Source organism: Mytilus californianus, unplaced genomic scaffold, assembly GCF_021869535.1.
Source record: "Mytilus californianus isolate M0D057914Y unplaced genomic scaffold, xbMytCali1.0.p SCAF_8, whole genome shotgun sequence".
Lineage (NCBI taxonomy): Eukaryota > Metazoa > Mollusca > Bivalvia > Mytilida > Mytilidae > Mytilus > Mytilus californianus.
Genome location: NW_026262734.1, coordinates 73,294,687 through 73,438,865, shown reverse-complemented (window position 1 = coordinate 73,438,865; position 144,179 = coordinate 73,294,687). Strand labels below are relative to the sequence as shown.

The window sequence follows — 144,179 nt, the reverse complement described above, 5'->3', positions numbered from 1 at the left end:
CAACTGTTGGCTATGTAGGATATCATTTTTTAATAAAAGACAGTATTTTTAATGTCAAGTGACTGCAAAATTTCTGTGTCTGCACCTTGCAGTCATTATTTTCGTGCACCATTCAGTAAATCAGCAGCTAACGTGTTTTCGGGAACAACACTTTACAATTATTACAAAAATCTACATGTCTTTCACTGCCAAAATGACAAGAATTTTCGACGGGGTTACGTCCCTGCTAACGTAAAAGTTTAGGTTTCAGCTCTGTGGTTCCCAGTGAAACGATGATAATGCGTGTGTTCACTTGTGCTGAACAGCGAAGACATCAAATTAAGTAATAAAACACAAGGAAGCAAGAACTTTATTATTTTAACATAGGATTTCTAGGAGATTTTATTCTTTCGCAAAGAAATGTCTGAATATCAAACAGACATAGTTGCCTTTCATACAAATTTGACACGAAATAGTCCGACAATACTACCTGAAAAATATTAACATTATATCATATTTCACTATCAAGAAATAATGCAACTAATAATTATAAGCCATTGGATTCTCACGAAAATGATACTATACGATTTTACAAACATCAACACGAAAGGAACTATATTTGAGGACAACCGATTACGAGCGACCAAAGAAGCCAAATTTTAAATAACTGGTAGTTACTATTTGTAATTTTGCTTTCTTTTGATTGTTTATCTGAATATACATATGCAATCATACATAAATACAAATGTACTGTGTGGTTAAATATTAATTTATATATATGTGTTCCTCTGCAGAAGTTAACTTATGGCTATATTTTTGTTTTCGTTTGTTTTCTTTGAATTGTCGAATCTAAAGAAATACTTTGTTGAACTTGTACCATTTGTATCAATCTCTTGAATCAACGAATGAAATATGCATTTAGCTGCAATACTCATGTTTTTTCTTGTTTTTCGATACTACCTACACGGTATTGTCATATTAAACGATGGAAACCAACACTATATATCGAACGTCAACATAAAAGTCTTGGTTTATCTAAATTATTTTGTTTATTTCAAAATTTCCATACATATATCAACTTTTCTCGCATTCAATAATTTGAAGCTAACAGGATTATGAGGGTTAAATACCTTGATGTATTGGTAAATTTAGTAATTATATACCTCGAAAATGTTTGAAAAGTATTATTTATGGGACTAAAAGCTTTGCAAACGAAATAAGAAGAAAGAATAATCAGCAATCAGAAAAAAGATAAGATGAGGAGAAAGAAATAATATTGATACGAAAAGAGAGAAGAAGATATTCCAGAAACGTAATGCATAACAGAGATGAGGCCTGCGTATGAAGGTCTGTATGTACATCAGAAAAGATGTGTGGCGACCTTTTAGTTTAGTCAATACTCGATGTAAGACTTTCTATTGGACTTAGAGAACGTTTAATAACTTTACGACAACTGTTGGCTATGTAGGATATCATTTTTTAATAAAAGACAGTATTTTTAATGTCAAGTGACTGCAAAATTTCTTTGTCTGCACCTTGCAATCAACATTTTCGTGCACCATTCAGTAAATCAGCAGCTCACGTGTTTTCGGGAACAACACTTTACAATTATTACAAAAATCTACATGTCTTTCACTGCCAAAATGACAAGAATTTTCGACGGGGTTACGTCCCTGCTAACGTAAAAGTTTAGGTTTCAGCTCTGTGGTTCCCAGTGAAACGATGATAATGCGTGTGTTCACTTGTGCTGAACAGCGAAGACATCAAATTAAGTAATAAAACACAAGGAAGCAAGAAATTATTATTTTAACATAGGATTTCTAGGAGATTTTATTCTTTCGCAAAGAAATGTCTGAATATCAAACAGACATAGTTGCCTTTCATACAAATTTGACACGAAATAGTCCGACAATACTACCTGAAAAATATTAACATTATATCATATTTCACTATCAAGAAATAATGCAACTAATAATTATAAGCCATTGGATTCTCACGAAAATGATACTATACGATTTTACAAACATCAACACGAAAGGAACTATATTTGAGGACAACCGATTACGAGCGACCAAAGAAGACAAATTTTAAATTACTGGTAGTTACTATTTGTAATTTTGCTTTCTTTTGATTGTTTATCTTAATATACATATGAAATCATACATAAATACAAATGTACTGTGTGGTTAAATATTAATTTATATATATGTGTTCCTCTGCAGAAGTTAACTTATGGCTATATTTTTGTTTTCGTTTGTTTTCTTTGAATTGTCGAATCTAAAGAAATACTTTGTTGAACTTGTACCATTTGTATCAATCTCTTGAATCAACGAATGCAATATGCATTTAGCTGCAATACTCATGTTTTTTCTTGTTTTTCGATACTACCTACACGGTATTGTCATATTACACGATGGAAACCAACACTATATATCGAACGTCAACATAAAAGTCTTGGTTTATCTAAATTATTTTGTTTATTTCAAAATTTCCATACATATATCAACTTTTCTCGCATTCAATAATTTGAAGCTAACACGATTATGGGGGTTAAATACCTTGATGCATTGGTAAATTTAGTAATTATATACCTCGAAAATGTTTGAAAAGTATTATTTATGGGACTAAAAGCTTTGCAAACGAAATAAGAAGAAAGAATAATCAGCAATCAGAAAAAAGATAAGATGAGGAGAAAGAAATGATATTGATACGAAAAGAGAGAAGAAGATATTCCAGAAACATAATGCATAACAGAGATGAGGCCTGCGTATGAAGGTCTGTATGTACATCAGAAAAGATGTGTGGCGACCTTTTAGTTTAGTCATTACACGATGTAAGACTTTCTACTGGACTTAGAGAACGTTTAATAACTTTACGACAACTGTTGGCTATGTAGGATATAATTTTTTAATAAAAGACAGTATTTTTAATGTCGAGTGACTGCAAAATTTCTTTGTCTGCACCTTGCAGTCCTTATTTTCGTGCACCATTCAGTAAATCAGCAGCTAACGTGTTTTCGGGAACAACACTTTACAATTATTACAAAAATCTACATGTCTTTCACTGCCAAAATGACAAGAATTTTCGACGGGGTTACGTCCCTGCTAACGTAAAAGTTTAGGTTTCAGCTCTGTGGTTCCCAGTGAAACGATGATAATGCGTGTGTTCACATGTGCTGAACAGCGAAGACATCAAATTAAGTAATAAAACACAAGGAAGCAAGAACTTTTTTATTTTAACATAGGATTTCTAGGAGATTTTATTCTTTCGCAAAGAAATGTCTGAATATCAAACAGACATAGTTGCCTTTCATACAAATTTGACACGAAATAGTCCGACAATACTACCTGAAAAATATTAACATTATATCATATTTCACTATCAAGAAATAATGCAACTAATAATTATAAGCCATTGGATTCTCACGAAAATGATACTATACGATTTTACAAACATCAACACGAAAGGAACTATATTTGAGGACAACCGATTACGAGCGACCAAAGAAGCCAAATTTTAAATAACTGGTAGTTACTATTTGTAATTTTGCTTTCTTTTGATTGTTTATCTTAATATACATATGAAATCATACATAAATACAAATGTACTGTGTGGTTAAATATCAATTTATATATATGTGTTCCTCTGCAGAAGTTAACTTATGGCTATATTTTTGTTTTCGTTTGTTTTCTTTGAATTGTCGAATCTAAAGAAATACTTTGTTGAACTTGTACCATTTGTATCAATCTCTTGAATCAACGAATGCAATATGCATTTAGCTGCAATACTCATGTTTTTTCTTGTTTTTCGATACTACCTACACGGTATTGTCATATTACACGATGGAAACCAACACTATATATCGAACGTCAACATAAAAGTCTTGGTTTATCTAAATTATTTTGTTTATTTCAAAATTTCCATACATATATCAACTTTTCTCGCATTCAATAATTTGAAGCTAACAGGATTATGAGGGTTAAATGCCTTGATGCATTGGAAAATTTAGTAATTATATACCTCGAAAATGTTTGAAAAGTATTATTTATGGGACTAAAAGCTTTGCAAACGAAATAAGAAGAAAGAATAATCAGCAATCAGAAAAAAGATAAGATGAGGAGAAAGAAATAATATTGATACGAAAAGAGAGAAGAAGATATTCCAGAATCATAATGCATAACAGAGATGAGGCCTGCGTATGAAGGTCTGTATGTACATCAGAAAAGATGTGTGGCGACCTTTTAGTTTAGTCATTACACGATGTAAGACTTTCTATTGGACTTAGAGAACGTTTAATAACTTTACGACAACTGTTGGCTATGTAGGATATCATTTTTTAATAAAAGACAGTATTTTTAATGTCAAGTGACTGCAAAATTTCTTTGTCTGCACCTTGCAATCATTATTTTCGTGCACCATTCAGTAAATCAGCAGCTAACGTGTTTTCGGGAACAACACTTTACAATTATTACAAAAATCTACATGTCTTTCACTGCCAAAATGACAAGAATTTTCGACGGGGTTACGTCCCTGCTAACGTAAAAGTTTAGGTTTCAGCTCTGTGGTTCCCAGTGAAACGATGATAATGCGTGTGTTCACATGTGCTGAACAGCGAAGACATCAAATTAAGTAATAAAACACAAGGAAGCAAGAACTTTTTTATTTTAACATAGGATTTCTAGGAGATTTTATTCTTTCGCAAAGAAATGTCTGAATATCAAACAGACATAGTTGCCTTTCATACAAATTTGACACGAAATAGTCCGACAATACTACCTGAAAAATATTAACATTATATCATATTTCACTATCAAGAAATAATGCAACTAATAATTATAAGCCATTGGATTCTCACGAAAATGATACTATACGATTTTACAAACATCAACACGAAAGGAACTATATTTGAGGACAACCGATTACGAGCGACCAAAGAAGCCAAATTTTAAATTACTGGTAGTTACTATTTGTAATTTTGCTTTCTTTTGATTGTTTATCTTAATATACATATGAAATCATACATAAATACAAATGTACTGTGTGGTTAAATATTAATTTATATATGTGTGTTCCTCTGCAGAAGTTAACTTATGGCTATATTTTTGTTTTCGTTTGTTTTCTTTGAATTGTCGAATCTAAAGAAATACTTTGTTGAACTTGTACCATTTGTATCAATCTCTTGAATCAACGAATGCAATATGCATTTAGCTGCAATACTCATGTTTTTTCTTGTTTTTCGATACTACCTACACGGTATTGTCATATTACACGATGGAAACCAACACTATATATCGAACGTCAACATAAAAGTCTTGATTTATCTAAATTATTTTGTTTATTTCAAAATTTCCATACATATATCAACTTTTCTCGCATTCAATAATTTGAAGCTAACAGGATTATGAGGGTTAAATGCCTTGATGCATTGGAAAATTTAGTAATTATATACCTCGAAAATGTTTGAAAAGTATTATTTATGGGACTAAAAGCTTTGCAAACGAAATAAGAAGAAAGAATAATCAGCAATCAGAAAAAAGATAAGATGAGGAGAAAGAAATAATATTGATACGAAAAGAGAGAAGAAGATATTCCAGAATCATAATGCATAACAGAGATGAGGCCTGCGTATGAAGGTCTGTATGTACATCAGAAAAGATGTGTGGCGACCTTTTAGTTTAGTCATTACACGATGTAAGACTTTCTATTGGACTTAGAGAACGTTTAATAACTTTACGACAACTGTTGGCTATGTAGGATATCATTTTTTAATAAAAGACAGTATTTTTAATGTCAAGTGACTGCAAAATTTCTTTGTCTGCACCTTGCAATCATTATTTTCGTGCACCATTCAGTAAATCAGCAGCTAACGTGTTTTCGGGAACAACACTTTACAATTATTACAAAAATCTACATGTCTTTCACTGCCAAAATGACAAGAATTTTCGACGGGGTTACGTCCCTGCTAACGTAAAAGTTTAGGTTTCAGCTCTGTGGTTCCCAGTGAAACGATGATAATGCGTGTGTTCACTTGTGCTGAACAGCGAAGACATCAAATTAAGTAATAAAACACAAGGAAGCAAGAACTTTATTATTTTAACATAGGATTTCTAGGAGATTTTATTCTTTCGCAAAGAAATGTCTGAATATCAAACAGACATAGTTGCCTTTCATACAAATTTGACACGAAATAGTCCGACAATACCACCTGAAAAATATTAACATTATATCATATTTCACTATCAAGAAATAATGCAACTAATAATTATAAGCCATTGGATTCTCACGAAAATGATACTATACGATTTTACAAACATCAACACGAAAGGAACTATATTTGAGGACAACCGATTACGAACGACCAAAGAAGCCAAATTTTAAATTACTGGTAGTTACTATTTGTAATTTTGCTTTCTTTTGATTGTTTATCTTAATATACATATGAAATCATACATAAATACAAATGTACTGTGTGGTTAAATATTAATTTATATATATGTGTTCCTCTGCAGAAGTTAACTTATGGCTATATTTTTGTTTTCGTTTGTTTTCTTTGAATTGTCGAATCTAAAGAAATACTTTGTTGAACTTGTACCATTTGTATCAATCTCTTGAATCAACGAATGCAATAGGCATTTAGCTGCAATACTCATGTTTTTTCTTATTTTTCGATACTACCTACACGGTATTGTCATATTACACGATGGAAACCAACACTATATATCGAACGTCAACATAAAAGTCTTGGTTTATCTAAATTATTTTGTTTATTTCAAAATTTCCATACATATATCAACTTTTCTCGCATTCAATAATTTGAAGCTAACACGATTATGGGGGTTAAATACCTTGATGCATTGGTAAATTTAGTAATTATATACCTCGAAAATATTTGAAAAGTATTATTTATGGGACTAAAAGCTCTGCAAACGAAATAAGAAGAAAGAATAATCAGCAATCAGAAAAAAGATAAAATGAGGAGAAAGAAATAATATTGATACGAAAAGAGAGAAGAAGATATTCCAGAATCATAATGCATAACAGAGATGAGGCCTGCGTATGAAGGTCTGTATGTACATCAGAAAAGATGTGTGGCGACCTTTTAGTTTAGTCATTACACGATGTAAGACTTTCTATTGGACTTAGAGAACGTTTAATAACTTTACGACAACTGTTGGCTATGTAGGATATCATTTTTTAATAAAAGACAGTATTTTTAATGTCAAGTGACTGCAAAATTTCTTTGTCTGCACCTTGCAATCATTATTTTCGTGCACCATTCAGTAAATCAGCAGCTAACGTGTTTTCGGGAACAACACTTTACAATTATTATAAAAATCTACATGTCTTTCACTGCCAAAATGACAAGAATTTTCGACGGGGTTACGTCCCTGCTAACGTAAAAGTTTAGGTTTCAGCTCTGTGGTTCCCAGTGAAACGATGATAATGCGTGTGTTCACTTGTGCTGAACAGCGAAGACATCAAATTAAGTAATAAAACACAAGGAAGCAAGAACTTTTTTATTTTAACATAGGATTTCTAGGAGATTTTATTCTTTCGCAAAGAAATGTCTGAATATCAAACAGACATAGTTGCCTTTCATACAAATTTGACGCGAAATAGTCCGACAATACCACCTGAAAAATATTAACATTATATCATATTTCACTATCAAGAAATAATGCAACTAATAATTATAAGCCATTGGATTCTCACGAAAATGATACTATACGATTTTACAAGCATCAACACGAAAGGAACTATATTTGAGGACAACCGATTACGAACGACCAAAGAAGCCAAATTTTAAATTACTGGTAGTTACTATTTGTAATTTTGCTTTCTTTTGATTGTTTATCTTAATATACATATGAAATCATACATAAATACAAATGTACTGTGTGGTTAAATATTAATTTATATATATGTGTTCCTCTGCAGAAGTTAACTCATGGCTATATTTTTGTTTTCGTTTGTTTTCTTTGAATTGTCGAATCTAAAGAAATACTTTGTTGAACTTGTACCATTTGTATCAATCTCTTGAGTCAAAGAATGCAATATGCATTTAGCTGCAAAACTCATGTTTTTTCTTCTTTTTCGATACTACCTACACGGTATTGTCATATTACACGATGGAAATCAACACTATATATTGAACGTCAACATAAAAGTCTTGGATTATCTAAATTATTTGTTTATTTCAAAATTTCCATACATATATCAACTTTTCTCGCATTCAATAATTTGAAGCTAACAGGATTATGAGGGTTAAATACCTTGATGCATTGGTAAATTTAGTAATTATATACCTCGAAAATGTTTGAAAAGTATTATTTATGGGACTAAAAGCTTTGCAAACGAATTAAGAAGAAAGAATAATCAGCAATAAGAAAAAAGATAAAATGAGGAGAAAGAAATAATATTGATACGAAGAGAGAGAAGAAGATATTCCAGAAACATAATACATAACAGAGATGAGGCCTGCGTATGAAGGTCTGTATGTACATCAGAAAAGATGTGTGGCGACCTTTTAGTTTAGTCATTACACGATGTAAGACTTTCTATTGGACTTAGAGAACGTTTAATAACTTTACGACAACTGTTGGCTATGTAGGATATCATTTTTTAATAAAAGACAGTATTTTTAATGTCAAGTGACTGCAAAATTTCTTTGTCTGCACCTTGCAGTCATTGTTTTCGTGCACCATTCAGTAAATCAGCAGCTAAAGTGTTTTCGGGAACAACACTTTACAATTATTACAAAAATCTACATGTCTTTCACTGCCAAAATGACAAGAATTTTCGACGGGGTTACGTCCCTGCTAACGTAAAAGTTTAGGTTTCAGCTCTGTGGTTCCCAGTGAAACGATGATAATGCGTGTGTTCACTTGTGCTGAACAGCGAAGACATCAAATTAAGTAATAAAACAAAAGGAAGCAATAACTTTATTATTTCAACATAGGATTTCTAGGAGATTTTATTCTTTCGCAAAGAAATGTCTGAATATCAAACAGACATAGTTGCCTTTCATACAAATTTGACGCGAAATAGTCCGACAATACCACCTGAAAAATATTAACATTATATCATATTTCACTATCAAGAAATAATGCAACTAATAATTATAAGCCATTGGATTCTCACGAAAATGATACTATACGATTTTACAAGCATCAACACGAAAGGAACTATATTTGAGGACAACCGATTACGAGCGACCAAAGAAGCCAAATTTTAAATTACTGGTAGTTACTGTTTGTAATTTTGCTTTCTTTTGAATGTTTATCTGAATATACATATGCAATCATACATAAATACAAATGTACTGTGTGGTTAAATATTAATTTATATATATGTGTTCCTCTGCAGAAGTTAACTTATGGCTATATTTTTGTTTTCGTTTGTTTTCTTTGAATTGTCGAATCTAAAGAAATACTTTGTTGAACTTGTACCATTTGTATCTATCTCTTGAATCAACGAATGCAATAGGCATTTAGCTGCAATACTCATGTTTTTCTTATTTTTCGATACTACCTACACGGTATTGTCATATTACACGATGGAAACCAACACTATATATCGAACGTCAACATAAAAGTCTTGGTTTATCTAAATTATTTTGTTTATTTCAAAATTTCCATACATATATCAACTTTTCTCGCATTCAATAATTTGAAGCTAACACGATTATGGGGGTTAAATACCTTGATGCATTGGTAAATTTAGTAATTATATACCTCGAAAATATTTGAAAAGTATTATTTATGGGACTAAAAGCTCTGCAAACGAAATAAGAAGAAAGAATAATCAGCAATCAGAAAAAAGATAAAATGAGGAGAAAGAAATAATATTGATACGAAAAGAGAGAAGAAGATATTCCAGAATCATAATGCATAACAGAGATGAGGCCTGCGTATGAAGGTCTGTATGTACATCAGAAAAGATGTGTGGCGACCTTTTAGTTTAGTCATTACACGATGTAAGACTTTCTATTGGACTTAGAGAACGTTTAATAACTTTACGACAACTGTTGGCTATGTAGGATATCATTTTTTAATAAAAGACAGTATTTTTAATGTCAAGTGACTGCAAAATTTCTTTGTCTGCACCTTGCAATCATTATTTTCGTGCACCATTCAGTAAATCAGCAGCTAACGTGTTTTCGGGAACAACACTTTACAATTATTACAAAAATCTACATGTCTTTCACTGCCAAAATGACAAGAATTTTCGACGGGGTTACGTCCCTGCTAACGTAAAAGTTTAGGTTTCAGCTCTGTGGTTCCCAGTGAAACGATGATAATGCGTGTGTTCACTTGTGCTGAACAGCGAAGACATCAAATTAAGTAATAAAACACAAGGAAGCAAGAACTTTTTTATTTTAACATAGGATTTCTAGGAGATTTTATTCTTTCGCAAAGAAATGTCTGAATATCAAACAGACATAGTTGCCTTTCATACAAATTTGACGCGAAATAGTCCGACAATACCACCTGAAAAATATTAACATTATATCATATTTCACTATCAAGAAATAATGCAACTAATAATTATAAGCCATTGGATTCTCACGAAAATGATACTATACGATTTTACAAGCATCAACACGAAAGGAACTATATTTGAGGACAACCGATTACGAACGACCAAAGAAGCCAAATTTTAAATTACTGGTAGTTACTATTTGTAATTTTGCTTTCTTTTGATTGTTTATCTTAATATACATATGAAATCATACATAAATACAAATGTACTGTGTGGTTAAATATTAATTTATATATATGTGTTCCTCTGCAGAAGTTAACTCATGGCTATATTTTTGTTTTCGTTTGTTTTCTTTGAATTGTCGAATCTAAAGAAATACTTTGTTGAACTTGTACCATTTGTATCAATCTCTTGAGTCAAAGAATGCAATATGCATTTAGCTGCAAAACTCATGTTTTTTCTTCTTTTTCGATACTACCTACACGGTATTGTCATATTACACGATGGAAATCAACACTATATATTGAACGTCAACATAAAAGTCTTGGATTATCTAAATTATTTGTTTATTTCAAAATTTCCATACATATATCAACTTTTCTCGCATTCAATAATTTGAAGCTAACAGGATTATGAGGGTTAAATACCTTGATGCATTGGTAAATTTAGTAATTATATACCTCGAAAATGTTTGAAAAGTATTATTTATGGGACTAAAAGCTTTGCAAACGAAATAAGAAGAAAGAATAATCAGCAATAAGAAAAAAGATAAAATGAGGAGAAAGAAATAATATTGATACGAAGAGAGAGAAGAAGATATTCCAGAAACATAATACATAACAGAGATGAGGCCTGCGTATGAAGGTCTGTATGTACATCAGAAAAGATGTGTGGCGACCTTTTAGTTTAGTCATTACACGATGTAAGACTTTCTATTGGACTTAGAGAACGTTTAATAACTTTACGACAACTGTTGGCTATGTAGGATATCATTTTTTAATAAAAGACAGTATTTTTAATGTCAAGTGACTGCAAAATTTCTTTGTCTGCACCTTGCAGTCATTGTTTTCGTGCACCATTCAGTAAATCAGCAGCTAAAGTGTTTTCGGGAACAACACTTTACAATTATTACAAAAATCTACATGTCTTTCACTGCCAAAATGACAAGAATTTTCGACGGGGTTACGTCCCTGCTAACGTAAAAGTTTAGGTTTCAGCTCTGTGGTTCCCAGTGAAACGATGATAATGCGTGTGTTCACTTGTGCTGAACAGCGAAGACATCAAATTAAGTAATAAAACAAAAGGAAGCAACAACTTTATTATTTCAACATAGGATTTCTAGGAGATTTTATTCTTTCGCAAAGAAATGTCTGAATATCAAACAGACATAGTTGCCTTTCATACAAATTTGACGCGAAATAGTCCGACAATACCACCTGAAAAATATTAACATTATATCATATTTCACTATCAAGAAATAATGCAACTAATAATTATAAGCCATTGGATTCTCACGAAAATGATACTATACGATTTTACAAGCATCAACACGAAAGGAACTATATTTGAGGACAACCGATTACGAGCGACCAAAGAAGCCAAATTTTAAATTACTGGTAGTTACTGTTTGTAATTTTGCTTTCTTTTGAATGTTTATCTGAATATACATATGCAATCATACATAAATACAAATGTACTGTGTGGTTAAATATTAATTTATATATATGTGTTCCTCTGCAGAAGTTAACTTATGGCTATATTTTTGTTTTCGTTTGTTTTCTTTGAATTGTCGAATCTAAAGAAATACTTTGTTGAACTTGTACCATTTGTATCTATCTCTTGAATCAACGAATGAAATGTGCATTTAGCTGCAATACTCATGTTTTTTCTTGTTTTTCGATACTACCTACACGGTATTGTCATATTACACGATGGAAACCAACACTATATATCGAACGTCAACATAAAAGTCTTGGTTTATCTAAATTATTTTGTTTATTTCAAAATTTCCATACATATATCAACTTTTCTTGCATTCAATAATTTGAAGCTAACACGATTATGGGGGTTAAATACCTTGATGCATTGGTAAATTTAGTAATTATATACCTCGATATGTTTGAAAAGTATTATTTATGGGACTAAAAGATTTGCAAACGAAATAAGAAGAAAGAATAATCAGCAATCAGAAAAAAGATAAGATGAGGAGAAAGACATAATATTGATACGAAAAGAGAGAAGAAGATATTCCAGAATCATAATGCATAACAGAGATGAGGCCTGCGTATGAAGGTCTGTATGTACACCAGAAAAGATGTGTGGCGACCTTTTAGTTTAGTCATTACACGATGTAAGACTTTCTATTGGACTTAGAGAACGTTTAATAACTTTACGACAACTGTTGGCTATGTAGGATATCATTTTTTAATAAAAGACAGTATTTTTAATGTCAAGTGACTGCAAAATTTCTTTGTCTGCACCTTGCAATCATTATTTTCGTGCACCATTCAGTAAATCAGCAGCTAACGTGTTTTCGGGAACAACACTTTACAATTATTACAAAAATCTACATGTCTTTCACTGCCAAAATGACAAGAATTTTCGACGGGGTTACGTCCCTGCTAACGTAAAAGTTTAGGTTTCAGCTCTGTGGTTCCCAGTGAAACGATGATAATGCGTGTGTTCACTTGTGCTGAACAGCGAAGACATCAAATTAAGTAATAAAACACAAGGAAGCAAGAACTTTATTATTTTAACATAGGATTTCTAGGAGATTTTATTCTTTCGCAAAGAAATGTCTGAATATCAAACAGACATAGTTGCCTTTCATACAAATTTGACACGAAATAGTCCGACAATACCACCTGAAAAATATTAACATTATATCATATTTCACTATCAAGAAATAATGCAACTAATAATTATAAGCCATTGAATTCTCACGAAAATGATACTATACGATTTTACAAGCATCAACACGAAAGGAACTATATTTGAGGACAACCGATTACGAGCGACCAAAGAAGCCAAATTTTAAATTACTGGTAGTTACTATTTGTAATTTTGCTTTCTTTTGATTGTTTATCTTAATATACATATGAAATCATACATAAATACAAATGTACTGTGTGGTTAAATATTAATTTATATATATGTGTTCCTCTGCAGAAGTTAACTTATGGCTATATTTTTGTTTTCGTTTGTTTTCTTTGAATTGTCGAATCTAAAGAAATACTTTGTTGAACTTGTACCATTTGTATCAATCTCTTGAATTAACGAATGAAATATGCATTTAGCTGCAATACTCATGTTTTTTCTTGTTTTTCGATACTACCTACACGGTATTGTCATATTACACGATGGAAACCAACACTATATATCGAACGTCAACATAAAAGTCTTGGTTTATCTAAATTATTTTGTTTATTTCAAAATTTCCATACATATATCAACTTTTCTCGCATTCAATAATTGAAGCTAACAGGATTATGAGGATTAAATACCTTGATGCATTGGTAAATTTAGTAATTATATACCTCGAAAATGTTTGAAAAGTATTATTTATGGGACTAAAAGCTTTGCAAACGAAATAAGAAGAAAGAATAATCAGCAATCAGAAAAAAGATAAGATGAGGAGAAAGAAATAATATTGATACGAAAAGAGAGAAGAAGATATTCCAGAATCATAATGCATAACAGAGATGAGGCCTGCGTATGAAGGTCTGTATGTACACCAGAAAAGATGTGTGGCGACCTTTTAGTTTAGTCATTACACGATGTAAGACTTTCTATTGGACTTAGAGAACGTTTAATAACTTTACGACAACTGTTGGCTATGTAGGATATCATTTTTTAATAAAAGACAGTATTTTTAATGTCAAGTGACTGCAAAATTTCTTTGTCTGCACCTTGCAATCATTATTTTCGTGCACCATTCAGTAAATCAGCAGCTAACGTGTTTTCGGGAACAACACTTTACAATTATTACAAAAATCTACATGTCTTTCACTGCCAAAATGACAAGAATTTTCGACGGGGTTACGTCCCTGCTAACGTAAAAGTTTAGGTTTCAGCTCTGTGGTTCCCAGTGAAACGATGATAATGCGTGTGTTCACTTGTGCTGAACAGCGAAGACATCAAATTAAGTAATAAAACACAAGGAAGCAAGAACTTTATTATTTTAACATAGGATTTCTAGGAGATTTTATTCTTTCGCAAAGAAATGTCTGAATATCAAACAGACATAGTTGCCTTTCATACAAATTTGACACGAAATAGTCCGACAATACCACCTGAAAAATATTAACATTATATCATATTTCACTATCAAGAAATAATGCAACTAATAATTATAAGCCATTGAATTCTCACGAAAATGATACTATACGATTTTACAAGCATCAACACGAAAGGAACTATATTTGAGGACAACCGATTACGAGCGACCAAAGAAGCCAAATTTTAAATTACTGGTAGTTACTATTTGTAATTTTGCTTTCTTTTGATTGTTTATCTTAATATACATATGAAATCATACATAAATACAAATGTACTGTGTGGTTAAATATAAATTTATATATATGTGTTCCTCTGCAGAAGTTAACTTATGGCTATATTTTTGTTTTCGTTTGTTTTCTTTGAATTGTCGAATCTAAAGAAATACTTTGTTGAACTTGTACCATTTGTATCAATCTCTTGAATTAACGAATGAAATATGCATTTAGCTGCAATACTCATGTTTTTTCTTGTTTTTCGATACTACCTACACGGTATTGTCATATTACACGATGGAAACCAACACTATATATCGAACGTCAACATAAAAGTCTTGGTTTATCTAAATTATTTTGTTTATTTCAAAATTTCCATACATATATCAACTTTTCTCGCATTCAATAATTTGAAGCTAACAGGATTATGAGGATTAAATACCTTGATGCATTGGTAAATTTAGTAATTATATACCTCGAAAATGTTTGAAAAGTATTATTTATGGGACTAAAAGCTTTGCAAACGAAATAAGAAGAAAAAATAATCAGCAATCAGAAAAAAGATAAGATGAGGAGAAAGAAATAATATTGATACGAAAAGAGAGAAGAAGATATTCCAGAATCATAATGCATAACAGAGATGAGGCCTGCGTATGAAGGTCTGTATGTACATCAGAAAAGATGTGTGGCGACCTTTTAGTTTAGTCATTACACGATGTAAGACTTTCTATTGGACTTATGGAACGTTTAATAACTTTACGACAACTGTTGGCTATGTAGGATATCATTTTTTAATAAAAGACAGTATTTTTAATGTCAAGTGACTGCAAAATTTCTTTGTCTGCACCTTGCAATCATTATTTTCGTGCACCATTCAGTAAATCAGCAGCTAACGTGTTTTCGGGAACAACACTTTACAATTATTACAAAAATCTACATGTCTTTCACTGCCAAAATGACAAGAATTTTCGACGGGGTTACGTCCCTGCTAACGTAAAAGTTTAGGTTTCAGCTCTGTGGTTCCCAGTGAAACGATGATAATGCGTGTGTTCACTTGTGCTGAACAGCGAAGACATCATATTCAGTAATAAAACACAAGGAAGCAAGAACTTTATTATTTTAACATAGGATTTCTAGGAGATTTTATTCTTTCGCAAAGAAATGTCTGAATATCAAACAGACATAGTTGCCTTTCATACAAATTTGACACGAAATAGTCCGACAATACCACCTGAAAAATATTAACATTATATCATATTTCACTATCAAGAAATAATGCAACTAATAATTATAAGCCATTGGATTCTCACGAAAATGATACTATACGATTTTACAAGCATCAACACGAAAGGAACTATATTTGAGGACAACCGATTACGAGCGACCAAAGAAGCCAAATTTTAAATTACTGGTAGTTACTATTTGTAATTTTGCTTTCTTTTGATTGTTTATCTTAATATACATATGAAATCATACATAAATACAAATGTACTGTGTGGTTAAATATTAATTTATATATATGTGTTCCTCTGCAGAAGTTAACTTATGGCTATATTTTTGTTTTCGTTTGTTTTCTTTGAATTGTCGAATCTAAAGAAATACTTTGTTGAACTTGTACCATTTGTATCAATCTCTTGAATCAACGAATGAAATATGCATTTAGCTGCAATACTCATGTTTTTTCTTGTTTTTCGATACTACCTACACGGTATTGTCATATTACACGATGGAAACCAACACTATATATCGAACGTCAACATAAAAGTCTTGGTTTATCTAAATTATTTTGTTTATTTCAAAATTTCCATACATATATCAACTTTTCTCGCATTCAATAATTTGAAGCTAACAGGATTATGAGGATTAAATACCTTGATGCATTGGTAAATTTAGTAATTATATACCTCGAAAATGTTTGAAAAGTATTATTTATGGGACTAAAAGCTTTGCAAACGAAATAAGAAGAAAGAATAATCAGCAATCAGAAAAAAGATAAGATGAGGAGAAAGAAATAATATTGATACGAAAAGAGAGAAGAAGATATTCCAGAATCATAATGCATAACAGAGATGAGGCCTGCGTATGAAGGTCTGTATGTACATCAGAAAAGATGTGTGGCGACCTTTTAGTTTAGTCATTACACGATGTAAGACTTTCTATTGGACTTATGGAACGTTTAATAACTTTACGACAACTGTTGGCTATGTAGGATATCATTTTTTAATAAAAGACAGTATTTTTAATGTCAAGTGACTGCAAAATTTCTTTGTCTGCACCTTGCAATCATTATTTTCGTGCACCATTCAGTAAATCAGCAGCTAACGTGTTTTCGGGAACAACACTTTACAATTATTACAAAAATCTACATGTCTTTCACTGCCAAAATGACAAGAATTTTCGACGGGGTTACGTCCCTGCTAACGTAAAAGTTTAGGTTTCAGCTCTGTGGTTCCCAGTGAAACGATGATAATGCGTGTGTTCACTTGTGCTGAACAGCGAAGACATCATATTCAGTAATAAAACACAAGGAAGCAAGAACTTTATTATTTTAACATAGGATTTCTAGGAGATTTTATTCTTTCGCAAAGAAATGTCTGAATATCAAACAGACATAGTTGCCTTTCATACAAATTTGACACGAAATAGTCCGACAATACCACCTGAAAAATATTAACATTATATCATATTTCACTATAAAGAAATAATGCAACTAATAATTATAAGCCATTGGATTCTCACGAAAATGATACTATACGATTTTACAAACATCAACACGAAAGGAACTATATTTGAGGACAACCGATTACGAGCGACCAAAGAAGCCAAATTTTAAATTACTGGTAGTTACTATTGGTAATTTTGCTTTCTTTTGATTGTTTATCTTAATATACATATGAAATCATACATAAATACAAATGTACTGTGTGGTTAAATATTAATTTATATATATGTGTTCCTCTGCAGAAGTTAACTTATGGCTATATTTTTGTTTTCGTTTGTTTTCTTTGAATTGTCGAATCTAAAGAAATACTTTGTTGAACTTGTACCATTTGTATCAATCTCTTGAATCAACGAATGAAATATGCATTTAGCTGCAATACTCATGTTTTTTCTTGTTTTTCGATACTACCTACACGGTATTGTCATATTACACGATGGAAACCAACACTATATATCGAACGTCAACATAAAAGTCTTGGTTTATCTAAATTATTTTGTTTATTTCAAAATTTCCATACATATATCAACTTTTCTCGCATTCAATAATTTGAAGCTAACACGATTATGAGGGTTAAATACCTTGATGCATTGGTAAATTTAGTAATTATATACCTCGAAAATGTTTGAAAAGTATTATTTATGGGACTAAAAGCTTTGCAAACGAAATAAGAAGAAAGAATAATCAGCAATCAGAAAAAAGATAAGATGAGGAGAAAGAAATAATATTGATACGAAAAGAGAGAAGAAGATATTCCAGAATCATAATGCATAACAGAGATGAGGCCTGCGTATGAAGGTCTGTATGTACATCAGAAAAGATGTGTGGCGACCTTTTAGTTTAGTCATTACACGATGTAAGACTTTCTATTGGACTTAGAGAACGTTTAATAACTTTACGACAACTGTTGGCTATGTAGGATATCATTTTTTAATAAAAGAAAGTATTTTTAATGTCAAGTGACTGCAAAATTTCTTTGTCTGCACCGTGCAGTCATTATTTTCGTGCACCATTCAGTAAATCAGCAGCTAACGTGTTTTCGGGAACAACACTTTACAATTATTACAAAAATCTACATGTCTTTCACTGCCAAAATGACAAGAATATTTTCGACGGGGTTACGTCCCTGCTAACGTAAAAGTTTAGGTTTCAGCTCTGTGGTTCCCAGTGAAACGATGATAATGCGTGTGTTCACTTGTGCTGAACAGCGAAGACATCATATTCAGTAATAAAACACAAGGAAGCAAGAACTTTATTATTTTAACATAGGATTTCTAGGAGATTTTATTCTTTCGACAATACTACCTGAAAAATATTAACATTATATCGAATTTCACTATAAAGAAATAATGCAACTAATAATTATAAGCCATTGGATTCTCACGAAAATGATACTATACGATTTTACAAACATCAACACGAAAGGAACTATATTTGAGGACAACCGATTACGAGCGACCAAAGAAGCCAAATTTTAAATTACTGGTAGTTACTATTTGTAATTTTGCTTTCTTTTGATTGTTTATCTTAATATACATATGAAATCATACATAAATACAAATGTACTGTGTGGTTAAATATTAATTTATATATATGTGTTCCTCTGCAGAAGTTAACTTATGGCTATATTTTTGTTTTCGTTTGTTTTCTTTGAATTGTCGAATCTAAAGAAATACTTTGTTGAACTTGTACCATTTGTATCAATCTCTTGAATCAACGAATGAAATATTCATTTAGCTGCAATACTCATGTTTTTTCGTGTTTTTTGATACTACCTACACGGTATTGTCATATTACACGATGGAAACCAACACTATGTATCGAACGTCAACATAAAAGTCTTGGTTTATCTAAATTATTTTGTTTATTTCAAAATTTCCATACATATATCAACTTTTCTCGCATTCAATAATTTTAATCTAACAGGATTATGAGGGTTAAATACCTTGATGCATTTGTGAATTTAGTAATTATATACCTCGAAAATGTTTGAAAAGTATTATTTATGGGACTAAAAGCTTTGCAAACGAAATAAGAAGAAAGAATAATCAGCAATCAGAAAAAAGATAAGATGGGGAGAAAGAAATAATATTGATACGAAAAGAGAGAAGAAGATATTCCAGAAACATAATGCATAACAGAGATGAGGCCTGCGTATGAAGGTCTGTATGTACATCAGAAAAGATGTGTGGCGACCTTTCAGTTTAGTCATTACACGATGTAAGACTTTCTATTGGACTTAGAGAACGTTTAATAACTTTACGACAACTGTTGGCTATGTAGGATATCATTTTTTAATAAAAGACAGTATTTTTAATGTCAAGTGACTGCAAAATTTCTTTGTCTGCACCTTGCAGTCATTATTTTCGTGCACCATTCAGTAAATCAGCAGCTAACGTGTTTTCGGGAACAACACTTTACAATTATTACAAAAATCTACATATCTTTCACTGCCAAAATGACAAGAATTTTCGACGGGGTTACGTCCCTGCTAACGTAAAAGTTTAGGTTTCAGCTCTGTGGTTCCCAGTGAAACGATGATAATGCGTGTGTTCACTTGTGCTGAACAGCAAAGACATCAAATTAAGTAATAAAACACAAGGAAGCAAGAACTTTATTATTTTAACATAGGATTTCTAGGAGATTTTATTCTTTCGCAAAGAAATGTCTGAATATCAAACAGACATAGTTGCCTTTCATACAAATTTGACACGAAATAGTCCGACAATACTACCTGAAAAATATTAACATTATATCGAATTTCACTATAAAGAAATAATGCAACTAATAATTATAAGCCATTGGATTCTCACGAAAATGATACTATACGATTTTACAAACATCAACACGAAAGGAACTATATTTGAGGACAACCGATTACGAGCGACCAAAGAAGCCAAATTTTAAATTACTGGTAGTTACTATTTGTAATTTTGCTTTCTTTTGATTGTTTATCTTAATATGCATATGCAATCATACATAAATACAAATGTACTGTGTGGTTAAATATTAATTTATATATATGTGTTCCTCTGCAGAAGTTAACTTATGGCTATATTTTTGTTTTCATTTGTTTTCTTTGAATTGTCGAATCTAAAGAAATACTTTGTTGAACTTGTACCATTTGTATCAATCTCTTGAATCAACGAATGAAATGTGCATTTAGCTGCAATACTCATGTTTTTTCTTGTTTTTCGATACTACCTACACGGTATTGTCATATTAAACGATGGAAACCAACACTATATATCGAACGTCAACATAAAAGTCTTGGTTTATCTAAATTATTTTGTTTATTTCAAAATTTCCATACATATATCAACTTTTCTCGCATTCAATAATTTGAAGCTAACAGGATTATGAGGGTTAAATACCTTGATGCATTGGTAAATTTAGTAATTATATACCTCGAAAATGTTTGAAAAGTATTATTTATGGGACTAAAAGCTTTGCAAACGAAATAAGAAGAAAGAATAATCAGCAATCAGAAAAAAGATAAGATGAGGAGAAAGAAATAATATTGATACGAAAAGAGAGAAGATATTCCAGAATCATAATGCATAACAGAGATGAGGCCTGCGTATGAAGGTCTGTATGTACATCAGAAAAGATGTGTGGCGACCTTTTAGTTTAGTCATTACACGACGTAAGACTTTCTATTGGACTTAGAGAACGTTTAATAACTTTACGACAACTGTTGGCTATGTAGGATATCATTTTTTAATAAAAGACAGTATTTTTAATGTCAAGTGACTGCAAAATTTCTTTGTCTGCACCTTGCAGTCATTATTTTCGTGCACCATTCAGTAAATCAGCAACTAACGTGTTTTCGGGAACAACACTTTACAATTATTACAAAAATCTACATGTCTTTCACTGCCAAAATGACAAGAATTTTCGACGGGGTTACGTCCCTGCTAACGTAAAAGTTTAGGTTTCAGCTCTGTGGTTCCCAGTGAAACGATGATAATGCGTGTGTTCACTTGTACTGAACAGCGAAGACATCAAATTCAGTAATAAAACACAAGGAAGCAAGAACTTTATTATTTTAACATAGGATTTCTAGGAGATTTTATTCTTTCGCAAAGAAATGTCTGAATATCAAACAGACATAGTTGCCTTTCATACAAATTTGATACGAAATAATCCGACAATACCACCTGAAAAATATTAACATTATATCATATTTCACTATCAAGAAATAATGCAACTAATAATTATAAGCCATTGGATTCTCACGAAAATGATACTATACGATTTTACAAACATCAACACGAAAGGAACTATATTTGAGGACAACCGATTACGAGCGACCAAAAAAGCCAACTTTTAAATTACTGGTAGTTACTATTTGTAATTTTGCTTTCTTTTAATTGTTTATCTTAATATGCATATGCAATCATACATAAATACAAATGTACTGTGTGGTTAAATATTAATTTATATATATGTGTTCCTCTGCAGAAGTTAACTTATGGCTATATTTTTGTTTTCATTTGTTTTCTTTGAATTGTCGAATCTAAAGAAATACTTTGTTGAACTTGTACCATTTGTATCAATCTCTTGAATCAACGAATGCAATAGGCATTTAGCTGCAATACTCATGTTTTTTCTTGTTTTTCGATACTACCTACACGGTATTGTCATATTACACGATGGAAACCAACACTATATATCGAACGTCAACATAAAAGTCTTGGTTTATCTAAATTATTTTGTTTATTTCAAAATTTCCATACATATATCAACTTTTCACGCATTCAATAAATTGAAGCTAACAGGATTATGAGGGTTAAATACCTTGATGCATTGGTAAATTTAGTAATTATATACCTCGAAAATGTTTGAAAAGTATTATTTATGGGACTAAAAGCTTTGCAAACGAAATAAGAAGAAAGAATAATCAGCAATCAGAAAAAAGATAAGATGAGGAGAAAGAAATAATATTGATACGAAAAGAGAGAAGAAGATATTCCAGAATCATAATGCATAACAGAGATGAGGCCTGCGTATGAAGGTCTGTATGTACATCAGAAAAGATGTGTGGCGACCTTTTAGTTTAGTCATTACACGACGTAAGACTTTCTATTGGACTTAGAGAACGTTTAATAACTTTACGACAACTGTTGGCTATGTAGGATATCATTTTTTAATAAAAGACAGTATTTTTAATGTCAAGTGACTGCAAAATTTCTCTGTCTGCACCTTGCAGTCATTATTTTCGTGCACCATTCAGTAAATCAGCAGCTAACGTGTTTTCGGGAACAACACTTTACAATTATTACAAAAATCTACATGTCTTTCACTGCCAAAATGACAAGAATTTTCGACGGGGTTACGTCCCTGCTAACGTAAAAGTTTAGGTTTCAGCTCTGTGGTTCCCAGTGAAACGATGATAATGCGTGTGTTCACTTGTGCTGAACAGCGAAGACATCAAATTAAGTAATAAAACACAAGGAAGCAAGAACTTTATTATTTTAACATAGGATTTCTAGGAGATTTTATTCTTTCGCAAAGAAATGTCTGAATATCAAACAGACATAGTTGCCTTTCATACAAATTTGACACGAAATAGTCCGACAATACTACCTGAAAAATATTAACATTATATCGAATTTCACTATAAAGAAATAATGCAACTAATAATTATAAGCCATTGGATTCTCGCGAAAATGATACTATACGATTTTACAAACATCAACACGAAAGGAACTATATTTGAGGACAACCGATTACGAGCGACCAAAGAAGCCACATTTTAAATTACTGGTAGTTACTATTTGTAATTTTGCTTTCTTTTGATTGTTTATCTTAATATACATATGAAATCATACATAAATACAAATGTACTGTGTGGTTAAATATTAATTTATATATATGTGTTCCTCTGCAGAAGTTAACTTATGGCTATATTTTTGTTTTCGTTTGTTTTCTTTGAATTGTCGAATCTAAGAAATACTTTGTTGAACTTGTACCATTTGTATCAATCTCTTGAATAAACGAACGAAATGTGCATTTAGCTGCAATACTCATGTTTTTTTCTTGTTTTTCGATACTACCTACACGGTATTGTCATATTAAACGATGGAAACCAACACTATATATCGAACGTCAACATAAAAGTCTTGGTTTATCTAAATTATTTTGTTTATTTCAAAATTTCCATACATATATCAACTTTTCTCGCATTCAATAACTTGAAGCTAACAGGATTATGAGGGTTAAATACCTTGATGCATTGGTAAATTTAGTAATTATATACCTCGAAAATGTTTGAAAAGTATTATTTATGGGACTAAAAGCTTTGCAAACGAAATAAGAAGAAAGAATAATCAGCAATCAGAAAAAAGATAAGATGAGGAGAAAGAAATAATATTGATACGAAAAGAGAGAAGAAGATATTCCAGAACTATAATGCAGAACAGAGATGAGGCCTGCGTATGAAGGACTGAATGTACATCAGAAAAGATGTGTGGCGACCTTTTAGTTTAGTCATTACACGATGTAAGACTTTCTATTGGACTTAGAGAACGTTTAATAACTTTACGACAACTGTTGGCTATGTAGGATATCATTTTTTAATAAAAGACAGTATTTTTAATGTCAAGTGACTGCAAAATTTCTTTGTCTGCACCTTGCAGTCATTATTTTCGTGCACCATTCAGTAAATCAGCAGCTAACGTGTTTTCGGGAACAACACTTTACAATTATTACAAAAATCTACATGTCTTTCACTGCCAAAATGACAAGAATTTTCGACGGGGTTACGTCCCTGCTAACGTAAAAGTTTAGGTTTCAGCTCTGTGGTTCCCAGTGAAACGATGATAATGCGTGTGTTCACTTGTACTGAACAGCGAAGACATCAAATTAAGTAATAAAACACAAGGAAGCAAGAACTTTATTATTTTAACATAGGATTTCTAGGAGATTTTATTCTTTCGCAAAGAAATGTCTGAATATCAAACAGACATAGTTGCCTTTCATACAAATTTGACACGAAATAGTCCGACAATACCACCTGAAAAATATTAACATTATATCATATTTCACTATCAAGAAATAATGCAACTAATAATTATATGCCATTGGATTCTCACGAAAATGATACTATACGATTTTACAAACATCAACACGAAAGGAACTATATTTGAGGACAACCGATTACGAGCGACCAAAGAAGCCAAATTTTAAATTACTGGTAGTTACTATTTGTAATTTTGCTTTTTTTTTTTATTGTTTATCTGAATATACATATGCAATCATACATAAATACAAATGTACTGTGTGGTTAAATATTAATTTATATATATATGTTCCTCTGCAGAAGTTAACTTATGGCTATATTTTTGTTTTCGTTAGTTTTATTTGAATTGCCGAATCTAAAGAAATACTTTGTTGAACTTGTACCATTTGTATCAATCTCTTGAATCAACGAATGAAATGTGCATCTAGCTGCAATACTCATGTTTTTTCTTGTTTTTCGATACTACCTACACGGTATTGTCATCTTACACGATGGAAACCAACACTATATATCGAACGTCAACATAAAAGTCTTGGTTTATCTAAATTATTTTGTTTATTTCAAAATTTCCATACATATATCAACTTTTCTCGCATTCAATAATTTGAAGCTAACAGGATTATGAGGGTTAAATACCTTGATGCATTGGTAAATTTAGTAATTATATACCTCGAAAATGTTTGAAAAGTATTATTTATGGGACTAAAAGCTTTGCAAACGAAATAAGAAGAAAGAATAATCAGCAATAAGAAAAAAGATAAAATGAGGAGAAAGAAATAATATTGATACGAAAAGAGAGAAGAAGATATTCCAGAAACATAATGCATAACAGAGATGAGGCCTGCGTATGAAGGTCTGTATGTACATCAGAAAAGATGTGTGGCGACCTTTTAGTTTAGTCATTACACGATGTAAGACTTTCTATTGGACTTACACTACTGGACAAAAAAACAACTGTCCATACCAGTAACAGTCGTTCTACGACTGATAATGTTTGTTAAAGTTGTAACAGTTGTTAAATTTCACTGCTGCAGTTATTTTGTAACTGTCCCAACTTTAAAAGTGTTTGTCTAAAACATAAATCGACTGCAACAACGCTAGAAATAACTGTCACAGTCATTAAAGGACTGATACAACTATTTCAAAGTTGTAACAGTTGATTTACATCTGTCCCAACTCGAAAAACGTTGCAACAGTCATAAATAAACTGATTAAACGCCTAAAAGGTTGTCACAGTCATAATAAGACTGCTGCAACCATTTGAAAGTTGTAACAGTTATTTAATAACTGTCCCAATACGGAAAACGTTGAAACAGTCATAAATAAACTGTTTAAACGCTGAAAAGGTTGTAACAGTAAAAATATGATTGCTACAACCATTACATAGTCATAGTTAATTTATAAGTGTAGCAGCTTCCAAACATTGATCGTCATTAAGACTTAAAAGTCACGGATACAAAATTTCTGACAGTCAGGGATAGGTTAAATTATTTGTAAAACAATTTTACCGTGTGCAATATAAGGTTGTGACAAAGAGACACAACTATCAAACCCATTTTATACATTAATTTTAGATAGAAATTGATTTAAAAAAAAAATATTTTGAAATATTTGCCACTGAACATTTTGGTATTCCCCGCTTATTTAGTGAATGAGCTAAATTTATATAATTATTAACACTCCCTCGCCTCTCATCTCATCGAACAAAATTGGAACCAGCACTAAATACCTGCAATTTCACACAGGACGGTTTTATTCGCATTTAAAACTAACCAAATGTATCTTTAACTGTATTAACAGTTGACAATTTTCATTTCAATATTATCTAAATAAAAACTTTTTAATTTTTTTAAATTAGTTAGGTGTGAAATCATTCATGCATACAAGGTTGTCTTCAATACCCGTAGTTTTACGAATCACATTACTTCATAATAACGGTCAATATACACGATATACTGTAAACACAGCGGGGAACTCCGAATATACACCCTTGTCAAACTTATCCCCATATTAAACTGCTTAATTTTTTCCCCAAGGGTTTATTTCACACACTTATTTTGAGCTTTTATTTCTGGCTACATTTTTTTTCTTGCAAAATTATAAATATTGCCGTATTAACCATTTTGATTTCTATACATATAAAAAAAAAACAAAGCTATGATGAACATTTAACGCATCTTTTGCAGCTATGGAAAAACAAAAATAATCTTAAATCTATCTAAATTTAATTTATTTTACTGAATTTTATTTTTGAATAGTTCAATATTGACTCGACTTTGTACTGTATATTGTAACGAGTGGTCTATTTGAAGTTCAAATGTCCTTGATAAATAGCACTTCGGCATTCATTCATGATTGATTGAGGTAAAAATATTATCACTCGAGATCATTCATAATTTCACCGGATTTTTCTCAACCAATTTATCAAAAGTATTTATAAACAGATGGGCGTACTGTACAAGACCGACAAAATAACTAGCGCCAGTGAAAGTTGAAATGTTCAAAACAAGAAAACTCGCATTGTTTCAGACAAGGAAATCAAATCTTCTTTTATTTATTCACATAACGGTTTAGAACTTGTTGTATTCTTTAGACTCCGGTCTTGTTAAATTCTACAGACTGACATCGGATTCTCCTTTGTGGTTTCAGTTGATCAGATGTCGTACTAACCATGCTAACATTTATCTAAAATATTTTCCAATTTCCATTTTTTAAATTCAATTTATTTAATCATATAAATGCTTGTCCAATATTGATATATAATTCAAATAGTAAAGAAACCAAATGGGTCCATTATTCTAATTATATTCATCTTCAATCAGTGATGAAAACAGTACATATGTATTACCAGCAGAACTTATTTGGGCACCCCTTAGAAAAAAAAATCATTGATTAATTAAATCACACAAATTGTTTTGACTCACTTTAATAGAAGGATGGACTGAAAATAAGTATTCTGGCCCTGGTCTGAGTGAAAATATATAATCTGGCTGCCTATATGTTGGAAATTAATATTCTGACCATATCAAATTTGCCAATTCAGTTGCTAACTTTTATGTCATTGGATTTTAGGTGAAAAATTGTCTAATTTGTAAACAAGTACCACATCATTTTATTAATCAAATAATGATCTTATTAAAAAAAATGCAGTTCTATTTAACATTGTTGTGTCGATATTTTGAGCAATTATGATTTCAGCCGTGTATCACCATCAATGATCACTTGTTCTCCAATGGATGAATCTGTCGTAAAGTTTTCACGTGTTTAGACGTATAGATATATGTTGACCTCTAGATTGTTATTTAGTTGTTGTTGGGTTGATGTCATATAGTAGCAGTTTACTCAATTTCACCAATTTATTATCATATGTTTTAGTCTATTTGTCATGTTTGTATTGCATAGGCTTTTCACACCATGCTATATATATATGTCAATGTATGTATAATGTATATGTAAATTATAACAAACAGCTCACCAATAGTGCATAATACATGTATGCCTTTGTAATGCTTATTGTGTATATTGAAAATGTTGCTAAACATCTTGGGATATATATTTAGAAGGCATTTATTCAAAAGCAGATATAATGGATTTGTAGAAAAACATGAATAAGGGCAGAAGCCTGTTAATATTGGATCACCTATAAGCATGATAAGCCTTTGGTAAACCATGATACATTTGTCATCACTCATGTTTCAATGGGTCTGTAAACATGATAAAAATGGGAGACATCAGAAATGATCATCCAGGAACTATTTTTTCAAATTCTAAACATGCTTAACTGTAATTTTGAGGCCCTATATAACTTGCTGTTCCGTGTGAGCCAAGGCTCTGTGTTGAAGACTGTACTTTGACCTATAATGGTTTACTTTTTCAAAATTTTTGACTTGGATGCAAAGTTGTCTCATTGGCAATCATACCACATCTTCTTATATCTATTAACTGACCCAATTTTATCGCCAACAGATTGTTTGTTGCTTTTGTATATAAATCAAACTTGGGTTTCTCATCTCAACTTGTTTACATTGTGTAACATCATTCAATATGGCTAGGCCTGTTATAGGTTTTTCATTATCATGATTATGTGGTACTGATTTTGCTCATTGTTGAAGGATGTGCAGGTACTAACAATTACATCACTTGGTCTACGGTTGATGGTTGTCTCATTGAAAATCATACCACATCTCCTTAAATATTTTGTTATTGTACATTCATGACATTGTACATGTTATACAAGACTACAATATTATCAAATGAATTATAACAATTGTTAATACTTGTCCCGACTTTTGTTAACAAAAAGCAGCTATTATCAACATGGTAGACATGATCAATGGTGATGTAACAAGAGTGACTGTGCACACGCTGAAATGTCAAGTCTGCTTTGCCTACATGTAAAATTGAATTTATGTTGAATGTAAAAAATGTAATACATGTATATATGAAGGTTTTACTACATGTACAAGTATCACATAAACTTTCCATTATCAATTACCTTTGAAAATGAAGTCATGGTCAAATTAACCATGCCAAACAGATGATGTACACCCTACAAACTGACATTCCATACCCAAAATTTAGTGGTTTATAGTATCTGTGAAATAGACTTAACATCCAAACCATGAAAACTAAACATTGCCCAATGAAACATGAAAATGAGGAGGTCATGGTCAGATTTAAAACCTCCCAATCAAACTTGTACAACTTACGAAGATATCCAATACGCCAAAAATAGTGATCCTATACATGTCATGCATGTACATGTACATGTAGTTTATAGCATCTGAGAAACATTGGGAAATAGACCAAACCACAAAATCTAAATTGTTCAATGAACCATGACATTTTCATTGAGGTCAAAGTCTGATGCAGGTCTTGCAGTCAGATATATTCACCTTACAATCATTTCATACGCCAAATATAGTTGACCTATTATTCCTCTGAGAAACAAACTTGACAAAGTAACTGAAATAACCTTAATCACTGATCCATGAAATGAAGTCAAGGTCAGGTTAACCCTGCCTGACAGACAATGAGACATGTAGACCTTTCAAGATACCTATATATATATACCATATAAATTTATCCAATTACTCATTATACATGTACATGTTATACATGTAAGAGAGTATTTCACTGTATGACTGTTCAAACAGTAATATTTTTTTTTCAAACAGTCAGTGAACCATGAAAACAAGGTAAAGTGCAATGAACAAGTTACTAACAGAAACTTCATAACATAAAGAAGTATCCAGGTCTTTAAGCTTCAAAAATGTACCTAGTGAAGCTTTATACAAATAGGTTACACTGTCAGTCAGGGATACTACTTGTACAAGTAATCTTTATTTACTTGAAGAGGTAAAAAAAATATACTTCTATACATGATATAAGTTAACTATAATGTTTGAATAATCTCCCCTTAATTTTCTCAAAAATTCACTTGTATAAGTAATTTTTTTTTACAACCCCACAAAAATTCTCAAGTTTGAGATGTAAAAACATGCCTTTAATGATTTTTCCCAGGATAGCTCATAATTTTTTATTAGAGCTCAATGTTTCATCTCATTAATTCAACAAAGAAACTGATTGCACAAAGATCTTAAGTATTTGCGCAAGTCCTTCAAAAATTGCTCCTTGGGGGCTTGTAAATGAGCAGTGTTCTGAAGATAACAGACAAATGAGATTTTCATTGTTCATGAAATTACACTTAAATGATTAGTTAAGACATCTGCAAAAGACAGACAATTTAAAATTCTATTAGAGCAAAGAAGTCCTAAGAATTCAAGAAAAGAAGATAGGATGACTTTTTCACTTATATAAGTAAAAAAAACTGAATGTCTAAGGGACATAACTAAGGCAATTTTTTTTTACCTATACAAGTAAATAAAATACACTTGTATAAGTATCCTACAAATTTACTTATATAAGTATATTAATATTACTTCTTCAAGTAAATAAAAATAAAAAAAAAAAAATGGTAGTACCCCTGACTGGCTGTAGCCGCTGCCAGATTGTAATACCTATTTCTTGCATACATCAACTTTTGTTGTAGGCGGGACTATAAAATTATACTTTGAAGTACATGGTTTATTTGTTTAATATGCTTGGGCACTAATTTAGATTTTTATTTAATTCTAATTCAGACTTTAAGTACAGCAAGCAGTCATTTGACACTTAACAACTGTGACCGACTACGAGAGACCCTCATGGGTGGTTAAGGTCTTTTTACACACCCTGGTGGTAGTTAACAATTGCAATGCCAACATAAACTTCGGATGCGATTTATACATGCACTGTGTTGTAAATTTCACTGAAACTAGAAATTCACATTATATCCAAATTGTTATTATATTAAAATGACTGAGTATCCACTAAAGTATTCATGAATTCAGATATTATGCACTTTTATTATTAATATTCACTGAAACTAGGAATTTTCATTATTCCAAATGGCTATTTCAAATGAATAATTATCCAAAGTATTCATGGAATTCAGATACAATGTATGATTGCACTATTAATATGCACTGAAACTATGAAATCTTGTTATTCCAAATTCATTATTGATATACCAAATGAATAATTATCATGATTATCCAAGTTATTTAGTCATCCAGTACTGTGGTCCTCCTTTAATACAATTTGTAAGTTCCTATTTGTACAATGCACAATTTTTTTTCTTGTCCAATTTAATCCTAACATCACAAGTCATCATCATCATGGAATAATGCTGCAAGTGCTATTCATTATTTTCAAAAACAATAAATAACTAGCACAAAATAATGAATTAATCCACTGTTTCACAATTTGAAGCTATAAGAGTGACTCAGTGACATCTATATTTCCTATGCATCAAAGTGCACATGTAGCAGGCTTCATATTCTAAGTGGGAATCATGCTCAAGCCAATATGAATCTACAAAAAAAAATATACATTGAGACTAAAGTACAGTAAAATTTTAGCTAACATAATACTATATACATTGTATGGTACTTAGAAGAAAGTCAATTACAATAACTGTATCTACCTAGATGAAAACTAGCAATCCTCATTTGATTGACGAAAAAATTTCTAGGACTTATACAATTATATTTTTAAGTCCCAATTTTAAACAAGAAGAATAAATCTTTTTAGTGGGTCTAAATTCTATGTATGGTCTTTTATCTACATTAATGATTTTTTATGTGTGACTGTGTACTTTCATTGAAGGGTTACTGTCTTATTGAGGCTCACACCATACTTTATTTCATCAATTCTTTAAAGTCAGACATCATGGACATAGTTATTCCTCTCTAAAACACAACAGGTTATTGCTTTTGTTCATGTTAATATGAAATAAATTGATACTACAGAGAAAAGTTTAAAGAATGAAAAAAATAATTAAATAAATAAATGCACTGTTACTATATAGATGCTATTGACTTTCCCTTTGTCAAGTGCATATAATGAATAAACCTTTGTGATGTAAATGTAGAATCTTTGTCCTAAGGTTAATCAGGATGATATATATACTGTTCCAAGGCTGTTAACAGTCAGGGGACTTACTTAAATGAGCGCTTTTCTAAATCACTGATTCAAGTAACATTATGACCATAAAGGTTGGAAGTAAGAGTTGTTTTTCTTTAATAATCACCTATTTAAGTACATGTAGTACAAATTAATCACTAGCCTAAGTGATTTAATTTTATTGTAGCTTTAAATATAGAATACTATTGATCCAGGGGCTAATTATGTTGCTAAATTTATCAAAACCAACATCTGTGTTGATAGGATGACCCGGTCATGTCAGGTGATGACCTTGTACTAAATCTAGGATAATGACATAAAAATCACTTGTTTAAGTATCATACCTCAATTTCCTTCCAAAAAATCATTTCTTTTAATAAGTATCATTATTTTAATAACCCCCACTAATTTCAACACCCCGAACAGTGAAATTTTTATCGTGAACAGTAGAATTTTTTTACATAATCTATAAGATGAAACCTTGAATTTTACAGGGCAAATACTCCCACAGTGGCACTGCTGAGAAAAATCTGTTAAGAAAGTATCAGTTCATTATGTAAAGCCATTTTTATAGCATTTTTTCAACTAAAATAGAATTTGCAGCTAAATGATTGCATCAAAGGCATAAACCTTGCTGCTTAAAAGAAGCAAAAAGTTCATTTTTTTCAATTTTACTAATGAAAAGATATTATGTAAACCTACGTGTTTAAAATTTTGGTAAAACTACAAAATCACAATTTGTGACAAAACTTCCAATTTGCTACTTAAATAAGTGACTTAAAAATCACTTATTTCAAAAAGTCCCCTGACTGGTTAATGTTTTAAATCCTTGAGTTTAATTTTACATCTTTTGTGTTACTCTGTATACTTTTTCCTTATTACAGCTTGTATTAAATAATGCTTTGCAGCTCAGACAACACTTTCTTTATTTTATTTTAGTTATTTACCCAATTTTATTTTGATAAATCAATACTCAGATAACTTTTAAAATATGCATTTTTTGTATCCAAAATAATATTATATCCTGCTGATTCATATTTTTCTTAAATTACAATTTATTTTGAAATATTTATCAAAATTTTGAAGAGAACAATTATAATTTGTGAACATCATTATAAAATCATCTTCAATATATACCCATGACAGTTTAAAATTCCTCCCCAAGGCAATAAACTATTGTGTGTCTTAATCTGTATATTAGCTATAACATGTATATAAGAATTCCTGATTATTACCTATCCAGTGTTAACATCCTGATTATTACCTATTTTAATGTCACATTTGCATGGTCATGAATTCATGTTCAGTAAATACATAAATTTTAATTATTTATTTTGAATTTGAATAAAAGGTATTTTTAAACTAAATTATTGGACATACAATGCAGTTAACACAGTAAATTTTATGACAACTTACTTGATACTACAATATCTATAAAAATATTTTGAGCTTCATAAAATACTTTAAAAAAGTTTATACCATGTTTAGATAAAACAAAATATGCTTACAGATAGATATATTTGTTATGTTTTCCCCACATATTGAATGTTAAACATAAAATAATTATGTAGAAAAGGCAAAAAATCTGCAGTCAGATGTGAATGCACATGATGAAAGGAGATGTGGGATATAATTATATATCAATGATGCATCAACCCAACAGTAAGGCAACAATAAAGTAACCAAAACACAATTTAACACACAAATTTGACTCATGAATAGAAAGTCCTTTAATCATTTTAATGGTGGAATAAATAAAAAGACCCTTGAATGTTACTACTAGATAACATTTATGGCATAAATGAATTTTGACTAACCAGAGGGCACAATTTATATAAAAATTTCACATGAAAATATATAGTTTAGGTTCAAAGTATTTACAAATTTATAGTGATTTAATATTCTATGTTAAATCTAAAAAGAATATAATTATGATGCTCACTTTGCTCTTTTAATATGTTTTTTATTTCTTTTTAACTTAAAATCATGTACATGTAGCAATTAACATGATGACATATTTATAGATATTTTATTCATTGTAATTATTCATTTTGAGAAAAGATGCAACAACCTCCACAACCTTTGTTCAATATGAATCTTTAAGTACATGATGAAAGAATTACTAATTGAATTAGCACATTTTGTTTAATCAACTGTGTTTAAATGGCAACTGTTTTGAATCTGTGCATGGTTTCAGGAACATTAATTTAATAATATTGTTTTATTTTGATGATTAATGTTATTTTGAACCATCTAATCAATGCTAATACATATTCACTTTCAATGCCTTATATTATCAAATATATTCATGTTTTGTTGTCCATGATTTGGGAATTATTTAAAAATTGAATGAAAATGCATACTTGCTAAATAAGTCACTAAAATTAATACTTTTCATAAAATTTTATGGTCAGATCATATGTTTTCATACACCGTCATATTAATTTGTACTATGCATGTTTTTTTCAATGGAAATTGTGACGTCACAATGCATTCTTAATAGAACGAAAACATATGCAACTATTCCAGTCATAACTACGTTCGATAACTCTGCATGTTACTGGTTTAATTAGGATTATGTAAAATTTACTAGTTACCCGATGAATGGTTTAAAGAAAATTGAAAAATATAGTTATTTCACCTCGGTGAATATCCATTCGAGGTCTTCTTTTATAAATATAAAATAATATCGTAATGAATTTCATTGAGAATCTGACAACACTAATCAACATAGGTATTGTCAAAACATACATCTACATAGGTATTGTCAAAACTTACATCGTGATTAGGTGCCATGTTTGTTTTCTTTGATTACGTTGATGTTATGACTTAATACCTCCTTAGTCTAGCTATGTCCTTGGCTATCATTATAGTGACAATAACGTGTCATATTTAATTGCAATATAAACAGTGAAATTAAATTGAATTATTTGCATGGACAAAATAAGTGTCGAACATCGTCTACGTTTGAAAATTATCTGGTCGCAATTTTTTTAAAAATTTTATAAAAAAATAACAGCATGTATCAGCTTTATCAAATGGAACCAATGTTTGATTCTATGCTGCTTTAAGGTAAGACAATGACTGAAAACGCGAGCATCCAACAGTTATTTGATTTTCATTGTAACAATCTTACAAAATATATTTTGTACCAAGTCGGCCCACGCTGTCAATGTGGTCGCCATCTTGAAAAATAATACCCGATTTTCTGAAAATAGCTAATTTTCAAATCAATTTGGAAGGGACGTAATAAAAAATTAAACTATTGCATGTACGATATTTCAAATATTTATGAATATAGTAATAAGCACATATTTCCACAATTTTTCCATCTGTTTTGTTTAAATCGCAATTTTAGGTTTAACACGACAGAAAATCCAATATTTATCGGAGTTGGATGATTTAACAGTGTGAATTATCGAGGCAACAAGACAAATTTTCAAAAGCATTTGGAAGGGAGAAGACCAAAATTTAAACTTTTCCAAAAGGCATAAATATATTTCTAAATATATGAGGAATTACTATATATTTCCACACTTTTTTTATCATGAACTTAAAGTAATTTATTTTATCGATTCCTGAAAACCCCTGTGCATTTCTATACATTTTACTTGGGCATGATACGGGTGATGTGTGACATCGCCAATGTCACGTGATGACTGCTATAGTTGGATATGCTATCAGGTGATAAAGAAAAACCAGGGAAATCATGGAAATACTTGTAATCCAGCATTAGTAACACAATTATATGGATATGTACATGTAAAGATTGGTTGGTTGTTGGTTATAAGAAGTCCAGTGACAAGTATTTCATGCAAATTTAAGACCAGAGTTAACAATACATTAACATACAATATGTACATGATGTATAGGTCCTGTAAAAGGTCATCCCGCACAACAAAAATTAACCAATGCCCCACATGTTAGAGTTTAACAGTAAGACGATGAAGATCAAGAGTAACCTTTTTTTATTCCCTTGACCTTGTCACCCTTGGGGTGATGTATGCAAAGTAAATAAGGGATTAAATGACATACACATGATAAAAGGGGGAGGGGGAATGGTGTCAAACATGAATTTCAATGATGCACAACTTTTCCAAGCCCAAATCCTAACTTTGCCTTGGAACATGCAACTATGCACGAGTGTGGTGATATAGATCGTCGATTCATAGCCTGTCTGCATGGTCTGTAGGAAGAACAAATGTGCACATTTTCCCTTCAAAATCTTGGATCCATGATTATTCGATAGACATGCTTTAAAATATTATTCATTTCTACTCACCGATTGTAATTTCCAGCTCCGCTTATATTGTACATGTGGTCTAACATCTGTAGTTTCCTGTGTAAAATATAGTTTGCCGACCTCCAGGTCCAGTTTGCCGACAAGAAAATAAAGAGGGTAAATCGTCCACGGTGAAGAATTGTTTTCCGTTTTTAAAGAAACTTGACAGATTTAATTAATTATTTTTTTTATCATCGGAAAATATTCCTCATGGAGAGTAATTCAAATTAAAAATGTTTTATTATGCTGTACAATATTGATAACTTAGTCATATTCTTTAAATTTACTTCAGGTACACCGACGGTACATTTTCTTTTCCTCAGAATTTATCAAAACTTTTTCAGATATAAATTTGAATGAATTCATTAGCATCTTCTGCAATAATATTAAAACTCCATTTTTAAACGAAGGCTTCTGGTGTGTAAAACCAGTTATGAACGAATCTGAATAGATAAAATAAAAAGTAAAGATACCTAAAGGAAAGTAAAACGCACATGTCAAAAATGAACGGACAATGCTATGGCAATAAACGGAAAACGACAAAAGACAAACAACGATCGCAAAATAAATAAATAAAAAACAAAACAAGTCAACAACCGCACAATAGATGATAATAGTATAAATTATGGGCTATTTCACAACTATATCAAATCTTGAAAGCCGGGTTAAACGTAAATTTTTTTTATACACTGAGTTGCTACAGTGACGCTAAAATATTTGTCGACTGCAACACCCTATGAAATGTTTGTTTTAAACATTTAACGACTGTAGCAACCTTTTAAAATTTGTAATAAACATTTTATGACTGTAACAACCTTTAAAAAGTTTTAACAAACATTTTACAACTGTCCCAACTCTAAAAACGTTGTAACAAACATTTTTTGACTGCATCAACGTCTAAAAAGTTGACACAAACAAATTTCAACTGTCCCAACTATTAAAAGGTTGGGACAAACATTATACAACTGCCACAACTTTTGGAAAGACTGTAATAAATAGTATTTGACTGTGACAACCCCGTAGACCACTGCAACAGTCCTTAAATGACTGTTGATAACATATTTTGATTTTCACAACCCATAAAAGTGTTGGGACAGACATTAATCAACTGTATCAGTTTCTTTGACAGTCATCTTCAGTCTTCCACAGACTAAGACAGTCGTAGAACGACTGTTACTGGTATGGACAGTTGTTTTTTCGTCCAGTAGTGTTAGAGAACGTTTAATAACTTTACGACAACTGTTGGCTATGTAGGATATCATTTTTTAATAAAAGACAGTATTTTTAATGTCAAGTGACTGCAAAATTTCTTTGTCTGCACCTTGCAGTCATTATTTTCGTGCACCATTCAGTAAATCAGCAGCTAACGTGTTTTCGGGAACAACACTTTACAATTATTACAAAAATCTACATATCTTTCACTGCCAAAATGACAAGAATTTTCGACGGGGTTACGTCCCTGCTAACGTAAAAGTTTAGGTTTCAGCTCTGTGGTTCCCAGTGAAACGATGATAATGCGTGTGTTCACTTGTGCTGAACAGCGAAGACATCAAATTAAGTAATAAAACACAAGGAAGCAAGAACTTTATTATTTTAACATAGGATTTCTAGGAGATTTTATTCTTTCGCAAAGAAATGTCTGAATATCAAACAGACATAGTTGCCTTTCATACAAATTTGACACGAAATAGTCCGACAATACTACCTGAAAAATATTAACATTATATCGAATTTCACTATAAAGAAATAATGCAACTAATAATTATAAGCCATTGGATTCTCACGAAAATGATACTATACGATTTTACAAACATCAACACGAAAGGAACTATATTTGAGGACAACCGATTACGAGCGACCAAAGAACCAAATTTTAAATTTCTGGTAGTTACTATTTGTAATTTTGCTTTCTTTTGATTGTTTATCTTAATATGCATATGCAATCATACATAAATACAAATGTACTGTGTGGTTAAATATTAATTTATATATATGTGTTCCTCTGCAGAAGTTAACTTATGGCTATATTTTTGTTTTCATTTGTTTTCTTTGAATTGTCGAATCTAAAGAAATACTTTGTTGAACTTGTACCATTTGTATCAATCTCTTGAATCAACGAATGAAATGTGCATTTAGCTGCAATACTCATGTTTTTTCTTGTTTTTCGATACTACCTACACGGTATTGTCATATTAAACGATGGAAACCAACACTATATATCGAACGTCAACATAAAAGTCTTGGTTTATCTAAATTATTTTGTTTATTTCAAAATTTCCATACATATATCAACTTTTCTCGCATTCAATAATTTGAAGCTAACAGGATTATGAGGGTTAAATACCTTGATGCATTGGTAAATTTAGTAATTATATACCTCGAAAATGTTTGAAAAGTATTATTTATGGGACTAAAAGCTTTGCAAACGAAATAAGAAGAAAGAATAATCAGCAATCAGAAAAAAGATAAGATGAGGAGAAAGAAATAATATTGATACGAAAAGAGAGAAGATATTCCAGAATCATAATGCATAACAGAGATGAGGCCTGCGTATGAAGGTCTGTATGTACATCAGAAAAGATGTGTGGCGACCTTTTAGTTTAGTCATTACACGACGTAAGACTTTCTATTGGACTTAGAGAACGTTTAATAACTTTACGACAACTGTTGGCTATGTAGGATATCATTTTTTAATAAAAGACAGTATTTTTAATGTCAAGTGACTGCAAAATTTCTTTGTCTGCACCTTGCAGTCATTATTTTCGTGCACCATTCAGTAAATCAGCAACTAACGTGTTTTCGGGAACAACACTTTACAATTATTACAAAAATCTACATGTCTTTCACTGCCAAAATGACAAGAATTTTCGACGGGGTTACGTCCCTGCTAACGTAAAAGTTTAGGTTTCAGCTCTGTGGTTCCCAGTGAAACGATGATAATGCGTGTGTTCACTTGTACTGAACAGCGAAGACATCAAATTCAGTAATAAAACACAAGGAAGCAAGAACTTTATTATTTTAACATAGGATTTCTAGGAGATTTTATTCTTTCGCAAAGAAATGTCTGAATATCAAACAGACATAGTTGCCTTTCATACAAATTTGATACGAAATAGTCCGACAATACCACCTGAAAAATATTAACATTATATCATATTTCACTATCAAGAAATAATGCAACTAATAATTATAAGCCATTGGATTCTCACGAAAATGATACTATACGATTTTACAAACATCAACACGAAAGGAACTATATTTGAGGACAACCGATCACGAGCGACCAAAAAACCCAACTTTTAAATTACTGGTAGTTACTATTTGTAATTTTGCTTTCTTTTAATTGTTTATCTTAATATGCATATGCAATCATACATAAATACAAATGTACTGTGTGGTTAAATATTAATTTATATATATGTGTTCCTCTGCAGAAGTTATCTTATGGCTATATTTTTGTTTTCATTTGTTTTCTTTGAATTGTCGAATCTAAAGAAATACTTTGTTGAACTTGTACCATTTGTATCAATCTCTTGAATCAACGAATGCAATAGGCATTTAGCTGCAATACTCATGTTTTTTCTTGTTTTTCGATACTACCTACACGGTATTGTCATATTAAACGATGGAAACCAACACTATATATCGAACGTCAACATAAAAGTCTTGGTTTATCTAAATTATTTTGTTTATTTCAAAATTTCCATACATATATCAACTTTTCACGCATTCAATAAATTGAAGCTAACAGGATTATGAGGGTTAAATACCTTGATGCATTGGTAAATTTAGTAATTATATACCTCGAAAATGTTTGAAAAGTATTATTTATGGGACTAAAAGCTTTGCAAACGAAATAAGAAGAAAGAATAATCAGCAATCAGAAAAAAGATAAGATGAGGAGAAAGAAATAATATTGATACGAAAAGAGAGAAGAAGATATTCCAGAATCATAATGCATAATAGAGATGAGGCCTGCGTATGAAGGTCTGTATGTACATCAGAAAAGATGTGTGGCGACCTTTTAGTTTAGTCATTACACGACGTAAGACTTTCTATTGGACTTAGAGAACGTTTAATAACTTTACGACAACTGTTGGCTATGTAGGATATCATTTTTTAATAAAAGACAGTATTTTTAATGTCAAGTGACTGCAAAATTTCTTTGTCTGCACCTTGCAGTCATTATTTTCGTGCACCATTCAGTAAATCAGCAGCTAACGTGTTTTCGGGAACAACACTTTACAATTATTACAAAAATCTACATGTCTTTCACTGCCAAAATGACAAGAATTTTCGACGGGGTTACGTCCCTGCTAACGTAAAAGTTTAGGTTTCAGCTCTGTGGTTCCCAGTGAAACGATGATAATGCGTGTGTTCACTTGTACTGAACAGCGAAGACATCAAATTAAGTAATAAAACACAAGGAAGCAAGAACTTTATTATTTTAACATAGGATTTCTAGGAGATTTTATTCTTTCGCAAAGAAATGTCTGAATATCAAACAGACATAGTTGCCTTTCATACAAATTTGACACGAAATAGTCCGACAATACCACCTGAAAAATATTAACATTATATCATATTTCACTATCAAGAAATAATGCAACTAATAATTATATGCCATTGGATTCTCACGAAAATGATACTATACGATTTTACAAACATCAACACGAAAGGAACTATATTTGAGGACAACCGATCACGAGCGACCAAAAAACCCAACTTTTAAATTACTGGTAGTTACTATTTGTAATTTTGCTTTCTTTTAATTGTTTATCTGAATATAGATATGCAATCATACTTACATACAAATGTACTGTGTGGTTAAATATTAATTTATATATATGTGTTCCTCTGCAGAAGTTAACTTATGGCTATATTTTTGTTTTCGTTTGTTTTCTTTGAATTGTCGAATCTAAAGAAATACTTTGTTGAACTTGTACCATTTGTATCAATCTCTTGAATCAACGAATGAAATGTGCATCTAGCTGCAATACTCATGTTTTTTCTTGTTTTTCGATACTACCTACACGGTATTGTCATCTTACACGATGGAAACCAACACTATATATCGAACGTCAACATAAAAGTCTTGGTTTATCTAAATTATTTTGTTTATTTCAAAATTTCCATACATATATCAACTTTTCTCGCATTCAATAATTTGAAGCTAACAGGATTATGAGGGTTAAATACCTTGATGCATTGGTAAATTTAGTAATCATATACCTCGAAAATGTTTGAAAAGTATTATTTATGGGACTAAAAGCTTTCCAAACGAAATAAGAAGAAAGAATAATCAGCAATAAGAAAAAAAATAAAATGAGGAGAAAGAAATAATATTGATACGAAGAGAGAGAAGACGATATTCCAGAAACATAATGCATAACAGAGATGAGGCCTGCGTATGAAGGTCTGTATGTACATCAGAAAAGATGTGTGGCAACCTTTTAGTTTAGTCATTACACGATGTAAGACTTTCTATTGGACTTAGAGAACGTTTAATAACTTTACGACAACTGTTGGCTATGTAGGATATCATTTTTTAATAAAAGACAGTATTTTTAATGTCAAGTGACTGCAAAATTTCTTTGTCTGCACCTTGCAGTCATTATTTTCGTGCACCATTCAGTAAATCAGCAGCTAACGTGTTTTCGGGAACAACACTTTACAATTATTACAAAAATCTACATGTCTTTCACTGCCAAAATGACAAGAATTTTCGACGGGGTTACGTCCCTGCTAACGTAAAAGTTTAGGTTTCAGCTCTGTGGTTCCCAGTGAAACGATGATAATGCGTGTGTTCACTTGTGCTGAACAGCGAAGACATCAAATTAAGTAATAAAACAAAAGGAAGCAAGAACTTTATTATTTTAACATAGGATTTCTAGGAGATTTTATTCTTTCGCAAAGAAATGTCTGAATATCAAACAGACATAGTTGCCTTTCATACAAATTTGACACGAAATAGTCCGACAATACCACCTGAAAAATATTAACATTATATCATATTTCACTATCAAGAAATAATGCAACTAATAATTATAAGCCATTGGATTCTCACGAAAATGATACTATACAATTTTACAAACATCAACACGAAAGGAACTATATTTGAGGACAAACGATGACGAGCGACCAAAGAAGCCAAGTTTTAAATTACTGGTAGTTACTATTTGTAATTTTGTTTTCTTTTAATATACATATGAAATCATACATAAATACAAATTTACTGTGTTTATTTACTGAAATTTCGCCCGGGTCTCGGGTCTTTCACCCTAGTCTCTGATCTTTAAACCTTGATAAAAGTATCAGGGCAACAATTTATTTACATGTACATCTATCATTAAATCAAATCCTACTAAAAAATCCAATCCATGAGACTCAGTTCATTTTCTGAAAATAAGAGACGTTTTTTCATAGAAAGCGCCACTATGTGATTGACGTGTTTAATTCATTAAAACCACAGACAAGTTTAACCTTCAATATGTGTCATCGCCCATTAATGTTACAAATCATATATAGCCACGCCTTACTCATTAACATATTTAATCCACTCAGAGCTACGCTTTTCGTGAATTAAATACGTTAATTCGTAAAAGGCGTGCTATATATATAACTTGATGTGTGGAATGGTTGCAAGGTGTACATGTCTTTTTAGCCAGCATCATCTGACCTTGACCTCATTTTCATAGTTCATTGATCAATGTTAATTTTGTTTTGTTTTGGTCTTTTTTTCAAATACTAATAGCAATAGGTCAACTATATTTGGTGTATGGAATAATTGTAAGGTGTACATGTCTGTATGACAGGATTTATTTGACTTTGACCTCATAGTCATGGAATTTTAAAAATGTTTTAAAAGTTGATGTGATACTTGTAGTAAAACCTTTATCTTTTAGACTTTCAACATACAATCAATTGTCAGCAAAGCAGGCGAGACATTTCAGCATGTGCACTCTTGTTAAGTTCTAACAATATTTTGGTTTATTTGTTTGCAAATTACTGAATTATAAATCCTTATGCTATAGATAGCTCAAAACTTTTTTTATTTTGTCAAGTATTTATCTCAAATATGTTTAAAAGTGACATTCTTTACAAAAACTGATGTTGTAAATAATCATAATTGTGAAAAACTGAAAAACAAATAAATACATTTGGTTAAAGATGTCCTTCAGTTAAAAATTCAACAAAAGATTGTAAATTTTCCAACAAGTTACAAAATTGTCTTTTAGGCAAAAGAAATAAATATATGTCTGTAAAATTCTTACTGAACGAAAGTTTAAAAAATACGAAAATCTATTAAAAGGAAATAATTACGGTATCATTTTAATCTATTAAGTTGAATTTGCTAAATCTCTGGAAACACTCCTCGTAGTTGAAACGGGGGTTAGGACGCAACATTTTGCAATGAATTTAGATCTATATGTTTTTAACGTTTTCAAATGAAATAAATTGAATAGAAAACTTCCCGACTATATGTAGATTTCTTAAATTTCTCAACTGGCTTCAATTATTACAAACAAAACGAAAGTTATTTTTTAACATTTTTGCTGAAACAATATATCTTAATATATCTTTATTAGTTTTATTTTTCCAAGCAAAATTTAAACCTTTTTTTCATTGCTTGCCAAGCTTACTTGTTTGTGTTTATTGCCACCACTAATCACTCCTAATTTTTAAGGATCAAAAGACCTAATCTACATGATAATTGGTATTAAATATAATCATCGATCATGCATGCATGACATATTCCAAGAAAACGGCGCGTGCCGATAAAAATTTCAATAACGTCTTAAATATTGAATTGATTTTATTTAGACAAAAAATAAAAGATCAAAAATTAAATTATCTATCGAATGCCGATGATAATTACCCTCAACGCTCACTTACACATCTATAACATGTCCTGAGTGCACTCAAGACGTCCTGAGCTGTTTTTAGACGTATCGTAAAACAAGAGAAAAGCATTGAAATACAATTAAACATTTATACAAAAATGGACATTATTCCCTATCAGATTTTTGACTTTTTTCCTACATTTTTAAAATGTGTGACTTTTTTTCTTACATTTTTAAAATGTGTGACTTTTTTCCTACATTTTTAAATGTGTGACTTTTTTTCTTACAAAATTTGTGACTTTTTTTCCGTTTACCTAAATAGTTATCATGTTTGCCAAGGCATTATTCATAATAGCTACACGTAGTATAGATGAAAGTTACAACACACTGCAAATTCAGACTAATTAGAGACGTATGTTTTCCTTTAATACTTGACGTAAACCAGATGAAACTTTGCTGCTGTTACTTATCTTATTTCTTTCAATACGTGTATAAGCGTACCCACGGACAAGCAGAAAAAGATGAACGATGTCTTCTGTGAAAGATGACACGGTATCACAAGTCTCTCCTTTCAAAATAATGTCTGTATAATACTTAACCGTGAATGACTCTTTGAGATGCTGTAATGCCAGGGAGCTGGTACTATAAGGTGGACCTATTAATTTACGCACAGTTCTTTCAAGTTCTCGGACAAGAAAGAAAAATGTATCACTTGGTTTCTGAAGACCCCCTCTGTCCTGTTTAGTAAACCATTTCCCATATGCATTAACAAAGATAATGTTATTATTACAGTTTAACAGTTTGCTTACAGTGGATAATTTATTACTGGAAACACCTGAGTAACGTTTCTTCGAAGCCTTTATAATGAAACCGGCTATATAATACAAGATGGACTGGTAATTTGTACTTAGATTTTACTGTTGTGTGTCAGATTCATGCTTGACGACCTTAATTTGTTGCACAAAAAGCTCACCAATTATGTCCTCCAAAAAAAGTTGAATAAACAAATTGACAATAGTTGGAGTAAATATTGGACACAATGCAGTAATTTCTTCTTGAAATGAGTAGATAAAACGATAAACCACGAGATTCAAATCCTTCTTACTATATAAATCCTTGGTAAAACACATCTATTTATTTCTGTGTGTAAAATTTGTCATTTGTTTTAAACAAAAAATGTAAGCCTAAACTCAATGCAAATGCTTTTAGACAATTTAATTTTTTTTTCACCAATTTTTTTTCAATTTCACCGATATTTGACCTAGTGTAAAAATAAAGTGCTCATAATTTTAAATGTTAGAACTTGTGATCGACCCTTTACCAGCCGATATGTAGCGACAGAGTTTCGACCCTTATTTTGACTTGTATAGCTGCGTATGTTCTCCTATCTTTTCTTGTATAATGGAAAGAAAACGAAAGAAAACTCCGGTACAATCAATTATGGACAACAACACGCAGTTATGGAAACCTGGGAACTATTCATAGAAACTTAGATGCACTTTATTTTTATGTAACACTTGACAAAATCACTCACTATACAAAGCCTTTTCGCCATATTACAATACTGAAGTACGTTGTTAGGTTTAACGTCGGAAAGGCATTGCAATATGCATTCCTACCCTTTAATATAAATAGATACGAGTAGTGTTAAACGAGACTGCAAAACGTCTCTTTGCGCCTCTGCACCTCTGCGCCTAAGGCGCCTAACTGGTGTCTACTTTGACCATATGAAAGGTGACCTCATACAACCCATCTGGCATGATGTAACAAAAATCCACAACAAGGTAGCCTACTTTGACCATATGAAAGGTGACCTCATACAACCCATCTGACATAATGTAACAAAATAGCACAAGCATTACAAACATGAACCACATGGTATGATGTAACAATGATGTGAAAAAAATCGAGAAGCCTCTAGTGTAATAAGACCAGTAATAAATTATTTCATGAAAAGAAAACACAAACAAATAATAATCTTTTTATACAATTTTTATTATTTTCTAAATCATTTCATATATGACATTACATAATAAATTTCTGTTGACAATTCGTTCATACATTAAACGCAAGGGAAATGGAGGGTGAACAATATTAAATTACATGTAATGAGAATTAAATATTTTTCATATGACCGTAAGCCCTGGTTGTTATTCCATCTTCTAAAATCCATCTTTTATCATCAAAAGGAACTAACCCTTTTTTCTTTACTTTTTGAGCTTTCAACACATGATCAACACTCCTAATAACATTCATTTGACAAAACTTTATTTCATGATTAAATAAACAATTTTTATACGTTTCGTGTTTTAATTCTCTTGGTGATGATTTTGTAATACCCTTCGCTGTATGCTTTTCACCCCCTTCATACATGTAAGAATACATTTTTGATCTCAACCCTACAAATTCGCTTATCGCTTCTCCATTTGATTCATCATTAAATTTACCTAAAACCTTCTTATTATGTTCACTATGTAAAAAATGTTGTTTAGGGAAATCGCTAGTATCAAATAAATGTTCGTACTCTTTCATATCTTCATACATATCTTCTGTTTCAATTAGATATAAAAAAAACTATCAGTATCGGAAAAACATACACGTAATTTATCACCGTACAAGCTTTTTATATGATTGTTATGAAAATCGTACATCAAAAGTTTCGATAAATCTAAGATGCAAAATCCCGCATATATAGACTGGTTCATAAAAATGTTTGTGCGTTTATTTTCCATTGCAACTAAATCTTCATTGAATATTTTACACGAACTAAAAGACGGTTTGGCAGTATATTTGAACATTTTTTTTCTGTATGACAAAGTTTAATATCTACATGTTTTCTCGTATTAATTAACGATCTTCCGAAAATGCTGTTGTTTAAAAGTTTGTATAAGGATTTCTCAAATTCAGTCTTAGCAATCTTTCGTTTTGCAGTGTTAAAGTCTATATATTCTTTAAGCCAACATCGTTGATGGAATTTTATCACTCGGTGTATTTTTTTCAACTTCATTCCAAGACGTAAGTACAATTGGAAGTTTCTGTAATGAATCACATATCTTTCTTTATCAAATAAATTAGGAACCAGTTTTTCACATTTCGGAATAGTTTTTTCCCTGTTAATTTTTCTAACAAACTAAAACAATAGGAGGATAAATCATCTGCAAAAATTCCCATTTTTTCAGGTGCCAAAGGAAAGTCGCTATGAGAATCGTGAAGAGTTTCCGGGTATTCCAAATCCACTTCTAATATGTAACCATCGCGAGCGTGCGGAGATAGAGACTCGATGTTTAAGTTGGAGATTTCTTGTTCACTTAACCAGTGAAAGTTTGCATACGGCAGCATCGCCCACCTATATAAATTGTTAGCATTCAGATATGAAAGATATTTTATTTTGCGGGATGGACCATAACTTTCATGTAAATATGGGTTGTTCACTTCTGCGTACCTATGAAAAATGCTAGACACACCACCTCTTACTCCATTTTCAAAAAAATGTAACATGTCGACATCATGTATTAAATCCAATACTATTCCGGTTTTCGTAAGCATAGCGGACCAACTGAATCCCGGTGATGTAAAATAATGACACGGGTCAAGCTCATAGTCTTGTAAGCGTAGTGTTCTAAATCTCTCAAAAACGTCTGCTAATAAAGTAACATCTGTTTTTAAATAAACATCGGAATATTCTCCCAAGTTTTTAATATTTTTAAATTTTTTTGGTGGTAGCATTGTGTCTTCTAATATATCCTCCGTATCTACATAACCATACGGGAACACACCCTTTTTTAACAACAAAGAAAAAATATCGGGATTTGGAAAACTTTTCGATAAATATTTAAAATGTTTTTCTCCTTCACTCGCTAATTTTTTTGTTAATGTTTCTAATGAACTGTTGAGAAATTGTAAAGAATCTATAAACCTTAAATTGGATAAGGAAAATGAAAGATATTTTTCAGAGTTTGAGGTATAACTTTTATATCAAGGTCTTTGAATTTACCAATTTTAGTCATCATCAATGAAGCATCGAAACCTTTCAAATTGTGAAAACAACAGGAATGAATTTCGGTATTTTTATCTGTAAACTGCAGTTATTACAACTTATGCCTCTGACGTCCCCCAATACGTTGTCATGATCGATAACTTTATGGTTTTTTTTCACTGAATGGTTTTATACAAACGTAACATGTTTTAGCTTTTTTATATTCCAACTTAACAAAATCATTGACAATCATTGGCTCGATTTTAGATAAGATACTTTTGATTTCCCTTTTGTCCTCAAGCAGAGCGTTAATAAAAGTTTCAACAACATTAGGTCCACGATAAATAACAGAAGGTTTATCATACCTTTATCAACAGACACCCTTTGATATCCGAAGCTATATGTTTCCATCTGTTGATAATCAGTAGTCGATGAAACATTCGCTTTCTGTTCACAGTTATCTACTTTCGTTGTTAAACATTCAAAATCCGCATATAACGAAAGGAATTCTAACTGTTTTAGCAAAGTCTTTAAATTCTAACACATCCCCCTCTTTTGGAGGTGTAATTTTTTGAAATTTGAAATTTTGACAGTCTTTTTCGTTTATTTTGTTTGGTTGTAAATGCATGAAGACAAAGATGGCAGAAAAAATGTTCACCTTTATGTTTTTTAGTTCTAGATGAAAACCTATTGAAATTAGATATACATACATAATGAGCTTTGATATCAGTTTTTAAATACAATAAATTCACATGGCGGCAATAAGTTTTTTTCGTTATATACAAGAGGAATATTTCCCCATCTTCATAACCGAATATATTACTAGAAATCATTTCATTTTGACGTTCAAATCTACCTAGTTGCGATAAAGGTGTAGGGAAATCAATGTTTGATACGTCGATAGTGTTCATAAAATTAGAATAATGTTCTACCTTTTCCGGATCTTTTCTTTCTCTGTCGTAATGTAGACTCGCTAAATCGGACCACATCAGACACCTATCATCAGTATTGATCACATTCACCAAACTGTGCGATTTCGCTAGGGATACAGGTAGTAGCATATAACTTCCTCCTCCTAATGGTTTATATTTAGTAATGATAACATCTAACTGTAAAACCTCTTCGAGTTGCAACCCACTTCAGTTTCTGATGAATTCCTCCAGAGAATATTTTCTGGAAACTTTGAAATTCATTTAATTCGTGTTCAAAATTTTCACGTGTTGATAAAAGTGTTTTCATTCTGCTTCTTAAATGTGGAAGAGCCTCTTCGTACGTGCCATCTGAAAAATAATTGATCCTCCGTACTTGCACGTTGAAAAAATATTTAATGTTATTCGCTTCACTTTTATCTAATAATAACTTGGTAATTTGATCCTTTTTTTCTTTAATGAAGTGTATTAAATCATATCTCTCATCGTTAGTAGCAGGAACAATTTCTATTTTCTCCACGTTTTCATTAATTGCTGTAGTTCTCTGCAATGGTTCCGGTGTATTTGACAGTTGTTCTTTCTCGTCTTCTGCACCGTTTTCTATATCCTCTGCAGGATTAATTTCCACAGCTCTTTTTCTTGGTTTTTTTGTGCACCTGAATCTCTTTCATCTTCTCTTTCCTTTCTTTTTCTTATTCCATGCGTCAATCTGCTACTCCTCTCCAAATTATCCTTTCTGTTCGCAATGTGTCCACAATCTTCACATTCATATTTTAAATCATGGGATCTTCTATGTCGTGTTAAGCTTTTTTTGAGCTTGAATGATTTTTCTCATATGTCGCATTTAAGTTCCTTTTTCACCGAAGATATCACTCTTTCAATCTCTTCCGGTGATAATTTTTGCAATTTTTCCACTACTTCCTGCGGTAATGTCTTCACTCCCCCTCCCCTCTTCTTTGATTTGTATACTACCTGTTTCCATCATGTATTACCGAAGAAAATGGTTAACAAATGAGCGTTTATTTATAGAAAAAATTACGATATGAGTCTTTTAGTGATGAGTTTTTCGTGAGTCATAATTATATAAGTATCCCCATATGTGTTTACATTATCGACATGTGTAACGTAAATATTTACAATATCGACATGTGTTTTTCGTATGTGTTTACATAATCAACATGTGATAAAAGTAAATATTTACAATATCGACATGAATGATTAACGGATGACTCATTTATTAATGAGTATATTATGACTCATATGAGTGATCTAATAAAGAAATTATTTACCCACATAAGGTATTCATTTTGTATTTTCTCAATATATACCAACATGAAATCTTCACAAGAGAGGGACGAAAGATACCAGAAGGACAATCAAACTCACAGATCGAAAACAAACTGACAACGCCATGGCCAAAAATAAAAAGACAAACAGACAAATAATAGTGCATATGACACAACATAGAAAACTAAAGACTAAGCAACACGAACCCCACCAAAAACTGGGGGTGATCTCAGGTGCTCCGGAAGGGTAAGCAGATCCTGCTCCACATGTGGCACCCGTCGTGTTGCTTATGTTATTACAAATCCGGTAAATAGTCTAATTCGGTAGGTCACAATCGTGAAAAGGGAAGGGTATTGTAGTTACGACATAAGGAACATATCCGATATCATCTGTGAAACGGTTATTCCATCAAGGTCAACCAACTCGTGATGGCGTCCGTAAAATTAACGAAGGAATGATTTCACTTCACCACTTGGAACTCTTGGTTTAATAGCTTCCTTGTGAGCAGCAATCCTCTATCAAGAAATGTGACAATTTGTACCGATCATGGATATACCCACACAGAACATATGCCGTCTCCTAAGAAGGAGGGAAGTTAGTGTACATTTACAGTACGGTCGTCAAAGCGGAACCTTGGATCACACCGCATGATAAGTTATTTAAGGGAACAAAATATTTAAGAAGAGGTGATATGATCACCAATGAGACAACTTTCCATCAGAGTTTAAATTACGATGATGAATGTTATTTATTATTTGTGAGGTTGTCAGTTAGTGTACATATAAAGTACGGTCTTCAAAGCGGAACCTTGGCTCACACCGCATGATAAGCTATATGCGTCTGATATAGCCGATTAATTGATTGTAGATTGATTAACGTCCAGTGACAAATTGTTCACACTTGATATAAGAGATTAAATGATGTAGAAGTTAGAAACTTTTATATTACTGTGGATTCATTTATTTTCGTGGGTATCAATTTTCGTGGATTGAGGAAAACTTGCATTTTCGTGGATATTTGATTTCGTGGTTTTGCCAATCTCTGCATACAAAGCCTATAGAAAATTTGTAATTCGTTGAACATTTGAATTCGTGGTTCAACTTTTCCTACGAAACCCACGAAAATTGGTATCCAACGAATAATAATGAATCCACAGTATGTAAATTTGTGAGGTTGTCAGTACGGTCTTCAAAGCGGAACCTTGGCTCGCACACTTATAGAGTATGGTATTTCAAAGCGGAACCTTGACTCACACCGCATGATAAGCTATATGCTTTTGATTGTAGGTTGATTAACTTCTAGTGACAAATAGTTCACACATGGTTAGGACGAATCTAATATAGAACACACACACACACATATAAAAGAATGGTTTTATCCTAAATAATAATTCATTGATGGTTAATGTCCAGTGGTGAATATTTCATGCATGTTCAGGATGAATCTAATATAGAACACACACATATATAAAAGAATGGTTTTCTCAAATGTACATTGGTTTTTTCGTCATTTCTACAATAGTGGAAGGTGAATGACGGTTGTAGAAAAAAAATACAATCATGGTTGATGAAGTGGACAAAATTTTGAGTAAATTTTATTACAATTTGAAAAAACCGAGTTCATTTTCGTCAGCGCAAAAGCTGTATCAAATAGTGAATGTAAACGGAGAGAAAAAAATTGGATTGTATAAAATAAGAAGGTGGTTAAATTCACAGGGTAATTATTCACTTCTTAAGACTCCTCGTCGATCTTTTAAAAGGTTACACGTGTACACTACTGGTATTGGTGATCTGTACGAAGCAGATGTTATAGATTGGTAACATTGCATCGGAAAACAATGGTTACCGTTTTATCGTGGTTGTCTTGGATGTTTTCAGTAAATACTTATGGATGGAATTATTGAAAACTAAAACCGGGGAAGAGGTTTCTAACGCATTAAGAAAAATACTTCTTCACACGAAACCAATCAAACTTCGCACAGACAAAGACAAATGTTTTTTGAGTAAAAAATATCCAAGAATAGGGGATTAAACACTTTGTAACACAAAATCAGGAAATAAAATGTAATTCCGTTCAAAGGGTAATCCGCACATTGCGTCTAAGATTTTGGAGATTTTTCCTGAAAAAACGAACACATAGACTCGTAGATGATTTACAGTCGTTCGCTGAAAGTTATAATGCTACACCTCACCGAACCCTCGGTCATATCGCACCGAAGGACGTCAATTCTCAAAATGAAGCTGATATTTGGGCTCATATGTACATCAACAAAGCATCAAGTAGGAAAAAAACTGTTTCAGTTAAAAGAGAGAGAAAAAAATCCACAAAGAAAATATACAAATACACCGTAGGATTGCTCGTGAGAATTACACACGGAAAACAAAGTTTCGATAGATCGTTTAGTCAAAACTGGACCGAAGAAGTATTTAAAATCGTAGGACGGTATCAGAAACAAAGCATAAATTTGTATCGGTTAGGAAACATTAAAGGGGACGAAATTTTGACGGGGTCCTTCTATGAGAGTGAAATGCAGCGATTAGATAAAGACGAAAATAGTCTATGGATTGTTGAAAAAATATTAAAGAAAAGGAAACGAAAGGAAAAAAAAACCAGAATATCTATGTAAGTTTCAAGGTTGGCCATCAAAATACAACGAATACATTTCAGATCTAAAGAAAACATCAAGACGCTTTCATGAAAGATCACATTGTTTTCATTCGAAAGGATCAATCAAACTCTTATTATCCAGGTGATACACCGTTTCATTTCAAAGTTTATCTAGGGATACCTTTAATTTAAGAAGGAGAATGGGAGATTGGATTACTCGATTTTTTATTCACCGGAAAAAAATTCCAATGTAAAAAAGAACAACCATGAACTTTACATGTTTTGTGATGTGTGCACGGGAGTAAACGTGTTTCACAATCAGTATTCACTTTTACAACGAATTTTCCCGACTCCGCAAAATAACTGGAATTATATATTTCCATCAATATTTTTGCCAGTGAAAAAGACCGAACAAAAGAAAAAAGATTGTGCGTAGTGAAAAATGTCTCTTCTAACAAAGGAAAGTTTTACGGAGGCGCAACCAAGTGAGTTAGAGCTTTTTCAACTTCCACCTTATCAGTTAGGGGTTGAAAGCATATCATATGAAGAGATACGACCAACATCGCAAGTCACAGGTTACAATCCTATCACCTTCAGTTTATCTGGATCCAACTGAATGGAATACTTAGACTTGAAACGTTCTAAAACTATACGTGAAACTTCGTGTTTAACATGCAAACGGTGATCGTTTAACTCCAGATGACACCTTTCCCCCCGTCAACGGATTATTTTTTGCATTATGTTCTTATTCAATACTTCAAACGAACATAAAGCATTTACAAAGTAAAAACTCAACACAGTTTTTGGTTATCAGCTCGCCCCGACAGCACAGAAAGCTTATTTTTATTATAAACAATAAACAAATGTCCAATTTGCTGTCATCGACCGCTGCCATCACATATAAACACAATCTACAATAGAAAAATGTTCTATAAGTTGAAGAAAAAATCATTTCGATTTACATACATGTATTTTATCAACTATTTTCTACATAACATACTGATTCACATTCCTATGAAGTCTTAATAAAAGGGGTGGGTGGGTGGGAAAACGAACCTTTCTGTCGGATAGGCGAACCTCGAATGACAATTCTAGATATCTTATTATAATTTTAGCGCTAAAATTCTAGCATGAAGTTATCATGATTGATATAACTTAAACCGGTAATAACTTACTGATGGTCCAATCAAATTAAACATAAACATGTTTTGATTTAAACACACGTGTTAAAAGTAAACAAATACACGTGTTCCCGAGTAACCTTTATAAATACATTTATTTTCTCAATTGGATTGTTATCTTCAAGGAACACTAGTAATCAGTAGTAACACGTGTTATCCATATAAAAGTTACATTAAATCACGTCTTTGCTATGGGCAAGATGCCAAGGTGACACAACTTACCAGCATGCTTTTCTACAAAGACCGAAGTGGACATACGGATTCGTTAACTACCAACACAGGTGCCTATGAACGAAGTAAATTCATTTCCGCTTCCAAAAGTATGGACTTGCAGGGACCTTTATACCTTGAACTGTTTCTAATGGATCGGTATTTATTGAATATGACAGATGTTTGTTTTAAATTGTTTAGAAATAAACCAAGTTTCTGTCTGATGAGTGACGAGGAGTACCGAATTACGACATCGTCATCGAGGACATCTCGATAAAAGTTTGTAAAATAAGAGTCAACCCAAGCAATTATATATGCACATTCATTGGCATTACAGAAATCAAATGCGAAATATCAGTATACCATAAGCGCAATTAAACACCTCAGCTTGGTCATGGGTAGTACAAATGCAATCTTAGAGAACCTTTTTCAAGATGTTAAACCGCAACGTATCATAATGGGTATGACTTCATCCAACAGTGTCAATGGAGACTATCAACTCAATCCTTGGAACTTTAAAAACTATGACTTACAATTAGTCACTATGTATTGTGATGGAGTACCGGTAGGTGGTATGCCATTGAAATTAGATTTCAACGAAGAAAGAGAAGGGGTAACAAATGTTGCAGCCTATGATCAAATGTATGAGAGTAGCGGGAAGTGGATGACGGATGGAGGAAACGATATCACTAGAACAGACTTTAATGAGGGTATGCTCTTTTCTGTTTCGACTTGGAACCACATTTCCCCGATGGGAAATGTCTCTCTCTCACTAAAAACGGGAAAGTTCGACTTGAATTACAGTTCGGAACAGCGTTACCGGAAACAGTTTCATTACTTATTTTAGCTGAAAACGCCGGGTATTTCGAGATAACAGAAAACCGCCAGATAAAGAATGAACTATGAAAGCAATAATTGTATTTTTTCTCTACATGTGTAAAAATATAAGATGTATAGTATATGTTTTTTTTTGTTGTTGATATATCATTGTCAAATAAAATAATAAAACGTATTAGTTTCTCATTAGTTTTTATTTCTTAAAAAAAATACATCACACATGAGTAAATCAATGCAATATACAAAACAAATAAAATACATTTCACAGAAATAAAAAAAAAACACTATATTTTTACAGTCAACCACTTTCTCTTTGTTTTTGATGGAATTAAACTAGCCACATCCCTCTTCACATATACCCTCTTCGGTGGTTTTACTTTCAAATCATTTTGTTTTCTTCCGATATTTCGGTCAGATTGATTGAATCGGTGGTGTGTTTTTCCTCTTCTCGTAAGTGTTTCCGTTTCTCGTTTGTAATCATACTCTGTGGAAAATGGATTTTTTTTAAAAAGTCGTAGAAATTACATATTCCATTCTGTGGATATTTGTGTCCGTTAGGAATGATAATATCTGGCAACCAATCGATGATGTGGGTATTCGAAAACGTTTCATTGTCGATGATAACTTCACCCCACTCGTTCCACTCAAATGAAGAGTGTTGTTTCAGGTAATGCAGTAATCGTTTTATCTTTTTTCTGTATTTTGAAGGTATGCTGATATCAATTAAAGTATCGAACTTTTCACCGAGAAGTTGTTTTTCGCTACTCTCAGAGTGATTATCTTTAGGAACCGTCTGTGATTGGTTAATGATTGTTTCTTCACATTCTCATCTTCCTGCCTTCTCCCTAATACCGCCTCATATTTCTGTTTCGGAGTCACCACCGGAATATCAGCGTTTTATTTTTAATGAAGAATCTTTTTCCACGGGGAAAGTGTATGCGCACTATATCCTTGAATGCCGCTTATATCATTTGTATGAGTCATGCAATGATAACAGATGTCTAAGCATTCACCATGGATGGGTTAGGTAATACATATCATGTGCATCCGCTTAATAGACTTATCCAAAGTTCAATATTTCCACTTTGTCGAGTTATATTCACGAGTGCAGTGATGATGATTGTAAAGACGATAATTACCTGACAAAAATAGACTGTTTCTGCTTTCGGTACATTTTTTCCGAAAATGCACCACTTCGATGTAGAACTTTCAATACTTCTTCTCTCTCCCATAATGAGAATGAAAATAAAATAATAAGTATTCATACATAAATATATATCAACCAAGAAAATGATTAAGAATATGTAGTGTCCATTCCTCAATGTGCGATAATTCATAATTGTTTTTTAGTTGCAATAGTGTATTTTTATCATATTTCATTAAAAGCGTATATACTAGTGTTTTCCTCTCCATAAATATAAACGCGTAATACAATTTTTGTGCTAGTTCCATCTTTATTTTATGTCTTTTTTTTAATCATCGCTTTCCATTTGCTTTCTTTACATGTGAGATATTGGATTGCAGTGTAAATAGTCTGGTACATGTAACACTGCTTCTATACTGTACCCGCTGAAAACTAAATCTTCCAGAAATTCTTCATGGTCGTAAAAGTTGTATAGAATACAGATGAAAACATCATCATACCTCCATGTCTCAACCGGCCAGTGTGTAGTGGTTTTAAATTCTTTCTTGTCAACGTTTTCTCTGACTAAGTAAGTTTTTTTAACTTTCCCCGATTTGCTTCGCCCGCTAACTTCCCTGCTTCTTAGAAGACTGCATATGTTCTGTGTAGGTATTTCCATGATTGGTATAAATTGTCACAGATTTCATATATATGGTATATATTGATGAAATACAAAATAAATACCTTATGTGGGTAAATAATTTCATTATTAGATCACTCATATGAGTCATGATATACTCATTAATAAATGAGTCATCCGTTAATCATTCATGTCGATATTGTAAATATTTACTTTTATCACATGTTGATTATGTAAACACATACGAAAAACACATGTCGATATTGTAAATATTTACGTTACACATGTCGATAATGTAAACACATATGGGGATACTTATATAATTATGACTCACGAAAAACTCATCACTAAAAGACTCATATCGTAATTTTTTTCTATAAACAAACGATCATTTATGACATTGTTAACCATTTTCTTCGGTAATACATGATGGAAACAGGTAGTATACAAATCAAAGAAGAGGGGGGAGTGAAGACATTACCGCAGGAAGTAGTGGAAAATTGCAAGAATTATCACCGGAAGAGATTGAAAGAGTGATATCTTCGGTGAAAAAGGAACTTAAATGCGACATATAAGAAAAATCATTCAAGCTCAAAAAAAGCTTAACACGACATAGAAGATCCCATGATTCAAAATATGAATGTATAGATTGTGGACACATTGCGAACAGAAAGGATAATTTGGAGAGGCATAGGAGATTGACGCATGGAATAAGAAAAAGAAAGGAAAGAGAAGATGAAAGAGATTCAGGTGCACAAAAAAAACCAAGAGAAAGAGCTATGGAAAATAATCCTGCTGATGATATAGAAAACGGTGCAGAGGACGAGAAAGAACAATTGTCAAATACACCGGAACCATTGCAGAGAACTACAGCAATTAATGAAAACGTGGAGAAAATAGAAATTGTTCCTGCTACTAACGATGAGAGATATGATTTAATACACTTCATTAAAGAAAAAAAGGATCAAACTACCGAGTTATTATTAGATAAAAGTGAAGTGAATAACATTAAATATTATTTCAACGTGCAAGTACGGATGATCAAGTATCTTTCAGATGGCACGTAAGAAGAGGCTCTTCCACATTTAAGAAGCAGAATGAAAACACTTTTATCAACACGTGAAAATTTTGAACACGAATTAAATGAATTTCAAAGTTTCCAGAAAATATTCTCTGGAGGAATTCATCAGAAACGGAAGTGGGTTGCAACTCGAGGAGGTTTTACAGTTAGATGTTATCATTACTAAATATAAACCATTAGGAGGAGGAAGTTATATGCTACTACCTGTATCCCTAGCGAAATCGCACAGTTTGGTGAATGTGATCAATACTGATGATAGGTGTCTGATGTGGTCCGATTTAGCGAGTCTACATTACGACAAAGAAAGAAAAGATCCGGAAAAGGTAGAACATTATTCTAATTTTATGAACACTATCGACGTATCAAACATTGATTTCCCTACACCTTTATCGCAACTAGGTAGATTTGAACGTCAAAATGAAATGATTTCTATAAATGTATTCGGATATGAAGAGGGGGAAATATTCCCCTTGTATATAACGAAAATGTGAATTTATTGTATTTAAAAACTGATACCAAAGCTCATTATGTATGTATATCTAATTTGAATAGGTTTTTATCTAGAACTAAAAAACATAAAGGTGAACATTTTTTCTGTCATCTTTGTCTTCATGCATTTACGACCAAACAAAAAAACGAAAAAGACTGTCAAAATTGCAAATTTCAAAAAATTACACCTCCAAAAGAGGGGGATGTGTTAAAATTTAAAGACTTTGCTAAAACAGTTAGAATTCTTTTCGTTATATGCGGATTTCAAATGTTTAACAACGAAAGTAGATACCTGTGAACAGAAAGCGAATGTTTCATCGACTACCGATTATCAACAGATGGAAGCATATAGCTTCGGATATCAGAGGGTGTCTGTTGATAAACGGTATGATAAACCTCCTGTTATTTATCGTGGACCTAATGTTGTTGAAACTTTTATTAACGCTCTGCTTGAGGAGGAAAGGGAAATCAAAAGTATCTTATCTAAAATCGAGCCAATGATTGTCAATGATTTTGTTAAGTTGGAATATAAAGAAGCTAAAACATGTTACGTTTGTAAAAAACCATTCAGTGAAAAAAACCATAAAGTTATCGATCATGACCACGTATTGGGGGACGTCAGAGGCATAAGTTGTAATAACTGCAATTTACAGATAAAAATATCGAAATCCATTCCTGTTGTTTTTCACAATTTGAAATGTTTCGATGCTTCATTGATTATGACTAAAATTGGTAAATTCAAAGACCTTGATATAAATGTTATACCTCAAAACTCTGAAAAATATCTTTCATTTTCCTTATACAATTTAAGGTTTATAGATTCTTTATAATTTCTCAACAGTTCATTAGAAACATTAACAAAAAATGTAGCGAGTGAAGGAGAAAAACATTTTAAATATTTATCGAAAAGTTTTCCAAATTCCGATATTTTTTCTTTGATGTTAAGAAAGGGTGTATTCCCGTATGATTATGTAGATGCAGAGGATAAATTAGAAGACACAATGCTACCACCAAAAAAAGATATTTTTTAGTCAATTGACGCAACAAAACATATCAGATGAAGATTATAATTTCGCAAAAGACGTATGGGAAAAACTAAATATACAAACTTGGGAGAATATTCCGATGTTTATTTAAAAACAGATGTTACTTTATTAGCAGACGTTTTTGAGAGATTAAGAACACTATGCTTACAAGACTATGAGCTTGACCCGTGTCATTATTTTACATCTCCGGGTTTCAGTTGGTCGGCTATGCTTAAGAAAACCGGAATAGTATTGGATTTAATACACGATGTCGACATGTTACTTTTTTTTGAAAATGGAGTAAGAGGTGGTGTGTCTAGCATTTTTCATAGGTACGCAGAAGTGAACAACCCATATTTACATGAAAGTTATGACCCATCCCGCAAAACAAAATATCTTTCATATCTGGATGCTAACAATTTATATGGGTGGGCGGTGAGTGAACCACTGCCGTATGCAAACTTTCACTGGTTAAGTGAACAAGAAATGGCCAACTTAAACATCGAGTCTCTATCTCCGCACGCTCGCGATGGTTTCATATTAGAAGTGGATTTGGAATACCCGGAAACTCTTCACGATTCTCATAGCGACTTTCCTTTGGCACTTGAAAAAATGGGAGTTACTGCAGATGATATATCCCCCTATTGTTTTAGTTTGAAAAAACTATTCGAAATGTGAAAAACTGGCTCTAATTTATTTGATAAAGAAAGATATGTGATTCATTACAGAAACTTGCAATTGTACTTACGTCTTGGAATGAAGTTGAAAAAAATACACCGAGTGATAAAATTCCATCAACGATGTTGGCTTAAAGAATATATAGACTTTAACACTGCAAAACGAAAGATTGCTAAGACTGAATTTGAGAAATCCTTATACAAACTTTTAAACAACAGCATTTTCAGAAGATCGTTAATTCATGTGCAAGAATATGTCACATTTCCAAGCGAGATAACCCAATCTGCTTATATTGGACAGTAGATAATTAACGATAACTCTGAACTCCTTCCAATAGATGTCGTTGCATTTACTAATTTGTTAAATACAATAGAGACATGTCTCTGATAAAAATTAATTAGCGTCTTCACGGGAGTTATAAATTACGATACTTGAGTTAGTGGTCTTTAAAAGGACTATGATATTGAGATCAAAACCTCGTCGAGATAATAAATCAATGTACGAAGGGGAAATTATTTTGAATAATTAGGGAAAAAACCCATAATTTTTGTTAATTGATCTTGAATGACATTTTTTAACAAACAGTTATAAAACGTATTTCATGAGTTTTGATGTTCATATATCATGTATATCTTTAAAAATACCATCTAGGAGGTTATATGACATCCTTGTTACCAAGAAATTTAATATTTTCATTTGTCCTTATGCAACAGAGCTGACGACGAAATTGGTACTGAACCGTAGCTAATTGCAGTTTAGTCACCACTAGTAATGAAATAATTATATGGCATAATATCAGCTGTATTTTTTATAAACATATTAACACCAGAAAACACAAGTTTGTCCTGCTTTCTAACAATAGGCTATATACATTCATTCATTTCAGTACAATCTGTACTGAACTAGTATACATATTTGTTTAGGGGCCAGCTGAAGGACGTCTCCGGGTGCGGGAGTTTCTCGCTGCATTGAAGACCCATTAGTGACCTTCGGCTGTTGTCTGCTCTATGGTCGGGTTGTTGTCTCTTTGACACATTCCCCATTTCCATTCTCAATTTTAATCATTCATTTATGCCTTGGACGAATAAGTTTGCTTGAAAATGATGCTATATATGTCTTTGAAGAAATAACTTACAAGCTAGATGTTTTTCATTTTTTAAATGTTTTATGTAAAAACGGCTAAACATATCTCAACCATCTTTAGTTAGGTAAGGCGTAAGCAGACAAAAAGATTCAATAAATCAAATTTAGACAATAGGTGAAAATTAAAGATAGAAATTCTAAGACTAAACAATTGAAGAATAAGTCATTCAACAGTTAAAATATATTTTTATTGATATTGATAAGTAGAGCTCTCTCTCTGATTGATAAGTGAAGATTTATCAATTGTTATAACTAAAGACATCATCATGAAGCGAGTTAGGTCGCAAGCGCTTTTATAGTGGGTCTCCCTTTTTATGTGTGTTTAGGAGTAATTCTTATTTGAAAGTTTTCTTTCATATTTCAACTTATTTTCACCCTTCTTAAATTTTCTAACTGCTATCAGTGCGATTTAATACTAACAGTATTTATATCTGATGTGCCTCTGTCCTTATTTTCAACAGTGCAAGAAAACAGTGCAAGAATTAAAGGTTTAAAATGTGCCTGATGATGTCACGGATAAAAATTCACAGGACAATAAGTGACGACATTCAAAGTTCAATGTAGGATAAACAAACTTAATTCACGTAGTTTTTTCACTGACCCCCACCCCCTCTGAACTTAATTTGTGAAAAATTGATTGACTAATACAGATATATGTAAAATCGATGTCAAATAAACAAAACTTGCAGCAATTTTTACCCCCCCCCCCCCCCCCCCCCCCCCCACCACACACCCCAAACTATTTGAATTAAGTTTTTTTTATCCTACATTGATCTTTTGATGTCGTTCCTAAATCAACGCTCATTTATGCGATTCATAGTTTGTCTTTGAAAAACAAATCGCCTTTAAAAAAAGCAATTTACATTGTTCATGAACAATTGATTATAAAAACTTGGGAAACATTTTTCTTGTTTGAGATTTTTTGCCAAACAGCAAGAAAGATCGAAAATTTAAATTAAAAAAAATCAGGCACACAAATTCGTCGGACAAAACTAAATTAATAAATATAAGTTAGTTTTTATGAGTCGTGGCATATGCACCAGACAAAAGGTGTTTTGGAATACATGGAAAACCCAACATATCAACGAAGAAGGGCCTCTTTTGCTGTGCATAAGATTAAAACTTGTCACCAGGTCTTCAGCAATCGGCTTTTTAATATTCATTTACAGTGACAACACATTCATCATTATAACAGAAACCAACATTCAATGTTTTGTAAGCGTTACATTTTTTTTACACAAGACATTTGAACAGTGTATTTCTAAAATGAGCGAGAGACAACTTACATGTGTTTTGTATTGCACCATTAAGTAATTAAAAAAAAACATATATATAGAAAATGACAAATTAAAAGAAAAAATAAAAAAATAAAAGCAGCAAATTAAACTATCTATACATAGATAACACTAATCAATATATTTCCATGGTCAAACTAAAGAGCGAGGAACACGATTCCCTAAAAAAGAGTGATTTGAAATATTTTTTGCATTAGTTTTCGAGTTCTCAAATTTGTTTTAATAGTTCCACCACATTGATGTAATGTCATTACAGGGTGATACTTCCACAACAAACCGTGCATACATTCATTACATGTACATATGTCACTAATTATCACAAGTTGTATTGTATCAGATTCAATTTAATAAAACAAATAGTGGCATCCTGTTGAGCATATATAAGACATCGTAATTGGAGATAGGAAAGACAATCAAGCGACAGGGTGCCTGCTGATAATAAAATTCATTTGACAATATATCAATTTCGAACTTTTTTAATATACCAACTTTTCATTTTCTTTAAATATTATCGAAATACAAACGATGGAAAAATGTTTTACGGGTGAAAAAAATTTTATTAAACAGCGAATCGTTTATTATTATTTAAATGTAAATGTATACTTTACCATTTATCATTAAATACGTTTCACCAAATATGAATAAAAAATATCTTTATAGTCTCTATTATATGAAATTATATGAACTATGAACTATCATGAACAAGAACCCTTATAGTAAAACTTCATTATGTCCTTTGAACATTTGAGCTATCCCGACGAATACAATTTAATATAATTAAATATAATCTTATTTTGTATTCAATATTTATCGTTTCATTTTGAACAATTAAAAATAGCCACAGTGAACACTTTGAATTCGAACTTATTATGTATTATTTCATTTATTTAAGAATAACCGGAATTTAGTTTACATGTATAACAGTATGATCTCGTTAATGTACGTTGTTTTCGTATATTACATTTGTGTTGGTTATTTTTTTCAAAGACAATTTTTCAAAACGCCGGAGACCTAAGAATTTCTTAATTTAAACTGACTTTTCTGACATCAAAATATAGCTTATTGACAGGAGTATTCAACAGTATGTGTTAATAGTATTTCCTCCGCATATTAAGTGTGCTTCAATTTTTGTAGTTACTGCTGTCTCGTTTGTTTTGAGGTAATTCATCGATATTTACTGATGTGAGTAAGGGAATTTAGATAATGAAATTTCAAAAAATCGGAGACCTTACAATGAGACAAGATAAACTGGATTTTTTAATACCACCAGAAAGGTAAATCTATGTAGAATTAGGTCGTATGTGTTAATAAGAATTCAAATGATTAATAAAAATAATATGAAGAATTAATGAAGGGTACCCATTTATTTTCCCATTACTTTCTATGTTAATCGAACATCATTAAAAACATTGCACCCCGGGTGTCGCTGATAAGGGTAATCGACCATTAGTGTCCTTCATTCTTGGGTATGAATACGAGAAAACATGTAGATATTAAACTTTGTCATACAGAAAAAAAAATATTCAAATATACTGCCAAACCGTCTTTTAGTTCGTGTAAAATATTCAATGAAGATTTAGTTGCAGTGGAAAATAAATGCACAAACAATTTTATGAATCAGCCTAAATATGCGGGATTTTGCATCTTAGATTTATCGCAACTTTTGATGTGCGATTTTCATTTCAATCATATGAAAAGCTTGTACGGTGATAAATTACGTGTATGTTTTTCCGATACTGATTGTTTTTTTTTTATATATCTTATTGAAACAGAAGATGTGTATGAAGATATGAAAGAGTACGAACATTTATTTGATACTAGCGATTTCCCTAAACAACATTTTTTACATAGTGAACATAATAAGAAGGTTAAAGGTAAATTGAAAGATGAATCAAATGGAGAAGCGATAAGCGAATTTGTAGGGTTGAGATCAAAAATGTATTCTTACATGTATGAAGGGGGTGAAAAGCATTCAGCAAAGGGTATTACAAAATCATCATCAAGAGAATTAAAACACGAAATGTATAAAAATTGTTTATTCAATCATGAAATAAAGTTTTGTCAAATGAATGTTATTAGGAGTGTTGATCATGTGTTGAAAGCTCAAAAAGTAAAGAAAAAAGGGTTAGTTCCTTTTGATGATAAAAGATGGATTTAAGAAGATGGAATAACAACCAGGGCTTACGGTCATACGAAAAATATTTAATTCTCATTACATGTAATTTAATATTGTTCACCCTCCATTTCCTTTGCGTTTAATATATGAACGAATTGTCAACAGAAATTTATTATGTAATGTCATATATGAAATGATTTAGAAAATAATAAAATTTGTGTAAAAAGATTATTATTTGTTTGTGTTTTCTTTTAATGAAATAATTTATTACCGATCTTATTACACTAGAGGCTTTTCGATTTGTTTCACATCATTGTTACATCATACCATGTGGTTCATGTTTGTAATGTTTGTGCTATTTTGTTTCATCATGTCAGATGGGTTGTATGAGGTCACCTTTCATATGGTCAAAGTAGGCTACCTTGTTGTGGATTTTTGTTACATCATGCCATATGGGTTGTATGAGGTCGCCTTTCATATGGTCAAAGTAGGCACCAGGTAGGCGCCTTAGGCACAGAGGTGCAGAGGCGCAATGAGGCGTTTTGCAGTCTCGTTTTACACTACTAATACGAATTGGTGTGGAAAAAAAAACTTAGTATAAAATTGAGAATGGAAATGGGGAATGTGTCAAAGAGACAACAACCCGACCATAGAATGAATGAATATGAATATGTCTATGTTAATGTTTTAAATTGTAGTAATGGTTTTTAAAACATCATACTGAATGAGTGACAACATTTTCAATTGTATTATTATAAATTAACGTTTACGGCTACTTGAATTAAACTGATTTTTCAGAGAAGAATTAAGCGGCATGATATTCAAAGCACTGTGGACAAATTGATTTTTAGAAATCCTAGGACATGACTACGGCTAGCTTGAAATGGTAGTGTGCGAATCGTATATCTGATCATATCTATCTACTGTTTTTCCGCCAGTTAGTTCAACTTAGTCAAGGAAAATAGTTCCGGAACGGAAACGATCACTGTACGGAGTTTCCGTTTTCCGTCTCCGTTCCGTATTCCGTTTTTGCCTTTTAGTAGTACCCAATTTCCAGTCAGTAATTGATTATCTCCCATATGTAGAAGTCTTCAAACATGGCTGCAATGAAATTATTTTCAGTTTGTCGATCTGGTAATGTTATTTTTTCAGTCCTTCCTTAACGCTTGTACATATGTTGTGATAGAAAAGGTGACACCTTTACAATTGTTTCTATCAGCGTTCTTATTTGACAAAAATCTTCAATTATTTTCCTCAGAAGCAAAGGAATTGCGCATAACAGAAAAGCACTACCTTGAAGTTCACCTTCATATATAATAATTAATATAACAAAATGTGTATGTCGAATACTAGTAGCAAAATATAAAAGTTTCATGCTTTATATAAGAAAGGGAATCATAATTCGAAACGATTATTTTTATGTTTGTCTTATTTCCATTGTCATAAAAAGATTATGCAAGGAAAAAAGTGTAGGTTGCATAAATAAAACAGATAAAAATGTATACAGAGCTCCAGATAAGAATTCACAAATTGGGGTTTTTACCCACCGATTTTAATGTAATTGAGCGAAATAGTTTTTTCAATTTCATTATTAATTCCAATTCACCCCTCAAGCAAATATCAAATTGGGTTTTTCACCACTTTCCTGAATGAATTGGGTTTTTTTCATCATCTAAATATTGAATTGAGGTATGTCATAATGTAATCATATCAAACAAAGATATTCATCCACTGTTATCTTATATATGTTTCTTTCAAGTTTATTTGGTTTCAACACTGACGAGCATTTTTTTCGTTTAATTTGTGTCTGGTTTGTTTCAACTGTTCCGCCAGTTTTGTATTTTCTGTAAATTTATATAAACCGCAGGGGTTCAAATTTGCTTTAAATAATGAAAAGTGAAAGGTCCTCCATAAAAAGAAATAAAAGGTCGTGTATAAAGCATCAAGTGTGAAAAATGGTAGGTCCTTGACTTTTGTAATTTAAAATTGAAAAGTCCTCTCCTTGAAAAGACAGGTCCCGGACCTCTGACCCACACTAATTTGAACCCCTGAACTGAAGTTACCAGTGGGACAGTAACTGATTACTTTTCTAGAGCACTTAGGATCACCCCTCAGGCCTGGTTTTTGTTTGGGTTATTATAACAATCGGTTCACATTGCTTGTCAACATTTTATTTTTCCAAGTATGGTAAATAGTTTTGAACAAAATATTGTCATGATTTAAAAGAGTGAAGTGCGAGTCAGACTCTGCTTACAAAAAATGTAGTTATCATCACATTCAATATATATCAGAGGCAACTTTGGCAATATGTAAATTTTTATTGATGATATCCATATGTTCAGCACTCTCATTTTGTCTTGTCACTGCTGACAGCTGAATATTTGGTTGCTTCGTGTCCTCAAACACTTGTACATGTTGTAATTTTTTTGTCTCAGTGGCTTGCGGTAGACCTACATTCAGAGCAATATATATATATATGACACCCCTGTTTAATCGATTTTATTTAGCCATGGGTTAAATTAAGTAATATTTTCATCGTAGGAAGAAAGGACAACGTCGATGATTTCGTCTAAAATGTCACGTACATTGTATATTCGGAGTTGTCGCCTTTTCCATTAAGAAATTGATAATGTGACTTGCGTACTTTTGTGCTTACGCACAGCGGTCTGTTATCAAATAGTTCAACAGAATATACGACTTTGTTACTAGTGGTGCTTTTTTTCTGCCTCTCCGACTCATGGTCTGCTAAAGAAAATTTAATAAACTGGTCCCTTATGTTTACCGGGGATACAGCTTTGAGTAACAAACAATTCCTTCCAACAGGGACCCAGATATAACACTCTATTTTTAGAACAAAAGTAGATTTCCCAACTCTGATTTTCTAATATTTCAAAAATAGATTTATGGGACAACAATTTATTGATTAGGGCAAATAACGCACACGATATCGACAATTAGGGTTGAGAACGCATAGTTTTGACATATAATTAGGTTTTCCTTTGAATGTATTGGGTTTTTATACGACCGCAAAAAAATTTTGTGGTCGTATATTGGTATGACGTTGGCGTCGTCGTCGTCGTCGTCGTCGTCGTCGTCGTCGTCCGGCGTCGTCGTCCGAATACATATTGGTTTTCGCACTCTAACTTTAGTTTAAGTGAATGGATCTTTTTGAAATTTGACCATAAGGTTAAATACCACAAAAGGAAGGTTGGGATTGATTTTGGGGGTTATGGTACCAACAGTTAAGGAATTAGGGGCCAAAAAGGGGCCAAAAATGAGCATTTTCTAGTTTCCAGACAATAACTGTGGAACGGTGTATGGATCTCTCTGAAATTATACTACAAGTTTCCCTACCACAAAGGGATGGTTAGGATTTGCTTTGGGGGGTTATGGCTCAAACCGTTTAGGAATTAGGGGCAAAAAAGGGGGAAAAACAAGGTTCTCCTGGTTAATGGACAAATACTTTAGTACAAAACATAATTTAAAGCAGTGTAAGGGAGATAAATCAAATACATCATTGAAATTATCTCCCTTACACTGCTTTTAAATTATGTATAAAGTAATGGTTAATGAACAATAAAGATAATCTAAAACAGTGTAAGGGAGGTAATCCAAATACAACGTTTTGGTTACTTCCCTTACACTGCTTTTAAATTATGTTTAAAGAAATGCATATTTATAAAGGAAGACCAGTAAAAATATCTGCAAATGTTTTCATCTTTTTTTTTTACAAAAAAATCCATATGAAAGATTTGACACTATATTTTTATTAATTCTATTATAAAATAGATTAAATTAGCACTATGGTAAATTTAAATGGGTAATTATGGTTGCCAACTCCATTGGAAATTTGAATTGAGATTATGACCATATCTTGAGGGAAAGAATTTTTTTGGGGGAAAAAGGGGGGGGGGATAAAAAGAAATTGTGGGGGGCCAATTTTTTCTCATTTCAGATTTCAGAAATTAAAAAGAATTATTCTTCAAATATTATTTTTTTTTCAAATTTCAAATATTGAAAAATTTCAAGAAGTAATCTTTAATTGCACAGTATGGCGCATTAGATTTGTAAAATCTTTGATCACATTTATTTATTTGTTATGCCGAATCTAACAGTGTATTTAGATTTTTAATTTTGGGTCCAGTTTTCAAATTGGTCTACATTAATGTCCAAAGGGTCCAAAATTAAACTTTGTTTGATTTTAGCAAAAATTGAATATATGAGGTTCTTTGATATGCTGAATCTAAACATGTATTTAGATTTTTGATTTTTGGCCCAGTTTTCAAGTTGGTCCAAATTGGGGTCCAAAATTAAACTTTGTTTGATTTCAACAAAAATTGAATATATGGGGTTCTTTGATATGCTGAATCTAACCATGTATTTAGATTTTTTATTTGTGGACCCCGTTATCTAATTGGTTCATATTGAGGTCAAAAGGGTCCAAAATTAAACTTTGTTTGATTTCATCTAAAATTGAATTATTGGGGTTCTTTGATATTCCAAATCTAACCGTGTATTTAGGTTTTTAATTTTGGGTCCTGTTTTTTAAATTGGTCTACATTGAGGTCCAAAGGGTCCAAAATTAAACTTATTTTGATTTTAACAAAAATTGAATTCTTGGGGTTCTTTGATTTGCTGAATCTAAACATGTGTTTAGATTTTTGATTATGGGCCCAGTTTTCAAGTTGGTCCAAGATAGGGTCCAGTATTTAAACTTTGTTTGATTTCAACAAAAATTGAATATATGGGGTTCTTTGATATGCTGAATCTAAACATGTATTTAGATTTTTGATTATGGGCCCAGTTTTCAAGTTGGTCCAAATTGGGGTCCAAAATTAAACTTTGTTTGATTTCAACAAAAATTGAATATATGAGGTTCTTTGATATGCTGAATCTAACCATGTATTTAGATTTTTTATTTGTAGGCCCCGCTATCAAATTGGTTCATATTGAGGTCAAAAGGGTCCAAAATTAAACTTTGTTTGATTTCATCGAAAATTGAATTATTGGGGTTCTTTGATATGCCAAATCTAACCGTGTTTTTAGATTTTTAATTTGGGTCCCGTTTTTTAAATTGGTCTTCATTGAGATCCAAAGGGTCCAAAATTAAACTTAGTTTGATTTTAACAAAAATTGAATTCTTGGGGTTCTTTGATATGCTGAATCTAAACATGTGTTTAGATTTTTGATTATGGGCCCAGTTTTCAAGTTTGTCCAAGTTGGGGTCCAAAATTAAACTTTTTTTGATTTCAACAAAAATTGAATATATGGGTTTTTTTTGATATGCTGAATCTAACCATGAATTTAGAATTTTTATTTGTGGGCCCCGCTATCAAATTGGTTCATATTGAGGTCAAAAGGGTCCAAAATTAAACTTTGTTTGATTTCATCAAAAATTGAATTATTGGGGTTCTTTGATATTCCAAATCTAACCGTGTATTTAGATTTTTAATTTTAAGTCCCGTTTTTTAAATTGGTCTACATTAAGGTCCAAAGGGTCCAAAATTAAACTTAGTTTCATTTTAGTAAAAATTGAATTCTTGGGGTTCTTTGATATGCTGAATCTAAACATGTGTTTAGATTTTTGATTATGGGCCCAGTTTTCAAGTTTGTCCAAGTTGGGGTCCAAAATTAAACTTTGTTTGATTTTAACAAAAATTGAATATATGGGGTTCTTTGATATGCTGAATCTAACCATGTATTTTGATTTTTGACATTGGACCATAATAGGTAAATTAAAAAAATTCAAGTTCTTAGACCACATTCTTTCTGTGTCAGAAACCTATGCTGTGTCAAATATTTAATAACAATCCAAATTCAGAGCTGTATCAAGCTTGAATGTTGTGTCCATACTTGCCCCAACTGTTCAGGGTTCGACCTCTGCGGTCGTATCAAGCTGCGCCCCAGCGAAGCATTTTATTGAATGCTGCAATAGTCAATTGAATTGGGCCAAAATAAAAATATTGTATGTTTGCCCAAACGCGACCGACCCAAAAAAAAACCGCCGACTCAAATTCTTTTTTTGCCGTTTTTTTGAAGAATTTTTTTTCTGATCTTTTTCGTGTCCGCTCCGTCATCGTATAAAACTTAATGTTCGTCGTCTTAGCGTTTGAAAGTAACTGTGAATAAGATTAAAAGAAAACGTGTAAGAGACGCAGTTAATCAATATTCGATGTTCTCGGTTTTTATCTTCTGATTTAACGAACGGCTACTTCTGCTTTGGCGCCGGCTACTTCAAAATTGTCAAAAATAATATTTTCACAAAGTTTTCATTTTTTACCAAGTCGATGAAACATTGATAATTAAAGAAATTCAGACATAAACGATTCATTTTCTGAAGAACAGAGATTTAAGCATTGACTTTACAGTGTGAAGCAGATTATTTAATAAAAAGACAACTTTTTAGGGAGCTACCATTTGATTTTTATGGGGGGCTAGGATGAAATTTGAAAAAAATAGGCAGGACAGGAGTTTTGAGTAAAAAAAAAGGCAGGATGAGACACTTTGCAAAAAAAAAAGGCAGGATGACAATTTATGTAAAAAAAAGTCAGGAGAAACTAAAAAAAAAGGGCAGGACCGAATAGAGTGAAAAATAAAAAGGCAGGACAGAGATTACAAATAAAAAAAAATACAGGACAAAATTTTTCATCCTAGCCCCCCCATAAATATCAAATGGTAGCTCCCTTATCACTTCATTCACTTCCGGTACTTGTTACACAATCTAACTTTCGGCGACAAAATAAGTTTGTTACTTCATTTGAACGTGATAAAAATTGCCTCCAGTAAATGTTTAATCCATTTATTGCATTAAAAACGTTATATTCCTTTCCAAATAGCTTGTCAAACATCGTTTATTTTTGTAAATTTCTTCGTCCGCCATTAACTGTTTTCTAACTATGGATCGGAAACGGACCAGCTATGACCGAAATCCGTATAGGTAGTAAAAACCAAACATTGTAGCACAGTGTGCAAAGGAGCACTTCTCCCTATCAGTTTCAAAAAGAGAAGTCACTTCTCCCTATGACTCTGAAGAAGTGTGAGCCCTGCATGATTATGCATTTTAGGATGTACTTACTTGTAGGTCAGGTTTTGGAATTTCTGTCAGATGTTTGGACTCTTGTTTTTTCCTACGATACAGGGTAAAATATTTTGCCCCATGACCCCCATTTTTTTTCCATATATAATACTTCAATTAATAACTCATAAAAGGTCATATACCAAAATTTAAGCAGATTGTAGATTTCTTCTCTTTCCATTAGTTTGCTTCTTAACTTAAATGCTCTTGAAGTCTTCTGAATTATAGTATCAATTTTAAATTCTACATTTTTCTAATTTCACCAAAGTACATCCTTAAAGACTCACCTTTTTGCCTGCAACAGTCCAATTCATCATTTGATTTATTGTAATAAGTATGTGAAATTATTAATACTGAGAAATAAAAAAAAATGTCTATGGGTTCGAATTATTTGAATAATTGCATGTCTACAGTTAAACTAAAAATATTTTCAACTAATAAGATCAAATTTGAATCTTTTCCTGAATGATCACCATGTCTTACAGAGTCATCCTTCATCATTTTCCTCAAACAACTTCAACTACTTGTTAGCTGAAAGTCTTGTTATAGTGATAATAATATTTATGTGATCAACTTTATAGAAAATATGTGACCATCTTGCTGCTCATTTACCTTATCATCATTAAAAAAAATGGTGTTTGATTAGGACTAAATTAGAGTTCAGGAGCCCCCGGAATGCAGGATTTTTGCACCATTTTAGAAAAAAAAACCTCGCCGTGATGGGCGACGAGCTCGTCGCACCGGACGTCTATGATGTCCGCAATCCTTGCTGCTACTTTAATTATTAATCCTGCTACTTCAAAACCTAGTGACATCCCTGTAAAGAAGTAAAACATGTGAAAATGGCAGACAGTTTTTCATGGCTTTTGATTGTCTCTACAAAGGTTTGACGGAAAAAAAAGATATACTGTTTTAATATTTTCATGCAATTTCTGATAAAAAAAAAAGAATTTGCCTACCTACCTACCCACACCCAGTCATCATGGGTCGGGTTTGGGCAAACTGAAATATTTTTAATTGTGGCCTTGGGTTTTCAATTGTTTTTATTGCATAATCACACAAATACGCAGCTTATTTGGAGCTCTGTATATAAAAGTGAGGGGGATTTTACGACTTAGTTTTAACAGGAGTTCAAATTTATAACAATCTGCAGTTCTCTAGGATTTTGCACTTATTCCAACTTTCCAAGGGAGAGTAGTAGTAGACAAATTACTTTCCCAGATTTTCTATAATGATTTTTTTATTCATGATTTTTCTGAGCATTTTCCTGATGCAACCAAGTTTTATGTTTTATGTTTCCCAAATGAAAACAATAATTTAATAAAGATTGGCGATGTTTGAACAGTAATTTGTTACAATTAACAGTCAGTAGACAAAGTGCTTTTACGGATTAAAGTGTTATATCAATAAACGAACGTACTACCATTAAGGATAAATTAAATTTCCACCAATCATAATTTTTTACTTGCCCATGGTGAAGTTCACATTTGAAATACACTTTCCCGTGACTGAAATTCACTTTTCATGGGTGATGGGAAATGGGAATCCTAGAGCACTGAACCCTCACTACATCATGTACATTGCAGTGATTGCACTATCCTTCGTTTATTCATACTGATATTGGAGTACCTGAACATGGCGATCACAATACTGGTATACAAGTATCGTTAACAATATAGGTATAAAACTGTCTTCTAGTATTGTTGTTTTTGTGATTTTGTATTGTATCATCATAGAAGTATTATACATGTATTAAGATATAAGACAGTCAAGGGTATAACTCTATAGGGTTATTAGAGAAAAATAACATACATGTCATAGATTTTAACGAACGTAATCAATGCATCACTGGTAAATTATTAAATCAAGGACTTCGTTACCATAAATTACGTAAAACTTTTGCTAAGTTCTTTCATAGATACAAAGATTTGATTAGTAAATTTGGCTGTACTTGTAGAAAACTGATTAAAAACGGTATTTCACATCCTAAATTTTACAGTAATATTGTACTTAAAGCGCGGAAATCACTATGTGATCCGTGTAAACTCATCGAACCTTTAAACAAACTTATTAGTAAAGGTTATCTTACCAATGTTGTAATTAGATCTTTGAATATAGTTTACATTGGCACTAATATCGATTTTGTCATCAGCAAATTAAAACATAACTAAATTTGTATTTTTTTCAAGTGGGATGTATAAAGACACACCCACGTTCGTTTAGATCTATAAAGAGGTTAAACTAACTATCCTACTGTCTGTCGATACATTTATTTTTGGCATTTCACTAGTCATGTCTTCTTTGACTGTCCATGACGTTAAAATACTAAATCCCTGGGATGTGTTTTAGTTGATTTTAGTCTCTGATGCATGATTTTTTATTATTAATTGTTTTGGCTTTTAACTCGCTGTCAGTAACTGCGAGTACTCTCAAATCGTACTTTCTTGTTTATTTGACCTGTTGATACTAATTGTATTGATTTTTTGCGGTCGTATATTGGTATGACGTTGTCGTCGTCCGGCGTCGTCGTCCGAAGACACATTGGTTTTGGCACTCTAACTTTAGTTTAAGTGAATGGATCTCTTTGAAATTTTACCATAAGGTTCAATACCACAAAAGGAAGGTGGGGATCGATTATGGGGCTTATGGTACCAACAGTTAAGGAATTAGGGGCCAAAAAGGGGCCAAAAATAAGCATTTTCTAGTTTCCAGGCAATAACTGTGGAACGGTGTATGGATCTCTCTGAAATTATACTACAAGTTTCCATACCACAAAGGGATGGTTAGGATTTGCTTTGGGGGGTTATGGCTCAAACCGTTTAGGAATTAGGGGCAAAAAAAGGGGAAAAACAAGGTTGTCCTGGTTAATGGACAAATACTTTAGTACAAAACATAATTTAAAGCAGTGTAAGGGAGATAAATCAAATACATCATTGAAATTATCTCCCTTACACTGCTTTTAAATTATGTATAAAGTAATGGTTAATGAACAATTAAGATAATTTAAAACAGTGTAAGGGAGGTAATCCAAATACAACGTTTTGGTTACTTCCCTTACACTGCTTTTAAATTATGTTTAAAGAAATGCATATTTATAAAGGAAGACCAGTAAAAATATCTGCAAATGTTGCATCTTTTTTTTTTACAAAAAAATCCATATGAAAGATTTGACACTATATTTTAAATTCTATTATAAAATAGATTAAGTTAGCACTATGGTAAATTTAAATGAGTAATTATGGTTGCAAACTCCATTGGAAATTTGTAAAAAGAAATTGTGGGGGGTCAATTTTTTCTCATTTCAGATTTCAGAAATTAAAAAGAATTATTCTTCAAATATTATTTTTTTTTCAAATTTCAAATATTGAAAAATTTCAAGAAGTAATCTTTAATTGCACAGTATGGCGCATTAGATTTGTAAAATCTTTGACCACATTTATTTATTTGTTATGCCGAATCTAACCATGTATTTAGATTTTTAATTTTGGGTCTAGTTTTCTAATTGGTCTACATTAAGGTCCAAAGGGTCCAAAATTAAACTTTGTTTGATTTTGACTAAAATTGAATATATGGGGTTCTTTGATATGCTGAATCTAAACATGTATTTAGATTTTTGATTTTTGGCCCAGTTTTCAAGTTGGTCCAAATTGGGTCCAAAATTAAACTTTGTTTGATTTCAACCATGTCAACAAAAATTGAATATATGGGGTTCTTTGATATGCTGAATCAAACCATGTATTTAGATTTTTTATTTGTGGACCCCGCTATCAAATTGGTTCATATTGAGGTCAAAAGGGTCCAAAATTAAACTTTGTTTGATTTCATCAAAAATTGAATTATTGGGGTTCTTTGATATGCCAAATCTAACCGTGTATTTAGATTTTTAATTTTGGGTCCTGTTTTTATATGACCGCAAAAAAATTTTTGTGGTCGTATATTGGTATGACGTTGGCGTCGTCGGCGTCGTCGTCGTCCGAAGACGCATTAGTTTTCGCACTCTAACTTTAGTTAAAGTGAATGGATCTCTATGAAATTTTACCATAAGGTTTAATACAACAAAAGGAAGGTGGGGATTGATTTTGGGGGTTATGGTACCAACAGTTAAGGAATTAGGGGCCAAAAAGGGGCCAAAAATAAGCATTTTCTAGTTTCCAGACAATAACTGTGGAACGGTGTATGGATCTCTCTGAAATTATACTACAAGTTTCCATACGACAAAGGGATGGTTAGGATTTGCTTTGAGGGGTTATGGCTCAAACCGTTTAAGAATTAGGGGCAAAAAAGGGGGAAAAACAAGGTTGTCCTGGTTAATGGACAAATACTTTAGTACAAAACATAATTTAAAGCAGTGTAAGGGAGATAAATCAAATACATCATTGAAATTATCTCCCTTACACTGCTTTTAAATTATGTATAAAGTAATGGTTAATGAACAATTAAAATAATTTAAAACAGTGTAAGGGAGGTAATCCAAATACAACGTTTTGGTTACTTCCCTTACACTGCTTTTAAATAATGTTTAAAGAAATGCATATTTATAAAGGAAGACCAGTAAAAATATCTGCAAATGTTGCATCTTTTTTTTTTACGAAAAAATCCATATGAAAGATTTGACACTATATTTTAAATTCTATTATAAAATAGATTAAGTTAGCACTATGGTAAATTTAAATGGGTAATTATGGTTTGGGGGAAAAAATGGGGGGGGGGGGGGTAAAAAGAAATTGTGGGGGGTCAATTTTTTCTCATTTCAGATTTCAGAAATTAAAAAGAATTATTCTTCAAATATTATTTTTTTTTTCAAATTTAAAATATTGAAAAATTTCAAGAAGTAATCTTTAATTGCACAGTATGGCGCATTAGATTTGTAAAATCTTTGACCACATTTATTTATTTGTTATGCCGAATCTAACGATGTATTTAGATTTTTAATTTTGGATCCAGTTTTCAAATTGGTCTACATTAAATTAAGGTCCAAAGGGTCCAAAATTAAAATTTGTTTGATTTTAACAAAAATTGAATATATGGGGTTCTTTGATATGCTGAATCTAAACATGTATTTAGATTTTTTGATTTTTGGCCCAGTTTTCAAGTTGGTCCAAATTGGGGTCCAAAATTAAACTTTGTTTGATTTCAACAAAAATTGAATATATGGGGTTCTTTGATATGCTGAATCTAACCATGTATTTAGATTTTTTATTTGTGGACCCCGCTATCAAATTGGTTCATATTGAGGTCAAAAGGGTCCAAAATTAAACTTTGTTTGATTTCATCAAAAATTGAATTATTGGGGTTCTTTGATATGCCAAATCTAACCGTGTATTTAGATTTTTAATTTTGGGTCCCGTTTTTTAAATTGGTCTACATTAAGGTCCAAAGGGTCCAAAATTAAACTTAGTTTGATTTTAACAAAAATTGAATTCTTGGGGTTCTTTGATATGCTGAATCTAAACATGTGTTTAGATTTTTGATTATGGGCCCAGTTTTCAAGTTGGTCCAAGTTGGGGTCCAAAATTAAACTTTGTTTGATTTCAACAAAAATTGAATATATGGGGTTCTTTGATATGCTGAATCTAAACATGTATTTAGATTTTAGATTTTTGGCCCAGTTTTCAATTTGGTCCAAACTGGGGTCCAAAATTAAACTTTGTTTGATTTCAACAAAAATTGAATATATGGGGTTCTTTGATATGCTGAATCTTACCTTGTATTTAGATTTTTTATTTGTGGGCCCGCTATCAAATTGGTTCATATTGAGGTCAAAAGGGTCCAAAATTAAACTTAGTTTGATTTTAACAAAAATTGAATTTTTGGGGTTCTTTATATGCTGAATCTAAACATGTGTTTAGATTTTTGATTATGAGCCCAGTTTTCAAGTTGGTCCAAGTTGGGGTCCAACAAAATTAAACTTTATTTGATTTCAACAAAAATTGAATATATGGGGTTCTTTGATATGCTGAATCTAAACATGTATTTAGATTTTAGATTTTTGGCCAAGTTTTCAAGTTGGTCCAAATTGGGGTCCAAAATTAAACTTTGTTTGATTTCAACAAAAATTGAATATATGGGGTTCTTTGATATGCTGAATCTAACCATGTATTTTGATTTTGGACATTGGACCATAATAGGTAAATTAAAAAAATTGAAGTTCTTAGACCACATTCTTTCTGTGTCAGAAACCTATGCTGTGTCAAATATTTAATCACAATCCAAATTCAGAGCTGTATCAAGCTTGAATGTTGTGTCCATACTTGCCCCAACTGTTCAGGGTTCGACCTCTGCGGTCGTATCAAGCTGCGCCCAGCGAAGCATCTTATTTGTTATTTAATGTTATATCTGGTCTATATACCAGCTTTGATAAGTGTTTGGTATAACTATAAATTTTTACTTCGTACTATGAACATCAAAATTATTTATTTTGTAAAAATATTTCCTTTCTCTATTGGTACTGTACACGTATACCTAACAATAAAATTATTTTCATTTACCTGTGTTTAAAGTTTTTGCAAATGGCTGATATTTTTGTTCGAGCATATTGTTTTTCTTTTATTGTTTAACATTTCTTACCGATATAACATGTTACTTTTATTATTCTTCCCTTAGTTTATTTATTTTGTATTTTACATTGTGTCATAGGTCAAATTTATTTGTTCAGTGTATGTTCAATGGTGTTAATATGTCCTTTGATTGAGTTAAGCTATTTCAGTTGATATTTTATAGTGTGTCTTTCTATGTTGTGATGTTACACTATTGTTTCAGAAAAAGGGTTAAGGTTTGGTACCATTAAAACGTTTAAACCCACTGCATTTGTTTGCACCTGTCCTAAGTCAGGAATCTGATGTTCAGTAGTTGTTGTTTGTTGATGTTGTTCATAAGTGTTTCTCATTTCTCGTTTTTTATATAGATTAGACGGTTGGTTTTCCCGTTTGAATGGTTTTACACTTGTAATTTTTTGGGGCCCTTTATAGCTTACTGTTCGGTGTGAGCCAAGGCTCTGTGTTGAAGACCGTACTGTGACCTATAATGGTTTACTTTTATAAATTTTGACTTGGATGGAGAGTTGTCTCATTGGCACTCATACCACATCTTCTTATATCTATTTGTTATTGTGGACTAAAAAATCCAAAAAGTATGATAACATATGTATGTTACATGTTTCAAAGGGGCAATATACATGATATACATCCTTTGTTTTGTTAAAGAAGGATATAACAGTTCATAGTATGACAATCATGCATAGTACAGAAAAAATATGCCTGTAATAACTAAGGCAGTGTTCCAGCTAGGTTGTTTTCACAGGGCAGTCCGCCGCCCTTTCCCGAGTGTCGCCCTGTGCCCTTTTTACAGTTTGCAGGGCGCCCTGCCTTTTTTGAAGATCGATTGGTATATTATTTTGTTCGTATTGATATGATCAGCCAATTACGAAAATTTACCTGGCGACAAGTATATATATATGACTTTGTTTACAATCCCAAGCTAATCAACGGTTACAACAGGTGTCATAATCTGTTGTTATAGGTAATCCGTTTATCGGATGGGTCATTTAATGATCATCAACATTAATTCATTCAAATAGAATCGGTCAGTCGGCATTTGTCTTAATTGTGAACTTGAAGAAATGTTCATACAACTTGGGCACAATTATCAATGTTTACCGTAGTTTCATGGAGAAAACGTAATTGACAGAAAGTCGAAAACCATAATCAACTCGTTAAAAACATTGCGCTTATTGTTTTCCGTGAAATAAATAGCAAATTAAGACGTATTTTTCATTGACTGCCTTCATTTTTTATACGAAAATAACAAAATCGGCCGCCATATTGTTGATCGTATTTACATCTTCTACATACTGTTTATTATCCTCCAAAGAAGGAGCACACCCAAATAAAGAAAGATAACTCAATCTTATTTTTTCCTAGCATTGAGTAACCTACTAAGATATTATAAAATATGTCTTCATACTTCTGGCTTTAGAATTTATATGTTTAGGTGTTTTGAGTTATGGTAAAAGTTAAAGAGGTTGGTAGGGTGCCTTGGTCATCTTTTTCTGTATTTTTTATTTTCAATCCAAATTTTCACTGTTCACTATATCCTAACATTGTGCATTTACAGCTGTTTTGTGCTGTAGCATGTATTGCCATTAAGCACAGAAAAGGTAGAAAGGTGAAACTTGTAAAGTGTGTCAGACCAAAGAAACAGAATGAAGCAGGACACTTTTCAAAAAATACTGCATATAAAGCTTAACTGTGCCAAGCAATGATTTAAAACTTGTGTGCCAAGCTGCTTGATAAGTTTTCATCCTAAAAAGTAGAAAGATAGTTTTTCTCTGGGCTAATGATGTTGTTCTTGTATATATATATAACCAGTGATTCAATGAACAAACAATGTTTGATTATAATCTTTATTAAAACATGCGCTTTTCATATTATCATATCACTCGTTAAATGCCCTTTTTATTCAGGATTGGCACCCTGCCCTTTTGAAATCCTAGCTGGAACACTATAAGGGGTGTTATTACAGCTTCTCTACATCACTTCAAAACCTTTTCTCAGACAAATATCATGCTTAATCACAATGTATTTCAATTTATTTTACCCCCCAAGGGTGACTGGGGAATAGAAGTATGGTCACCATTGGTCTTCCTCCGACCGGCAGTAAAACCCGTGCTAAAGTGGGGCGTCCGTTTGGCTGTGCGGGATGTACAAATTTGCAGCCACGTCCGGTCAGAATGGGGACGTAAAATCCGATGCCTCGTGTAAAGAGAGTGCCACGCTCTTTGCACGTTAAGAACCCTTGCAACAACTCTTTGAGGGGTCCGTAGGTGACCTGTTGCAAGGCTAAATTTCTGTCCCTATCCAATATACCCTCATTTCCCGTGGCAGTCTAAATTTCTCCGACCTTAATCCCTTAATCTATTACAGAACCTACCTATTGTATTTATTGTGAACTTGTTCTCGTCCTGAATATGCATGAAATATTTGCCACTGGACGTTAAGCAACCAACAATCAATCAATCAATCAATTTATTTTAAGAAATAATGATCAGAGCATGTAATGAGGTTCTGCGCAAGATTCCAAGTAATTCCAAAGTGTCTCATATAATAAGTTACATGCCTGTTATAACTAAGCCTTGTTATTACAGCTTAGTTTATCCCTTAAAAGCCTTGTCTCATTGATTTACCATGGCCATTGTTGATAAAAAATGTATTAATTTAATTGGAAAATTAGTTATCAAGGCTATGTATTAAGTTACTGCACAAAATTTCAAGAATTCCCAAGTGCCCACTAAAAATTAAAATATTTATGATTTATTTAACAAATAACAAACATATGTTACTACAGATTAAGAAAATGTAAGAAATAAAGAGTAGACAACTCATGAAAGTATATGTAATAACACGTTTGATATTTTCTCTAATAACCCTATAGAGTTATAATATAACCCTTGACTGTAAATGACATGACTTTTTGACATATGAAGAATGACAATGAATGGTGTACACATGATGTATAAACAAAATTGAATGTACAGTTAACATGGTTAACAAACATTCATAATTTTAATTTCAATCAAGAATGTGTCCATAGTACATGATGCCCCACTTGCACTATCATTTTCTATGTGCAGTGGACTGTGAAATTGGGGTCAAAACTCTAATTTGGCATTTAATTAGAAAGATCATATCATAGGGAACATGTACTAAGTTTCAAGTTGATTGGACTTCAACTTCATCAAAAACTACCTTGACCAAAAACCTTAACCTGAAGCAGGATGAACGGACGGACGAACAAACGAATGGACACACAGACCGAAAAACATAATGCCCCTCTACTATCGTAGGTGGGGCATAAAAAGATAAGTTGTACTATTGTCTTCATTGTTTTATGATAGCAATTGCAAGTAGCACACAATTATCATGCTATCATATTACAAAATGTATTATTATTTCTAACAATGCTGGTATACATGTACTCATATTCCAGTTTTGCAGTATTTTTGGAGAAAAAATTTGCATGCTGGAAATAGAATTTTATTGTGATCTCCAAGTTCAGGTGATACCTGATATTTTACCAGGGGCAAGATTCATTAATTAGCATTAACTTTTTTTACCATTTGTTCAAATTTTTGCTTGCATAAACATGATAAAGGAGACCTGTGGAATTTTGTTAACAGATTTTCTTTTCCAAGAGCTATCTGAGGTATAGAAATAGGCACTTAACCCATCTGCATTAAAACCCATGCTAGAATTGTGAACCTTTTTGGCTATACAGGATGTTTAAATCCTCAATTTTTCTGAATGGGAACATTAAATCTGGTGTCTAGTCTAGGCATGTTAGGATCTCTTTGAGAGTTGGCCATGGTAGGTGTTGTATTTAGAGTAGTGTTTCTGTCCCTATCCAACGTCTTTACTACATGTTCTATAGATAGTCAAAATTTCTGCCCAGCATCCTGTTCAATCTATTACAGAACTTATACCTATTGCATTTATTATGTATGTGTTCTAATCCTGAATATGCATGAAATATTTGCTACTGAAATGTAAACAAACAACCATGAGTCAATCAAGATATTTTAATATTTTTCTCAGCTCCATTTAAGACACTGCTGTTTTTATACGACCGCAAAAAAATTTTGTGGTCGTATATTGGTATGACGTTGGCGTCGTCGTCGTCGTCGTCGTCGTCCGGCGTCGTCCAGCGTCCAGCGTCGTCGTCCGAATACATATTGGTTTTCGCACTCTAACTTTAGTTTAAGTGAATGGATCTTTTTGAAATTTGACCATAAGGTTAAATACCACAAAAGGAAGGTTGGGATTGATTTTGGGGGTTATGGTACCAACAGTTAAGGAATTAGGGGCCAAAAAGGGGCCAAAAATGAGCATTTTCTAGTTTCCAGACAATAACTGTGGAACGGTGTATGGATCTCTCTGAAATTATACTACAAGTTTCCATACCACAAAGGGATGGTTAGGATTTGCTTTGGGGGGTTATGGCTCAAACTGTTTAGGAATTAGGGGCAAAAAAGGGGGAAAAACAAGGTTGTCCTGGTTAATGGACAAATACTTTAGTACAAAACATAATTTAAAGCAGTGTAAGGGAGATAAATCAAATACATCATTGAAATTATCTCCCTTACACTGCTTTTAAATTATGTATAAAGTAATGGTTAATGAACAATAAAGATAATCTAAAACAGTGTAAGGGAGGTAATCCAAATACAACGTTTTGGTTACTTCCCTTACACTGCTTTTAAATTATGTTTAAAGAAATGCATATTTATAAAGGAAGACCAGTAAAAATATCTGCAAATGTTTTCATCTTTTTTTTTTACAAAAAAATCCATATGAAAGATTTGACACTATATTTTTATTAATTCTATTATAAAATAGATTAAGTTAGCACTATGGTAAATTTAAATGGGTAATTATGGTTGCCAACTCCATTGGAAATTTGAATTGAGATTATGACCATATCTTGAGGGAAAGAATTTTTTTGGGGGAAAAAGGGGGGGGGGGATAAAAAGAAATTGTGGGGGGCCAATTTTTTCTCATTTCAGATTTCAGAAATTAAAAAGAATTATTCTTCAAATATTATTTTTTTTTCAAATTTCAAATATTGAAAAGTTTCAAGAAGTAATCTTTAATTGCACAGTATGGCGCATTAGATTTGTAAAATCTTTGATCACATTTATTTATTTGTTATGCCGAATCTAACAGTGTATTTAGATTTTTTATTTTGGGTCCAGTTTTCAAATTGGTCTACATTAATGTCCAAAGGGTCCAAAATTAAACTTTGTTTGATTTTAGCAAAAATTGAATATATGAGGTTCTTTGATATGCTGAATCTAAACATGTATTTAGATTTTTGATTTTTGGCCCAGTTTTCAAGTTGGTCCAAATTGGGGTCCAAAATTAAACTTTGTTTGATTTCAACAAAAATTGAATATATGGGGTTCTTTGATATGCTGAATCTAACCATGTATTTAGATTTTTTATTTGTGGACCCCGTTATCTAATTGGTTCATATTGAGGTCAAAAGGGTCCAAAATTAAACTTTGTTTGATTTCATCTAAAATTGAATTATTGGGGTTCTTTGATATTCCAAATCTAACCGTGTATTTAGGTTTTTAATTTTGGGTCCTGTTTTTTAAATTGGTCTACATTGAGGTCCAAAGGGTCCAAAATGAAACTTAGTTTGATTTTGACAAAAATTGAATTCTTGGGGTTCTTTGATTTGCTGAATCTAAACATGTGTTTAGATTTTTGATTATGGGCCCAGTTTTCAAGTTGGTCCAAGATAGGGTCCAGTATTTAAACTTTGTTTGATTTCAACAAAAATTGAATATATGGGGTTCTTTGATATGCTGAATCTAAACATGTATTTAGATTTTTGATTATGGGCCCAGTTTTCAAGTTGGTCAAAATTGGGGTCCAAAATTAAACTTTGTTTTGATTTCAACAAAAATTGAATATATGAGGTTCTTTGATATGCTGAATCTAACCATGTATTTAGATTTTTTATTTGTAGGCCCCGCTATCAAATTGGTTCATATTGAGGTCAAAAGGGTCCAAAATTAAACTTTGTTTGATTTCATCGAAAATTGAATTATTGGGGTTCTTTGATATGCCAAATCTAACCGTGTTTTTAGATTTTTAATTTGGGTCCCGTTTTTTAAATTGGTCTTCATTGAGGTCAAAAGGGTCCAAAATTAAACTTAGTTTGATTTTAACAAAAATTGAATTCTTGGGGTTCTTTGATATGCTGAATCTAAACATGTGTTTAGATTTTTGATTATGGGCCCAGTTTTCAAGTTGGTCCAAGTTGGGGTCCAAAATTAAACTTTTTTTGATTTCAACAAAAATTGAATATATGGTGTTCTTTGATATGCTGAATCTAACCATGAATTTAGATTTTTTATTTTTGGGCCCCGCTATCAAATTGGTTCATATTGAGGTCAAAAGGGTCCAAAATTAAACTTTGTTTGATTTCATCAAAAATTGAATTATTGGGGTTCTTTGATATTCCAAATCTAACCGTGTATTTAGATTTTTAAGTCCCGTTTTTTAAATTGGTCTACATTAAGGTCCAAAGGGTCCAAAATTAAACTTAGTTTGATTTTAGCAAAAATTGAATTCTTGGGGTTCTTTGATATGCTGAATCTAAACATGTGTTTAGATTTTTGATTATGGACCCAATTTTCAAGTTTGTCCAAGTTGGGGTCCAAAATTAAACTTTGTTTGATTTTAACAAAAATTGAATATATGGGGTTCTTTGATATGCTGAATCTAACCATGTATTTTGATTTTGGACATTGGACCATAATAGGTAAATTAAAAAAATTCAAGTTCTTAGACCACATTCTTTCTGTGTCAGAAACCTATGCTGTGTCAAATATTTAATAACAATCCAAATTCAGAGCTGTATCAAGCTTGAATGTTGGCAGATTCCATATAAGAAATTGAAATGTCTGTCAAAATGAATAAATAAATAAAAATAATAATTACTGTTATTTTAAAGATAATCTGTGAATGTTTTGAGGAATAATGATGTTAGAAGAAATTATAAAAATAATTTTTGGATATGATTGTTTCCGTTTAAAGTAGAAATGATTAAAACAAGTTGAAAAAATGCAAAAATTTTGACAGAATTAACTCCCATTTTTTACACAATGTTTATGTATTGCAACGCTTTATGTTGACACTTGTATACTGGTATTTACTAGTGTAGTCTGGTTATTCAAACATCCCTGTTCCCAAATTTGTTACTTTTTTTAGTCAAAAACATCTGTGATATATATATTTTTTTCATTTTCAAATATCTTGCTTTATAGCTCAGTGTCTGTCAATAAATCTTATGTCAGGAACATCGCTGTAAAAACTTTCAAAATCATTGTAGGTTCCAATATATGCCAGTTAAAACTGTAAGTCATGCTGTGCATAAGAAAAAACACATGTTGATTCTTTCATTTAACTTTATTTAAGCAATAGTTTTAACTTATATGTTTCCTACATAAGATCTGTCAAACTTGTTTTCTTATGTCTGAAACATTTGAATGTGCTAACAGTTAAAGTTCTTTGACCTGTAGTGAAATCTTGTTAGATGTTAGGCTGCAGTATTTTCCAGGAGTTTTAAAAATGACTTTCAACTAGGATTTGATTTCCAATGTCAGTCAAAAAAAACAAATATATATTGTCTGTCAAAATATCTTATGTATGAAAAATCTTATGTCAGAATCAAGTCTGTCAAAATCTTATGTCAGAAACTCAATTTGTCTGTCAAATCTTATGTCAGAAATAATAAAGTCTGTCAAATCTTATGTCAGAAAAAATAAAGTCTGCCAAATCTTATGTCAGAAATAATAAAGTCTGTCAAATCTTATGTCAGAAAAAATAAAGTCTGTCAAATCTTATGTCAGAAACAATAAAGTCTGTCAAATCTTATGTCAGAAACAATAAAGTCTGTCAAATCTTATGTCAGAAACATAATATTTAAGGCTTCGTTTATTTAAAAAGGATGATGCTCATAATTTTTTTTTTTGTCAAATTGTCTTTATCTTTATTAGTAAAGCATGTATTCAAAAACAGAAGTTCATTGATTATGATTTTTGCCTAAGGTGCTTATGGGAGTTGTTTCACTTTCTTATATGGAATCTGCCTGTTGTGTTCATACTTGCCCCAACTGTTCAGGGTTCGACCTCTGCGGTCGTATCAAGCTGCGCCCCAGCGAAGCATTTTATTAATCTAGATTTCCTAAAAATGTGTTTGTAAATCTTTGTTCTATCATGTCTATTAATTTTACAATAGCAATTTTATTTGTGAATTTGCCCTTCTGTCATCATGAAATGGCTATTATGGGTTTTTGGTCACGAATCTTAATACCATTTTTTACAAATTACCTGAAACTGAACAGACAATCTGTTGAATTATGTTTTAAAATTTCAGTCATTTTACAAAATGACTTGGTATTTTTAGTTATTTTATATAATGCCTCCACCAAGGTTAGGCATTTTATAAATTGCCTTAAAATTAAAACATTTTACAAAATAACTGAATTTGAAAATGCCTGTAAATATATACTGCTATTCATTTAAGTTTGCAGACATTAACCTAGAATTTTACTTTCAGCTCAAAATGTAATCAGGAGAAGTTTGCATCCAACTAATGTATTAATCAACCAGTCAAGAGCTATCTCACCAGGATATAGTAAGTATCAGTTTAGTACGGAGTTGTGGGCAGTTTGTCCAATGATGTTATTATATAAAGCACATCAAAATGTATTGCATAAAACAGTCACTCAGGAGTAATACTAATATATACTACAAGTCATTTTTATTTACTTGAACATTGTTGAAGAAGTAATTATATACTTTTATAAGTAAATTTGTAACATTTATATTTTCTTTTTAACATGTTCAAGGTTTGAATAGTCTCCCCTAAATCTTCTCCAAAAATTTACTTATATAAGTAATTTTATTTAACAACCCCTAAAATTCTCAAGTTTTGGGAGGTAAAAACATCATTAACATGTCTGAATGTCACTCTGAAACAAATTTTCTCTGGTTTGATAATATTTTTTAATTAGAGTTCAACCTTTCATCTCAATTCAACAAAGAAATCAATTGCTCAAACTCAAAAGATGTTAAGTAACTGTGCAAGGCCTTCAAAAAATTGCTCCCCGGAGGCTTGTAAATGAGAAGTATTTTGAAGATAACAGACAAATGTGAGTTTCATTGTCCATGTAATTATACTTATATGATTAGTAAAGACATCTGCAAAGGACAGACAATTAAGCACTCTATTAGAACAAAATAGTCAAGAGAAATTCAAGAAAAGAAGAAAATATGACTTTTTGCGTGAACCCCCTGAGGGGTTCACGCTTATATATTGGCGAGTATTGGAAGTGTCTATGGACCACTCGATATCCTCGGAATCACGATTCTCGGAACATCTAGAAAATTTTCCATCATTTGCACAGGTAGTTATATATGTCTTTGATACTGTTCCTCTATGGATAGGCTACAACGTGACAATTAATGTATTTTTCAACAATCCGGCAAACAGTTCATTTGTAGATTTGAAAGTAAAACAATAAAGACTAGGTTGCATTCTAAAAATCATTTATATGTTAGAACCTATTTGCCTTTTGACAAAATAATGTGAATGTTTATTAAATATCAAGTATAATGATAACGCAATTATATAATTCATGCTTTGAAACGGTCCCTTTTCGTGTTGTGTGTGTTGTATTTAATAAACCTGGGAATAGTTTATTGATATACAATGACCCAGAATAAACTGATTATTTCTGAACGTTTATCATTTGATATTTAGTATTTCAATCTTAGCATGAGAAAATGTCGGAAAGAATGAAAAAAATTAAGAAAACGATATTTCTGTTAAAAATATTTATCTAAGGTGGGAAACACAGTGGTCGGAAACCAGAAAGATAATCAAACAAAAGGATTTTTCTGTAAAAAAATATCTTATTTCATTAATAGATACATGTACTACTAGACTAAGAGAATATTCATTGTTAGGGTAAAACATAGACTGAATTTATTCCTAATAATTATAGAATATATCTAAAATTGTAATGTATACGTGCATTATGTCTCACAGGTTTGATCAGTCATTACATTTATGAAAATTATATGTAACGTATGAGCACCAATGAGCAGGGATGGGTACTCAAAGTTAGCTAAATATCTAAATTTTAAACGGTCATGAATGAAAAAATACTTGCATGGTTTCAATTCACAAGGATTTTAAATCCTTGCATCTCACAAAAAACGTAATTAATATTTTACAATAATCATAACAAAATTTAATTACTATCATAATGTTATTTTTTTTTTCTTTCTTTTATTAGTTCAACCTTATCATGCTTATAGCATTTAAATATTTGTACTATGGTACGGTTTTGAAAATTGTATTCATTGTGTTGGTCAGCTATCCTACACATCTTGATTCATTGACATTATACATCACCCTGTTCACACGCACACTTTCGGTTTGCGTTCACAAAAATTCCGGATAAAATGTCAATGAATCCGGAGTCAAAACACTTGAGGTAGGTAGTTTGACATCCGAATTCAACTATAAGATTAGTATATGTGATGACGCAAATGCGTATTCTTATCCAGAATATCAGTGCATATGCTTTCAATTTACTATTTCTTGCACCAAAGTACCACGTTCATGCATAAATATTAATTTCACTCGCGAATGCGAATTTTCGCTTTTCTTATCTAAATTCAGGACACGGCAATAAGAGCTTGCCATGTGACTTTCAAGCTCGGTCATCATTGCTTATGGTATTCTGACCTCTTGCTGTTTCTCTTTTGTTTTCTTTTTTGAATCACTATCCTTTGATAAACTTTGACATTTTCGAAATGCCAAGGATTTTCTACCCAAGGAATAGATTACTTAACTTCGTACTTTATTTGGCCTTTTTAACTACTTTTATTCGAGCGTCACTGATGATTCTTTGTAGACTAAACTCACGTCTGACGTAAAACATGTTGTCTCATAGGCACTCATACCACATCTTCTTATATCTAATCCTGGTATCTTTTTATATCTACATGTCTTTTTATATAAATTGATTTTTTTGAGAGTATGTTCAGATATTCATAACACTTCTGAAAATAAGATATTCTTCAAAACCAAGTTTCCCTATAGAATATTTGGATTGATTTAAGTAAAATCAGGAAATCCTTAAAATTTGAAATGTTTTATGAGACCAAAATAAGTCTCTATATAAGAGGTCCAAATGAAGCTGGTGTGTTACTCTCAAGAAAAATATACGAAACCTTCTTATAAGTTGCATGCCACAGGGTTTCACTTAACATGGAAAATGGACTTTAAATTTATCTGTACAACATCTACCATGAGTACAGACAACTTCAATAACGAGTTTAGAATATGAAGGCATCCATGCAGGAAACAAAATATAAAGATGTGATAGATAAAATAAATGCATCCAGATTATAAAGCAAACTGATTGCTTAAATTTATATTGCGATTGGTTTGTGCAATTTGCACTATACATCCAGTTTGTAGATAACCGGGATTTGCAATAGGATTATAAAAAAATGATGTACAATCCCAAGTAATAAATGAAATAGTTGAGCTTTAAAATATATATTCAAATAGTAGCTGCATATACACTTTTCTATTCACACCTATCCAACATTGCTTTCAACTGACTTGTGCAAGAATGTACACACTATTATACATATTTTTAATAAAGGTAGTTTAAATTCGTCATTATCTTCTATTCACAGTCAATTATTTCAATTCAAAAGCAAACAAAAATTCAGCAACAATCTTTTGGTGACCAGTCAGCAGTGTTAGGTTCACGTATTGCTTTTCTTTTTTTAAAGAAAGCAACTTGTTTTACTTGTATAGGTAAAAAAACATCTGAATGTCTAAGGGAGATAACTATACCATTTAAATAATTTACCTGTACCAGTAAATAGAATACACTTGTATAAGTATTACCCTGACTGTAAAACATGTAACTTGTATAACTTGTATGTTTGAAAAATATTGATTCAATTGAAAGCCATCCCAATCTTGCTTGATTGGAATACACCTTAAAAAGATGTAAGATATTTTAGGAAAAGGGAAGAAGCCTATTGATTTTAGGGTCAACATTTCAAAGATCACACTGTTACTAAAAATAGATTTTTTCAAAAAGTTGGTATCAAGATGGTATCCCAATAGGAATTATTACACATATATTCAGGAGAAAAATAGCAATAATAGTACATGGAGAGTTGTCCCTAGATCCACAGTATTTTGAACCCTGGAAATTAAAATGTTTTTTTCTCAATAGATATGCAGTTTATGGACTATCTTAAGGGGCATGGGTTATCTGTCACCAAGGGCCAGTATGGCATGCTTTTTGCTAGGGGGGACTAACTGTGCATGCCTGACCCAAGGGACAAGGGGTCAGTCTATAAATAGACTTACGACAGACAAGTGGCAAAGTTAATACTCTAAAACGTTTAACAATTTAATAAATAACAATATATGCCAAAGATAAATCCAATTAATTAAAACAAATGCACTAAAGAATTTAAATGTCACTGTTCTTAAGAATTGTCTAATCACTTTTGTAGAATCACTAGCTGGAATTGTCCGAAATGCACTTGTAAGATGAAATTGTCCAAATAGTTATATTCCTTAGATAGAACTGGATCTGGGATTGAAGGTCTTGATCCGATGAGTTGTTGGTCTTTCCTTTGTTGTCGGGTTGATGGCATTCCAATGTTTCAGATGATTGATAGGCAATCTTTTGTTACTGATCGTTGAATAACCAAGACTGGAACAAGACGGTACTCTGCAGGATCACTCCAACTCCTTCACGCTTCTAACTGTTGTAATGGTTCCCTACTTTAACGGTGACTGTGACTTAGTGAAGTATTAAAATTTCTACAATCTATTTATACCAAGACTGAAAAGAGCTTAATGTGACAAGTAAATTTCTAATTGATTCGAGCAATAACATGAAAAGACAAAGTTAAAATATGAATAGTAAATTAATTAAAGGATTAAAAATGAATTATCAAATGACATCTGTCTGTCTAATTAACAAATTGAACAATTACTGTAATTCTCAAAAACATATGTGACATATTCAAATATTTCTAATTAGTTTGAAGGTAATTAAATTAAGATAAGTTCAATGAAAATTAAATAAGAAAACTGTAAATAAATATAATCCTAATCGAAAACAATCTTTTGATTACAAACTTATTCAAGATTCAAAATTAGAATATGAAATTAGAAAAATGATAAAAGTACTAAAAATTATTAATACTTTTTAAAACCTGAAAGGGAAAATGCACCTATGACATATTTCCCCCCACTCAAAAATGTTTGTCCTCAAACATTACATAAATATCTATTCTATAAATGAACATAAAGATATGCAAACAAAATAACATGTATATACATCTAAAAATATAAAATCTAAGTCTTTGAACTATGCGAAACCCAATTTTTAAAAGATGTTTGAAAATAATTTTGGAAGTACTGAAATAAGTTCATCAGGCTTACTTAGTACATGATCAGTTACAAAGTCTGGGTGATGAGACCATACTTGATAATGATCAACCAAATGATAAAATAACAAATTGACCAATACAAAAATATTGATATGATTGATTATCTTAGTAACTATGTACATGGACATCCAACAATAAATTGATTGTATACCTGCAATATATACATAAGACATTTGAAAAAAAAATATATAGTAAGGACTGACTTGTGGTCCTTTAAATGAAATGAGACTGACTGATCCCCAGTCCCTAAACACACAATGAGGAGATCTAACCTCCGTTACCAAAAAAAATACAATGAGGAGCTGATCTTTGATACCAAAAAATATACAATGAGGAGCTGATCTCCAATACAATAATACAATGAGGAGCTGATCTCCGATACCAAAAAAAAATACAATGAGGAGCTGATCTCCGATACAATAATACAATGAGGAGCTGATCTCCGATACCAAAAAAAATACAATGAGGAGCTGATCTCTGATACAATAATACAATGAGGAGCTGATCTCCGATACCAAAAAAAATACAATGAGGAGCTGATCTCCGATACAATAATATAATGAGGAGCTTATCTCCAGGCCAGTTCAAAATAAAATGAGGAGCTGATCTCCGATACAAATAATACACATTGCTGAGGGTTATTACCTTAACACATGCTTAAGACATATAAAAAGTTGATCTACACATATTACTGAGGAGGACTTATTTCATCATTATATTGACATTCAAGGTCATTTAAAAGGATATTCATTAATCCATTAGGAGTATCATCAATTGTTACCCATTCTGGAGGTATATTCTTGTTTTTGTAACCTATAAGAAATTCATCCTTGCCATCTTTGTTGATGTACACTTCAAAAATTCCCTCTGTTGTTGGTCCGTCGATGAAGGGTTTCTTGTCTCCATATTTAAACTTGTGTTGCATGTTTATTGAATATGCAGTTCATGCTTATGAATTCTAAATGCTTGTTTTCTTGTTTCTATGAATGTAGCTGCATGATCTTTAGCTATTGTAATTGGTTGCCATGTCTGTCTGTTGTGCTGTTGTACCAAAAAATAAGCTTTGTTTTGGAAAAATCTGACAGAAATTAATTTTTCTTTATCACAGTTGTCCATTGAATTTATATATATATCAGTTTCTGATTCTGTTTGAGTCGTTGAATCTTTGGTTAGTTTTGTCTGAGCAATATGACTAACGTTTTCATCAGGTTTATTGAAGAATTTGTGTTTCTGAAGTGGACGTTTTCTCTTTTTGCCACCCATAGTACGTTTTGCATGAAATTCTCTAACTAACCTGCATGGAATTTTGCATGCGAAATACCAATCTGTTTTTCTGGTCTTTTCTGTAAACTTTATTTTATAGTATAAAGTGCCATTTCCTCTTGCAGATGATACAATAGAATCTATTTCATGTTCACTGAATGGTTTGCAGTTTCCTCGGTCACAATCCTTACATGATGGCCTTGTGTCTTTTACTGGTGCATTATTTCCTCTGACTAAAGTTGGTTGAGTATCTGGGACATTGTTATTATCTTGATTCTCTGATTGATCTACCTGTTCATTGTTCCTATCTGTTCGATCTTCTTGAATTTGCTGGTTGTTGTTGTTAGGTTGAGGTATAGGAGGGTCTGGTTGGTCATCTAGTTCATCCGGATCATGTTCATCCATGTTGTTTTCCATATCATTCGGAATATTTGTAGGTCTCTCTTCTGGATCATGATACGGTTTAAGTCTTTGCACATTAACCAAGGATTTTACTTCTTTATTTGTTGCACAGTTCCTTAGTTTATAGGTATGATGTGGACCAAATCTGGTGATATAGTATGGCCCAACCCACTTACGGTGTAGTTTTGGAGCTTTTCCAACTCGAACTTTTGTGCAGTATAGCCAAACACGTTGTGCTGGTCTAAATTCTGGATCTTTTGTTCTTTTGTCATAATTTTGTTTATATTTTTGCTGAGCAAGGTCAATGTTCTTTGCAGCTATTGTTCTAGTTGTTTCTAAATTTTGAAGAATTCTGGCCAAAAATATTTTATTATCCTGTGTTAAATGATCCTTTGGTACTAATGAAGTGTCTATTGGTAATGACATCTCCCTTCCATACAATAAGAAAAATGGAGAATAGTCTGTGGATTGAGTGGCTGGTGTTGCTCGGTATGCCATCATAATTCCTGGTAAATAATCAATCCAATCATCTTGCATGTCTTTAGTATAAGCACGGAAAGCTTGTAGTATAACAGAGTTCATACGTTCTACTGATCCATTTGTCTGTGGGTGGTATGAGCTGGTTAAATGTCTAGTGATGTTAAATAGTTCTGATAAAGCTTTTACAATATTCGAGACAAATGTTTTTCCACGATCTGATATTAATATACGAGGTGCACCGTAACGTGTAATGATCTCTTTGTATAAAACATTTGCAACTTCTTTTGCTTCTTGAGTTCGAAGAGGGAATGCCTCACACCATTTCGAATAACTGTCCACTACTAATAAAATATGTTTGAATTTGTCCTTTGTCGTTGGTAGACCACTTAATATGTCAATATGCCATCTCTGAAAAACATCATGAGTTTGCTGCGGTTGCAAAGGAGGAGGTCTTGCATTAAAAGCACGCTTTGATTGTTGACAAGTTTCACAAGTTTTGACATATGTGTTGATATCACTATACATAGATGGCCAAAAGTATTTATTACGGAGAGCTGCATATGTCCTTTCAAATCCCTGATGTCCACCTCCAGCAATACAATCATGATAGGACTTAAGTAGGTCATCCCGCAAAACCTTTGGTATAGCAATTTGTTTGACAAGTCTTTCATCTTTTGGAACCTTTTTGCAACGTTTGGAGTAGAAGTGCTTCAGAATGCCATCTTCTACTTCATAGTTATACGATTCAGCGACTATAGTCCTTGCTTTTGCTGGGTCTACGGGTACTTGTCCAAACTGTTTGTACTGGATGATATCAATAATATCAGGACACCTCTGTTGCTCTGTTGCTAGATTTGGTAGCACAATGTTATTAATCCCTTGAATATGTTGAATGCTGTTCAAACTAGAAATGATTGAGTCCACATTTTCACCTCCATAAAATAATGTTGCTTCTGTGTATTCCTTTTGATTTTCACTTATTGAATATAAATGTTCTGATAATTCACTTGAATGTTCTGGTTCTGTATTTGGATGATCTTGACGAGAAAGAAAATCTGCTGGATTCTTATTTCCTGAACGATGCTGAATTTTGAAATTGTATGGTTGAAGGAGAAGGCTCCATCTGCCTAAACGTCCATTGCAATCTTTGATCTTTTGAAGATATTTCACTGAAATATTGTCTGTTATAACAAGAAATTCCTGATTTGCTAAATAGTGTCTAAAATGCTGAATTCCTTCAACTAGTGCTAATGCCTCTTTGTCTGTTATGTGCCACTTTAATATCTGAGCCTCTTAATGTTCTTCCACCATAAGCGATGACATGTTCTCTTTCGTCTTGAATTTGACTTAATATGTAACCCATTGAATGTTCTGAAGCGTCTGTTGATAAAATAAAAGGTTTGTCCATTTTCGGAAATGTTAGGATTGGAGCTGTGATTAGATTGTTTTTAAGGAATTCAAATTTTCCAAAAGTTAATTGTAGCACAGTTTCTCCTAATATTGGATGTACTTCATGATCACTACATACTCCAACAGCACTGAATAATGAGGATCTTTGAATTTTAGCATTAGGTTTAACTTTCTTAAGCACATGTTTGCTGATGCAGCTGAAGGCAGCGCCACTGTCTATTAAGCACTTTTCTGATTGATCTTCAATAGTTAGATTTATAAGGTTTCTTTGCAATGAGGCTGTGAACTCAAAATCTGGCTCTTGATCTGTGATTGGAGATAAGGCAGCACATCTTGGTTGTCCATAGCACCATCCTTTCTTAAATTTTCTACGAGCCATTGTTTCACCATGTACATTACAGATCTGAAACTAAATGAATATTTGATAAGCCTTAATGCTTCAATAACACAGATAGCCATTCTTTACAACTAAGAAAAAAAAATTATTATACAAAATGAGCTATGAAAGCTGACTCAAGTAAATAGCAGTTCTTGAATGTCTGCTTTTTTAAACTTATAAAAATCTGACTGAAAAAAATAAGACTAATGTACTTATCTTATGACAATTATGTTGTAGAATTTGATCTTTTCCATTAGACTGGTCCTTTTGTTGAAGCTGGTTCACCCAATTTGTTGAATTTTGATCAGATTAAAAAATTTTGAATTTTGTTTTTTTTTAGAACATAACTATGCCACTGTCATAAAAGTCAATAGAACTTGCCCGAGTCACTCTGCCATATCTGTCACCAAGGGCCAGTATGGCATGCTTTTTGCTAGGGGGGAATAACTGTGCATGCCTGACCCAAGGGACAAGGGGTCAGTCTATAAATAGACTTACGACAGACAAGTGGCAAAGTTAATACTCTTATTTAGTCATGTTAAGTGTTATGTTTACTTTTTTCCAGAGGATGTAAGTGAGAAAATACCAACTCCTGATGATGACATGTCAGAAATCAGTAGTTATAACCTAAGGGAATTCTTTATGTCAGATCTGATAGGTGGTGAGTATACAATGAAGTAAATGTACATATTAGTCGGTTTATAACCTGAGGGAATTTCTTTGTCAGATCTGATAGGTGGTGAGTATACATAGTAGTCTGTTTATAAATTGAGGGAATTCTTCATGTCAGATCTGATTGGTGGTAAGTGTACATAGAAGTCTGTCTATAACATAAGGGAATTCTTTATGTCAGATCTGATAGGTGGTAAGTATACATAGAAATCTGTTTATAACCTAAGGGAATTCTTTATGTCAGATCTGATTGGTGGTTTAAGTATACATAGAATACTGTATATAACCTAAGGGAATTCATTATGTCAGATCTGATTGATGATGAGTATACAATGTACATAGTAGTCTGTTTTTAACCTGAGAGAATTCTGTATGTCAGATCTGAAATGTGGTGAGTATACATGTAGTCTTATTTAAAACCTGAGGGAATTCTTTATGTCAGATCTGATATTGGTGAGTATACATGTTGTTTAATTAAAACCTGAGGGAATTCTGTATGTCAGATCTGATAGGTGGTGGGTATACATCATGTACATAGTATTAGGATTATAACCTGAGAGAATTCTGTATGTCAGAACTGATATGTAGCTATAGTGAGTATACATAGTAGTCTGTCTAACGGTATAACATAAGGGAATTCTTAATTGTCAGGCCGACCTTAAAAAGATCTTTTTTTGATGTTGCCTAACCATGCCTTGTAGGGTTGGGTAGGTAGGTAGGGATTTTATTTTTTTTTTGCCAACAACATAAGTTACATGTTTTAGACAAGAAAACAACATAAGAGCAGGAAATCTTTTTTAAAAAAATTTGAACCGATTTGTGTCATAAATTTTTTCGGGTAGTCTGCTTTTTAGGTTGGTAGGTAGGCAACATCAAACAATCTAAATTTTATTTTTGGCCTCATATCTAGTCTGTTTAAGATAATAAAAGTCCGATTTTTTTTCTCTTTTCATGAACAATGATGATAACATTTTACTTTTATGAAATTACATGCATTCATTCACTAAAAAATTGAATAAAAAAAGCAGAGTTTGCAAAACTTCATTTATTTGTCACACCAATGACTGATAGGGTTCAAACTTTTGCTAGTCCCTCAAAATTTGGTGGTCCTTCCATTATAATTGAAAGTTTCACTCATAACTTATTTCTACCTACTGGCCATTTACCACACAACTGTCAGACAACTTCTTATAAGAGTTATTGTAATTAAATAAGGAATTTTAACCTTTTTTTTTCATTTTTACCTATTTTCGTGAAAATCATAATAAACAGACAGAAAATTAAAAGAGAAAAACTGATCTGCAAGACAGGATCTACAAATAAGTCAACATGGCCAAAGGGTCAAGTGAGCTTTTCTCATCACTTGGTGTCTGTTGTCGTCCATTAACTTTTACAAAAATCTTCACCTCTGAAACTCCTGGGCCAATTGGAACCATTATTGGGGTATCTAGTTTAAAAATGTGTCAAATGATCCTGCCTGTCAACCAACATGGCTAAAAATAGAACAAAATGGGTAAAATGTAAGTTATATCATTTTGAAAACCCCAAAAGACAAGAAAATCTAAAGGGGGCAGAAATATTCAGAACAATGAGATCTATCTACTGTCCATTTACATGTACGTCAAAACTTTCTGACTACTTTTTATAAGGGTTATATTTCTATATTTTTTTATATTCTCATGAAAATTATTTTACTATTAAATGTATGTGTAATTATATAATTTCTTTATTCTGTACATCATTTATTTCTGTATCAGTATTGTATTACCTATTCTTTTATTTTCAACAGTTATTCTTGACACATTTTCACCCCATTATTCTCTATTCTTAATTTTTTGGCTCATTTTTATATGCCCGTTTACGGGACGTATTATGGTATACCGTTGACCGTCCGTCTGTCCGTCCGTCCGTCGTCAACATGTCGGACATTAACTCAAAAACGCTTTTACCAATATGCATGAAACTTTGGTGAATTGTTTATATCTATTGACGTGAGCTCCCTTTCGTTTTTTATAAATTTTGGATTTACCGTTTCAGAATTTTGGAGTTTTATTCATTAAAAAAGGGGGGATTTTCCAGTTTTTGGACAATAACTCAAAAACAATTTCACCAATTTGCAAGAAACTTTGGTGAATTGTTTAATACTATCGACATGAGCTCCCTTTTGATTTTTATAAATTTTAGACTATACGTTTCTGATTTATGGGGTTTTATTCGTTACAAAAAGGGGGATTTTCCAGTTTTCGGACAATAACTCAAAAATGCTTTCAGCATTCTTTATGAAACTTTGGTAAATTGTTTATATCTATTGTTGTAAGCTCCCTTTTGATTTTTATAAATTTTAGATTTTATGTTTCCGAGTTACAAGATTTTATTCATAAAAAAGGGGTGATTTTCAAGTTTTTGGACAATATCCTTAAAGTGCTTAGAGCAGTTTTCATTAAACTTTGATGACTGATATATCTATTAAGATAACCTCCCTTTAGTTTTTTTTATAAATTTCTAATATAACATTGAGAAGTTATTGAACTTTATTTGTTTATAGTCTGACAACAGATTTACTAGTATTGCGCAACAGCACAGTGTATTGCACAACAGCAAGAAATCTTTAATTGAATATAAATTCAATTCATATAACCAATTTCAAGTTCTTTGACTACATTTATTCAGAAACCTATAATATGTCAAATATTTAATTACAATCCAAATTCAGACCTGTATCAAGCTTGAATATTGTGTCCATTTTTGCCCCAACTGTTCAGGGTTGGACCTCTGCGGGCGTATCCAGCTGCGCTCAGCGAAGCAGTTTATTCTGTATCAATTTTTTTTGCCATTCTCAATTTCTGTAAACCCCACCCAGACCTCTCTGCCCAAGGGTATCCTGATGCATGTTTTTCTACAGAGCCATTTTACCTTCTGATTAAAAGTCTTTTAAATACTCCATTTTATTCTTGCAACACTTTCAATAATCCTGGCGGCAGGCGTATCATGTGCTTTTGGCACAGTTGCAGCTTAATATTCATTTAATTTTTCTGAATGCTCAAAAAGTTCATCTAGAGGCAATGATATTACAAAAGGAAAAAGTTTTAGGGTTAAATAACTTTAAAAAGAAAGAAACAGTAAAAATAACAAAAAAGCCAGAAACTGAAGAACTGAAAAAAGCCTTTGGTCAAAAAGTTTTCAATTAAATAAGATATACCTGACTAGAAAATATCTGTGATTTGCATTCAGTGATAATCATTGTCATTAAAGTCATATGAAACATATACAAACTGTATGCATGTTTTTTATATTTACTACAATTCTATAATGTATATTATATATCGATAAATAATATTTCCTTCAGTGATTGTTGATTTCAAGCTAATTAACTTTCGAGTTTGTTGCCACAGTTTTCCGGATTGTGACATTGATAAATAATCAACACAGATCATGTGGAGCACGTGATAAATAAGTGAATTGATAGATTCTTTTCTCATCACTTGGCGTTCATCGTCTGTCATCGTTGTCTGTTAACTTTTACAAAAAACTTCTCTGAAACTAATGGGCCAAATTAACCAAACTTGGCCAAAATCATCATTGGGGTGTCTAGGTTAAAAAATTTGTCTGATGACCTGGCCAGCCCACCAAGATGGCTGACATGGCTAAAAATAGAACATAGGGGTAAAATACAAGTTTTGACTTTTATTTTGAAAACTGCTTTTAATAGAGAAAATCTGACATTGGCAAAAACGTTCAGAATGTTGAGCTCAACCTATTGTCTGTTTACATCAAAACTGTCAAACCACTTCTTATATGAGATATTGCCCTTGAATGATGAATTATACCGTTTTTGGAAAGATTTGGAACTGTTGTTCCAAGTCTTTCCTTAGGCACTGGCCTCCCAAACAAGAAGTAGCACAGGTTAGCTTCTAAATCTAGAAAATGTTTACACACTGAAATATAGCTCCCTTTAATTCTCATGTATGTGTACATATACACACATGAACTGTTCATGAAGAGCATTTTATTCAAGTATATATGTCTATAAGTTTTGTCAATTTGCAGGCTATTTAATTTTGTCATTTTAATTAGGTAAGAGTAATCATAATGATACAATACCAGTATGATTGACAACTGCCATTATAACCAAAGAATCAGAGACAAGGTGGGGCCTTAATGACAATGTTCCACCTCCTTATTGCAAAAGAAATGATACTTTTCCAAAGATTCACTTGAAGGTTACCTGTTGATTTAAACTTTTGTAAGTTCTTTTGTCCCATTGAATAAATACAATAGCTATTGTTCTCTGTGGAGTTTATTCAATGGGACCTTTAAATTTCTTCTATAGTGCCTAACAAGATTTTGAGACTGAGGTAGAAGAAATTGACCTAATAGCATTTGTATTGGATTTTGATGTCCAAAAATAGGCAGATCGGACATATTTTGACTTTACTTACTGACTACTTTTATCTGGGATTATTTGTAATTTAAATATTAAAAATGTTTTTTTTTGTTAAGATATATAAACAATAATTTTACCTGGCGTAGCCGTGTGTAAAATGTATTTCCGCATTTCTCTTCGAAAAATGACTTGTTTAATGGAATAAAACGTCTGATTTGTAAACTTTTTCTCTGGAATAGGCTATTAAAAAATAACTTATCTACTCTATATGTGGAAAATTTTGTGAAAATATTAGAAGTGGCAAATCTTACCTTTTATACCTTTAGTTTCATTGATAAAAAATAATATGGACTTGTCCAGTTTGAAGGTCATTTAAGTTACTGTACACATTCATGCACGTTCTGATTCTAATCAATATACACGTATGAAAAAAGAAACAGTTTGAAGGTAAACTAATACTAACTTAATCCAATCAAATTGCGTAAGATTCAAAAACAATGACCGGTCCACATCATAATAAGTAATAGGGGTAAACTGGGTAGGGAGAAAATGACAGATATTTTAAGTTCATTTCTTGCAATAACGATTAAAAAAATTTGTCAACCAAAAGTTTTGCTATAATTTCAAAAACATGTCGTTCTGTATTGGTATAGATTTCAGAACTTTCATTTGACGTGTATTTAAAGCAATAGAAAGTTTGGGCTTCAAAAGTCTTCATAACTATTGATTTTATACAGAAAATTCGCCCTTTTAAAACATTTATTGTTTCACAAATAATACATGGATACAAAGTAAAATCATTTCTTAAAACGCTGCAAAAAGATTCTTTCGGATTGGTTTTGTGGTATTGTCATAGTGTGTTCAAATGAACCGTGGTATAGCAAACATCGAATTCCCTCACAAAATGTTATCACACACTATATACTATAAGCATGATAAGAGAAATCCATCATTCATTGATTAATTTACCTGAACAAAAAATTTAACTTTCAATGATGAAAATACATGTACCAATACTAAATAAGGACACAAAAAAAAAATGCATGTGTTGTTGTATTTATTCAATATCAAGAATACTTTTATAATTTGTTCAATATAAACACTGATTCAAACATTATATAAAAGTTGACAAAATTTTCAAGATTGGTACCTATTGAAATTTGTTTTTTTGTGTGTTTGACAAATAAAAACTGGAAAATGATGATGTTTAAATTAAGGCTTTCTTAAATGTATTCTATAACGAAACAAACAACAACAAAAAATGCAAATTTCAATAGGAACAATTCTAAAATTTTGTCAGAAATCAACTTTTTAAGTTTAAATATGTGTTTAAATTGAACAGATTGAAAAATATATTATTGATATTGAATAAATACAACATCACATGCAGTTTTGAGAATAGATACATGTATTTTCATCTACTAAGAAGATAATATTTTTGTTCAGTTAAATCAATCAATGAGAATTTAAAGGTCCTAGTGAGTAAACTACACAGAGAACAATAACTATTTTATTTATTCAATGTGACAAGCATGACAAGTGAACTGACAAAAGTTTAAATACCTTGACCAAGAGGAGATGACTCTGTGGAAAACTTTCATTTGCTTCACAGAAAGTGCCAATCATATTGACCATATTACTAATCATCCTCAGTCTGACATAATTAAACAGACCCTTCATTATACATCTCAAGTACACAATCACATGACCTCATTATTGAATACACAAAATTTAGGTATATATATATAGAAATGATAGACTTATTCATTGCATCATTCATCAAATTATTTCAACTACCTTATGGTAAAAACAAATTATTTAAATGCCCAAAAAGGCGCAAGCCAGGGCCGACCATGCGAGGGCTGTATAGCCAGTCAAGGTCATTAAAAACTCCCATCATCATCTTATTTATTGCCTATTACTTTAGATCTACACTACATAAAATGATTCTATCAATTATGTCTGAAAGAAAAATGATTAAGGATTAACAAGATCTTTTTTTTTATTTTATATGTTGAAAAAGTACATTTTTAATGCCCTTTTCTGGAAAATATTAGATTATAAATTGAATTACACTCTACAACTTTTAATCTTCAGTGTCATATAATCATTATGATTGTTTTCAAAATCAATAAGCAATTCTTAGAGGAGAAAAATAGTATACCTATATGTTTCAACTTACAAAATGCCCCCAAAACAATATTTTTAGATTATTTTTTGGAGACAATAAAGATCTTAGTTTCTGCTTTCAAGTCTATCTGTTGGTCCCATGTCCTACAAGGATAATTGATAAACTTTATTAGAAGATCGAATCTTTATTTGGTAATTTCTACTGTTTCTAAAGATAAAACGTAAAAAGGTGAAACATGTAACAGGGAGATTATTTGGTTAAGATATGAAATTGCAATTTAAACGAAACTGTTGTGCAAATTAAGGGACCCTTTACCATTGATTTTCATTTAGCTCATTTTATCTACTGAAAAAGTGCTTATCCTTCTGAAGACCTGCAGCTAATTCAATTGTCAGTAACAGTGCCATATTAATGTTCTTTTTTGTCCACACCATACCTTATAGTCCTAAATATAATTTGAAATTATTCAAACTACTCTTCCAATCTTTCCATGAGTGATTTCCATCACTTTGAAAAAAAATTTTGCCTATTATCTCGAAAATTATAATAGATAGAAAGAAACTTTAAATAGCAAAAATGATCAGCAAGGCAAGATCTACAGACAAGTCAAATAATCAAGATAGTCAGACGACTCTTTATATACTCTCTTTTTATAGTTTTTGCCCTTTTAAATGACGATTTTTACTAATTTTTTTCGTTATTGCCATATATCATGAATATCTTAACTTTAAAACTATAATCATGATAATAGACAGATAGAATCTTTAAAAAGAAAAATTTATCAGAAAAACAGGATCTACAAATAAGTAAGTCATTGTAAGTGGGAAGAAGTCTTCAGTCGACTCATTTTTAGAGTTATTGCCCCTTAATGACAATTTTACCAATTTTTTGCATATTTGCCTAATATCTTAAAAACTATAATTTATATATAGATAGAAACTTTAAAAAGCAAAAATTATCAGAAAGACAAGATCTACAGATAAGTCAACATGACCGATATCTTTAATCGACTCCTTATTAAAGTAATTGCCTTTTAATGACGATTTTTCTCATTTTTGGGTAAAGATTGCATGAAATGCAATCAAAACCCTATGGGACTGACTTGATATCTAAATCTTCCAAGGTTTATCACTACTTTTTAGATACACAAAATATAGTGCATTGATCATAACATTCTATACATCCTATCCATGAACATTTCCAGAAATTTATCAACGAAATATATGCTTAGATATTCAAGTTACAAAATGATGTTATACTTGTCAAGAAAATTATATAACTTCTGCAAGGTACAGGAATCTAATATCTGTTCTAAAAATATCAATGATGTCATTGTTAGTCATCTTTAAAAATTGGAGTTATCTTCCTTTGTCCAGAACTGCACAACTAATGCTTTATACAATGCAATATTTAATTTTACTTCCACTGATAAATTTAAGTAATCTTTACCCTTCAGTGCTTACAAGCACTTTGATTTTCCCATTTTTGCCTATTTCTGTAAATTCAGAAATTATTGCGTGCATTTATTATTGCGATTTTTGAAGAATGGACAAAAATGTGAGAATAATTTTTGTGATTTAAGGAAAAGCTGCATACAGATATATGCATCAGATATCAGAATGTGAGTTCTTATTATTGCGATACTCACCCAGTGGCATAATTCGCATTAATAAAAACCTCGCAATAATTTCTGAATTTACAGTATCTTGAAAAATGTTATTAGATAGATAGAAACTTTAAATAGCACAAATGATCAGCAGTACAAGATCTTCAAATAAGCTTAATGGACGAAATCTGCATTGTCTTTGTTATTGGAGTTATTGCCCTTAAGTGATAATTTTTGAATTTTTTTTGCATTTTTTCCCTTCCTCCCAGTGCATGTTTGTTTACATTCTTTCATCACGGTTTTCCCCTCGCATTTGCACTGTGTGCATGGTGGCTGATTTGCTAATAAGAGGTCTCGTAGTTAAGGTCACTGCATAAGGGAAAATATCAACAAAGTAGTGTACGGGTAGACAATAATTCAATAGCAGTACATTTATGAAGATTTTGATAATACAAAAGATTTTCTTTTACCAGAAAATTCACGTACACTTGTTTTGTAGTAAAACTTAGCCATTAAAGTGTATCGAACATATTCAATTTTTATTTTGAATTAGAAGTTTCATATCGACATATGACTTTGATAATGTGTGTGAAAAACTTTCTCAAAGGTAAAGTACTCACCAAGTGGGCAAGTTGGATTTTCTCTGGCCAGTTGGATTTTCTCTGGCAAGTTGGATTTTCTCAGGCCAGTTGAACTGCAAAGCTAATCTCAATTTGGTGACTAAGAAAACAAACCGTTTCATGCATGCTATGCTAGAATTGGATTATTATGACGGTGACCCTGTAGTTATTGCGCCAGATTATCATATGATACGAAAATTGTTAAATTTAACTTTTATTGACTCGCCTGCGACGAAAGTCTAGGAAAGCGAGACATAGGGATGGCCATGACGGCAACAACAATTGTTAAGTTTTCTGCTTAAGTTAGTTTGATAGGAAGTACTTTTGATAGATCAATGATATTTTGTATGAAGATGCATTACTACCAGTACATTGGTAACACCATACTTCTTTCATAGGATGATTTTATACTGATGTTGGAAGGTTGGATGATTATTTTTTAAGTTAGCCAATACTAGGACCTTTTTCTCTTTTTAGGACTGAGCTTAGCAGTATCTGGTGTTCTTCGGGAACCAGCGACTATAAATTATCCTTTTGAAAAAGGGCCATTAAGTCCAAGATTCAGAGGTGAACATGCTTTAAGAAGATATCCTTCAGGAGAAGAGAGATGTATTGCCTGCAAATTATGTGAAGCTATATGTCCTGCACAGGTAAAAGTTAGCTATCTTATGAAACTGTGTCAGTGATGCTATTTTGCTTATCATTCTGATTGTCTTTGAACTCTATTCAAGTTCACTTGGCACTCTCAGTTTTCTCCCCAAATTTTCAATAAGCACCATGGCCAGGATTGAAAAGCATTGTTTTCCCAAATTCATAGCACTGTACCTATAATACATTATAGTATAAAATCTAACAGAAAGCACCATACTATATTGCTATAAAGGTTGCTCTGGTCAAGGGGTATTTCCCATTTTGATGAAACCCCAATTTTTCATTCGTAATTAAACAATTTTGAAGACTTATATGATTTATTACTTCAGAAGTGAAGTGAATTGAATAGATTGACATAAAATTGTGGACTATTCATATATTCTTTCAAAGGAACATTGTTTTCTGTAAACCAGATATTTTGATTTTTTTCACTTGCAGCCATTGTTACAGTAACACGAATGTACATCAAATGATTCTGATTTTCCGCTTAATAATTTTTTGTCTCGTCTGCAATGTAACATAAAGGATAAATTGCTACAATGAAACTTTTATACAACATGCAGTGTTTAACAAGTTATGCCTAGGAACTGCTCGTTTGCCTGTCCATCATCACTCCTTCAATCTTTTGGAGGATAGATGTTTCCTACTCTGCCCTTGGTTCTTCGAATTGACTTTTTCCATTAAATGTCTAAAATATTTACTGTCTACCACTAACAAAGTCACCAGCAACAAATGATGCAAGGGCATCTATAATTTGTGTTTGTCTCATAGCAGATTTTACATATTTTGTACTTAAATAAGCAATACAACAGGTGCCACATGTGGAGCAGGATCTGCTTACCCTTCCGGAGTACCTGAACATGTGTTTGGTGGGGTTTGTGTTGCTCAGTCTTTAGTTTTCTATGTTGTGTTTAGTGAACTGTTGTTTGGCTTTTGGTCGTTTTTAATTTTTTGCCATGGCGTTGTCAGTTTGATTTCGACTTATGAGTTTGAATATTCCTCTGGTATCTTTTGCCTTTCTTTTATTCCTTTCTTAAGGTAGATTAACTGTATACTGCCATCTTGGATTGTAAAATAGCAGTTCTTAGTCAGTCTAGTTCTTTGCTTAAATCTGCATGTTTAGAGATAGATTGGCAATTATCGTGCAAGACTTTATTTAAACAAACCAAAAATAAGCAATTAATAGTATTATTAAGAATGTTTTAACAAATACCAAATATTTGTTCGATTCAATTTTCAACTTAGCAATATAAGGGAAGATAACTCTTGTAGTAACATTTTTATAAAGGAATGTTTATGAAATTTTCATTTTTTACTTATAGCAAGAAAACAAGTTTGGCAATACTTTTTTTATGCCCCACTTAGGGGCATTATGTTTTTCGGTCTATGCGTCCGTTTGTCTGTTCGTCCTTCCGTTCGTCCGTCTGTCTCGCTTCATGTTAAAGTTTTTAGTTAAAGTTTTTGGTCAAGGTAGTTTTTGATGAAGTTGAAGTCCAATCAACTTGAAACTTAGTACACATGTTCCCTACAGGGTTGGCAAAGTATTACCCAGGTCCAGGTTTTCCCCTGCTGGCCAATACTCCCAGAAATGGGTAATACTGGGCAATATGATTTTAGTCGAGCCTTTGACTTTTCTCGAAAAAGCGAGACATAGCGATCCTACATTCCTTCGTCGTTGTTGTCGTCATCATAAGGGGGTTAAAAAAATCCCCCCCCCCCAAATTTTTTTAACCCCCTTATGATTCATCACCCCCAAACTAAATCCCAGCCTTCCCTTTATGGTATGGTCCCTTGCAGTACAATTTCAGAGAGATCCATACACTTGAACACAAATTATCGTCTTGAAACTAGAAAAATGCTTGGTTTTTTACCCCTTTTTGGCCCCAAATTCCTAAACGTTTTGGGCAATTACCCCCAAACTCAATTCCAGTTTTCCCTTTGTGATATGGAACCTTGTAGTACAATTTCATGTATTTCAATTGCCTCAAAATTTTAGGAATTAGGGGCCAAAAAGGGGCAAAAAACAAGCATTTTTCTAGTTTCATGACAATTACTTGTGTGTAAGTGTATGGATCTTTACGAAATTGTACTACAAGGTTCCATATCACAAAGGGAAAGCTGGGTTTGAGTGTAGGGGTAATTGCCCTAAACATTTAGGAATTTGGGGCCAAAAAGGGGCCAAAAAACAAGCATTTTAACAGTTTCCAGACAATAACTTGTGTTCAAGTGTATGGATCTCTCTGAAATTGTACTGCAATGTACCATACCACAAAGGGAAGGCTGGGATTGAGTTTGGGGTAGATGAATCATAAGGGGGTTCAAAAAATTGGTGGAGGGATTTTTTTTCCTTTTTTTCCTTTTTTTTTTTCTTTAAAATTTTCCATAATAAGTTGGTTATTTTCGATTTATATATAAAAGCAAATAATAATGATATGGTTTGATTTCATCAAAAATTGAAATATTGGGGTTCTTTGATATGCTGAATCTAACCGTGTATTTAGATTCTTAATTTTTGGTCCCGTTTTCAAATTGGTCTACATTAAGGTCCAAAGGTTCCAAAATTAAACTATGTTTGATTTTAACAAAAATTGAATTCTTGGGGTTCTTTGATATGCTGAATCTAACCGTGTATGTACATGTATTTAGATTTTGGATATTGGACCATAATAGGTAAATTTAAATTTTTTAAATCTTAGACCACATTCATTCTGTGTCAGAAACCTATGCTGTGTCAAATATTTAATCACAATCCAAATTCAGAGCTGTATCAAGCTTGAATGTTGTGTCCATACTTGCCCCAACTGTTCAGGGTTCGACCTCTGTGGTCGTATCAAGCTGCACCCAGTGGAGCATTTTATTTTTATAAGGAGTGTTTTAAAATAGGTTACCGTAATTAACAGTTTGCTTGAATCAAATATACATTATAACATGTATAATGTGACACCAATATCCCTTATTTGACAATTTCCAAATGTGTGATTTATTATATTTGATCATATTATGAAATTATTATTTGATTGATATTTTCTTTTTTTATTTGAAAAATATATATATTTAGATACAAATAGACTTTTTATTCTTAAAAAACTTTTTCTTGAAACTTCAAGGTTTACTAGTAATATTTAAGTAGATTTTGAGGTTTTCTTACTTTTCCCTCATCATGCTTATGTTAGTCACAAAATTTAATTATCCATAAAGCTTCCACTTATTACAGAAGAGCAATGGTAGCATTTCCAGACTTGTCTTTTGTAAAAATTGTCAAGTATATTTATTGGACTCCATACTTGCTCTTTGGTTGGGTTGTTGTCTCTTTCATTCATTCCATGTTTCGATTCTCAATTCTGTTGTATGTTTTGCCTGCTTTATAAAAATTGTAGAACTATATTCACCCAAACAGATTTTAACATACATTTATAATGTTTTTGGATTTAAACATGGAAACTATATTCCTCCTGTGTATGTTCTATCGCCAGGAAAGTCTGAGGAACTCAATCATCATAGAGTATAGGTGCTGTGGATTCATTATTGTTCGTTGGATACCAATTTTTCAAATGTTCAATAGACTTGTATGCAGACATTGGTAAAACCACGAAATCAAGTAACAAGCAAGTTATTAAGCAAATATGCAAGTTTTCCCTCAATCCACCAAAATTGGTACCCACGAAAATAAATGAATCCACAGTATATGCTTGTTATACCCCACAGAACAAAGTTTGTCAGTCCGTCCGTCTGTCTGTCAGTCAGTCAGTCTGTCAGTCCTGTTCTTGTCATTGCAACTCCTCTGAAACCATACAACAGAATTTCATGAAAGTTTGTAGATAATTAGGACATAATATATAGATGTGCATATCGACAGGAAGGTATGATTCAATTTTTTTTCTAGGAGTTATGCCTCTTTGAACTTAGAACTTTGGCCTAAGTATACTACTGCAGCAGTTGGTCATTGCAACTCCTCTGAAACCATACAGCAGAATTTCATGAAACTTTGTAGATAATAAGGACATAATATGTAAATGTGCATATCCACAAGAAATTCTTATCAGTTGACTTTTGTAGGTGTCATTAGTCTTTGAACATAGGTATCGGTTGTGATTTTGTTCGCCCAGTGACAATGTGAGGGGGTGGGGTATGTGAGGATGCTCACAAAGGTTCTTTAATTTCAATTTGTTAAGAGTTGAAACCCAAATTAAAAGATTCAGTAATTGGGACTGTCTAGGTGTTGGATGTAAAAGCTCATAGTCATGCTTTTATCTCTATTAAAAAGCAGGGACTGCACTGGGCTTCGCCAATGTCGCAAATTGCGATTTTTTATTTCATCTGGCGACAAAATACGGCTGCTGGCTATATTTCTGGCGCCAAAATTTTCCTATGTCATAATTTTCATTTCTTGACTGTAACGGTAATATTATCGATCGTCATTTAAATTGGTAAAAGTAAAAAAAAGAATTGTACGAAATTTTACCTGGCGACTGTCACAAGTTTATGACTTTGTTTACGACCCCAAACTAATCAACGGTTACAACAGGTGTCATAATATGTTGTTACAGGCAATCCGTTTATCGGATGGGTCATTAATGATCATCAACATTAATTCATTCAAATAGAATCGGTCAGTCGGCATTTGTCATTTAATTTGAAGAAATTATCATATGGCCACACATATTTTGCAACGTTTACAGTAGTTTGATGAAGATAACGTAATTGACAGAAAGACGAAAACCATAAGAAACGTGTTAAAAAACATTGTGTTACTTGTATTCTATAAAAAATGGTTAATTCAGAAGTAATTTGTCTTTGCCTGCCCTCACTTTTGATACGAAAATAACAAAACCTGCCGCCATTGTTGATCGTATTCAATTCTGCTGACTACTGTGTATAATACTCCGAAAAAGGAGCACACCCGAATAAAGAAAGATAACTCAATTTTATTTTTTACTAGTATTGAGATACCTACTCAAAATATGTCTACATACTTCTGACTTTAGAATTTATATGTTTAGGAGGTCAAAATTTTGAGTTATGGGCAAGGTGAGAGGGTCTTGGTAGCAGGATGGGTAGAGTGCTTGGGTCATCATTTTCTGTATTCTTTATTTTTTATACAAATTTTCACTATTCTGTATATCTAAACACCCATTATTCTATTTTCTTCATTTAATTGCCCATTTTTTTCTATTCTTTATTTTAAAACATTTTCTCTATTCTGTAGTACACATGTTTTTTTCATGTATATAAACCCTATGCAATATAACTACCTTAGTCTATCATGTCAAATGATGTACAGTGCATAAGAAATTTAAATTGAACATGGTTTCAATTTTGGTAGAGGAAATCTAAAATTGAATTATTGGGGTTCTTTGATATGCAAGATCTAAATAAACTCATCATTGTTCATCTTTGATATGCTGAATCTAACTGCGTATTTATATTATTGATGTTGGGCCAGGTTTAAACTGTTTTCTGCTCTTTGGTCAGGTTGTTGTCTCTTTGACACATTCCCCATTTCCATTCTCAATTTTATCATCATATATGGATTTCAACAAAAATTTAATTCTTGGGGTTCTTTGATATGCTGAATCTAACGGTGTATTTTTATTATTGATGTTGGGCCAGTTTTAAATTGGTCCACATTAAGGTCCAAAGGGTCCAAAATTAAACTTAGTTGGATTTTAACATAATGTTGAATTCTTGGGGTTCTTTGAATTGATATGCTGAATCTAATCATGTATTTAGATTTTTGTTTTTGGGACCAGTTTTCAAGTTGGTCTAGATCAGGGTCCAAAATCAAACTTTGTTTCAACAAAAATTGAATATATGGGGTTCTTTCATATGCTGAATCTAACTGTGGATTTTGATTTTGGATTTTGGGCCCCGTTATCAAATTGGTCAACATTGAGGTCCAAATGGTCAAAAAATTAAAATTTGTTTGATTTCTTCAAAAATTGAATTCTTGGGGTTATTTTTATATGGTGAATCTAGCCATATATTTTAATTTTGGATATTGGACCATAAAAGGTAAATGTGTAATTTCAAATTTTTAAATTCTTAGACCACATTCATTCTGTGTCCATACTTGCCCCAACTGTTCAAGCTTCAACCTCTGTGGTGGTATGAAGCTGCACCCTGCATATATTATTTAGATATTTGTGTCTGAACACAAATTTACATTTTGGGCCAAAATCATTTATCTCAAGTTTTTATAACTCTTGAAATGTTTAACAGGAGCTGGTATATTGTTTTTTTTTATTGAAAATGAGATCAGAAATATCTGACTAGTAAAAACAATTGGCAGGATCACAGAACTGACAATCATTTATCGAATGATTGATACTGGTATTTATCCATCTGTTTTAAAAAATGCCAAGGTAGCTCCATTTTTCAAATCTGGTGAAAAAAACGTAGCTAGCAATTACAGACCAATATCTGTTTTGCCAACATTATCAAAAATTAATAGAGAGACATGTATCTAAACATCTGTATAATTATTTGACAAAGTTTCAAATTTTACACCCTTCCCAGTCTGGTTTTAGACCTAACCATTCATGTCAAACTGCCCTAATTAATATCATTGATAAATGGCTACATGAAATGAATAATGGAAATATCAATTTGGCAGTCCACCTGGATTTTAAGAAAGCTTTTGATGTTGTTGATCATGAAATTTTATGTAAAAAACTTCAAATTTATGGCTTCCATGAATTAAGATACTGTTGATTTTTTTAAATCATATTTGAGTGAAAGAACACAGCAAGTCCATATAAATAATCAGTTTTCTGATAAAAAGTTTATAAATTTTGGTGTTCCACAGGGCTCAATACTTGGTCCCATTTTGTTTGTTTTGTACATAAATGACCTTCCATTACACATCAAAAACTGCCATACAGACTTGTATGCTGATGACACAACTATGCATACATCAGGAAAGAGTAATGCTGATATGCAATTAAAAGTACAAGATGATCTCCAATGTGTTGAAAAATGGTGTCATAAAAATAACATGTTCATAAATTCAGATAAGACTAAATGTGTGGTTTTAGGTACAAGACAAAGGCTGTGTTTAAATCAAGCAGAACCAGTTCTAACTATTGAGAATAATTTTCTTCAAAAATCATCAATTGAAAAACTTTTAGGTGTTAGAATTGACTAATCTGTCCTGGACAGGCCATGTTAATTACTTATGTTCATCAATATCATCCCGACTTCATTTACTCTCTAAAATCAAGAAATTTCTAAATATTGATTCAAGAAAATTGTTTTATAATGGCTATATTCTCCCACTGATAGATTATTGTTGTATTATTTGGAGTGGTTGTGCTAAAAATGAGCAAGCCAGAATAATAAAATTGCAGAAAAGGGCTGAAGACTTATTTTAGATGCTGATCCACTTTCATCATCAGCTCCACTGTTTAAACAGCTTGGGTGGATGACAGTAGAGAACAGAATCTCATACCACAAATCTGTTTTGATGCAGAAATGCCTTAAGAACGAAGCCCCTGTATATCTCACTGAAAAATTTAAAGAAATGCCAGAAATAAACCAATATTGTTTGAGGAATGTGTCTTGCAAAAATTTACAAGTTCCAAAAGCCAAAACAGAGCTGTATAAGACATCTTTTATATATTCAGGATCTATTTTATGGAATAACTTACCAACATCCCTGAAAAAATCAACCTCAAGTACAAGCTCGTTCAAAAAAGATTTAAAAAATTACTTGTTGGAACATTAAGAAGCTGTGTAATTTTATATGTATAATAATTTTCACACACTTACTCAAACATGTCAAACTTAAGATATTGTTGAGGTAATTTGAATGATGCCAATACTATATGAATTTGTAATTTTTACCTGTTTTGAAAATTGTATATTTCATAACAATTTTTTATTTCATTTTTTCATATATGTGTGTTTGTTTGATATTTTGTAATTGTTTGTTTTATTTCATTGTATTTCATGAGGGCCTCAGGGAAGATTAGTTTTATAGCTAACTGTGTAACCCTCTTTAAATAAAGAATTATCATTATTATTATTATTAATGCTTTGATTATATTTTGCTATTTGATTTCAGATATTTTGCTGATTTATAGTATGTAGATTTATATTGATAAATTGAAATTAATGAAATTTTTGTTCCAGTTGACCTACCTTTGATGATGCCACTTTGACCTTAACTGTAAAAGAATAAGGAGATAACTGTATTGTACTTTAAGCTTGGCCTACTTAAAACTTCGGTTTAACTGAGTTTACCAAGCTACGTGTAACGGCCATAGGTAAACATTTATTTGCGACAGTACTAGGCCATGCTTAAAATACAATACGGTATAATCTCCATTATAATGCAACTTTATAAATAAGTTCCACTTAAATTATTATTTTGACTTCATATTGTTGTAAATAAAACAGTCCATGAAACTATGTTCTTTTAATTGTCTTTGGCATCTAAACATTGTAACATTCATAGGTACACTTCCGGCATCAAATGTAAACTCTATGTCTTTAGGATTTTCGAACGCTTCAGAATGATATAAATATTGACAAAAACAAGGTTTTCAGGTAAAAAATGTGACTTTTTGGTTTATTTTTGGAAGATATCACATGCCACAAACTCTGTTATTCAAAAGGTTGGCTAAAATTACCTTAGTTACAGAAATGTAGACTGTGGAATCAACCCCCTCAAAATTTATGATGACGACCAATGAAAATCACCGATACAAACGAATTGCATTAATAAGAATTAGATATAAACGCTTGGCTTCTAGTATCTTTTTAGGTATATCTGACATATTTTATGTCTTTTCACTTTGATTTTAGTGTTTACAACTTAAACTGCCTTTATGAAATTTGTAAGAAAAGAGATGATTTTTTTATTTTTCTCTAGGCAATAACAATTGAAGCAGAGCCAAGAGCAGATGGCAGCAGGCGTACAACACGATATGACATTGATATGACCAAATGTATTTACTGTGGTTTTTGTCAAGAAGCATGTCCAGTTGATGCTATTGTTGAGGTATGGGAATGTCTATTGAATAATACATTTCTTTATTATAACTTAAGACCATCAGTACTGTTTTGCCATCACTTGGCATCCGTTGTCATATATTAAGAGCTATTGCCCTTAAAAGATTATTTTAACCTATTTATTTTTATTTTTTTGCAGAAACTATGATAAAGAGAAACTTTAAATGGCATGTTTAAACACACATTAATATACATTAAACAGAAAAATAATCATTGAAGCACCATACACAAAAATTCTAGGGGAGCTATTCAGGCTCTTAGGAGCCTCTTGTTTCAGTATTATGTTGCTTTTAGCTCACCAGCCCTGAGTCTTATTCTATAAACATCACTTGGCATCCATTGTCTGGAATATTGTAACTTTCCTGTGAAATTTGTAAGATTAATGGGAGCAAACTTACAAAGAATATTGTATGGAAGATCCTTTATAAATTTCCCTATTCTGATTCAAATCGACAAAAAAATATTCTTCAAATTTTGTTCTGGAATCCAATTTGCTTGATGGTATCAGTATGATAAAAGTGAAATGCCTTTGTATGTACTTTAACCCTCTTGCAGCTGAGTTTTTTCTCGCTTTGTCGCTCCAAAAGCTTCCTGACATTTATTAATAGTGACATTGAAAACTTGTGCCTCTCAGTTGATCAGTGCTTTCCCACATCAATTAAGTCTTAATTAGGAAAAAGGGATGTAATATATAAAAATTATTGCCCCAAGATTGTCATCATGGTCATAAAGGATGTTGTTTTGAGAAAATAGGCATATTTTTTAAACCCAGAAATAGAGTAAATTTTTATAATTCACATTTTAATAGTTTAAGATAAAATACACATTGCTAATTGCTAATATGGATTTTAGTTATAGCTACTGTATGTCAAGTAAAATTTTTAACTGATTCTATCCCCCTCCTAAAATAATAGAATATATTTAGCTATGATAAATGATTAGCTAAGCAAACCTTGTCATAATTTACAATGCAGCTTGATATGCAATTATTTCATCCGCCCTGATGCCACTTCCTGTTTGCTAATAGTTTGAAATTTAACAACACTCATTGAACAAGGAAAATGTTTGTCAAAGTTTTCTTGGCTTGTATGATAGTGAATGATTATATATTTGGTCTGCAGCTTGATAATGATGAGTTGTAACGTTTAGGCAATTTTTATCTGACCGCAAAATTTTTGCGGCCGTATGATGGTAGGACGTCTCCGTTGTCGTCTGAAGACTATTGGTTTCCAGACAATAACTTGAGTATAAGTGTATGGATCGCTAGGAAATTATACCACAAGGTATCATACCACAAAAGGAAGGCTGGGATTGATTTTGGGGGTTATTGTCCAAACTGTTTAGGAATTAGTTGCAAAAAGGGACCAAAAGCAAGCATTTTTCTTGTTTCAGGACAGTAACTTGTGTATAAGTGTATTGATCTTTATGAAATTGTACCAAAAGGTTCCATTGATTTGGGGGGGGGGGGAGGTTATGGCCCAAACCATTGAGGAATTAGGAGCCAAAAAACAAGGATTTTCTGGTTTCCGGACAATAACTTGAGTGTAAGTCTATGGATTTCTATGAAATTGTACCACAAGGTTCCATACCAAATATAGTCATCCTTTTACTCATTTCATCAAAAATTGAATATTGGGGTTCTTTGATCTGCTGAATCTTACCATGTACTTAGATTATGGATATTGAACCATTATAGGTTAATGTCCAATGTCTAATTTTTAAGTTCATAGACCACATTCATGCTGTGTCAGAAACCTATGCTGTGTCAAATATTAAATCAGAATCCAAATTCTATGCTGTATCAAGCTTGAATGTTGTGTCCATTCTTGCCCCAACTGTTCAGGGTTCAACCTCTTCAATTGTACCAAGCTGCCCCCTGTGGAGTGTTTTATTGGAAGATAATTAAAGTACCAAAATCTTTTGAAAATTAAACACAAGTTCATGGATAATAAAATGCAGTTTATATTCAATTTTGATATTTACTTTTCAAGAGTTATTCCCCAAAGATTTTTTGGGGGTTTTCCAAGTGATAATGAAAGTACTGTTTGAAAGAAATATTTTTAGATTTTAAAGCAATGCTATGAAAAATAAAATACAGATCATTTTCCATTTGAATTTTGACATAATTTACTGTTTGTTTCTGCAATAAAGGGTATCTGTGATACATAGTGCCACATGTTGAGGGGTATCTGCTTGCCTTTCCAAGAGCACCTGTGATCACCCCTGGTTTTTGGTTGGGTTTGTGTTGCTCAGTCTTTGGTTTTCTATGTTGTGTTTTGTGTGCTGTTGTTTGTCTTTTGGTCTTTTTCTTTTTTTGCCATGGTATTGTCAGTTTATTTTTGACTTATGAGTTTGAATGTCCCTTTGGTTTCTTTTGCCTTTCTTTTAAGAAATTCTAGTTTATTATTAACTCACCTTGCAGTATGGCCAAGTGAGCTTTTCTCATCACTTGGCATCCATCGTCGCCGTCCGTTAACTTTTACAAAAATCTTCTCCTCATGGCCAAAATCATCTTTGGGGTATCTAGTTTAAAAAATGTGTCTGATAACCCAGCCTGCCAACCAAGATGGCCGACATAGCAAAAATGTGGCAGGGGTTAAGCATGTATTGTGAGATCTCAATCCACCCCCTATACCTCTAGCCAATGTGGAATACACAAACACACAGCAATATGCACAGTAAATTTAGTTCAAAAGAAGTCTGAGTCCGATGTTGAAATAGATAACAGAACAAACAAAGAATAATCACAATAATCATCATAAATTAACAAAGGACTACTAGCAGTTACTGACATGCCAGCTCCAGACCTCAATTAAACTGATTGAAAGATTATGTCTTCATCATATGGAAATCAAGCACAATCCCTCCCGTTAGGGGTTTAGTATCATACCATCATAAAGTATACGAGAGGAACATAACCCTGTAAATGGATTTTTTTTTTTACAGTTAACAACGTATAGATATAGTCTGTGGTTAAAGATTGTTACACATCAATTACTTTGTCAAAACTTCATAGAGTTTTATGAAACTTTGGCAGAAGCTTTTTAATGATTAAGAGATGATTAAGTCTGAAGCAAACCTTTGAAAATAATTATATTTTTTTCATTATTTTTCTGATAGATGGACTGTTTTTTTTTACAGTTATTAAACATTTACACAGTCTGGGATTAAATTTTTTTTACATGGTAAATTTGTGAACCTTCATGGATTGTTATGAAACATGGACAGAAGCAAATCTTCAAGACCAAGAAATAGCATCTAAAGAAAAGTTAAAATCTGTATTTTACTGATAAATGGACTCACTTTTAGTCAATGTTACACTTTTACACTGACAGCAGCAATCACAGGCAAGACACAGGGTTCCGTGGAACTCCTTACAAATTTTTTTTATACTCTCCATTAATGTTATACATGTCATTTCTTTTTTTAACCAGGGTCCTAACTTTGAATACTCAACAGAAACAAGGGAAGAACTACTGTACAACAAAGAAAAACTGCTTGAGAATGGTGACAAGTGGGAGGCAGAAATAGCTTCTAATCTGCAGGCAGATCATCTGTATAGATAAAAAATGGACTGTAAATCCACTGTAGATCTAACATCCTGACAGGTGTTTTGAATTGCCTCAATATGCTCTGATATTGTGATAAAAATTGTATTTATGAACTGACAATAAATTGTTATATGAGTTAAATGTCATTTGCATATACACATTGAATATCTGACTTAAAAAGTTCATTTGAAGGCAGTATAAGCCTTTTTACCAGACCAATTGCTGGAAAATTTAATTTATTTATGTCCCTTTTAAGTATAACATTTTATTTCTATAGGAGGCCGGTGTGGGCTTTTGCCATCCCTTAGGGTCTGTCTCTGCTGAAACTACTAGGCCAAATTAAACAAAACTTTGCCACAATGATCTTTGGGTTTCTTGTTTAAAATTGTGTCTGCCAGCCAACCAGCATAGCCACCAAGGCTAAAAATAGAACATATGGGGTAAATGAAAGTATTGTCTATTATTTTGAAAACCGTTAAGTCGCAGAATGCCTGACAGATTGATTACAAATCATCTTTGGGGTTTCTTTTTTAAACAGCGGTATACTACTGTTGCCTTTATTTAAAATTGTGTCTGAGGGATCTGCCAGCCAACCACCATAGCCACCAAAGCTAAAAATAGGACATATGGGGTAAATGCAAGTATTGTCTATTATTTTGAAAACCATTATGTCGCAGAATAAGTCGCAGAATGTCAGACACATTGATTACAAACTGGCGGTGGCAGGGTAAACTATTTTTATTTAGCTTTACATTTCAGATGGTAGAAGACCTAGTGGCTTCATACCATGTATACAGATGCCGTATGTTACAAAATTTCCTTTGTCAGATATCCATTTCCTTGACCTCATTTTATGATTCGGTAACTGCTTGAAAAAAAAGTTTAGTTTTTATTTGTCATGTGAATTTCTCACATATTATGAGTAAAAGGATAACTATATTTGGTATATGGGTTCCTTGCAAGGTCTTCATGTCTGTTGGACAGGGTTCACCTGACCTCCACCTCATTCCATGGGTCAGTGATCAAGGTTAAAGTTTAGTGATAAGGTCGGTTTATTCAGATACTGTAAGCAGTAAGTCAACTAACTTTATTTGGTGTATGGAATGATTGTAGGTTGTACAGTTCAGTCTGGCAGGTTTTATCTAACCTTGACCTCATTTTTACGGTTTATTTGTCTATGTTAATTTTTTGTGTTTTGTTTAGTTTTTTCTGAAACTATAAGCAATAGGTCAACTTCATTTGTTGTATGGAAAGATTGTAAGGTGTACATGACTGTCTAGCAGGTATCATGTGTCCTTGACTACATTTTTATGGTTCATTGGTCAATGTTAAGTTTCAGTAGTTAGGTCTCTTCTAAAAGAGAGGCGAAGGATACCAAAGGGACATTCAAACTCATAAGTCGAAAATAAACTGAAAATGCCATGGCTAAAAACGAAAAAGACAAAAAAACAAACAACAGTACACAAAACACAACATAGAAAACCAAAGACTGAGCAACATGAACCCCGCAAAAACTGGGGGTGATCTCAGGTGCTCCAGAAGGGTAAGCAGATCCTGCTCCAAGTGTCACCTGTTGTGTTACTCATGTTAGTACAAATCTGGTGATAAGTTTAATTCGGTAGGTCATTTTCTGGGAAAAGGGGACAGGATTCTAAGATACTATAAGCAATTGCTCAACTATATTTGGTGTATGGAATGATTGTAAGGTATACATGACTGTCTGGCAAGGTGCATTTGACCTTTACCTCATTTTCATGCTTCACTGGTCAATGATAAGTTTTCCTGGTTAAGTATGTTTCTTAGATACTATAAATAAAGCAATAAGGTCAACTCTATTTGATGCATGGAATGATTGTCATGTGTACATGTCTGTCTGGCGGGGTTTTTCTGACCATGACCTCATTGTCATGGTTCATTGGTCAATATTAAGTTTTCATGTTTTGGTATGTTTATTGTATATATACTATAAGCAATAGGTCAACTATATTTGGAATATGGAATGATTGCAAGATGTGCATGTCTTTGGCAAGATTTATCTGACCTTGACCTCATTTCAATGGAACATTGTAAATGTTAAGGTTATGTTATTCTTATAGTAAAATTTGATTTCTTAGACTATCAATCATAGTTAGTAAAGCAGGCAAGACATTTTAGTGTGTGCACATAGGGCCAAGTGAGCTATTCTTATTACTTGGTGTGTGTAGTCATCATTTGTTAACTTTTACAATCTTCTTCACTGAAACTACTGGGCCAAATGTAATCAAACTTGGCCACAATCATCATTGGGATATCTAGTTTAACAAATGTGTCCGATGCCCCAGCCTACCAACCAACATGGCCTACATGGCTAAAAATAGAACACATGGTATGGTAAAATGCAAGTTTTTGTCTCCTCTTGAAAATCAGACAGGGCAAAAATGTTTTGAATGTTGAGATCTACTGTCCATTACATCAAAACTGTCCGACGACTTCCTATAAGAGTTATTGCCCTTCAATGAAAAATTATAGTCATTGTAAAATTTTTCTTTTCCTCTGAAACTACAGAACCAATTTCAACCAAACTTGGAGTGAATGATCCTTATGGTATCTAGTATAAAGTATGTTTTTTATTCCGGTCAATCAACAAACATGGCTGCCGTGGCTAAAAACCAAACATGGGGATAAAATGCAGTTTTTATACGCACGTTTACGGGACGTATTATGGTAAATCGTTGTCCGTCCGCCTGTCCGTCCGTCGTCAACATGACGGACAATTATTAAAAAACGCTTTAACCAATTTGCATGAAACTTTGTTGAATTGTTTATATCTAGTGACGTGAGCTCCCTTTTGATTTTTATAAATTTTAGATTTTACTTTTCCGAGTTATGGGGTTTTATTTATTAAAAAAGGGGGATTTTCCAGTTTTCAGACAATAACTCAAAAATGCTTTGAGCAGTTTTCATGAATATTTGGTGAATTGTTTATATCTACTGACGTGAGCTCCTGTTCGATTTTTATAAATTTTAGATTTTATGTTTCCGAGATATGGGGTTTATTCATTAAAAAAGGGGGATTTTCCAGTTTTCGGACAATAACTCAAAAGTGCTTTGAGCAGTTTTCATGAATTTTTGGTGACTGGTTTATATCTATTAAAATAATCTCCCTTTAGTTTTTATAAATTTCTGGTATTACATTGAGGAGTTATGGAACATTATTCTTTGAAAAAGCGACGGGCATATCATGAGCTCATGGCGCAGCTCTTTATTAGTTCATATCTCAAAACTTAAGCCGTTACATCATGGGGTAGATATTATCATCAGGTGACTGGTCAAGATCTATTTGCTAGAAAATTTTCAGACTAATCAGACAACCCAATTTTGGAGTTATTGCCCATGAAAACAATAATTTTTATGAAATTTCTCAGTTTTTATACGACCGCAAAAAAATTTTGTGGTCGTATATTGGTATGACGTTGGCGTCGTCGTCGTCCGGCGTCGGCGTCGTCGTCCGGCGTCGTCGTCCGGCGTCGTCGTCCGAAAACATATTGGTTTTCGCACTCTAACTTTAGTTTAAGTGAATGGATCTTTTTGAAATTTGACCATAAGGTTAAATACCACAAAAGGAAGGTTGGGATTGATTTTGGGGGTTATGGTACCAACAGTTAAGGAATTAGGGGCCAAAAAGGGGCCAAAAATGAGCATTTTCTAGTTTCCAGACAATAACTGTGGAACGGTGTATGGATCTCTCTGAAATTATACTACAAGTTTCCATACCACAAAGGGATGGTTAGGATTTGCTTTGGGGGGTTATGGTTCAAACCGTTTAGGAATTAGGGGCAAAAAAGGGGGAAAAACAAGGTTGTCCTGGTTAATGGACAAATACTTTAGTACAAAACATAATTTAAAGCAGTGTAAGGGAGATAAATCAAATACATCATTGAAATTATCTCCCTTACACTGCTTTTAAATTATGTATAAAGTAATGGTTAATGAACAATAAAGATAATCTAAAACAGTGTAAGGGAGGTAATCCAAATACAATGTTTTGGTTACTTCCCTTACACTGCTTTTAAATTATGTTTAAAGAAATGCATATTTATAAAGGAAGACCAGTAAAAATATCTGCAAATGTTTTCATCTTTTTTTTTTACAAAAAAATCCATATGAAAGATTTGACACTATATTTTTATTAATTCTATTATAAAATAGATTAAGTTAGCACTATGGTAAATTTAAATGGGTAATTATGGTTGCCAACTCCATTGGAAATTTGAATTGAGATTATGACCATATCTTGAGGGAAAGAATTTTTTTGGGGGAAAAAGGGGGGGGGGGGATAAAAAGAAATTGTGGGGGGCCAATTTTTTCTCATTTCAGATTTCAGAAATTAAAAAGAATTATTCTTCAAATATTATTTTTTTTTCAAATTTCAAATATTAAAAAATTTCAAGAAGTAATCTTTAATTGCACAGTATGGCGCATTAGATTTGTAAAATCTTTGATCACATTTATTTATTTGTTATGCCGAATCTAACAGTGTATTTAGATTTTTAATTTTGGGTCCAGTTTTCAAATTGGTCTACATTAATGTCCAAAGGGTCCAAAATTAAACTTTGTTTGATTTTAGCAAAAATTGAATATATGAGGTTCTTTGATATGCTGAATCTAAACATGTATTTAGATTTTTGATTTTTGGCCCAGTTTTCAAGTTGGTCCAAATTGGGGTCCAAAATTAAACTTTGTTTGATTTCAACAAAAATTGAATATATGGGGTTCTTTGATATGCTGAATCTTACCATGTATTTAGATTTTTTATTTGTGGACCCCGTTATCTAATTGGTTCATATTGAGGTCAAAAGGGTCCAAAATTAAACTTTGTTTGATTTCATCTAAAATTGAATTATTGGGGTTCTTTGATATTCCAAATCTAACCGTGTATTTAGGTTTTTAATTTTGGGTCCTGTTTTTTAAATTGGTCTACATTGAGGTCCAAAGGGTCCAAATTAAACTTAGTTTGATTTTAACAAAAATTGAATTCTTGGGGTTCTTTGATTTGCTGAATCTAAACATGTGTTTAGATTTTTGATTATGGGCCCAGTTTTCAAGTTGGTCCAAGATAGGTTCCAGTATTTAAACTTTGTTTGATTTCAACAAAAATTGAATATATGGGGTTCTTTGATATGCTGAATCTAAACATGTATTTAGATTTTTGATTATGGGCCCAGTTTTCAAGTTGGTCCAAATTGGGGTCCAAAATTAAACTTTGTTTGATTTCAACAAAAATTGAATATATGAGGTTCTTTGATATGCTGAATCTAACCATGTATTTAGATTTTTTATTTGTAGGCCCCGCTATCAAATTGGTTCATATTGAGGTCAAAAGGGTCCAAAATTAAACTTTGTTTGATTTCATCGAAAATTGAATTATTGGGGTTCTTTGATATGCCAAATCTAACCGTGTTTTTAGATTTTTAATTTGGGTCCCGTTTTTTAAATTGGTCTTCATTGAGGTCCAAAGGGTCCAAAATTAAACTTTGTTTGATTTTAACAAAAATTGAATTCTTGGGGTTCTTTGATATGCTGAATCTAAACATGTGTGTTTAGATTTTTGATTATGGGCCCAGTTTTCAAGTTGGTCCAAGTTGGGGTCCAAAATTATATTTTTTTTGATTTCAACAAAAATTGAATATATGGGGTTCTTTGATATGCTGAATCTAACCATGAACTTAGATTTTTTATTTGTGGGCCCCGCTATCAAATTGGTTCATATTGAGGTCAAAAGGGTCCAAAATTAAACTTTGTTTGATTTCATCAAAAATTGAATTATTGGGGTTTTTTGATATTCCAAATCTAACCGTGTATTTAGATTTTTAATTTTAAGTCCCGTTTTTTAAATTGGTCTACATTAAGGTCCAAAGGGTCCAAAATTAAACTTAGTTTGATTTTAGCAAAAATTGAATTCTTGGGGTTCTTTGATATGCTGAATCTAAACATGTGTTTAGATTTTTGATTATGGGCCCAGTTTTCAAGTTTGTCCAAGTTGGGGTCCAAAATTAAACTTTGTTTGATTTTAACAAAAATTGAATATATGGGGTTCTTTGATATCCTGAATCTAACCATGTATTTTGATTTTGGACATTGGACCATAATAGGTAAATTAAAAAAATTCAAGTTCTTAGACCACATTCTTTCTGTGTCAGAAACCTATGCTGTGTCAAATATTTAATAACAATCCAAATTCAGAGCTGTATCAAGCTTGAATGTTGTGTCCATACTTGCCCCAACTGTTCAGGGTTCGACCTCTGCGGTCGTATCAAGCTGCGCCCCAGCGAAGCATTTTATTGGTTATTACCTTGAAAACTATTAAAGATAAAGAGAAATTTAAACAGTAAAAATGTTCAGCAAAGTTAGATCTAATATTAAGTTCATTGACCAAATTCGTCAATTAATTCCTTATAGGAGTTATCCCTTGAAAGATAATTTTTATTAACTATTTTTTTTTAGAAACTATGATAGATAGACAGAATCTTTGAAGGCAAAAAATTTCAGCAAAGTAAGATCTATAAAACGTCAACATGACCAAGATTGACAATTAAACCTTTATATGAGTAATTACTCTTGAAAGAGTTTTTTTTTATTTTTTTTTATTTTTGCAGAAACTATGATAGATGGATAAACTTCAAATGCAAAAAATGTTCAGCAAAGAAAGACCTACAAATAAGTCAAGCGACCAAAATCGTCAATTGATCCTTTATAAGAGATATTGCCCTTAAAAGATGGTTGTTACCAATTTTTTTTTTTTTTTTTTTTTGGCAGAAACTATGATAGATAGAGAGAAACTTTACTGGCAAAATTGTTCAGCAAAGTAAGACCTACAAAAAAAGTCAAATAACCAAAATTGTCAATTAATCTTTTATATTATTGAGTTAGTGCCCTTAAAAGTTGAGTTTTACCAATTTTTTTAAGTGTTTTACAGAAACTATGATATGAGAGATCGAGAGAAACTCTTAATGGCATGTTCAAACGAACATTTAATATACATCAAACAGCACAATAATTAGATGAGAGATTCAGGCTCTTAGGAGCCTCTTGTTTGTTTTATTGCTTGTTATTTTTAAACCTTTGTAGATCGAAACTCTTATTTTTGTCTTGCCTGTGACTTCTGTTGCAGAAAGCTAGCCATATAGATAGTGATCTGGAGGCGATGGCATTAACTAATTACTTAAAAACTTAATATTTCAGAAGGTAGAAGACCTGGATGCTTCATACTTTGTATATCGATGCCTTATGTTATGAAGTTTCCATCTGTCATACGTCCATTGTCCCTGACCTTATTTTTAGGGTTCAGTGACTAATTGAAAACAAATAAAACATTTTTTGTAACGTCAATTTAGAATAAATTTTGGTTAAATTAGTTTATCAGATACTATAAGCAATATGTCAACTTTATTTAGGTGTATGGAGTGATTGTAGGGTGTACATGTCTGTCTGGCAGGGTTCATATGACCTTGACCTTATTATCATGGTTCATTAGTCAATGTTAAGATTTTGTGGTTTGATCTGTTTCTCAGGTACTACATGTATAAGCTATAGGACCACTACATTTGGTGTATGGAATGATTGTAAGGTGTACACTCGTTTTTATATAGATTAGACCGTTGGTTTTTCCGTTTGAATGGTTTTACACTAGTAATTTTTTGGGGCCCTTTATAGCTTGCTGTTCGGTGTGAGCCAATGCTCCGTGTTGAAGGCCATACCTTGACCTACAATGGTTTACTTCTATAAATTGTAACTTGGTTCGAGAGTTGTCTCATTGGCACTCATACCACATCTTCCTATATCTATGTTTGTCTGGTATGGTTTGTCAGACCGTGACCTCTTTTTCATATAGAACATTTATAATACTAAGATTTATGATACTTGTAGTAAAACCGCCATATAACAGACTTTCAACATGAAATCCACGATAAGTAAAAGAGGCAAGACATTTCAGTGTTTGCACTCTTGTTTTTTAAATCCACTGGTTTCCATGGCAACAAATTTCATTTCCAGAGATACTTGTCAAAATATCACCCAAAAAAGTGGTAAAATATGGATTTTCAAAGTGAAGCAGCAAATCAATACTATAAAAATGACATTTCCCAACTATTATAATTTTTTTTATGGTAAAGAGGACATCTTACCTTGATATAATTTGCACAGTATTGAGCAATTTAGTATTTTTGAAGCGTATCTATGCAACCTGAAAACAAGGATTTTGAATTTTGAAAACTATTAAGAACCACAAAACATTTAATTGCCATTATCTAAAAATCCGGTTATCAGTTATATTGCCCCTTATTGTATTCTTGATAGTACATGTACAAACAACTATTTGAACAAATAAAATTGGGTAAGCATTCAAAATTGTAAATTTGTGGCCCCTACAAAAAAATCAAATTTTAACATTTTTTTAGCTCAATTTCTCAATGAAATATTTTTAAAGAACAAATGATTCCACAATTTATTCGAATATGAACCTTGTATTATAAAGTCAAGATCCTAAGCACAAATTGGAATCAGAAACGAACAATATGAAATAAGATGGTTGCTTAGCAACACATGTTTTCCTTAGTAATGGAGTTCAATTTTAAGTAACTAAGTACAGATAATTTTTTAATAAAGAAATAATCGGCTGAGTATGATGAGCAGTTTACCACCCATTTTATGAATCCATTCATTTTTGTCTCGCCTTGACGGAGTCAAAAAGCGAGACATAGGTATGCTGTTTCCGGCGTCGGAGTCGTCAACAATGTATTAGTTTGTGATTAGGTCTAGTTTATGGTGAACCACAAGTGGTAGGTCAATGATATTTTGTATGCAATTGTATAAGCATTGGCACATCTCATTTCCATGGAGATTATTTGGTCCTGCCCCCTCAGTCATGGTCTATTGACTTTGAAACTTTTGCTTAGTTTACATGTATTAGCATAAATAAAAGCATAAAAGATTTATTTAAAGGCGGTTATACATATAACAATACACCATAAGCTCTGTAGAGCTTTTATCTGACATACATATAAATGATAAGCACAAGACATAAAACACATAAAACAGTAAGCACATCATGCAAAGAATAAAAAGCACAGCAAATTATAGCAATTAATAAGCAAAATTAAAGCATATAAAGCAAACGTAAAATGCAGATAAACTAACATTCATGCAATAGCTATTATATAAAGCACTAAAAGTAATTTTAGCATTTAAAAAACACAAATAAAAAGGTATGCATCAAAATATAAAAGCCAGAGTATACAAGGTAAATCAGTGATCTACAGCTCACTGAGATCTGCAGGAGGAACACTGACACGAACTGCCTTCCCAATTACAAACCAAACTTTTGAACTGTCCCAAAGGCATTTCTTCCCTCATCTTATTCGGCAGTTCGTTCCAGAGTTTGGCTCCTGCAAATCTGAATGAGTGTAGCCCATGGGTAGTTGTCCTTACCCTGGGAACATCTGCTATATTATTATTTCTGAAAGAGTAATTACAGTTTTTAATTTCAATAAGTTCATGTATATATAATGGACATTGTTTTTTAATAATTTTATACACCTCTATTGCTATCATTCTTATTCTTCTGATTTTTAAACTTGGTAGTTTTGATTTAATTAACAGTTGTTGATAATTACTACAATAGTCTTCATAAATAAATCTTAAGGCACGTTCCTGTATTTTCTCTATTTTTCTGGTATTACAATCACCACAGAAGTGCCATACTACAGGACAATAATTAAAATTTGACATGATAAATGAATAATATATAGTAAGTCTACCTAATTTTGTTAAATGTTTACCATTACGTTTAATTACATGTAACTGTCTTGATGCCTTTTTACAAATGTTAGAAATATGGGCATCAAACTTAAGCTGATAGTCAATTGTTACACCAAGTAATTTCACTTCATTTTCACAATGTATGATATATATATTACCATCTAGATTAAAAGAAATATTTTTATTTTCAGTTTTCTTGCCAATGGCTATTGCCTGAAACTGGTCAGGGTTGGCCTTCATATCATTTAAACTAAACCAATTAATTAGCTCTAAGCTTTCTTTTTCTAAAATATTTACAACAGTGTCTATATCAGAATGTGAATATGACAAAGTATTGTCATCTGCATTATTATATAATGAACTGCTTAATACAAAATGAAAAATATCATTCAAGAAAATGTTAAAAAGTACAGGTCCTAATATAGAGCCTTGCGGCACACATTTATTTATATCTTTCCAGGTACACAGCAGCAATATATTGATTATCATCAATAGCCTTCTTCCAATCCTCAATGATTTTCAAAAGTGCTGTCTGGCAGCCGTATCCTGCTCTAAAGGCAGACAAATATGGGTGAAAAATATTTTGAAAAAATCAACTAGTTGTTGGAAGATGGCTCTCTCGAAAAACTTTGATACAACAGGTAAAATACTGACTGACCTATAGTTACCAACTTCAAGTTGACTATTCTTCTTGTGAAGTGGCACCACTTGAGCCTCTTTTAGTTTGTCCGGAAATACAGAGTGCTCAATCGATTTGTTTATTAATTTTGTTATTGGTGTCACAACTGCTGGTTTTGCCGGCCAATTTCAGTATTTTAACGGATAACCCGTATTTACCTTGTAAACTATGTAATGTAGTTTGTAAACTATGTAATTTAGTTTGTGATTAGGTCAGTTTATGGGGAACTACCAGTGGTAGGTCAATGATATTTGGTATGCAGTTGTATAAGCATTGGCATATTTCATTTCCATAGAGATTATTTGGCTCCGCCCCCTTAGTCATGGTCTATTGACTTTGAAAATTTTGCTTAGTTTACATGTATAAGTTTGTGATTAGGTCAGTTCAAGGGAAACTATTAGTGGTAGGCCAATGTTAATTGGTATTCAGTTGTATAAGCATTAGCACATCTCATTTCCATGGAGAATATTTGGCACCGCCCCCTCAGTCATGGTCTATTGACTTTGAAACATTTGCTTAGTTTATATGTATTAGTTTGTGATTAGGTCAGTTTAAGATGAACTGCTAATGTTAAGTCAATGATATTTGGTATGCAAATTTATTGGCATTTGCAAGTCTTATTTCCATGGAGATTATAAAGCCCCAACCCCTCATCATGGTTCATTGACTTTGAAACTTTTACATAGTTTACAAGTTAATGTTTGTGTTTAGGTTTGTTTAAAGGGAACGACTTATGATAAGTCGATGGTATTTGGTATGCAGTTGTATTAACATTGGCACATCTAATTTCATGGAGATTGTTCAGCCATGTACCTTCAGTCATGGTTCATCGACTTTGAATATTTGCATAACTTACATGTTAAAGTATTGCTATTCTAATTTCAACATTTGCATTATCAAAATTACAAAAAGGCGAGACATATCTCTGTGATAACAGTTTATGTATAATTTGTATTTAGCCTACATATTTTTCTTTTGTAAAAGTCAGTTTTCCATGTCTTCATTCCAAAGGGAAGATTCCTAGGCAATAAAAAAAGGGGACAATTACAATATTATATTGCCCGGAATATAAGTACAAGATGGTTGTGCATTGTGTCTGAAATATGTTTAAATTCTTTGAAGTACTTACAAATTAATTATAGATTTTCTGTAACTTGATATGATATTTCACTTTTCTCCTTAGTAACAGACATAATCCTAGGCAACAGACATGGTTTTTTAAAAATAATTTTGATATATCTATTCTGCAACCTCGGACCCCTTTTTACACCCACAAATTTAATGAAATTTGAATTCAACTTTCAATAAATATTTTAAGACAGTACAGGTATTTATAAATTATTAAGCACTTATCAACAAATTGCACTGCCTAACATTTTGTGCAAAACTGCAAACACTGCCAAGATAGCTTGTCATTAATATTTAGACATTAAGTGACGACTACTTGATATTCAAAGTGCTTACAAATTAATTATTTATTTTCTGAAGCATATTTTCACTTAGTTATAAATTGCACTGCCTAGTTACAGTTATCTTTTTTTATTCTTATAGTACAGAAAAGCCGCTGAAAGATCATGCTGATACGGAAATCGAGTAGAGTCTACTAAAATAACATTGATTTTTTTTGTTAAATTCAATTCTTTAGTTAATGCAACAGGAAATTAAGGAGAAATTATGGCCCCATGATAGTGTTCTCTGAACCATTTGTTACACTTTTACCGCATTTAGCGTGATAATGCCCTATGGAGTGAAGAAAAACCTCTACTGATTTTGAATGTGCTATGTTTAAAGTCACATCACAGCAATTGCTAGACTGAACTAGGGGCAAGCATTTTGTTACTGTGTTATATCTTTTGAAACATGAGTCCAATATTCACAGCATTTAGCTTGAGAACTTTGGAAAGAACAGTTTGGTTTTGTCCATAAAATTCCCTAATTACTATGATTTTGGACACACAATTATGTCTTGCTCATGATAATTTGGCACTGGTCAGATAAAATTGTGTCAATAATACAGGTAGCCTTTTAGTTTAATACAATACATGTACGGTTTAAAATCAAAGCATACTCTAATAGTTGATCAACTTATGCTTACATCAGTTGGGGACTAACGTAAGTTGTGGATCCGTCATATATTCTTTCAGCCATAGTCAGGGGTAGATGGTTATGCTACTTCCTAATAATGGAAAGTTGACTAAAAGAAAACTGCAATTATCACATTTTTCATATATCCTAGTTAACATTTCTTCATCAGTATCAATATCAAGAAAAAGATGTACATAATGATATGAGCCAGACTTCACAATATGCTTGTCGTAATTCAATTAAATTGTTTTTATGATAACCCAAAACGACTCAACTTTAAATTATCGAACAAAATATATTCTTTTTGAATTAAAGGAGAGGGAATGATATAAGGCCGGTTTTTTGTCTTTTGAATTCGAAAAGCCAAAAATATTATAAATCAGCCAAATAACCATCTTTAAATATTCACAGGACATTAGACTATCGAACGTTCAAACATCAGTATTTATATCTTTATATTTTGTCTTACATTAGGGCTTCAAGCTCCTTGCATTTAGCTTGTCATTAAAAAGGGACGACATATTGATATTCGAGGAACGATGGCAGGATGATTTTTTGCGGATTGACTAATGATTTTCATCTGTTGCCATGAGTCAATTAACAATACGCTATTGTGTGATGCCTAATCAAATTGATATAACTTATCAACGTATTTTATAGGAGTAACATGAATGGTGTCGCATGTGAAGTAGGATCTGATTACCCTTCCAGAACACCTACGATCACCCCCGGTTTTTGTGGGGTTCGTGTAATTCATTCTTTAGTTTTTAATGTTGTGTTTTATATACTGTTGTTTGTCTTTTGGTCGTTATTTTTATGCCCCCGCCATAGCGGTGGGGGCATTAAATTTTACCCTTGTCCGTCTGTACGTATGTACGTACGAACGTACGTCCCAAAATTGGTTTCCGTTCTCTAACTTGAGTTTGCCTCAACCAAATGTTATGAAACTTATACACAATGCTTATTACCACCAAACACAGACCAAGTGTGAATTTTGGTGGCGTCACTTTAACCGTTCTAGAGTTATGCCCCTTTATAAATGGAAAAATTGCAAAACTTTTAGTTTCCGTTCTCTAACTTAAGTTTGCCTCAACCAAATGTTATGAAACTTATACACAATGCTTATTACTACAAAACACAGATCAAGTTTGAATTTTGGTGGCGTCACTTTAACCGTTCTAGAGTAATGCTCCTTTATAAATGGAAAAATTGCAAAATTTTTAGTTTCCGTTCTCTAACTTAAGTTTGCCTCAACCAAATGTTATGAAACTTATACACAATGCTTATTACCACAAAACACGGATCAAGTTTGAATTATGGTGACGTCACTTTAATCGTTCTAGAGTTATGCCCCTTTATTAATTGAAAAAATGCAAAATTATTAGTTTCCGTTCTCTAACTTAAGTTTGCCTCAACCAAATGTTATGAAACTTATACACAACGCTTATTACCACAAAACACATATCAGGTTTGAATTTTGATGGCGTCACTTTAACCGTTCTAGAGTTATGCCTCTTTATAAATCGAAAAATTGCAAAATTTTTATTTTCTTCTAAATATCAAGTAATTTTTAAAATTGGAGTTATCTTCCTTGTCCATGATTATAGTTGAATCAACTACAATCAATGCTTTATACAATGCAATGTTTAATTTTGACTTCCACTGATAAAACACAGATCAAGTTGAATTTGGGTAGTGTCACTTTAACTATATTGAGTTATGCCCTTTATAAATCGAAAGATTGCAAAAATTTTAGTTTCCATTCTGTAACTTATTAATAAGATTGCCCCAACCAAACATTATGAAACCTATACACAATATTCATTACCACAAAACTAAGATAAAGTTCAAATTTTTTGTTTCCGTTTTCTAACTTTAGTTTGTCTCAACCAAATGTTATGAAACTTATACACAATGCTTATTACTACACAATACAGATTAAGTACGAAATTTGGTGGCGACACTTTTACCATTCTTGAGTTATGTCCCTTTATAAACATAAAAATTGCTGCAATTTTCGTTTCCGTTCTCTAACTTTAGTTTGTCTCAATCTAATGTTATAAAACTTATACACAACCGTTCTAGAGTTATGCGTGTTTACAAATAGAAAAATTGCTGAATTTTTAGTTTCTGTTCTCTACTTAAGTTAGCCTCAACCAAATGTTATGAGACTTACACACAGTGCTTATTACCACAAAAATCAGATCAAGTTCAAATTTGGGTAGCGTCACTTTTACCGTTCTTCAGTGATATTCCTTAATAACTATATGATATGCAAGCGGGGGCATCATCTGTGTCCACATGTGGACACTATCCACATTTTTTTTTTGCCATGACACTGTCAGTTCGTTTTCGACGTGTGAGCTTGATCATCCCTTTTGTATCTTTCGTCTCTTTTTTGCTACTCATGCTAATTTTTGTCGTGGTTTCGACGCAGGAAAATTTTGTTTCGCTTTTGTTTCTTGCATTTTGTGTGGCAGACTATTCATTATCATTCTGACTTCTGCAAGTTTGATTATTCAATTAAATTTTATTAAGGTGAATATTAAAGGTTTGGTATTTTTACCTTTTTAAATTTTTGTGGTTAATCTTGGATCATTTCATTATATTTGTAATTTATTTGGAGTTACATCTCTGCATCACCTTGTCTTGCAAAATTCGATCAATGTTCTTTCAAGGTTACTTCGATAAATAGGAATAAAATTGAATGAAAAGATTTTATTCTACACAAATATATTTTCATCATAGTTCGTGGATATTTTTAGCTAATTCAAAAGATATAAGGGAGATCACAGATGAAGGTATGATATGGGACCACCGCCTCGGTGGTCTCGTGGTAGCGTGTTCGCCTCGAGTGCGGGAGGTCTTTGGTTCGAACCCCGGCCGGGTCAAACAAAGACTTTAAAATTGACATAAATTTGCTGCTTCTCCGCTAGCGGCACGCGACATTAAGGAGTAAGAGCAAAGACTGGTCGGCTCGGAGTCAGGATAAAGTGTCCGGGTAAGGTGACATGTCTTCCTGCGGACTGTTACCTTGTGAACTAGCACGTTAAAAATCTGGCTCAGCGTATCAGTCTAGTACATAGCAGGGTTAATATTCATATTACATTAACATGTTCTCGTCCTGAAGATGCATAGGACGTTAATCATCAATCCATCATCATCATGATATGGGACCAAACATTATTTGTATTTAAAACTGTCCCTGATTGGAAAAATTACACGTTGAGTCTACAAACTAGTGCAAAAACATTGCAGTTGAAGTTTTAGATATAATGGACATTAGTTATAAAAAAATTAGAGCATATTTAGTAAAATGACAAAATTTTGCACACTCTTGACGGACTTAAATATGTCCGATATGTATCGAAATAATGTATGTCAAAATCGCCGTCAAAAAGATCTTCATACAGGAAGTGTTTTTTTTTTATGTCCACTTGCAAAAAAATATCGACACAATGTTTGTAATCTTTATTCATAAACAGAGACTGAGGATCTAATGAGCCCATGTTGCTCACCTGGGATCTATGTGCATTTTAAACATTGAAGACTCTTGTTATAATTCATGACCTCTTTTTTATTATTTTGTATTGCTGATAATTTTATTCTATTTTTAGTTTCTCTCTATTTAATATAGTTTCACGCACAAAACACAAGATAAGGGTAAAATCGTCATTCAAAGGCAATAACTTCTATAAGAATAGAACTTACGATGTTGCCTTAACTTTGTTGACATATTTATAGATATTGTTTTACTAATCATTTGGTAGATCTTGTCCTGCTGATAATGTTTGCCACGAAACAAAATCTCTTAAATCCCGGCTTTGTTCTAAACTAACACGCTGAGCTGGATTTTATAACATGCTAGTTCACAAGGTAACAGTTGGCATGAAAATATGTCACCCTACCCGGACACATTATTCTGACAAGCTGACAAGTTTTTGCTGTTTCTTTTTAAATGCAGCGTGCTAAGCGAAGAGACAGCATATACACATTTTAAAGTCTACTTCTAGACTCTGCTGTGCTTGAAACACTGAGAACCTCCTTCATCGAGACGGTTTAAAAGAGGCTTGGATATACCATGATGCGTGTCAATAGAATGTCTTAGTGACCCATTTTGTGTTTTCCTTGTAATTCGTAGAAATGTTTTTAGTCTTAATTTTTATTACTATTGGAAGTTGACCTTTAAATATTAGATAACTGCAAAAAAAAAACAGCATTTTAAGACTGATATAAACCCATATGATGCGAATGAAAAAATAAACTAGACAGCAAAGACGCATAATGAAGAATTAAAAGAAAGTTATACACAGATGATGAGCAAGCATTTGAAAAAACTGGAAAGCAAAATTTCTCAGAAACATTTATAAAGTGTAAGTGTTTACATCACTGCATATATACATGTTCGACGATGCTGTTAAAATTAATGAAAAGCTGCAACCCTATCTAGTCACTGAGAAGTGTTACAATATTTATATAAAAGCAGCACATAATCAGCAACAAGAAAGGCTGTTAACTTATACAGCCAAATTTGTTTTAATTAAAAAAAAAGTTATTAAAATGTTGATAAAAAGGTAAAATATCCGGAAGTGTTACAATATTAAAATGGAACAATTTTCGGTTACGTTCTATGCAATTAGCATAAAGTTAAGATATGAAGTTAAAAGAATAGTACTTTTAATCTTAAAAATTAAATGTTACATTTCCCAATTAATAATCATTGCACATCTGTTTAATTTACTTTACCGGAATTCTTTAACTTGTATTTAAATCTGGCGATGTTTAAATGCTAACAATCGTAAAACTATCGCAATTTTAAAGTTTTTAATTGAAAAAAATACAACAGTACAACATGCATGATTTTTTTAAATTTTCTTATTAACATTTCATTCTTACATAGTTAAATTCATTTGACAATCACTTAGACAAATTATTTGTGAAAAGAATACCAATTATCGTTTATTTCATTAATGAATATACATACATTATAAATCTAAGCTAATACATTAATTGGTTTAAGGATTTTTTTTAGGATAGCCGTCATTAATCCAAATTAGTAATACAGTTGTTGTAATTAAATGGGCATCTCTTAGTATTGTATATTACTGATATTGACGATTTTAGAACAGTTCGTCCCAATCTCGTTGTTCTTGAAACAATCTTTACTAGTATACTTGTAAGTTTCCTGACGTATAAGCGCCATTGAGGATGAGCTCCAGAGATAGCAGACTAGTAGCGTATTTGTTTGTTGGGGCAGGAGAGGCCATGCAACCACTTGTACAGATAAACAAGCTTATGTTGTCAACACTATTAGAAAGAGTTCCCATCGTCGGATGGGGTATATGAAGGCCGTTCCAAGAATGAACTATTGACATGTCTGACTCTGAACAGTTAGTAAACGGACTTAACAAAGATCCATAGACATCGACCGCTTGTTCTTGATATTTGAAACTGCATGCATATACACGTTTATGAGAGTCATTATTTATCTTGTGTCTGACGAAAACTAAATGCCTGCATGGTTATATCTTGCCGTACGTTTGTATTGGTTTGGTGTGTGTTCACTCAAAATCGTAATTCAAAAATTGTGTTTGTGAGATGTAGATTCACTTCAATACCGAATTTCGTCTATATATTTCACAAGTGTATACCACGGAAAAGATCTGAAGGTATATTTCTCCCATTTTGTTTGGGTGTGGACCATCGATGTTTAAAAATTGATAAAAAAAAATAAAATGTCCCATTTAAAATTTGGACAAAAACAGTAAAACATTCCCATTTAAAATAATGATAAAACCCGTAAAATATCTCCAATTAAAATAAGGATAAAAAAAACTTAATCATCCCCGATTAGAATTTTGATAAAAAATAAATAAAATACCCAGTCCCTTTTAAAACACTAAAATTACCCATTAAAAATTTTGATTAAAACAGTAAAACTTCCGCAATTAGAATTTGGATAAAAACACTTAAACATCCCCGATGAAAATTTTGATCAACACATTAAAACATCCCCAATTAAAATCTTGATAAAAATCAGTAAAATTTGGATAAAACAGTAAAAAAAATCCCATTCAAAACTATAACAAACTGTAAAAATTTTTATAAAAAACAGTAAAACATCCCCAATTCAAATTTTAATAAAACTGTAAAATTACCCCTTTTAAAATTTGAATAAAAACAGTAAAACATCCTCATTTAAAATTTGGATAAAAACAGTAAAAAAATCCCCAATTAAAATTAGGATAAAAAATAGTAAAACATCCCCATTTAAAATTTGGATAAAAAACAGTAATATATCCCTAATTAAAATTTGGATAAAAACAGTAAAACCTCCCGAATTCAAATTTTTATAAAACTGTAAAATTACCCCTCTTAAAATTTGAATATTAGCAATAAAACATCCCCATTTAAAATTTGGATAAAAACAGTAAAAAATCCCCAATTAAAATTAGGATAAAAAATAGTAAAACATTCCCATTTAAAATTTGGATAAAAAACAGTAATACATCCCTAATTAAAATTTGAATAAAATCAATAAAAATATCCCATTTAAAATTTTTGATAAAATCAGTAAGAATATCCAATTTAAAATTTTTTATAAAATCAGTAAAAATATCCCATTTAAAATTGTTATAAAAACAGTAAAACATCCCTAATACAACTTTCCACTATTCACTGGTATGCCCCGCCTCCCTTAACAACACATGGCAACCCAGCATCCTAGGTCAAGCTAATCAACAAAATGGCGGTTATTATGTATGGAAGGGTACGAGTTGACCAAGGTACGAGTTGACATAGATTCACAGCGACCTCGTGCGGAATATTGTGGAACTATTTCGTTCTTGATTTGTAAAACTTCTTGATATGTAAAACTTCGTGATTTGTAACTTGTTGATTTTTAACTTGAAGTTTTTCTTGATAAACGGAACTTCTAATTGGCGGCAGCGGTAACAATTACATTGACACATTCTCCCAAAACGTGACTCAAACAAAGAAATTACATTTCACAAATTAAGAAATGTAGAGTTTCATGTAATGAACGAAGAAAATACGTTAACAAATTAAGAAATTGTATTTACGCATTAAGAAGTTACATTTCACAAATTAAGAAATTGCATGTTACAAATTAAGAAATTGCATGTTACAACTTAAGAAATGTATAATTATGGCGGATATTCCCTTCCATAATTATGAACATTGAATAATAACAAAGTAAAGAATTTGTTAAGTAAGTATAAACATGGAAGTAATATTGAAAGGAATAACTACGTCGTCACTTCAAAGGTTTCATCTGCGTTACCGCCCATCTTTCGATAACTCATTAATTGGTTTAATATATGGCATGGTAATTGACTCTCGGCATGTGATAGATCAAATCACTGACACTTTTCGGTCATTTTCGTGTTCCCGGAAAATTACGAATAGACCAGTTGTTGTCGTATGTACGTACGAAGTAACCCGAATAGTTCACTCGTTACATTCCGCTGCTGTACGCTACCGAATAGAGTCAGTCATTCAATGTTGATTTTAGTCTATTTTTCGTATTTATGTCTTTTTCGATCTTAATAGTTTAGGCCGACAGTTATCACATATTGAATTTAAGAAAAAGGGTGGATCATTTTCAATTTTAATACTTAAAACCATGCAGTTAATTAAGAAGACATTTCTGAAAGTTAAGAAGATGATTGTACAAAAAATATGTTTCGACCCCCTTTTATTAAATACGAATAATCCAAGTCTTCCGTGTATACCAGGCAAATTAAATATTCACAATTTTAAACGTTTCTATTCTTTAATTTGTACATGAACAAATTCATATAAAATAAATTTGCGGTTAGACAGATAGCGTCAAGCTCGTTTTGTATGGTTGATTTTCTTTTTGCTGTAACGTGCTACATTAATATTAGTATTCAATTATAAACACTTTTTTAAAATAGATATAAATTTAACATGTTTACGAACTTTTGATCCCGATTTTCATTGTCCAGTTTCAATAACGTAATCAATTACTTGAAAGTAAATATTTTTATAAATCTCGATAAACTTGGCACATTTCAACAGTAAAATATTCTATGTCTACATCTGTCTACATTATTTTGTTCAACATCATGTGAAACCTGATCGATTCATCGGTATTTAACTGTTTTACTCGGGATCCGCTTTTAACCGGAAAATACTTTTAGAACAGTTTAAAACAAACGGTAAAAAGCAAAAATATGCTAAATTAAATACAATTTTCCAAGCTAAACTGTTGTAGGTTGAACAATTCTCGTCCGTTTTTCAAGTTTTTTACATCATACGACTTTTTTCTGAAGGTAGAGGTTTTATATGATACAGCGCCACCTTCTTATTAATAAACCTCGGATTTCACACAGGTGCTTTATAATTACCGGACTCCATAAAATCACGTGACTGATAAGAAATTCCAGATGCCATTTTACAACCGCGGTATCACAGATAGTAACCAAAGGGGTCTTGCCGCTGAGACTATAATTGGATAAAATCATATGACTTTAGTACAGAGCTCTGCAGGCTGTTAATACATGCTAATTAGTCGTTGTTATTCCTTTTAAATATTACTTCCATGGTATAAATAAAGAGCAATGTTTTGTTCATATATTTGCTTTTAAAGTATGATGAGATAATTACTCATGAAGGGTTGAAATGAGAGATAAATTTATGACATTTTGAAGAAATTATGTCCATTTATACTGAATAAAAAGAAACAATCAAAATATTGCAAATTTGAAGCTACTGTATTACCCCCATTCCCCAGAAATGTAGTTTAACAACAAGATATAGAATATTACATTACGTAATTAATATGATAAGTTATGATGATAAATTACAGGTTTAATTAAGCATGTCTAATGAATGCTGATAAGTGTGTTTACTGTGTAGACAAACACAGCATGGGTCAACTTGTAAAACAAGCATCATTGCTCCAGTACCTATTGCTTGTTTATCAAATAACATTTAACAGGGTTTCTGTTTTTATATCCATAAATAACTTGATGATAATTAAAAAATTCCTTTCACTAAGTAAAATATAAAGAACAAAAAAAAAATTAATTGATTATTTGCTTACAGGAATATTTGGCCATTGTACTTTGCCTTTGTTTTAAATTTATATACAACTCTTGTCCTTAACAGGAATCTTTTCACATTGTACTAACCTTTTTTCAAATTAAGAAAATAAAACGTATCCAATAGTTTTCACTTCTTTTCCTTTTTTGTAATGTATACATAAAATTTGAAAAAAGGTCAAGTACAATCAGCAAATATTCCCACAGTAGACCAAAGTCATATCAAAATTAAACATTATCTTACTTTTTATGAAGCATCTATTGAAACATATTTTTTTTTAATTATTATTTGAGTTTCCCCTCTGTCTTTTAACGAAATGCTAGCGATGAGGGCACTACAAACATAAATACTTTCACTTTTATATATTTTGTATATAAAAAGACTACAAATATCTAATTCACTTCATCATTTCATTTCATGCAGACTTTCAGATCAGTAATTTTAATTTCCATCTCATTCCAATGAGGTTGTATATTTTGTTTTCCAGATTGATTTTAAGGTGGGAAAACTTACACTCCCTCTAAAATAATTTGACTGTCAAAGAACATGGAATAGTTCTTGTACAAATATTATACTGGAAAATGGAAATACTATGTTGTAAATTTGACCATCCAAAAGATGATATCCTGAAGTTTTCAATTTAAACGGCTTCCAAGTACAAATATTTTAACATTTGAATATGTTATAGATAATTCTTTGTAATTGAATTAGGAAAGGTGTTAATTTTTTTTTTGTTGCTGAATCTTTACTTTTTGATATATAATGTAATTTCCAGAAATTATACATACTAACTTGCATGTTTTATAGTATAAATCTTTAAACTTGAAAAGAATATGAATTTCAACTCAATTTGTACACCAATTCAAATCTCGTGTTTCAGAATATATTTTTTTTCGAAATAGCATGTAAACAATATTTTAAAAACTGTTAGCACTGCCAGCATATTCCTTTTTAATTGATTTATTAATAACTGTCATTCATTAAAAAAAAATTTTTTTTTGTTTTAAGTTGTCAACTTGACCTACCTCCACCCTCTTACATTGATTGCTTTCCCAAAAACAAAATTGTTGACGATTTAATTGTGAAAATTTAAAGAAATGTTAGATCAAATTAACTGTTTAGATAAGAATGTATCACCGAAGTTATGGCCGACAACACGTGCTGCTATCAAATGTTTATACATGTGTTAAATTTACCACATGGGATTGGTCAATTCACTAATGATTGATACATTGTAGGAGAGTAGTAAGGTGTATTGAAATTTGATAAAAAAAAAACAAATAAATAAAGGCAACAGTAGTATACCGCTGTTCAATAGTCATAAATCAATTAAGCGAAAACAAATCCGGGTCACAAACCAAAACTGAAAATACCCAGTCCCTTTTAAAACAATAAAATGACCCATTTAAAATTTTGATAAAAACCGTAAAACATCCCCGATTAAAATTTTGATAAAAACATTATTATTATTGTGTTGATAACCCTTTGAGTTACACTCTTATGCTAACAAATAGACTTGCAAAATGCACCTTGTATAAGTATATAAGAATACATTATATTTTTATAAATTCAAGGTAGAAAACATATTTTTATAATTCATTTGATGATTACACATTCTTCAATTCATACACAGAATTTACTGTCTTGAACAAATTTTCCTGAAATCTGCAGAAGACAGTACCAGTTCTTAATGTTTTGAAAGGCATACACATTTTTGACACATCTAATTCTTTGCCTTGTAAGTCTTCATATGAAAAATGCCACATTTAAGTCATACAAATGCTAGTCAGGCTACATCCACATAGTCTTTTAAATTAACAATCAAAATATTGTTTATTGTCTCATGACTGTTAAGGCTTCACTTCTGATACATTCCACTTTATTCAGATGAAATCCTGACCACTGTGATTCCTCTTCAAACAAAAATAGCTTGTTCTGAACTTCTCTTAACATTCTGAAAAGTAAAAACAACATTTATAATCTTAAAGTATGCTGCTTGTTGGAGTTTAATCAGCCTTAAATCAAACATTCATATCATGTGAAAGAAAGACAAAAGATCACTAGGGACATTCAAACTCACATGTCGAAAATAAACTGACAACGCCATGGCAAACAAAAGGGAAAAGACCAAAAGACAAACAACAGTACACAAAACACAACTTAGACAATTTAAGAGGCTGTCAGATTGACGGCAAACCAGATTTTCCTGCATGAAAATGATATTTGCAAATCTGGACCCCCAAATATTTTGTATACTTAATGAGGTATCTTGTATTATTATACTTTACTATAACAACCACTAATAAAATAATTATTTATAAAAAGATATTAATATATGTTTTCGTCCCTTCTTGGAGAACAACCCCCTTTTCCCTTTTAACATATAAAACAAAATGTCTTTCAGGGCATAATTAATTTAATTGTTGTAAGGCCAAAAACAATATATGTCTGTTTACGGTTACCATACCGACCCTACATTTGAGCGCCAACCCCAAGTCATTTTATTCCCGTCGTAAAGTGTACTTGTGTCAAAAGCGAAGTTAAGAGTTGCCAATAAAATAAATCAATTGCCTGATACATCTAAATATCTACAATCGTGAATATGATAGACAGCTGTTTTTAGAAACTCGCGAGTCGTGTAATGAAATAAACACTTTGCCGCCATTATTTTCCAACCAAGGGAAAAAATCCAATCATTAAAAATACGGGTTAACTCGGTTTATTCCCGATTATCCCACTTTTTAAAATTTAAGAGTTCTGATTGTCCCACATGAAAAGTTCTGATTGTCCCACATGAAAAGTTTTGATTGTCCCACATGAAAAGTTCTGATTGTCCCACATTATTTTTATATCTTTATCTCCTTAAATAAACAATGTTATTGTTGTTTGTTTTGCAATATCAAATTAAAATAAATTATTGCATGAGCAATGTAAATATTAATTGTTGAATGAATCATCAGTAAAATGCACTCTTGATTAAACAATATAACATATATGTAATAAACGACATCTATAATGTTAGGTTATTTATAAATCAAATATCAATAATTTTTTTTTATTTGAAAGTTGTTATTTAAATTTTAAATACATGGATGGAATTTTGTCTTCTTTTTATATTAATGAGCGCTCAGACTGAAAGGTCTAGACTGATTAAAAAAAAAAACATTTACAATGAAAATGTTACATAAGCATAAACTATTTTGTTACCTAATAATTAGAATTGACATCATCAATTTAATAAAAATAGAGTGCAAGGTCTCAACCTATACTTTCACTTAGGGAAAAGAGATAAATGTGGCCCAGTAATGTCATCAGTGTCCTCTGAAAATATACAATTTTATTAAAAAAAGATGAACTAATAGCTGTTAAACTTCCAGTGGCAAGTTGAATGCATAAGCATGACGAGAACATGTTGGTGTTAGATGAAACCTTCTTTGAAAAGAAATAGACCGACACAGTCATCAAGCCGGATTTTCCACATGCTAGTTCACAAGATAACAGTCTGCAGGAAGACATGTCACCCTACACAGTCTACACAGATATATTATTCTGAGTAAGGACTGACAAGTCTTTGCTCTTAGTCGAAAATGCAACGTGCTTTGAGGAGAAGCAGTAAATTCCAACTTTCCTTCTTTGGTTTGACCCGGCTGGGGGTCAATTTCTTTTTATTGTGTAACGTTAGACCAGATATCTTTACAATCAACATATTTGCACATTATTTCGTTTTATGTTTATGATTTTCTAATTCAAGGATTTTCTTATTAATATTTAAAATAAACTTTCCCCATTTTTGTTCGCTTGAATTTAATGCTCACTTGAACAATTTTATGATCAGACTTATTATATGGAATATGTTTTATTTCTTTGTTTTATGAAT

General features: G+C 31.9%; 1 protein-coding gene and 1 long non-coding RNA gene across 2 annotated transcripts; one reads left to right on the top strand and one right to left on the bottom strand.

Moving 5' to 3' along the window:
• Positions 1 to 30,773: 30,773 nt before the first annotated feature.
• Positions 30,774 to 37,132, bottom strand: LOC127712451 (uncharacterized). Its single transcript, XR_007987085.1, has 2 exons — positions 36,483 to 37,132; positions 30,774 to 31,609 (listed from the first exon to the last, which is right to left on the bottom strand). It is a non-coding gene; the product is annotated as an uncharacterized LOC127712451 (long non-coding RNA).
• Positions 37,133 to 65,996: 28,864 nt separating this feature from the next.
• Positions 65,997 to 118,794, top strand: LOC127712444 (NADH-ubiquinone oxidoreductase subunit 8-like). The gene is made up of 6 exons (XM_052218889.1): positions 65,997 to 66,077; positions 87,144 to 87,221; positions 96,592 to 96,687; positions 105,917 to 106,089; positions 114,963 to 115,091; positions 118,537 to 118,794. Exons 1-6 carry the CDS (start codon positions 66,041 to 66,043, stop codon positions 118,666 to 118,668), a joined length of 645 nt encoding a protein of 214 aa, XP_052074849.1. The 5' UTR covers positions 65,997 to 66,040; the 3' UTR covers positions 118,669 to 118,794.
• Positions 118,795 to 144,179: the final 25,385 nt, after the last annotated feature.

Bases quoted from the DNA above. Each gene is read 5' to 3' on its own strand.
- LOC127712444 (XM_052218889.1), top strand. From the start codon at position 66,041: ATGGCTGCAATGAAATTATTTTCAGTTTGTCGATCTG. The intron at 106,090-114,962 runs GTAAAAGTTAGC...ATTTTTCTCTAG, and splicing joins AAGCTATATGTCCTGCACAG to GCAATAACAATTGAAGCAGA. The intron at 115,092-118,536 runs GTATGGGAATGT...TTTTTTAACCAG, and splicing joins CAGTTGATGCTATTGTTGAG to GGTCCTAACTTTGAATACTC.